The 138,167-nt window shown below is 36.1% G+C and overlaps 2 protein-coding genes and 1 long non-coding RNA gene across 3 annotated transcripts; 2 read left to right on the top strand and 1 right to left on the bottom strand.

Moving 5' to 3' along the window:
• Positions 1-33,120: 33,120 nt before the first annotated feature.
• Positions 33,121-45,275, top strand: LOC149796947 (uncharacterized). Its single transcript, XM_089960667.1, has 3 exons — positions 33,121-33,789; positions 34,389-34,598; positions 45,128-45,275. Exons 1-3 carry the CDS (start codon positions 33,218-33,220, stop codon positions 45,273-45,275), a joined length of 930 nt encoding a protein of 309 aa, XP_089816793.1. The 5' UTR covers positions 33,121-33,217.
• Positions 45,276-46,662: 1,387 nt separating this feature from the next.
• On the top strand, positions 46,663-107,666 carry LOC149796946 (uncharacterized). Its single transcript, XM_089960311.1, has 36 exons — positions 46,663-46,866; positions 47,615-47,802; positions 48,264-48,519; positions 48,982-49,196; positions 49,835-50,096; positions 53,880-53,969; positions 54,405-54,583; positions 55,965-56,059; positions 57,297-57,732; positions 58,521-58,643; positions 59,353-59,540; positions 60,296-60,465; positions 60,892-61,145; positions 61,845-61,961; positions 62,547-62,758; positions 64,444-64,606; positions 64,931-65,100; positions 65,577-65,739; positions 68,716-69,029; positions 69,557-69,808; positions 70,550-70,702; positions 73,069-73,173; positions 73,869-73,976; positions 74,562-74,721; positions 75,091-75,277; positions 75,523-75,608; positions 76,143-76,229; positions 76,920-77,150; positions 77,755-77,939; positions 78,666-78,838; positions 79,575-79,799; positions 83,442-83,638; positions 86,210-86,277; positions 86,945-87,022; positions 87,415-87,612; positions 106,614-107,666. The coding sequence occupies exons 1-36, from the start codon at positions 46,733-46,735 to the stop codon at positions 106,659-106,661; spliced, it is 6,270 nt and encodes a 2,089-aa protein (XP_089816437.1). The 5' UTR covers positions 46,663-46,732; the 3' UTR covers positions 106,662-107,666.
• Positions 107,667-122,656: 14,990 nt separating this feature from the next.
• LOC149796945 (uncharacterized) lies at positions 122,657-124,503 on the bottom strand. The gene is made up of 3 exons (XR_016421756.1): positions 124,347-124,503; positions 123,493-123,684; positions 122,657-122,850 (listed from the first exon to the last, which is right to left on the bottom strand). It is a non-coding gene; the product is annotated as an uncharacterized LOC149796945 (long non-coding RNA).
• Between the last annotated feature and the right edge of the window lie 13,664 nt (positions 124,504-138,167).

The raw sequence follows: 138,167 nt of genomic DNA, 5'->3' as shown, positions 1-138,167 counted from the left end.
CGGCTGCAATAATTTTGCGAGAAGAGAGGGGAAGAGAAATCCTCCCTTTTTTTTGCGATATCTTCCTCCGACGATCTTCTTTCCTAATACGGTACCCATCCCACTAAGTGCACCTAATCCTATTGTTTTTGCAATCATGGGGGCCGCTGCAGCTATTAATCCTGGAATAGCCGCGAATAAAGGAAAAATACCACCTACTTTGATCATATCTCTGATTGCACCTATCGAGAGATTCAGACGAATACCAATATTTGCTGATCTGGCTCTGGTGAAATGTCCGTGTTGATTTTTAGTTAACGATAGTTTGTTAGGTCCACCGTGAAGTTGATTACTTTTTAAGGTTAAACTTAAACCTCGTCGCGCTGTTGTTGCTGCATGAAGTTTTTTCACCTGACCGGGAGTCAGAGTTACGCTGACGTGATCGTATGGCATATTAATAATCACTTAATCTAAATTTAGAATTTATTACATGTTCTCTACGGGTGCATCGATGACTCTCATTCTACCACTGATACCCTCCAGGATCATCGTTCTATCACTGAGAATTACTGCGATGGCTCTTGCTGGTCCTCCCGTGTTAATTCTGGCTTTGAAATGAATATCAACAACCGACTGCTTTACTAAATCGAGATGTTCCAGGGAAAAGTAATAGATGGGATAGAGAGTATTAAAATCTAACTGTGATATTTGCAATCCGGTATCAATATTTTGATCACGTCCCATAAAACTTAGTAATCGATGATACGCGCGTGCCGTCGAATTGTTCTCAAAATCGATGGCTATTTCCTCGGATGGCTCCTGTTGACCATTTATTCTCAACGATACGTTTGTTGCCTCTAATCGATCGAATATCATGTTACTATGTAATTGATCGTCTCTGATCATGCTTTGCAGAGCAACAAAGATATGTCTAGGTGCGGAAGAGCCCTGCTGTGACGCAATTCGCCAGGTAAATATTCCGTCCATATTAACATTTTCGTTGGAGTCAGTCATTGTTGTCAACCAAGACATGATGGATTTTCCTCCTTGATTCATAAATGATAATAATTTTTCTTCTATGATCATCGATGGAACTATTGCTGGCATCCACAAGGTAATTTTTTCAAGGACAACTTTACCAGGATCACCAGGATCTCTCCAAATGGCTCTGTCATCATTGGCATCTCGAACGAAAGATATCGTATGCTTCGCTCCGTAAATAACTTTTCTGAAATGTCTGCAAAATCCAAAAATATGAGATAATGGAATTGCACAGGAGAATTTTCGTTCAGCTCCCTTCAACATATTTTTTCTTATGGCAAATCCAAGATTGTAATTGCCATTGGGGGCAATCATCGCTGAACGAACATCAGCGGGTTGGCCAGCGGGGTCTACCGGTCTACCAATATCAAATGGTAAATGTTCAGGGTAGTTGGAATTATCCTTGGCAAACATCATACTAGGACCGGCTGATCTGGTAAAATCATCCGAGTATCTCGCTAGACCTATGATAGTCGTTGCTATATCAACGTTGTTCGTAATTGATTCAATCTCTCTTCCATCAATCATGTAAGTGGCATTCTTGAATAATGCCATGATACCATTATTGACAAAACCAACACCAAAATCCGCATCGTAGTTGGTACCATCAGCTGCCTTTACAATTTTACCAACAAATTCGATATACGCCTCAGATGGAAGAAAATATCTTGTTGTATCGTGGACTTGAATTTCCTTCCGATTTCTTGAATCTGGCTCAACTACATCGTACGAGAAATACTGAAAATCTCGCACTGATGTGTCCCTACCTACTGGCTCGTCCATATCAAATACTTCATTTGACACTTGTGCGAACATTTATTACTAATAATATCGTCTAAAACGAAGACCACTACCTGAAACAAAACTTGTATTTGCTAAATTTGTATTAGCAACATTCTGCGCTAGATTTGTCTTAGCAACTTCCTGCGCTAGATTTGTTATAGCAGCTTCCTGTGCTAGATCATTTATTTTTTTATTTGCCGCATCATTTATGGCCTTACTGACTTCGGGTGGCATTTCGCTGGTAATGGGTAATTCGACGGGTTGTTTTTTACGTACTAAACTTAATATTTTATTTTTGATAGCGTTGAAGCCTTTACTGGCCAAATTACCGATACCAGAAACAGCAGTCTCGCCGATCTTTCCTATTGCTTTCAACCCAAATTGCTTAATCACGGGTCCAATTTTAGGTATTACTCGCGTGACAAGACTTCCAATGATATCGCCGAATCCATTACCGTGGATATATTTGTACACGGGCAATCGAGAGTTTACTATGCGAACCTGATTAGGTCTGCGTTGATGTTTATGAATAATCATATTATTTCAATTGTGTTGATTTAATCGATGAGTTCATCGACAAACTCTTTATAAATGTGAGAATCGATGATACCACCACGGAATAATCGCTGACAAATATCTGATGCTTCGTTGACTATCTCACGGGAGTTATTTCCGGCTCGCTTTCCTCCGATTAATACTTCGAGGCGAGATACATCGTTGACAACACTATCGGGACAAACTGAATATCCACTTCCTGTTTTTTTTGTTTCTGGAGATTGTAATGGCGTTACGTAAAATAAATCGTCTGACGGCGTTGAAGATGTCCCTGACGACGATGACTTCGGTGGCAAATCCCTTGTAGGACTATCTTGTTTAGGATATTTTTCCCTTATAGTAAGAAGATTACCCAGTTGAGCCTTTTCAGGAGTACCACTTCTCTCAGGTGGCGAACTTTCCTTACCTGTAGGTAATGAAAGAGGAGTGGGACGAGGAGGAAGAGGTTGTAATAAAGTAGAAACATCTGTAGGTAATGGATCGAGGTAGGAGTATGCTGATGCAGGAATATCCTTTTTAGATGTTGCTAAAAATTCTTTTGCTCTTGCTCTTGTTATTGCTTTTCCCTCTGATAACTCTATTTTGTAATTACCAACATCCGATATAAATTTCCCAAAACCTTCATCGGAATATCTTACTGGTTTTCCTAAACTACCAAAATACATTATCGCATACCAATCAACAGTTTTAATTTTATCAGCATCAAATTCTTTTCGCAAAAAGTATCTTTTATTTTCCGTAGAATCATCCGCAGCATTTTGAACTACTGAATCATAGTGGCTAAGTAAATAAAATCTTCTTGAATTCAAATAATTATCCGCTGTTACACTAGGATCAATTTTAAACACACTAATAGCCGGTGATGATTTATATTCGGGTATAATTATCGGTTCATCACTTTGATCTTTTTTCTTTTTCGATTTTCTTTCTTTTTTCTGTGGTGGAATATCTTCCTTTGGTCTAGCTTCTAATTCCTCTGGTTGAAATATTGGCTCCTGTGGTTGAATATCTTCCTGTGGTATTACTTTTCTTCCTCGTGTTTTAGTTTTTTCTTTTCTTTCTTGTTGTTTTCTTTCTTTCTCTAGATTTTTTTCTTCCTTCTCCTCTTGTTTTCTTTCGTCCGCTACTTGCTTATTAAATCTTTGTGTATCTCTTGCCGCTTCTAAAAATCTTCTGTAACGCGGATCCGTTACTACACTCACATGTGTTTTTCCCGTATAAACTTTATATACCATGCTGTACCAATTATCACGAGTTCCATATCTTTTTTTTCCTATTGGAGTCAAATATTCATTTCGATCGCTAAAATAATTTTCCGCAAAATCACCAATTTGTTCTATAGTATACAATGCCGAGAGAGGTCGCGATATCATATCCCATCCCTCCTCGGTAAAATTTTCTCTTAAATTCTCAATATTAAACTTTCCTTTTATCATTAAAGGTTTTCCTCCAGGTTTTTTTCCTCCAGGTTGTCCTCCATCAGCAATTGCAAGTTGTTGCGCCGCTGCTGCTATTGCTAATCGCTCGGGTAATGTTTGTGATTGATCCTCAATACCTTTCAACATAGGAAATATTCCACGTTTTTTGGCATCTGGATCTTTTTCGTCGCCATATACAACCTGCTCAATTGTTCCGGTCACTGGCTTCAACCATTTTGCCGAAGTTTCTGAAATTCCATGTTGCATATCTTCGTAACCACGAACATTTTTCTTAAATAATTGTTTTGTCGGAATAAACTTCTTTAATGCCGCTAATTGCTCTCGCGCTAATCTAGCAGATTGAGGTTCTCCAACTGTGCTAACTTTTCGACTCATCTTATTTTCAACTATATTGTTTTATTGTGAAATAAAATTAGTATCCGCAGCCCACCATAATTCATTATGACACAAACAAATTTTACAATACCCCCCCAAAAAAAATGTTGTTTTTTTTTATGCCTGAAAATGCACTTTGGGTTGAAATTTTGCGGATTAATTTGCGCAGGAAGGTTTATTTCTGCAATCTGAGGCTTCTACGGAGAAATGTTTGGTGGGAGGGTTAAATTTATCTGAGCCACCTGGTCTGTACGACTTCCCTGCTGCTTGTTACACATTGTAATTGACTTCATTGGCTAACCGATATTTTACACTTCTGTCTCTGTTGATGTGAGTGTGCTTGTCAAAATGTTTGAGTAAGATTAAAAATGTTTGTTAGTTTCAAAACGCGAACCAGTACTGTGGCCGTTTAATATCTGATGTGGCAAGAAGAAATGGTACAATACGCAACAAAGGGTTTGTATGTTTACACTCCAATCTGTCTGTACTGCAATGGTAACAGCGCTCTTGCGTTGGCATTATTTTGCCACACTACCTTAAAAAAAAAACCCCAATGCATCACTCATCATCAACGATTTCATTGGCTAAACTTATTTTCTTACCGCTTTCGCTTCGAATTGACTTCAGTACCTTTTTGCACAGCGACAAGATCGGACGTGTTTTTTTTTTATTCTGCGGCTGGTCGCTACACTACTGTCAACAAGCCCTGAATTTACAACCAAACAAGTGACTTCATTGTCTAACCGATATTTTACAATTCTGTCTCTATTGATGTGAGTGTGCTTGTCAAAATGTTTGAGTAAGATTAAAAATGTTTGTCAGTTTCAAAACGCGAACCAGTACTGTGGCCGTTTAATATTTGACGTGGCAAGAAGAAATGGTACAATACGCAACAAAGGGTTTGTACGTTTACACTCCAATCTGTCTGCACTGCAATGGTAATAGCACACTTGCGTTGGTATTATTTTGCCACACTACCTTTAATAAAACGATTTCATTGGCTAAACTTATTTTCTTACCGCTTTCGCTTCGAATTGACTTCAGTACCTTTTCGCACAGCGACACGATCGGACGTGTTTTTTATTCTGCGGCTGGTCGCTACTCTACTTGCCCTGAATTTACAATCAAACAATGTGTTACACATTGTAAGTGACTTCATTGGTCAGTCGATATTTTCCACCGCCTTAGCTTCAAATTGGTTTCACTTGTTATTCGCACCGTGAGATGATCAGACACGTTTTTCTGTACCTGACCATTAGTCACTTCACAAACAATAAAACTAAAACACAAATGATCACGCCATGAGCGGCTCATGGAAATTATGTTAGTCATGTTACGAAATATAGCACGACTTGTTTGGATGTACTTTTCTGTGGTCACTCTTTAATTACATGCGTCTTCAGTTCACTCTTGTGATATTTTTTGTAAAGGGTGTATTTTTTCTATGGATGTGATTGTGTTATGTTCTATATGTTCTTTTATGTTTTCAGTGATTTTACTTTATATCTGTATTTTAATTTAGATGTATAGACTATGTAGTCTGAAATAAAGAATTCTTATCTTATCTTATGTAAATGGAATGAGTGTTTCTTTGAAACTTTCATAAGGAAAATGTGCCATCACAATTTTGGAGAGGTATCTTCAAACGGGAACATATTCCATTAGGGTATAAATCAAAACTACAATGAGAGAGAGAGAGAGAGAGAGAGAGAGAGAGAGAGAGATCATGTATTCCTACTTTAAAAATATGACGACACGTACGTTTGTTTTTATGGCACATTTTCCTTATGAAAGTTTCAAAGAAACACTCATTCCATTTACATAAGATAAGATAAGAATTCTTTATTTCAGACTACATAGTCTATACATCTAAATTAAAATATAGATATAAAGTAAAATCACTGAAAACATAAAAGAACATATAGAACATAACACAATCACATCCATAGAAAAAATACACCCTTTACAAAAAATATCACAAGAGTGAACTGAAGACGCATGTAATTAAAGAGTGACCACAGAAAAGTACATCCAAACAAGTCGTGCTATATTTCGTAACATGACTAACATAATTTCCATGAGCCGCTCATGGCGTGATCATTTGTGTTTTAGTTTTATTGTTTGTGAAGTGACTAATGGTCAGGTACAGAAAAACGTGTCTGATCATCTCACGGTGCGAATAACAAGTGAAACCAATTTGAAGCTAAGGCGGTGGAAAATATCGACTGACCAATGAAGTCACTTACAATGTGTAACACATTGTTTGATTGTAAATTCAGGACAAGTAGAGTAGCGACCAGCCGCAGAATAAAAAACACGTCCGATCTTGTCGCTGTGCGAAAAGGTACTGAAGTCAATTCGAAGCGAAAGCGGTAAGAAAATAAGTTTAGCCAATGAAATCGTTTTATTAAAGGTAGTGTGGCAAAATAATACCAACGCAAGTGTGCTATTACCATTGCAGTGCAGACAGATTGGAGTGTAAACGTACAAACCCTTTGTTGCGTATTGTACCATTTCTTCTTGCCACGTCAAATATTAAACGGCCACAGTACTGGTTCGCGTTTTGAAACTGACAAACATTTTTAATCTTACTCAAACATTTTGACAAGCACACTCACATCAATAGAGACAGAATTGTAAAATATCGGTTAGACAATGAAGTCACTTGTTTGGTTGTAAATTCAGGGCTTGTTGACAGTAGTGTAGCGACCAGCCGCAGAATAAAAAAAAAACACGTCCGATCTTGTCGCTGTGCAAAAAGGTACTGAAGTCAATTCGAAGCGAAAGCGGTAAGAAAATAAGTTTAGCCAATGAAATCGTTTATGATGAGTGATGCATTGGGTTTTTTTTTAAGGTAGTGTGGCAAAATAATGCCAACGCAAGAGCGCTGTTACCATTGCAGTACAGACAGATTGGAGTGTAAACATACAAACCCTTTGTTGCGTATTGTACCATTTCTTCTTGCCACATCAGATATTAAACGGCCACAGTACTGGTTCGCGTTTTGAAACTAACAAACATTTTTAATCTTACTCAAACATTTTGACAAGCACACTCACATCAACAGAGACAGAAGTGTAAAATATCGGTTAGCCAATGAAGTCAATTACAATGTGTAACACATTGGTTGTAAATTCAGGGCAAGTAGTGTAGCGACCAGACGCAGAATAAAAAAACACGTCCGATCTTGTCACTGTGCGAAAAGGTACTGAAGTCAATTCGAAGCGAAAGCGGTAAGAAAATAAGTATAGCCAATGAAATCGTTTATGATGAGTGATGCATTGTTTTATTTAAAAGGTAGTGTGGCAAAATAATGCCAACGCAAGAGCGCTGTTACCATTGCAGTACAGACAGATTGGAGTGTAAACGTACAAACCCTTTGTTGCGTATTGTACCATTTCTTCTTGCCACATCAAATATTAAACGGACACAGTACTGGTTCGCGTTTTGAAACTGACAAACATTTTTAATCTTATTCAAACATTTTGACAAGCACACTCACGTTGTCGAGTAGCGTAATTTTCTGGAGTACGTACGTACGTGTCCCAGCGACACAGTGCCGTCTCTAGCTCTCTTGAAGACACCAACTGTCTGTTTATTTTTCTTGCAACTATTTTCTTTCGTGGTAGGGTTTGAATCGAAGGGTCGTCAAGATGCATGAGGTGTTTAAGACGCAACGCTGTCGTTGGGTTCCTATATGCTTGGCTTTCACTTGCCTTGTGAAATATACCAAGTCATTGTCACAACGAGAGGTAGAGAGGGTATATATGGAAAGAATAAACTTGGTTAAATCATTTCTGAATCAGCAATCGAGATGAAACGATCGCACGATTTCAGTGAGAGAGAAGAAGAATGTAAGAGGCAGCGAAGTGACGTAACGCCTCACACACGAAAAGAAGTGTTCGCTCAAATAGAAGACATGAGCGAACCTGAACCAACACCTTCCACGTCTGCGACCAGACAGAGAGAGTCTACTCCAAACCAAAGTTCACCAGTCAACCCTGAAAAGTACTATCACATTCGAGAGACGGAAAAGCGCTCCTCTAGAAAATTTAGAACCACGGCTTACACCTACACGGTGAAGTTTAAAGATTTCAAGTCCGACGTGCCGTTGGAGAAAGCAGAAGGGTTCATCACCGAGATGTGGGATTCTTTGCTCACCACACTCAAGCGACAATGTCAACCCAAAGAAGACGATCGCTTGACACTATCCATACAACACGACAACTTGAAATCCCCTGTTTGGATCGAGTTTAGCAGACCCGCAGAACTGACCCCTTCCAAAGTCATGGACAAGATACAACAGGTGCAACAATCCAATGACAAGTTTGACATCACCGATGGTAAAGCCACACTGAAAATGGCTCACGTCTCTCTTCCTCAAGGGACAGGACGCAAAAAGGTCTTATTGGTGGACGACCTTCGCAACACCAAAACAAGTCTCGTCCGAATTAACAACCCTCATGACCAGATGTGTTTAGCCCGTGCCATCGTGGTGGGACGAACCTATGCCAACAAGAACGACACGGTAGAATGGAAAAGAACCTGGAAAACTATTCAACAATCCGACCGAGCCAAACAACGAAATGAAGCAGAACTCCTGTTACAACAAGCCGGACTGTCCAAAGACACACCCTGTGGCATTCCTGAGATGCAAAAATTGCAAGATGCCCTAGCTCCACGCTACACCTTGAAAGTGCACCCTCAAGAAATGCGCGGGCCTCTGTTGTTTCGAGGCCAACATTTTAAGGACGGAAAATACATTCACCTTTATCATCACGATGAACATTTCGATACCATTACCAGTATCACTGGATTCCTGGGATATGTTTATTATTGTGATAAATGTGACTATGGTTATAATAATCGAGAGCAACACAAACATTGTGGATGGAAATGCTCAGGATGTTTGGCCTCTCAACCCTGTCTGAGCGAAGAACCAGTGCCTTGTTCAACTTGTCTGCGCACGTTTGTCAGCCCTACCTGTTACCAACAACATTTGAAGACGCAAGGTTCACAGAAGAAATGCGCTTGTCAACTGCTGAGATTGTGTCCCGCGTGTGGACAAGGCATACGTACCAATAGTGTCAAGGCACACGTATGTTCAGGAAAGAAAAAATGTCACATTTGTCACCACATCGTGGACTTGGAACACCAATGTTACGTGCAAAAATACCAACCCCCACCAGAGAAAGAGGACGGTCACAAGAAGAAAGGCAATTTCATCTTTTTCGATTTCGAATGCATGCAAGAGACTGGCATTCACATTCCTAATTTCTGCGTGGCTCATCGAGCGTGCGAGAAGTGTATTCAAGAACCTATCTTCAGTTATTGCCCTCACTGCAGCAAAATTCCTGGAGGGCGTGAAAAAATCTTTCGAGGACCAAAGACGCTAGACGATTTTGCCAAATGGGTCTTAGACCCCATCGACAAGACATGGAGCAAAGAGGACATCGAACGTTACCGAGATTGTCATCGCCATGCCACAGTGATGGCTCACAATTTCTCCGGATACGATGGACAGTTTCTTTTGAGGTACTATACGGAACATGGCACCGAACGTCCTAAAGTCACTTTGAACGGAGCCAAAATCATTTTCATGCAAGTGGGACAAGTACAGTTTAAAGATTCGATGAGCTATTTGGCCATGCCTTTGAGTCGAATGCCTAAAACGTCTGGAATGACAGAAATGGCTAAAGGGTACTTTCCACACTTTTTCAATACGGAAGCCAATCAACATGCCTGAGGCTCACTATTACGACCCCGACAACATGCGTACCGAACAACGAGAAGATTTCTACGCTTGGTACCAGGCTCATGCCTCTGACCCCTTCGACTTTCAGGAAGAAATGTTAAAGTATTGTCGTTCCGACGTGGACATTTTACGACGTTGCTGTGGAAAATTTCGAGAACTGTTCATGGAACACGGAGGGGTCGATCCTTTGAAAGAAGCTTGCACCATTGCCAAAGCGTGTTCCTTAGTGTACCGCCAACGATTCATGCCTCAAAAGACCGTGGCTGTCATCAGTCCTCAAACGACCAACTATGTCAAGCGTCAATACTCGGTCAAAGCCCTACGCTGGTTACATTACTTGTGCGACAAGGAAGGCAAATGGATTCGGCATGCCTGCAACGGAGGAGGCGAAAAGACCATCGGAACGTATTCGGTCGATGGCTGGGACTTAAAAAACCCCAAGATCGTGTATGAGTTTAACGGTTGCTTATTTCACGGATGTCCCGTCTGCTACCCTGACCGTGACACTAAAAATCAGTTTTTACAACGGACCATGGAAGACCTGTACCAGGACACTTGTCAGCGACGCTTGAAGTTAGAACAGCAAGGATACCAAGTGGTGGAAATGTGGGAACACGAATACGATCACCGTTTGAAAATCGATCCCGAGTTTAAACGTGTCGTGGAAAGTTACCAGTTCATGGACCCGTTGAACCCGAGGGATAGTTTGTACGGAGGAAGGACCAATGCCACCTGTTTGCTGTACCAAGCCGACGAAGAGAAAGGAGAAGAAATCAAATACTTGGATGTGTGTTCGCTGTATCCCTACGTGTGCAAATATTGTCGCTTTCCTACAGGGCACCCGCGATTGCTGACGGAACACATCGACCTGGTCAACATTCGACAATACGAAGGCTTGATCAAGTGCAAAGTTTTGCCTCCCACGAACCTATACCATCCCGTCTTACCTCACCATTGTCAAGGCAAACTGATGTTTCCCTTGTGCCGTACTTGTGCCGAAACGTGCAACCAAGATCAGCCTTGTCAGCACACCCAGGAAGAACAGGCCTTGACGGGAACCTGGGTCAGCGTAGAATTGTTCAAAGCTATGGACATGGGATACCAACTGTTAGAAGTGTACGAAATTTGCCACTTTCCCAAGACACAACAATACCACAAGGGTGACCCTACTCAGAAAGGCATTTTCGCAGACTACGTGGATGCCTTTTTGAAACTGAAGCAAGAAGCCAGCGGATATCCTTCCTGGTGTCACACTCCCGAAGACCAAATAAAATTCAAAGAGAAATACCGGGAACAAGAAGGCATCACTTTAGACCACATCGAGAAAAACGAAGGCAGGCGATCGTTTGCCAAAGTGATGTTAAATTGCTTGTGGGGTAAAATGGCACAACGACCGTGTTTACCCAAGACGGAATATTTGACAGAACCTTCCCGCTACTTCCAGATGATTCACGACAAAACCAAATACATGAAACACGTGGACGTCGTTCGAGAGAATTTGATCTTGGTCAATTACGAAGAAGATCTGGACTTTGTACAAGACGACCCTTTTGGAAATGTCATCATTGCGGCTTACGTGACAGCTCATGCTCGCTTAAAATTGTACGAAGCTTTAGAACTGTTAGGGGATCGCGTCCTGTACTTTGACACGGACAGTTGCATCTACATCGATCGACCGGGTTAGCAACACCCTAACATCGAAGGAGACCGTTTAGGAGCCTGGACAGACGAACATCCTGACGACAAGATTCTAAGTTTCGCGAGTGGCGGTCCTAAAAATTACGGCTACGAATACCGGGACCCACAAGGAGAAGTGCACACAGAGTGTAAAGTGAAAGGATTGACTCTGAATTATCGTACCAGTCGTGTGGTCAACTTTGGCGTATTGAAAGAAGCATTGCAGTCTGGAGAGGATGCAAACTTTAAAGTGACCACCTACCAGCCGAACAAGATTGTACGTTTACCCACTCACCACATCGTGAGTCGATCCTTGGAAAAAGTCTATCAAATCGTGTACCAGAAGCGAGTGCGACTTCCCAACCACTTTACTTTGCCGTACGGTCACATCAATATTGGTCAGCATATAAAAAAGGACAACGTCCAAGACCAACAGTTCATTGTCACTACTAAGACCAACTGAGAAAAAATGAATCCCTTCAAACAGCAAGTATAGAGCGTAAGACTCAAGTCCAACGAGAAACTCAGGTGTGATTCTTTGCCTCACTATCACATCACCAATGCAGTAACACATCTTAGTTATTTATGTACTAACGCCATGACAAACTACGTGCAGCTAGTGAAACTTCCAGACCACAAAACTTTACCTTATGGACATACTGATATCACCCAGTATAAAAAGGGACGACTTCCAAGAACGACACTTCATTGCGAGGACAAGCAACGAGAAAGATGAATCACTCTACGCAGATGAAAAAAGAGAAGGAAGAAACATCACTGACCTCTTTCACTACCATATCGTCACAGCAAAGTGCGTCCAAGAAGGGAAAGGATTCAGTAGACCTACAAGAGTATTTTAGCATCCAAATGATTCAGTCAGCGACCTCAAGAAAATTTAGAACGACAACTTACACCTACACGGTGAAATTTAGAGACTTCGCGTCTGACATTTCAGCCGAGGAAGTAGCAGGTTTCATTACGGACCTACTTGACTCACTGTTAGAGGAACTCAAATGTCATTGCCAAGTCAAAGATCGAGGTCGTTTGAGCCTATCTATGTATCGCGACAGTTTGAACTCACCTGTATGTCTCGGATTTAGCACACCTGCAGAAATAACTTCGTCCAAACTTTTTAGGGCTATTGAAGACGTGCAGTCGATGAGAGGAAAATTTGACATCAACGAAGGAAAAGTAACCATTCATATGGTATACATTGTACCTCCATGGGAAGAAGACGATGACTGCACTTGATCTGCTTACTGATAAGTGTACCTAGCACGATGGATATAACAGCCGATTTATGAATGAAACGGATTAAATGATGGGAAATATCTACGCTGGGACACAAGTGCTAGCTGACCAGATTTTTAACAATGTGTGAGACGAATAGAGAGAGAGAAACATGAACTTTGTCCTATTTGATTGCATGTTACTTGTTTTGTGTTAGCTTTTTCTTATAAATGAACATTAAATGTAAACAGGTTTACTAGAACCAAGAACTAAATAACTAGTAAATAGGTTTGTTTGATGTAGAAATGTTTATGTATTAAATGGATAGTGCTTAGACCAAAGCACAGGCCAGAGAGCCCATGTATATACTTGAATAAATGTTTTGAACCCATACAATAGACTTTTCTTTTTTGAGCCATTATTCTCTCTGTGAGGTTTGTTTTAGAACATTTCTGTCGTCTTTTCTGTGTGTTTAAATGTGTATTTGTATGTTTGTCCCTATCTACCCTTTGTCCTTACAAATACATTAAAATCCCTATAAAATGTTTTGACCCTATAAACCTCATGACGTCACCCAAAGTTCAATTCCCATTGACATCCAGGTGACATTCCCATGTTCAATTTCCATTTACGACAAAGTGCAAACCCCATATTTTAACGTTAAAGTCCCATTGACGTTAAAGTACTGGTCCTGTTCAATTTCCATGTTCAATTCCCCTTGACGCTCTACAGTTCCATCCATGTTAAAATTTCCCATGTTAAATTCCCCTTGACGCCAGAGTGAATCGACTGTTTTTGCATGATAAGTCCACTTGACGCTAGGGTGACCCCATATACTACTCGTAGCGATATGACTGAAAAATTGTTAAAGCTATGTTCAAAATCCAAATCACACACACACACACACACACACACACACGCACACGTGATGTAAATGTATTGCAGTTATTGTTATGTTGATTATTATGTGTGTACATATGGGTGAGGTCGGATAGGTATGTTGGACTAGAGTCCGACAGTGAAACGTAGCACAGAGAACAAATTTTGTGTTTGATTCTGGATCGAATGGATAGCCATTGTAGGATACAGAGCAGCGGGGAGGTGTGGTCTGATTGTTGTACTCTAAGTATGTTCCGAGCAGCTGTGTTTTGAACTTTTTAAAGTTTCTGGAGGAGATATTGAGAAGAACCAGACAGAACTGAGTTACAATAGTCCAGTCTTGAAAGTACTAATAAACACACAAGTGTTTTATTCGCTTCAACTGAAAGATATTTGCGAATTGATCTGATGCGTCTCAGCTCAAGATATGCAGCCTTGCATATGTTCATGACATGTTGGTGTAATGTGAGAGTACTGTCCAGAGTAACACCTAGGTTTCGTACTGATTGTGTGAATTTAATGTTGGTGTTGCTGATATTTATTGTTTGAGGTAAATTATGTGAATGAGAAAGTCTTTGTGTTGTGATCAGAATGGCCTCAGTTTTATCATCATTCATCTGCAGCTTGTTACATGTCATCCATGATTTCACATCAGAAATGCACCTCTCTACACCTTTGATGGTAGCGTCAACTTCATTTGGGTGGCTAGATATGTATATTTGGGTGTCATCAGCGTACAATTGAATACCGATGCAACTTTAAAACAAATATTCATGTGTCATTTTGACACCTTATTATGGAATATAAACGATGCTATTTATACCGAAATACTCAGTATAAACTATAAATGACATTTAAATACATGACATCACTCAATGAGCAGTTACAGAGACTGTCGCGAATTGGCAATACCGTATAAAGAATGATGCAATAATGAAATGAAAACAAGTCCAAAAATAAGGTTCAAACCTATACATAACAATAAACAAAACAAAGACAACAATTACATGGTATTCTTTTCATGTTTTGTCAGGTATTGATCTTCTCTTCAGAACTAAGTATAAGATTAATTTAAAAAATATAATAACAGCATTTTCGACTTGAACCTAAACTTCAGAATCAGTACTTGTCAAATAAGTTAATCAATGTAACTTCAACCGTTGAACGTTTTAGGATGTAGATCTATAGCCATTGATGTTTATTTCATTTGTGGGGAACACAAGCATCATGTGATGATGGAAATCAGGGAAATTTTGCTCGTCAGTATGTATTACGATCGCAGTTGATTGTCATGGATGATAGAAATCAGGAAGATTTTTCCCCGTTAGTATCCATTACGATCGCAGTTGATGGTCACGTGATGAAAGACACCAACCATTAGATGAAAGACACATATGCTCTTCACGATTAATCATATGTAAGTATGTGAGAAAGGCATATTCTTCAATGTTGTTCTACATGTAAGAATGTTAAGATAAACCCTACCTACATTTGAAGGAATTATTGATCCTTGCACGCTTTGTAATGATAATCGTCACGTAACCGATTATATACTAGTTTATAAGTTTCACTATCTCAATGAGTGAAATAATCAAAGCAAAGGTGAGATTGTTTTCCTTAAATTGGTGTTGCCGATATAATAAAAATATTATTGATCATCGGCTTACAGAGATCTGGCTGCTTTACTCTTCGTGAAAGTCAGAGTTCGTTTTTAAAGTGTTTTTGTTAGTTCTTAAACAGATTTATTCATCCTTCTTTTAGGTTTTTAAACAACAACAGATTAAGACATGTCATCAATACAGAATTTTGTGAGATGGAAAGTCTGGTATATCTATATCTACAAAACAATGATATCATCGATGTTAAACTTAACTCCACAGCCTCTCCATGCTTACCAGTCTTACTGGAACTGTAAGTAAAATATTTTATAAGATTATTCTGCTGCCTGTTATTCATGCACCGCTAATGGCAAAGTTTTAGCACTATACATATTTAGGTAAATTAAAAGTTGCTTAAGAAAACTATTTATGAATAATTTTTTTAATGAAGAATCGTAGTAGCATCCTTATGTCTTTCCCAAGTTCGTTGTCACTAAAGTGAATAATAGAAGTGAGTGTTTAAGATAATTTTGACCTTTCTGTCATCCGTCGATTTAATTTCTTAGCTTTTCTTTACGCTCACATCAAACAAACAATAATTGTAAACACCTTGGGATTTGTATGAATGATTCTTTGTGCACAATATTTGTGAGTGCATGCTTTTATGCGAGTTGATGTGTGTGTGAGTTCTGTGTTGTGTATGTGAGTTCTATGTGAGTTCTGTGTTGTGTATGTGAGTTCTGTGTTGTGTCTAAGTTAGGGAACATACATAAAGATTTGGATGGAAAATCATTGTAAGGAAATACCCTGTATTCCCAGTCATGTGGTGATATACAACTTATGTTTAATTTTTTTAGAAACGTTTGTTAAAGTCATATAGGCCTAAAATAGTAAAAGTTCAAACTATGAAGCCTTTGCTAACTTTACTGTAAGGCTTACCCAATGTCTGGAAACGCAAGGAAGCGAAGCGTATGAAACTGTGATTTGACAGATTCATTACAAATGCTATCATAAATAATCATATATAGCGTACAAACGTAATGGATAATAAGTAAACAAATATCTTTATCAATTATGACATTGTTCATTATAAAAATAATATAAATATACCTGTCAATTCCTAGCCTTGACCTAGAACACTGTAATCTTTTAGCATTTGTTTCAACTCAAGCCAAAACGTTTGACTCAGTTCTTAAATACATATATATGCAGCTAAGACATGCAGATGTTTCGATGACGTTTGCTTCACTGCACGGCTCTAAGTTTGAAAGAGTAATATATTCTAAGTCTGAGTTTCAATTTAGGGTTTTGGTCTTGAGCTAGACTTTTATGCTTTGTGAACAAATTTAGTCATACAAATGTCAACTACCATAGAGATATAACTACACGTTGAAGAACCGATCCGCTTCTGCGCAAAACATGCCCTCAGCGTTGCTTTCCAAGGCTATGATTCTAAACAAAACAAAAAATGTAATTCGTCAAAAACCTTTCCTTATAGTCAAGTTGTCCCGGTTCTACTGGTCATTTTGGTTCCGATTGCTGTTTCTTTATATCGATGCATATGAAGTAACGTTTGTGCACTCGCAGGCGTTCCAGGCCATCTTTACTCTTTTACAAAGATATAGTTCGGAATATTCGCGCCAAGATGGCGATCGTTTTCCTTACTATTGTAAACAGGAGCATATATTTCTGCAGCTGCCCTATATCTCGCATATTTGCACGTTCATGGGAGATATATCGTTATGCTGAAAAGGCCATTTATATGACATTGTCAGTTATTTTTATCTTCACAGTTTCAAAGATTCATTTAGCAATCATGAATGTTATAAACATCAGTATGTAAAATTAAATAATGTACTTTACATTTACGGATGAATTCGCCAGTAAATAATATAGTCTGCCTTCAGAGCATTTGAACATGCTTTTTGCTATAATTCGTTTTCTAATATTACATGCCATTCTTATTTATGCACACAGGCATCTCCGTAACAATAAAATTGAAATCATAGAAGCTGACCAAACGAACAGCAGTCAGTTGAAAAGTCTCCAGTATTTGTAAGTATAAACAGTGAAAGTTATAAAGTTACATTTATTAACAAATAACCGCTTGGGAACCCGATATAAGGTAGCTATATTAAATTATAAATAGAAAGAAATACGTATATATGTTATAACTATCGACTCAAGCTAGCACGTAATGGCTCGCAGAACCCTTTATTAAAACAAAGATCTTCAAAATGCCTTTTGTAGCCATTCGGTTGACTTTATGTACCAAAACAATTTCAATCGATGCTAATTAGAAATGTTATCAAGACTTTCGAACATAAATTTAGATTAGTTAAAAGTTTAACATGTCACTCAGAAAGGTAGGATTTAATATTTCATACAACTAGCAAGGAACTGTTTGTGTAATAATGTGCCCTTCTTGTCTAATTTGACAATATTTTCAAAAACAAAATTTTAAAATATAGACCCCATGCTTATTTGTGGGATTAGTGATTGGTTTTAAACTACTTGTATTTATAGGAATCAATACATTTTTTTAATACGATTTAATTAACTTATTAAGCTTCAAAATAAAAAACACGGTACCTGAACTGTCATCGCTTAATTACAGCCATACAATCAGTGTACGATCCAGGGTCACGATGTGATGAATCATCTAAAATATGAAATTCACATCTAATATTAAAGTATGGACTGATGAAACACATTTTCATTTTTACCGAGCTTTGGTGAGAAACATAAGCAGTATTTCCATGACTTTAAAGAACTTGACGTTCAGTGAACAAAATTACATTTGTATTTTTCGCATGAAACATTCAATAAACAGAACTCACGATAGTTCTGCTATCAGTCTCTAAAATACATTCAAATTTCTCAAGCATATCAACATTGCCTTGCATAATAACAAAATATTATGCTGTAGATGCAGCAGCTAATATGGTTGAGTGTCAGACTCTTAATCGAACGGTCACAGGTTTGATACCCATCTAATCCTGCCTGCATAAGCTGCCTCATAGTGTCCTTGCAAACGGCACTTGGTTATCATTTCCTTGGCATGATGCAGATCATCGTGTATTCAATTTGTCAAAACACCAACCAAATCAAAACAACAAATATTACATTGATACCATATTGCACATGTTTACTATAGAAAACAAAGGTATGGGTATGTACAACGTCATAAAAATGTCATAAGAAATGATAAGCACGTGCTTTATATAGATGACCGTGAACAAAGACAAGGAAAAATATGAACTGTCTGGAGTAGTTAATTTATCATTAGAATTACATTTTATTTTGACGTCAAAAGATGAAATTAGTTTAGAGTCCTGCACAAATTTTTTTGAATGATGGCAAATGTGATGTATTGGTTTATGTTTGAATAGAAGAAAGATAACCGAGAACATAAAAAATAAACAACAATCATCTGAAGCCTTTTCCCAATGTCATTTATATAAATTTATATCGTCTGATTTTTTTTCTTCCATGAAACCTCTGCTCGAGGAATATTTTCTGTGTTCATAAAAATGTCTGCATTGGAAGCGTCGTTATGCATGTTTTCGTTCAATAGATAAAAAAGTTGCATTTCTCATTCATTCTCTTTAATATTATACGAGTAAACATTTTCAGTAAATAAAATGTATTTTCATCCTTTTCCAGAGATCTTGGAATAAACAGGCTGGAGTATATACCAGATTCCCTGAAAAGGAGTGATGTGTTTCCAGCAATAAGAACTTTATTGTTAGATAACAATCTCGTCACCTTCCTAGAGACTGGGACATTTTTCAACCTTTCAACTCTCTTGTCGCTGTAAAGTATCAATATAGTGCATTTCCATATACATTAACAATTTAATCAAATACCCTGACAATCATAGATCTAGTCGTTGATTGCAAATACCCCATCAATAAAATAAGAATTTAAATAATTCATTGCTTTATTTAAAATATATTTATAAAGTGTTCGACCAATAACTGTATTGTTAAACGATCACGTTTATGCTATTTGCAAACAATGAATGTTACAGACTCATGTCTATTACTGTTGATATTGATTTGTCAGAGGTATGTTGGAAGATTTTCCGTGGATGCATGTAAAGTACAACATAATATTATCGAATATCAATCATTCTTTAAAGGTCACAGTCATAAGCATTTATTTTTGTCTCAAAAACGTTTGGACAACATCGGGAATTGCGCGAGATATTATGGTTTTCGCCTTTTAAAAAAAAGGATGCACCTTTCGCCAACAGGTATTTAGCTTTGCAATTTAACAAATGTTATCTACCTTTACAGAAATTTAGATTCCAACCGAATTGTTGTTATCGAGAACGAATCTTTCCCATTACAGATACAATCTTTGTAAGTATATGTATGTATGTATGTATGTATGTATGTATGTATGTATGTATGTATGTATGTATGTTTGTATGTATACATGTTTCAGCATGTCAGCATAATGCTGACTCTATTATGCAGATTGCAAGGTAAGTTATTAAAACCTATAAGAAACCGTTTTAAAAAGAAAGAGTAATGGAATAAAGACCATTGTTAAAATGCTTTATGTGGATCAACAGTACTATAAACTCTTTCCTTTCCTTTATTTGGTTTATTTTAGCGATTGGTGTAGTTTTGTCTATTTAAACACACCTTTTCTTAATTAATTAATAAACATGTAACAATTTTGCATTTTGCAAATACATAGTATAACTACACTATACTTTGCAGTGTTTAATGGTTATCGATTATCGATTGTCTTATTTACTGATTTTATATAACCTTTCAGATCCCTATACAGCAACAATTTCAGGTTTCGACATGACCATCCCTTTACCAATCTTTCCAGTCTGACAACATTAAACCTGGCAGTCAACAGTATCGATATCTTACCACTCGATGCCTTTTCCCATTGCTATTCATTAGTCACCTTGTAAGTAGTTTGAATTTGTAACCTTTGTTTTTACGAATTCTGATCGTATTGAGGAATAGATGTTATAGATGAAGTTCATATATAAGAATGTTTTTTTCTCCAACCGAACGGTTACTAAAGAAGTCAATTAATTTCTATTATTTTAAATAGTTGACGAGCAAAACATTGAAAGTATTTAAGGAGTTGCATATATTCTATCTGATAGAAGCACGAATGTAATATTCTGTTCATTACCCGAAAACTTGACCGATTTTATATAATCGAACCGTCAAATGATGCTTTTGAAATTACTTTGATTTAGATTTAGAAGTAATCTATTAGATTATACCATGTCCTTATATAACACGATATATTACGAAAGCGTGGCATTATTAGATCTTATTGTACGTGTATAATACACATACACGTTGGTTCTTATAAGAGTCGTTTTTTTTAAAACCTACTGTTGTTTCTTTTGAGAGAATCATAACCGTCGTGGTAGGGTATTCTCGTATGATATGTTTGTCAATACGGCGTATGTCTGGTTTTAGTAAGGCTTGATATGGCACTACAACACATGATGGTTATATCGTGCTGAAGCTAGTGTAGTAGAATGTGTTTGATTTAGAGCCAGGCATCCTCTTTCCAATAGTTAGCGGGCAATGCCTAACTAACGTTGTCATGGGGACTTTACATAATTTTCCTTCAAAATGTATGGTTGACACTGAGTATAATTCTTTCGTTGGCTGGATATGAAAAAAAAAACTGTACAGATAAGCACGTGGCAAAGAGACTTGGACTTTCATCAAATCCTACGCTAAAGTTCGAAGGTTAATATAGTAGAGCTTATAAAGGTGAAAAAGGTTTTGTCTCAAAATAGCAGTTAAATGCATAGAGAAATATTTCTGAAATTTTATACCTAAATAACTCAGTCTGGTCAAAATACACAGACACAATGCTTCTTATCTGAGTGAATCAAAATATACATTTATATTTTTATTTCTTGACTAAGAAAAACAATAAATGCAAAAGTATTGAAATATATTTTTAAATTTTTTAATTAAAAATAAGAATGATATTGGGTTATATCTTTCTCAAGGAAGTCCAGATAAAGACACACATAATTGATAAAAATACCGAAACATGTTGGAAACATATGATAACAGACATTAATACGTCTAAAATACATATAAAATGGAACACAACTGAGACGTATGGATATGAAAATTTTAAGCCAGAAAATCGTAAAGACTTATTTGATAGAAAATTAACTGAGTACAAATTGTACGGTGGCAACAGTTACGATTTATATGATCTTTTTATGTCATTAACCACATTAAAGGACATTCCTTAGTACAAAAAATAGACAAATGATTAAATAAAAGCACAATTACATTTAAGGACTAAACATATGATGGGAGCCATCCATTAGGGAGGGTAATTTGAATGTATAATTTTTTTTATCGTCACGTAACAAATCATTAAAATATAGTATTGGCAAAATGGACATTGCCATTGAAATTATATTTATAAAATATAAAATATAAACGGAAGTACCAGATGTCTCTTTTGCAGGATGAAATATTGATTATTTCCCATATATACATACCAAGAGCTCAGAGAAGTTTCATGAAAGGATTTGCATGGTCGGACTACAACCACATAGACATACAGAAAAAGATCATAATTAAGACCAATACAAATATAGGAGGCAACAATGATGACTACAATTAATGAAGGTCAAGGTTAATAATTGTATGGACCTACATAGCAGTACTCTTGTTAGCCGTCTGTGAGCCAGTATATAGGGAAAACCTTTCAGACAATTCAATTAATTAAAAAGCTAAACTAATATTTGTTTGATATACATGATTAAAGTGATATTGTCAACATGTTAAGAGTAGATCAGGAATAATTTTAATACTTGCATTAGCATGTTAACAGTAGATCAGGGATCATTTTAAGACATATATTAGCATGTTAACAGTAGATCAGGGATCATGTTAAGACATGTATTAGCATGTTAACAGTAGATCAGGGATCATTTTAAGACATGTACTAGGATGTTGACAGTAGATTATGGATCATTTTAAGACATGAATTAATTAGCATGTTAACAGTAGATCAGGGATCATTTTAAGACATGTATTAGCTTCAGAAAATTGAATCCCATATGACAGTTATTTGTCAGTCGCAGAAGAAGTTGATTAATGATTGCAAAGGCACAACATCAACACTACAAAGGTTCTTATGTTTATTACAAAACAAAGAATGAATTCCTTTGCTACATGACTCTAACGTTGAACGTCGAATTGGTTTAAAACTAAATACGATGAACATAGTCATTTTGGTTGATAAATAAACGTGGTTAAAATCATACATCAAGCTTAATATGAGTTTGACACAACTCGAAAAAATGGCTACACCTCTTTACGTGTAGAGATGAAGAATAGAACAACAATAAAAGTATGTAGAGGTAAGGCTATATTTTTTCCTTTAAAATTTTAAATGAATTTATCATTGGGAAGGAATTCTCTGAATTAAAGTATGTCGGTCAGTCTTGTAACGACTGAAAACAAACATAACCAGTGCAATTCATGGTAAAGATTTACCGTGTTATTGTTATCGATATGATTGAAGTTTGAATTTCAGTCCATGAAAATGGTAAACAAATAGGGTAAGATAATAAGAATGCTAATAACTAACACGGATTTATTTTGCATCTTCATCGAAACAAAATCATATGCAGGAATCTGAAGGACGACAACAAAGTTATAAGGCATTGTTGATTATCAAGAGCTTAATGTGTTTGGTATAGCATAAATAATAATCTTTCCTGGCCTTTTTAAGAATGGGTAGTACTGTTTTCACAATAGAGGTGTTTGTATCTTAAGATAACAACCTCTTCATATATGTTGGACATAAGGAAGACAATGTTTGTAACGGAATAACAATATGTGTGATCACGCAAAGTTTACAATTCTAAATGTATAAGACTGCTTATTTAGTCACATATAAAGTTATTAAGATGTGAAATTAATACAATTACGAATTGCATAGCATTGTTAAAGTAATCAGTACATTCACGTCAGTACCATGTAATACTAGAGGTACTCAAGTGGTATTAAAGTTATTATTTTGTTCGTTTGGAAATAAGTTATAATTTCGTTAGAACTTGAGTTATACGGGGGTTTTCACAAAAACAGTTTATGTTGCCTTTTTTCTTTGCTTTAAACACCAAACACAACGTTATGATTACGTATACTGATCTCTCAAAATGTCTGCTGGTTAGATTCTTTCTTATCGCATAGTCCGGATCTCCCCAGTTATCAAATGTAAACAAAGTACATATCAAATATTAGTTTTAACCTCCTACAAAGTTTATCCTAACGATCTCTCAGTATCACATTGTATCGTTTAGTCTTGAGTTGAATATGAAATTTGGATAGGAAAGAATGACATTCGACAAAGTTTCTCTATTCGTCCTGTACAAGATTTAGTACGCACATAAATGTCGCACAATTTGTCACTCCAAACATTATCATGTTATGCGAATTGTTCAAATATATTTATATATACTTAAATTAATTTTGCTTGTTAATTGTTTTTCTTTTCCACCTGAATATCTCTTCCCATAAGACATATATATGTGTGAGATTTATAATTCCTTTTTCCTATATTTATTTCAGGGTTAAATACTGTGTTAAGGGTAGTCATTTTAAAAACACTACCATGCAATATATTATGTGCACTTCAAACTTCAAGTGATATGTAATGATTATCAGTGCAGTGACGTTAAAACCGTGCGTTGTTTGCAGTTGACAGGAATTTCGAACTTTTGCAGCAATTCAAAACTCCGAGAACAAATCATATTTGGCATAATTTAAAACGTCTCTGAATTCCACCGACAAACATGCAATCTTTTCCATCTTATTTGTTTTTGATAGTTTTATTAACTGAATATGGTTGAAATTAGCAGCATCGCTGTAACTTATTCGTTCGATCCGTAATTGCATATAATACGTTTTGTTGACATTGTGATGATAACATTCACCTTTTCATTCTTTACGTGTCTGATTTCGGTTTTAACTGGCGCTGTTGTTAAGTGATTCTCTTGTTCCATTGTCTTCCTGATCAAACTAAACTTGCATGCCCTAAATGTTGTAGTTCCTTCCTTCTGTTATGTACATTGTTTTTTTATTGTATTTATCGCATGCTTTCAAAGAATTAAATGGTGTAAAAATATCCGGAGAATAATTTACGCTTGAGAAAGTGTATGATGGTGTTATTAACACGTCATTAGAACTACAATGTATCAAAGCTACTTATATTTTCAGTCATCTGAAATTGTTCTTCACTCCTTTAAAACGAATGGTTTCAGAACTGAGTATCATTTTGCTACTGATATATTTGACTCTAGAATAGCTTCTTCTAATTACCTGCCATAACTTGTTACTTTAAATCCAATTGTGTTTTTGATATATTCTCTATCTGTTTAGATTACTCAATCGTAATATTAAGACCTTGTAAAATGTGTGAGAGATTAGAGCTTTGCAGTGAATTTATCTGCATATAAATTTTTACATAATCGCGCCAGTACGTACTTTCTTCATTCTTGATACCAAACTATACTAACCGTATTGCTATCATGTTTATGAGCCCTATCTCGATGATATCATCATGTATGTACGCGCCTTTACTAAAGTTTTGTTGTACATCCGGTTCATGTTTGACATATCAACACTTTTGTATTATGGAATGTTATTATGTAACCATTCGATTTTAATACCCGTCCAAACTTGTAAATTAATGCCCGTTTTTCTACCCACATTGCTGCTTTCAAGCTAAATAGAGACAAGTTTTGTTCACACCCCCCCCCAAAAAAAAAAGAATGGAATGTAGCTTTGTTTGAGATATGTTGTGTTAAAACGTCGTTATTGTACCTTGCATCTGAATGTAAAAGATATAAAACATTGCTGTCATATGGGCCAAAGATCTGGATAATTTTGTTTGCATAAAGTATTTAAGGGACGCGAGACATTTAATGGCAACCATGATTGGCTGGCTTTACGTTGAAAATAGCTACAAGATCCGGTTTGGATATATCTAAATTAATATATCGCTTGACAATAAGTCATAAATTTAGAGACACATGCATAGTGTGATATATTCACGACTAAGAGTTTACAAGGCATATATATACCTATGCATGCATGTTTAACGGCACCTCAAAATATTAATATCAAAACTATTATAAAAGTCTCTCAAAACGTCCAAGACTTTCTCGAGTGGTATATCATCAGAAAATTTTTAAATTGAGATCACATTAAAAGAAAACATGCTTCACATGGTTGAGCGCAATACCCTTGTCAAACGTCTTCACCAATATCAGTGGACCCTGGTAGAGTATGCATAATTTATAATGTTATATAGATGAATTAGGTATATGTCCTTTTCTCTATTGACACAATACCGCATCATCTCTGTAATGTCCCTCTCCAAGTATAGGTTTGTCATGACGAAATATTTTGTGATGTTTTCATTTAACATATTTTGCAAATTATATGAATACGCCGACCTATAATATTTGAAACCTCTAAATGGAATCTTTAAGTTAGAAAAGTGTGACTGCAGATCAGCTTTGGTTACGTATCTGCCTTTTCATTACCCTTACTAACAATGTTGCTAGGCTACCATAATTACATGATCAGCATTCTAGATTGTGTATGCGAATCATATTTCTGTAAGACCTAGGGTATTAGTAGATTGTCAAATATAGGGTTTTTTAATGCTTTATTCGTGGAACGGGAACAGGGAAATATGACACAATTTGCTTTTGAAGAGGCTCCCGTATAGTCCACAATTTTGAGTGAAGCTGTAATTTCTGATGCATAAGATGAAGCCTTTGTCCAGTAACCGGCTTGAAAGGTTCTATATGGAGCTGCAACGGGGAAAAATATGTCTTCCTTTCATCTTTATAACAGTCGTTATACAGGGAAGTATGGCCACGATAGGAGGCTCTGATTTCAATACATTTCCTTTGCATAAAGACAATATTTTCTGGAGACGTTTTCTCTTGGCAGTATCATATATCACTGGGATGAGTTTTATAATCAAGATTGTAAGTTTTGAAATATATCATTGTGAAGTAATTCCTCCATTGATATTTCCTGTTTCTCGTTGAGAATTCGCAAGCAGTAAGGTTGGATAATATTTTTCTGAGCATGCAGCATTTGATATTTTCACCTAACGACTCTTACTTAATTAGCATTCTGAAGAGCTCATTTCGCGCGCCTGACATTAGGTGTTGATTCATTGGTGTCAGCATAGAGGCTTAATGTAGACAGGATCATGTAGCTTCCCTTTGCAGCTATATCTATATTTCTTGAAATGCTGTTGTAGGTTTTGTTTTTTCGAGCAGCACAGTCGTATATTTATAAAATCTTGTTAAAGGCATGCATCTATTGGTTCACGCTCTTTAAGGACATGAATTACTTTAGCCACTCTCTACCTTTAAACCTCAGTAACTGCATACAATTGTGGCATTATATTATGAAAGTGATTTAAATACTACATTTCTAGATGTTTTCTCTGATGCAATTTTAGAAGTATTTTCAGTATCAATATTTTATAGACTTCCTAAATTACTGAAGAATTGTCAAAGCCTTAAATCTAGTAGATTTGTAAGTTTATTTATATTCGGTTCGGAGCAAGCATTTATCGTGGTGCCAGGGGTTTTCTGCTTTTCGGTTGTCCCTATCTAATCCGATTTCTATCGCACAGATGGAATGTTCAAGTGTCACGCTTTTGCTATGACCATTTGTGTTACGGTATTGCTATTCTTTCCAGGGCTTGATTTAACTGATTTGGCCTAAGTTTTCTAATGTGGAATACGTTAAGATAAACAATTTTCATTTCTTATACGCTCTCTGTGTACGCCATTGCTTGTCTCGGTTTGGGATATTTCAAAATTATAAGCGTGTACCACGGCTAGGAAATGTCTGTCTTGGTTGTGAAAGATTTCCTCTCCACCTTATCTGCGCTGATGTAGGATTTTGGAGCAGTGTTTAGTAGAGTTGTGGCTCTGGCATACTTTCTGGCTTCAGGTAAGCTCAGTACTTTATCATGATTTATTAGTTGTATTTCGTTTTACTGCTTCAGCTTGGGGCAGTCACTTAGATAAGAGAGTTGATTCGCCTATCCAATCGCACAATATATTTTATCCATGCAGTTTAAACACCGCAAAAATTTGGAATGAAAGGGTCAGCTGAGATGCTAAAATTATATGCAGGCGTGGAGTGTTCAAACATGAAAATGAAAATGCATGTGGGAATTAACTCGCTTTTACGGTAAATGTTGATTCGTTTCACTTAGGAAGCATTCTAAGATCTACAATTTGCAGCACCTAAGTTTCACTATATTAATCGAAATCTTTAGACCGCATGACATCTCAGTATGAGTTTAGAGACCTGCTTAGAGTACTCCCACCAAATATCGCTCCGTTGGGCTAAGTGGCTAGAGCGTTCGTCCAGGATGCGAGAGATCGTGGGTTAGAACCGAGTCATCCCAAAGACTTTAAAAAATGGTACTAACAGCTGCCTCGCTTAGTGCTTAGCATTAAGAGACTAGTGTTGTTACTGGTCAGCCTGATGTCAGGATAATGTGGCTGGGTGGGATATCATGCTATATGTCTGCGGCATGATGTCCCAGTGTTTGATATCACTATAAACGGTCTAAATGCAGACATCGTAGCGATATGAATGAACAATAGTTAAAGTTACATTAAAAATCCAAATCACACACACTCTCACACACATACATACACGCACACTCCTACCAAACCCTGAAGTGCTTTTGATATCGTCATAGGATATTAGCTTGGCTATATTTTAATTGTCATCCTTGCATTCAGGCATTATATATCATGGTTAATTTTCAGGACTCGGAATATTTTCCACTCATGAGCCACTCGTTGAATTATTCCTTGTCATTAGAGACCAGAGATCAAACTATTCAAGTCTAATTTTCGTTGGGTTTCTAATAAGTAAAAATATCACCTTATTACATATGCTCCCCACCATCCTATGAGTCCAAAGAGGGAATGGAGATTTACGCTGATTTCTGCTTTTCTCGTGCCAAGGCTAAACATTATTATTTACCTGAGCAAAGACGAAACCTTGATCGATTGGCCATTGCTGCCACCATCAGAGGACATGACATTTCTAAGGTTTCAGTACAACATTGTTTCATGCATCACAATGTTGAACAGTAATGGTAAGGATACTAATGAAACACTGTCTCTAACATAGCCTCGACACTTTGGCTTGAGAAGCAGATATATTTTTGCAGGGCCCATCTCATCATTCATATTGGGTCTGTTCTACATACCTGAGACAGCCGAGAAATAAAGGTTTACAGATAGACGATGCAAAAATCGTTCCGATAGGCACTCATATATTGTATTGTGTATTGATGACTTATAAGTAAGTGCTATTAAGTAGGTAAAGATACTATGGATATCATCTAATTTCACAGCCCTTTTCTGGTAATATTCAGTAGTGTTAGCAATTTTTTGGGACGTTTAAATTAAAAAATATTATATAAATTCGTATATCTTAGGCTGAGGCGGCAAATTACCAATGTTACATGATACAATGAAATATACTGAAGGTTTCAGGTCAATACAAATTAATAATAATAATAATAATAATAATAATAATAATAATAATACTTTTAGCGAATTATTTTACATGTCGTTTCTATTTTGTTTAGGTATTTGCAGAATAATAGAATACCACAAATACAGAAAGTTCATTTTGCGAACTGCTCCTTGTTGAGTACTCTTGATCTATCTTCAAATGAAATTGGAAAGATGGAGGATGGGACTCTTTCGCATCTTTCATCAATGACTGCATTGTAAGCACTCTACTGAATTGGTTAATTATGTGAAAACAATGTGTTAGAACCGTTTCTTGTATACGGTAACACTAATATATAACTGGAAATTATAAAGTAATGTTAATTCATCGAAATAGAGAACATTTTTTTGATTATGAATATTTCAATAGTAAATGTTTTGGATAATTTCAGAACAACATTATTTGAGCAATACAATGTAACTATGGACGACATAATTTTACAGGTGTATTTTCGTACTCATGTAATGAAATACTGATAATGTGTCAGCAGCAGGAAATGAGCTATTGAACGTCTTTTTTAATATTGTTGTTCTCAAAGAGTGTGAATATTCAAATTATTAACATTAGTTTAAGATTATTATAATCTTATCATCGTTATTATTATTATTATTATTATTATTAACTATTATTATTATTATTATTATTATTATTATTATTATTATTTAAAGGAGGCTGCCTGGAAATAAGCTGACACATATACCTGAAGGGGGTACCTTTCATGATAAATCTTTTGATACACTTGACCTGTCTTCTAATAGAATAGTCTCCATACCGTCATACACGTTCAAGAATGTTCGTGCGAACTGGTAAGTATCATTTGATGATGCAATACACTGGCAAATGTGGGAAGAGGTCGAAGACATAATATATTTCTGGCAAGAAATATTCCGTTTTTATAAATATTTGACAAAGCTGGTCATTATTTCTGTTCCTACACAATTTGGACTATTTTAATGAAACTTGTTAGACAAGATGTGCATTTGGAATAAATGTTTAATACGATTTAACATCTTCACCTCTGGTACCTGTTTGTGACTTTTCTTGAAAAATAATCAGGAAGGTGATATGTTAGCAACTTAGATCATATACACTCCTTCTCCCACGTTGCTTGGAATGTTGCACTAATGTTTTGTAAGCTAGATAGATGGTAGTGCAAATTTTCATGGAAGTTTACACTTTTGTGCCACATTGTAGTCGATATTTCTTGCAACATTGTCATGAGTTGCAATTTGGAAATTCAGTTTTTTTTAATGTCTCGATAAATTGTTAAAATGTCCCCCCCCCCCAGTAATTCGTCGCTTTTTCTCCCGCACTGTGCAGACGATGTGAATGAAACTATGTTGGTTGTATAGATATAAAATAAAGTTGTACGTTATGTGTCCGGAGTATATTGGAGACAATTATTTAAAGGTTATCTAGGGAATATATAGAGAATTCAGTTCGTATCGTTTTGTTTTGTATCAATAATATTACGGATCTGAGATCATAAGAAGGTCATGTATAAATTTCGAAACTTAGTATTGCCATCTCGTGTTTGCGTACGAAAACAACCAGGTATACCAAGACAACTTCACAAAATTATTGTTCCCATCTACTGTATGAGTAATATAATGTGTCAAAGGAGCAACTGTAGTTTCAACAGAACAACGAGAACACAACAAGAACACAAGAACATACATTGAACTGTTTTGTAAATTTCATATAATCATTTCGTGTAAAGAAACAAGGATGGTCCACCGAAACAAGTCTTTTTCAGAGAAACAACGAGAACAGTACAAAAACACTGATAATGTTTCTAAAGCACATTAAGCCCACACGATTGTCTAAACCACATAAATAATGGTAAGAGGGATATAAATCTTGGAGCAATAGGCAACATGTTAAACATAATTATTACTAATATACTTCAGGATTAAAGCCAGTAAGCATGACGCGAGTGCAGAGTAAACGTCCGTAATAATAAAATCTTGTACGAATTGTGCAATGACACTGAACCACACCCTTCTATATACTCATTAGCAAAACTGAAAATGTAGTTATGTTGCCTTACAACAGTCAAACATTAAGTGGTGTTCTGCACGACTTTTTCGTTAAAATGACCTTTTATTGTTGCATGGCATCTTCGAAGAATTTCAAAATGTCTCTATTAAGTACTACAAACGTGACTCCGCTCATCTTTTTGGCGGACCATGCCATGCTCATATTGCTAGTTAAAGATACATGGTGTTGAATTAGAACTTCGGACCGATACGACATGTTTCTAATGATCGATATTGGAATTCGTGGTTTGAATTAGATAGCTAGTTCTTTTGTACAATTTACATTTAAAATTAGACACCATGTACACAGGTGTTTTAAAATCTGGATGAAACTAGACAGAGAACTGAATACAGGCTTTATACAATAATCTAGCAACGAATTCGTGTGTAACATATTCAAATTCGTGAACAACTCAGTCTTAGGAAAGTAGAAGGAAAACCTCAGAAGAAAGACAACTGTTAAACTCTGTACTGATAAAAAGGTTTTCAAATTTCAGTAATGCATATTATAAGTCAAAGGACAATAACAACAATGATTTCTTGATAAGTAGTCTGAAAAAGAGCACATGACTATTGTCACCGTTTTTTGGCGCTTTTATTGTCTTAGAGCTATAAAGATGATTAACGTATTAAATTTGCAGCAGAAACCTGAACTACAGATGCGAGAAAAAAGATGAGACAACGCATAGTGTCTTCCTCTAAAAGCCAATCTGGATAAGTTAGTTTATTATATGTCATCAGGACTCCACTATCATTATTAAATACAACATACTGGTACGTTTTGTTTCTTCGTCAAATTAAGCTGTCACCCTAACCAGTTGCCTAACTTAAATTCAGTATGTATATCGATCACTCTTTGATATTTAAGTAGCCACTTTCTATCACAAATCGTGTTGTATATAGCAATGCATAACATATAATACAGAAAAAGGAAGTAGTCGTACTCAGCCTTTTTTAAGATTTAATCTAACTGCGCTTTCCCCACAGGTAATCATTTAGTGCATTAATGAATTATCATCTAATTGCGCTTTCACCACAGGTAATCATTTGATACATTGATGCATTATCATGTTGTGTCGTTCAATTAGACACATATATTTGTGCTTAAACTGCATCTATTTTAGCTGATCTTTTTAATGTGTACATGGCCATCAGTCACGTAATGAAAATAAAGTTTGTGGACGTCTGCAAATTCGTTTCTGTAGATAACTTGTTATACGTTGGCTAACTTTGGACCTATACCATGAACTGTATGTTGATGTGTTCTTCTCAATCCATGATACATGCACTGATTCTCAGTGTCAAATGTGTTAACACTTACTTCCATTTGTAGACTCGGGAAACTGTGCATCAAATGAAAACCTTTGGAATGAACAATGGTAGCAGACGTCCTATAGCTACAAAGGTTGCTCTTATTGCTGAATTGTAAAAATGTTTCAAAACCACTTTTGACACAGTATCAATACGTCCTTTAGATTCGGTCATGGTGTAATTATGCGTAATGTTAGTTAGAGCTGTATTTTATACTATGGCGACGATTATCTAGTTGGTGATGTGGTCACAGAAAAACATAATTCCATTTCTGTGCTTACGGGTTACGCCATTTATCCAGAGTCAGCATGTTCGTAGTCTTGGGTTACTCTTTTTATCAATCAACAGATCTGAAGTCTAATTAAGATATGGAATCCTGACAAATGGCATGTTTGCTCACTGTGGAACATGATTATAAATTGATATGGATGTCAGTAGATATTCTACAGGTTTCCATTCACCTTTAGTACAAATATTTTGTGCGTAATAAGCTCCAGGTTGAAACTTTTGCATTGTTGCATTCTTCCTTGTTTGAGATAGGCAATGTAATATCTTTATATACCATGAAAATCTCATATTACACCTTTAACGGTATAAAAGTTTGAGATCGGTTACATTAGAAGAAATTTTCAGCAACTTCGTTTGCTGCACAATGCAGAAGGCTAACACTTTAGAAAGCCCAGACAATGACTGAATGTAGATCATTATAATTTATGGCTATACCACGCAAAGTTGTTGTGTTCTGTGAGTTTCACGGGCTCGAAATACTTCTATTATTTCAATTTTTAGGCTATATTTGCAAGGAAATGATATTGCATACATAGAAAAAGAAGCATTTTCGTCTGTGTCTGGAAATACCTTGCACATTGGAAGTAACAAAATTCGTTGGCTGGAATCTTACTCATTTAGATCAGTGAATTTTTACTGGTTCTACCTGAACAACATGTACGCTACTGAACTTCCGAGCTTCGTCTTCAAAGATATCAGTGCATACTACTTTTATTTGAATAATGGACAAATTCGAAACGTGTCGAGTGATGCATTCTCAGGTGTGTCTGGATACGAAATTCATCTCGAAGGCAATCCTATTTGCTATCTGGAATCGTATGCATTCAACACAGTTAGTTTTCATCGATTCTACATGAGCAATATGTATTTTACTCAGCTTCCAAGCTTCGCCTTCAAGAATGTCAGGGGAGATTATTTTTATTTGAACAATGGTAAGATCCAAAACATATCCACAGAGGCGTTCTCAGTTGTGTCAGGATATGAACTGCACCTTGAAGGAAATCCGGTTCAGCATCTAGAACAGTACGCTTTCAAATCTGTTCAATTTGTTAATGGTGATTATGAAAACAACTATAGAGGTGTTATATATTTACAAGGGACTTTACTCACCGAGATACCAACATTTGCCTTCTACGATGTTTCAACCGACTACATGTACCTCAATGGTGGCTTGCTGGAAATCGTAAACAAAGAGGCTTTCTTTAATGTGCATGTTCTGAAGGACTTGTGAGTAATTTTCCTCTATATTCTCCTAAAATACAGTACTATTTAAGACACGTTCACTTTTCACGGTAAAAGCTTCTGAAACAAAATAATTATTTAGATAGTGATTTAAACGTGTTCAAATACAAGGATAAAGAAATTGTCTACCTACCAGCTCACAAAATCATACAGGGAAATTTTTGCCAAGTCCAGATATTTTTTCGCGAAGCATAAAAGGTTATAGTTCCAAAAGTTTAATACTTTACGAAATACTAATTTTATTTCTATTAATCGTATCAAAAACAGAAATAGGGCTACTTTTATTGTGTATCTTGAAATGTTGCGACATTAAATGTTTCAATAAAAAGAAATGTCTCTTTACTTCGCCACATCTAGAAAATAAGACTCGTATTTCAACAAATTCATAATTCTGGTACAGACATATCCAGTGAGTATTTATCACAGAAAACATTTTAAATATTTATATTAATTGGTTACATTTGATAGTTTAAACGTATGAGTCTACAAGACACACTCGTACAATGTTTACCACACGTAACAGTTGCAGAACGTAACGATTACTGTGTACAATTTATTAATGAGAAAGTAAAATATTATTTCAGCTATCTACAAAACAACAAGATATCTACATTAACAGCACCTATGTATGGCGGGCAATCCACCATCGGCGACCACCTGCTGCTGTCTTATAATGGTCTGAAAAATATAGAAGGAAGTGTGTTCGCAAACGTCACAGTTGGCCGAATAGATCTCTCTAATAACAATCTTGTTATCTACCCATTAGCATTAAAGCAGATCAACCCTTGGACAATGTAAGAAAGCATATTATATTTGAAAGTTAAATCACTTCATTTCTACTTTTAGATAGATAGATAGATAGATAGATAGATAGATAGATAGATAGATAGATAGATAGATAAATATATTGATAGACAAACAGATATACAGAGACAATGACAAAATACAGAGACAGACAGAGAAAGAGAGTCAAAGATAGACAGATAGAGAAAGCGGAAGGTACAGAATGAAAAGCGTATTCAACGACATAGACCTTAATTCTAGTATTTTTGAGAATACGCTGGAAACATGATGATTATATAAGTATCATATAATGACACACAAAACTAAAAATGGCGAGGGAAACCTAAGACAGTCACCCCACGTTTCGAATTAATCAAGGTCTTCCGTTTGGAACAAAAGAGAACGTCTGCAAAGCGCACACATCTGTGGCAAAATGTAAATATAACTTCTGTTACAAGTGTCACCCTTAGCTGCAGTGAGGTCAGCCGACATTTATCGTTGGGACAACCCCACTCCACCCCGCCAACTTTTCCTTCCCCCTACAATCCGCGCCTTAGAAAATGTTGCATTTTTTAATTGCCAAAAGTAGATCCGAACTTTGCATGTAAGCCTGGTTTGCGCCAAAAAAAAATAAACAAACGGAGGTGACAACGCCCATCTGAATGATGTTTCATATACTTTTTCACGGGTAAATTCTCCCTCATGATGTGCGTCACCACCCAACCCCTTGTGAGCTCCTACGTGCGAAAAGAAAACCAAGAGGTTCAAAGGGTTGTCCAGGCCGAACTTTAATTGTTATAATTGTTAATTTATAATCAGGCACACACACACACATCCATTTTCAACCCATGGGTACATCAACGAACACCCTACTGAGTTGGGGGACCCGGGCAAGTTTGTCCTGTGTTACGTATATTTAATATAATTGTTCGCTTGTTAGCATTAAATTCTTATTTCATTTCGTGCTATTGTTATGTAACAGTGTACGCTGGACATTGTCCAAGGTTGAACTCATTTCAGCCCGACCTGATCGATTTAAAAAAAAATTATTTCATTTTATATCAACATCTAATACACAGCTAAATTATTATATATGTGTATGAGCTTACTATCAGGAGTTATATTCCGGTAAACAAAAAGGAGTAATTATGTTGATTTGGGTCAGGGTTTTGGAGTTTCCTAAGTCAAGTTTACAGGTTATTGTGTTGTAAATACACAAGGCTCATTAGATCATTCTAGAAGGTTATTTTCCATTAGGTAATATTTTCTTTGAAAATGTTAATTGTGACCTGAGGTCAAGTAGAAAACTATATAATCTCGTAATTGTGAGGACTTGATCATTTGTTCTTTAACATCTAGCACCTTCAAGTTGTATCATGTTGTGACAGTTTGGGCTGCATTTTACTTTCTTCAAATTATTGAATTCAAGTGATTATTTTAACATGAAATAGAAAAGTACTCTGATAAAATTCTTGGATAATGACATACACTGGAATTTATACTGAATTCGAACCTAGACTTATATTTGTGTGATTCTGCAAAAGACTGTTGACACATCAGCAATTCATAAGTTATAACAGACACGTCATCGCCTTCAGGTTTGGATATCTTCGGGACTTGTACTGACTTTTATTCAGGGCTTTACATTATTAGGACTTGTTTTTGTAGTTCTTGGATTATGTTAGGATGTAATTCGCAATACCGTAAGTTCTTTTTCTCATTTTCACTTTGTTTTCTAGAAAAATAAATTATTTCTCAAATTTTGCAAAGCTGATTGTCTTTCACTATTTTCTGTTTTTTATTTTATGAGCATAGACTCATAACACCAGGGTTAAGTTATGTTCTTTACAATAACACATGTATTGATATTTCAATATCTTCTAATCGATCGCAGCTGTCCCCTCAATTATACTTTTTTTAAAAACAAAAGCCAGCAAATTGTCCACCGCATGAAGAGAATCCGAACAAAGTTTCCGCTTGGCGACCTACCGGTAGCTGAAACAAACTTCCAAAAAATAAAAGGGCTTCGAAACCCGAAAGACCTTCTCGAGGATACATATCTTTCATGTACTGAACGCAAAATGTAATCCCTTTGATATAATTACAGTTGATATGATGGCTGGTTCCCTCACTAATTTTCTTTTTAGCGGGTGTATGTGAGTCGTATTCCTCACTCATACAATGACCAGAGTTGCAATAAACGGTCCGCTGCCAGCAGTGGATTTAAATGGATTTGCCGAGATCGAATCATTTGAGTTTTCAGCAAACATTCTTCCGTTTATTGTTGCTTGGTTTGGTCTTCATTTTAACGAAAAAGATACGGAGATAAATCTCCTAGCGAAATGCGTATTAGCGTCCAGGGAGGGACAAATGTACCAGATTGAACTGCATTTGGTACTATCATCGACTACTACGACGGCGATTAGCCCCAGTTTACTCATATCAGATCTTCCATGCTTGTATATGAACCAATAAGCCTGTTATCAATAATTAACTGATTTCCAAATTATGCTGTTAGAGTCTCCACCGACTCATTTTATATAAGCGAATCAAAAATAGATATTTTAAAAAATCTTTTAGTGTTACTTGTCGACAAATCAGATCCAACTCGTTGGCTTCATTGGATAAAAAAAAATGAACGAATACGTAATTATTCTGAACTTGCATATTATGAACCCCATTGTGTGCATTACCGCAAGGATAAAATATCACAACCGTCATCGATGCAATCAGTGAATGATCATATTACACAACATAAAGGGGTTCCGAGTGGCCGAGTGGTCTAAAGCGCTCTCCGTCACGGATCAATGCCATCTCACCTCTGTCTGCGTAAATTTGAGTCTCGGGCTCGGCCAATTCTTCCTCCACCATTAATAGTGTCCGCCATGTATAGCCTATCTTGTGCTGACAAATGGCGTTAACCCCTACAACAACAACAACAACAACAACACAACATAAAACAACCTATCATAATGGTCATGGGTGTTCTGGTAAAACAACGCCAGCGTTAGAATTATTTAGAAATTTGTATATGGTAGTGATAACCCAAACTCACCTGCTTGACATGAAGATGAGACAAAACCACGTTTAGTCTTGAACTTACCACACTTTCGATGGGGCAGTGATGCCTGGACACCAACACGAATGGGTAAGAATCATATTCCCAAATTCATCATTGAGACGAAATATGTACTGTTTCCAAAGAAATATTAGGAATATTCCTTGACTGGTAAGAAAAATAACAAACTACTGTTATTATTTGCGAGATTCTGAGCAACCTCCTCCATTATCTGGAGACTACAGCCATAAATGGAAGCGAGATAACATCGAGATTTCCGATAAAATGTTTGATAGATCACCGGCCAGCAAACAACTCATTGCGAGAGCTAAACACGTTTATTAGACTTCAACGGACCAGATTCAAGGTGAGATAATGCGTAGTGTACTTCCAGAAGCGCCGATCAATGCCTTCTGGAACTGATGGCGCCTAATGATCTGATAGTTGCATACAGTAAAATAGTTCGCGATTCACTTCAGTGTAGATTTTTCGAGCTTCATAAGGAAATATTTATAACTTTGGCAGTTTCACTATGTTATCGTCAAACGGATACTCATCGAAACAATATTCTCGTTGATATTCCAAGAATGGTGACCCAGAAAAATCTTGTTCTTAATTATATTCTAGTTGTTTCGATGGAGGCCTATCAGCCAGCACTGGCACAATCATCGTGCTGGACTCTAGGAAGTGTAATTAACAATTCATTCGTCGCATGGACTAACAATCTCAGGTAACAATATTTGGATTGTCGATGATCATGTACATTGGTCATATTTAGTGTACCCGACAGAGCTGAGGGTTACAAAAATGTCTCAGCTGAGAAGAATTGCCTACGACAAGTCTAATATGTTTCAATCAACCTCAGATGGGATCCACCACTAAAATTCTCGACATGGTAAAGAAAAATGTAGTTGGCTATCAGCGAGATGATAAAAACAAAATAAAGGCGAGTTTGATCCTGATGCTGAATTTATCAACGACCATAGTATCACTGCGCCTATTGTAACACAATAATGTTGTGGGAATATTTTCCTAATAACGTACTTCAATTTACCGTTTACGGAAGATATAGTAGTCTCAACCACACGCGAAAATGTCACACTGTCAGCTCTCGAATGTAACCGACGTGGAGAGGTCATGTTGCTGCCAGCGCGAAATATACCTGGTGTTAATTGTGTATTTGCAGGAATTATTTGGAAGTGCTGACATCAAACCGTCTATGTTGAATCGTTTTATGTGGCAGTAGATAAATTTGCCATATTTCCAGACAACCAATCTGCTACAACACTACGCGAGACACCTGCGGATTTGGCGATATCATTTTGGGTTGTAGGACCATAATCATTATATCCCGGAAGATGTTTTCCAGTGGGTACTTAGCAGAACGATTTCCTGATAATTTCCCGAGTTCCACAGGAATATCAGCACCCCGAGGCATACTAAGAAACGTATATTTTTGTGCTGTATTTCGTGCACTTGTATATAAGACCTCGCCAGTTATTCATTGTCGTTGTTGCTCTTAACGTAGTTGTATCTGTGACCGCCTTGCATCGAACACAATATAGACTGAATGCGGCACAAACGCCAGAGTCCATCAAGCAACATTTGGTGTCACCAAATTTTGTTGGAGCCATTATCATTGATCCGACTAGGTCCGGTAAAACTCTGTTTTTGCTCAAGTTGATAATGCAGTAGCTCAAATAGGACAATCTTAACTTATTAGCACCATCCACAGACAACCAGAGATCGTTTTGGCTATCTTTAACTGCGTTGATACACATACACTGCAAAATATTCATCGGAGTTGGCATCCCGGAGACATAGACATAAAAAAGTTTATTAACGTCTTTGCACATGCTCAGAGAACTCCGCGTAGATTCATTACAATCAGTTTACATGATCAACCAAACACTATATTGGTGGGTGTCCTTTTATTAAAGAAATATATTTCCTGTACAATGAACCAAGAAAATATTAAAACAATTATCTTTCAGATTGAGAAATTAGAACAAGATTGTCTCGAGGTTTCAACTTCATGGTATACAAATCAACGACGATTTTGAAATGATACAGCAGCGACGGGAACAGGGTAGGTCTACGCTAGCGTCAGAATACAGAGTTATCAAATTACTCCAACGCGAAATGAGATTGTCCCTGGCTGGTCTACCGGCAGGTGTTAACAATGATACTGAGATTGCTAAATTTGTTCAACTGGCAAGCGCCTTTAAGAAACGTAGTTCAAAGCTGTCTCGCCAATATTAAACTCGAGCGGTTGTAGTTGTATGTGCGAAACAGCTAAGAAAACTGGCGATGGAATCCTTGGTGCTGAAACCTGATGTCACCAACACTGAAAAAACCACGATGGGGTATACAAAAACATAATGTTTCCCAGCGCCGCGAGAAACATAATATGATATGTTATATTGTTGTTGTTATTGGCTGCGAAATGCGCTATTTTGTTGTTTTTTTTTCATACCGTTTTACGGCCTGTCACGCAAATGCAAAATAACATTTATTTCTTGCGTCTGATGTCAGGCAGATGAGCAACTTGGTCTGTCAGACTAAAATGTATTGGTGACAATGATGGATTATGACATCTTAAAAAGCAGGATTTTTTTAGCACAGATACAATCAAATGACCCGTGGGAACCTCTGGAGAAAAGCTATAAAGAACATAGTCTTGCTGGGCTAGCCCTTCACCAGCGGTATAGCTACCATCCACTACGTCACAAACAAGTGATCGTTGTTATCTCAGAGAATATCTGGAGGGCCTCTTAGTTTCTTCCATGCCGTAGAATTTTTTGGCATTTATTCGTCAGTTATGTTATCTAGAGCATGCATCATTTTAGGAATGTCCGACCATCGAAGTTTGAACATAGGCAATCGGGCTTTTGTGATATTTAAAAAGTCAGCAAATATTTTGTGGTTCCTACATATTTTGAAAACCTCCCCATGGCGAAGTACTGATCCTACCGGTTTTTTGATAGAATTCAGCGTCGGACTTCACCCGGTTCAGATGCTGTACTGTCGCAATGATTTTGTGTTTACCATCGTCATTCAGATATTGAAGTAAATATTGTTCAAAATCTTTAGTGAATTTTTATGTTTCTTTGCTTCTTCAGCGATAAATATTTTATCAGTAAATCCAAGTTCAAACACTGACTATGATGTTAGTTCTATTTATGTTCTTTATTCTTCACGACGTGAAGGCCAGTCCAAGGGACCTTTGCTACCTGTTGAGGCTAGTCCCTATATTTCCAGTATGAAATGTTTTGCCCTCTCTCAGTGTGTATTAAAATACTCTGGAAAATTTTTAAATAATTGTTCGTCAGATAAATAATATGATTTTCTCGGTTGCAGTTATCCAACAATAGCTAGTACTTCCAATAGCCATCCCTACACAGATCTGCTCAACGACTTATATTTGTATGCGACGCAATCAGGTATTGATATTTGAATTGTGGCTATCATCTCTGGCTCATGTATTTTGATAGCTATCTTTGATTATGTTCCTGTTATAGCTTTGATTATACACTAAAATTCACTGATCTCTTCGATTTGATATGATCCTGTTGGAATGCTAACGACTTTCCAGTCTTGGACGATCTAGCCACTTTCATCAAGCTTGACTTCATGCGACAGTACCAATGAATTGCTAGCGTCTAAACCACCTAATGAATTTGCTGGTATATTTATCCAACTATAAAAAAGTCGTAATTGTGCCAGTATGCTCTCAAGTGACCGAACCATAAGTGATGTTATTAGAGTTGGAAAACCAATATCGGATCGCTGATACATTGATATAATTGTTGTCGATGGCGGTGTTATGTTAGCAATAATGTGTTCCAGTCGGGTAGTTATTGCTACGGTCATTGTTATCTATGTAGATTCTAAATGTAGCGTTGGCAACATCGTCGCCCACAAAGTATCGCTGCTGACGTTATATAGTGAATCCGTCGGGATGGTTCCTATATTGTGATACATACCTATAATATATATCACTAATTGCACCAAATTCACGATCTGATGTTACACCACCGTTTGACCCCGCTGTTATTACCATTGATATATTTACCCATGCATGCATCGCCGCCCATGGTATTTCTATGTGTTCATGTAATTTCTTACCCGCACATGTTGATTGATTTTATAATATAATATTTACATCAGTGACGCCGATTCATATCACTGGTGACATCACGTGCGTCGTTGATAATGAGCAGATTAACGTTGTTGTTCCAGCAACCGGCGAGGACACAACATATGGCGATGATTCATCTGCGGTATTTGTTTTTGGTTTGGTTATGTTGTGTGCTCGTTGACGATTTTATCTTCAGCGATGCCTTCCAAGCACTTGCTTGATTATATATCTACGATTGTGTGGGTTTCATTGTCGCGCTATATTATACTAAGTAATATACTGAAGCGTTGTTGATCCAATATGAATATACCCTCGGTATTTTGATTTAGCACAACTGACACGGTTCCGGAAAATCTATCGGTCTAGTGACGCCACGGAATTGTCATAAATATCCAAACTTTCTCAGGGCTAAACACCTAGAGTCTGTACAACCGTACATTCCGGTGACAACAGCAATATGTTTGATGTAGTTGTTTTCTTGTGACCATATTGCTGTTACAGACACCGCCGTGAATACCACATAGACGATTGTCGCCGTATGAATTACACCAGCGCCAATCTTTTTGAATTTGTTGTCTATGTTAGCAAGCTTAACAACGGCCACCATTGGATTCCCATGAAATCAGTGGAGACTCTATATGTGTTTCTGCAAAATTCACAAACGAGACCTCATGAGTATTGTACTTGGATCGCAATGTGGTTAATCTACCACTCACTGATGCTACCCAGGAATTTACCTTGCAGATTATGTCGTACACGTACTTTGTTGAAGCGTCATCGTTGAGCATTGTGTATATAGTAATGTTATATTGTTCTCGCCGATGCATTTGTGTAATGACTGTAGTAATCGTCGGTAATTTCATCGGTTAGTACCCGATACACGCTGTTGTCCATGACGCCAACTGTGAATAATAAGATGACAAATAACAGTTGTTTTCATTGATGATTTCGGGTAAATTATGGCCGGCTCGTCTTCCACCAACCAAAATTTCTAGTCGACCAACATTAGCAAGGACAAGGACATTATTTGGACATAGTTTATCGTAAACCGGCTGAAAAGTTTGTTTTTACGACCACAATCACGAGTGGCAAGGCCACTTCCGGTTGCCTCTTTCAGGTGATGATTCGGCATGTTGTTCCAGAACACTGTGAAGTTCACCTTACTCAACTTCTGTATTTTGTTTTTGTTTCAGATTTAGTTTTTACGCCCGATTTTCTTCTTTCTTTAATGCTTTTTTTAAGTTGACGCTTCATTTATTCCTGTATGTATTCACTTTTCTGTTTACAATTCAGCATGTCCCGTTACGGCCTGATTAAAGATTTCAAAATTATTATCTTCCTCGGATCTAATCAGTTGAGTATTAACAGCAACGCGATATGCATCTTTAAACCAATCGACAGCTTGAAGAGTTTTAACATATTCGGGTTTTATTACTATATCCAAATGCGGCAATGTCAAGCATTTGTTTTGGATCCATGATAGCGGCAATACTTTCTCAGCAAATTTATCTATGTTAGTTCTAACGTTGGGTGGTAGTCGAAGAGGTGGTTGAACTTCGGGTTATGGCTGAACAGGTTGATGGACTTGTAGTGGGGTTGAAGACGACCAGCAAAATCCTCCAGTAATATGTAGAAACTGTTTCGTGTAGCCTCAGTTGCTATAACAATTTCTTTAGTTGGTTCCACAATTGGTTCAAATAACTGTTCCGTACCTTTGTAATTCCACTTGAGCTTCCTGACGTTGTCGTAGCTAATGTTTAGAATCAAGGACGGGGAGCTATTTCTTAATTGTCTCTCGTCGTTGTCGGTCTAGATAAGCGGTACGAGATTCCATTGTTAGCGCAGAAGCACTCATTATTTGCTTTACAACAACCATTTAATTACACATTACCGGTCAGCGGATAGACAAGATTTCAGTATGTATAGTAATGTACCGTATTTTGTTTACCCACTGCAACCCACTGGACCGTTCGCGGCTGATTTATACAACAGTGGAATTTCAGGTGATGCATTCAGTTCAATGGCCTATAAATAGCACATATTAATAGCATCGTACAGACATTTGACCACACAGTAACGATACTGACATTTCTGGTAATAATAAAAGCAGATGACGGAATAGAAAATCAATAATCTGTCTTACCAACATCCACTGATGAAAACAAAACTGAATCATGTGTGTAAAATGTTGAAATCACGATTTACACTACACCGCTAAGTCCGATACAAACAAATGTACTGATAAAATCCCGGCTGTATTTGAAAAACACTAACAAATCATAGTGGTAAACATAGATGCATTATAATAACATTCATATCTTATTAAAGTCAATAACGTTTACAACAAGCCTGTTGTGTTATTGACACCATGGGTAGCTTTGTACAACAGTTCTTTATATATCAGTTACAAAATATACTTCTTACTACTGTTCCGGTGGTCTAAAGGTTAGTGCGGTAGGAAGTCTGTTCAGGGACCCGTTGGGCGTCAAGCGGAAACTTTGTTCGTGTTCGTATCAGGCGGCGGACAATTTGTTGGCATTTGCACACAACAAAAGTATTATTCATTCTTTAAAATGAGCTTTCGCGCGTTGGACCTCCGATCAAGATTACAGTCATGCACATTTTGCATTAAAGGTTTAGTTAACGTTTTGCTTCCATTTGTTAATATTTCCAAAATGCCGTAATTAATTATATTAATTTCTGGGAAGAAACATTACAATGATAAGACACTTAGTTCAGTAACATGAATGATTGATGCTCTGACCGTGTGGTCAAGGTTACAGTCATAGCAACTTTGCGTTAGGGTTTTGATTAAAGTATTTTAACTTTAGTAAGTTTCCTAAATCGCTTGATGCATTTTGTTTATACATTGAACGAATAATTATAGCTACGACAATTATCCCACTCTCTCTTTCCTTTTTTGATCATGGTGTTAAGGTCACAATGTTTATAGCAATGTATTAATCACTTGTTCATCACCGATTCAACACACAGGCTCTGATCTTATGTCCTCTACCTTGGAACCAACACGAAACGTTTCAATCTTGCACGCGTTTAGCCCACTAGAAAGGTGACGGGTATCCAGTTTCAATTTCCAGAATGAACTTCAAAAGATGAGACTAGTTTATGGGTTTTGCATTTTGTATTTGTTACAAAATAAATTATGTTCGCTTTAAAGAAAATAGTACATGAAAATAAATAAATATAAGACATTAAAACAGCAAAACCAGTGATAAAACTTTGCAATATTTGCCTGAGAGGCATCTTGATCGATCTTTTATGTTTACTTCATAGTACAATGAACATTTCATGACTCATTTGTTTTACATTATGCAAACCAGAAATCTGGCTTCGAACCAGATCACCAGTATCCCGTACACTGCATTCGATGGCAGGACCAGCTTGAAGTATTTGTATCTCGAAAACAACGATATATCGAGAATACAGCGTGGGTTGTTGTCCCCACTGAACAATCTCGATACTTTGTAAGTATTTCCTATTCATATATAAGGAATGTTTTTGATGTTATTTAGCTACATGCAAATCCATACGATGCAAACCTTTATCAGTTATGTTTCTAATTATAATTTATAACTAACAGGAATCAGTTTGAAACATACAAAGTTGAAATGTGTAGAATGTGGGACACGTTTCTAACAATCTATAATTAGTAAGAAAGAGAGGGAAAACAACATGATAAAATTATGTTAAAAAAAATGAAAGGTTGTCAGTACTTGGCAATATAAAATAATTTCTTTCCAAACTCAATTGCTGCTTACCTTTCTCTCCATCATTGTCTCTATGTCACAGGATGTATTTATTCTGTTCAAGAATAAATACCATAGCCTCTAGTTTTTAATTTCTCTCGAATAAAAATGATCTAAGAAAGCAATGTTGAAACAAATATCAAAATAAGTGAATATCAGCCAAAATCATTATTCAAATCTTACCCATTATTCTGAAGATTATTTTGTTCATTTCTGTTTTTGCATTTTTTTAAAAATTTACATTAATCGACACTATATAGCTATTATTTTGCTGATTTTCATTAAATTCTGATGCATACATACGTACATATAAGTGACCAGCAGCTACGTTATTAAACAGAATCAATCACATTGTCGAAACAACCACACAAAAGTATGTCACAAACTTCGTTTAACGTAGAGTAAAACGAAGTTTGTGACATACTTGTGTGTGTTTGATGGTAAATGAAATTCACTAAAATTCGTTTATAATAAATTCTACGGGTTCTCCCAAATTACTTCGTTTTATCAATGATCTGTGATATTCATATGATAATATATACTACGCTCTTTTGGTTATGCAAACTGACCTCCATCAAATTGTACATTTGTTTGATCTGTATTGGTAATATTCTTATTTAACTATATAGAGACCGATGGTTATTACCTTTTAGAATGTCATGGACGAGGCTAAATCTGCAATCGATTTGTTGAAAAGTAGTAGATTCCTAGGATTTCCTCACTCCATTCAATCAATTATGTGAGACAAAATTTGTTTTACGGTCGCTAATAATATTGTTCAACCTAAACTAATTTTGGTAAAACATCAACCAACTATTGATGCAGGTAAAACTAACACCTCAATATTCAAAGTATGTTCATATCCTTCAGATACAGGATATGAGTTGATGAAAATTAATATTTATTAATTAAGTCCACAATTAACAATATTGAGTCAGATATTTGATATTATATATCGCGATCATTGATTAGGATGCATAATCTGGCTGTCATAGAGGGAGAAAGATAATAACTGGAACCTACACAATTTCATTCATGAGCTTGATTGTTTTTAAGTCATATTTGTCCTTGTTTTCTATCGACTTTTACCTATTTCTTTTCAGAAATTTGAACAACAGTGGCATTGAAATCATTGATGAGTCTGCACTCGACAATTTGCATAGCTTGAAATCACTTTTCATGACAAATAACGTCCTTAGACATATACCATACCTGGGTTCCATGAATGGAGCGGTGTCTATTTACTTTACTTCAAATAAAATCGAAACCATGGATGCCTCGGCTTTTAAAGGCATTCCAAGACTTGTAAACATGTAAGTTTTATGAAAATGGGAGAATATAATTGCATAAATTTCGAAAGAAAATTGATTAACCTGTGAATTTGCATAAATGGTAACATAACATAATACTTTTTGTTAGGTATAATGAGGGCTTTAACATGGATAAAATATAGGATAAATTGTCTGACCCGGAAATAGGCTACTTCAACAATGGTACAAGATACCCAACAAATTCTAATCTGGAAAAAGTCTTTCAAAGCATTGTACGTAGGACTATTATGTATTAGACGAGTAATTTTGAACATGTGTGAATCATCTTTTCACTTGTTCAAAATACTAAACTTTTCCCTCAAAGAGGTCTGGATATATTTTAAAGTTAAAATCGAAAACACAATATATCTACAAACATTTGTCTACTTCGACGACAAAAGTTTTCAAAATGTAAAAAGCCTTTTGCTGTGAAATATTAATTTTCAAATGCTACGTCAATTGTAAATAAGTTATGTTTTTGAGAAAGTATAAGCACATTCCTACTGTTTAAATCTACATAGGTGTAACATGTTTGCCATTTTTCATCTGTTATCGCGATACATTTATGCTAATAATCGCTTGCAAAGAATCTGAATGATATATGTATATTAAGAACGAAAGATGTTGATGCTATAATTATTTAATTAGACACTAATAAAACTAAGTACTTATTTGGTCCAATCACATGAAGCTGACTAAGATTAGTTTCCTTCTTTCAAGCTTTAATTTTTCAAACATGTACATTTTACAGAGACCTCTTCGATAACTTATTGGAATGTCAATGCCAGGTCGTGTACGCCATGATGGCTGTTGGCAACTCGACGAATGTCAGAGGACGTTGTACCTCTCCTACAAAGGCTGCTGGGGTGTCCTTTGTTACAAATGACACAGACAAATCAAACTATTTTAAAAAAGTCGACAATACCGTGTTCCAATGCAGTAAGTTGAAGCCGTATCCAGGACTATCTCGAATATAGTAACAATTTGTGCAATTCATATGAAGTAAAATATAGTTTTATATATGTTCAGAAAAACAAGCAAATTAAATGCAATTTGAAGATAAACAATACATGTATGCATTAATTGAACCAAACCTCACTGCAGTAAAAGACAATCAACAATGTCAATTGAATACTGGCGAGGCTTTATGGCAGAATGAATGAGCTTATATATATTAAGTTGTAAAATATAGACTAATGTAATTTCTGATTGTGTGATGTTGCTGCAGAACTCAAATGAATTGAACTATATAGGACTTCAGCAGCGCTTTATATTAAATGTAAAAAAAATCATGTATTAAAAAAGTACCATAATCACTTAATTTAAATTCTAAATTACCGTAAATGTTATAATCATTTCACACGATATTAGATATCAAGCCATTTTTCAATTGATATCAGCCGGGGAAAATGTGACAGCGATTGCCGCAGGACCATATGAGGTTATTGTGGAATGGTCTCATCCTGAAACAACATATGCCCAACTGACCAATCGCACAAATATTACGACTCCCACTCCCACAGACAGTACTACCGTCTTCTCCAGGACGACCGTTCCGTTCAGTTTCTCGACAACAATGAACTACACCTTTAACTCATCTTTGCAAAATGGTTCCATTTTCGCCACCACTACTGTTGAGCCGTTCATCCTCGATCTGTACGTATATATATATATATATATATATATATATATATATATATATATATATATATGTGTGTGTGTGTGTGTGTGTGTGTGTTTATGAGGATCTTTCAGTAGTAAACCATTGCACTCTGTTTTGAAATATGTTGGATAGACTCAATATATATATTTGGTGTCATTATTATCGTCAGTTTTAGTAAGAAGAATCAAGCAGCTGACTACATTACAACCATTGTTTAAGTTTGTATACTTCAGACAAATTGTACATGCTACGAAAATGCCGAAATTCGTGTATGTTCGATAAAAGCATCTATATTCTATTTCAGAGATGTAATTTCGAACATTGTAACATTTTATTTCCTTATTTGTAACTTAGTGCACTCCAAAATATCTGTTTAAAAATAAAATAGATTTCAAGATCAACATGACCTTTGTAATGTACTTTTAGACTTTACATTATAAATCATAAATTTACAGAAACTTCTCCGTTACGTGTATCAGTAAGGCAGCATCAACTCTACACAAAGTGTTACTAGTAGTCAACGAGAAAGTCAGGCGATACAACCTTAGTTTCACCAAAGCTGATGGAGTCCAGGCTGGAACAACCTACGAATGTTCCGTACAGATGGGATTCTCTGGTGACATCAGCGCCAAGAGTAGTCCTGTATTTATTATTACACCGGATTTAAATGGTATGCTCACTCGATTGTGTACATTTGTGTGTTTTTGTCAGGTTTTGTGTGTGCAAATATTTTACAACTAAAGACCTTAGAGTTAAGAACTTAGATGGGTCAAAAGCTGAATAATATTTGTGTTTCGTTTTTGTGACCGTATCTGGAACACAAGGAGACCGTACAATACTTAATGGAAGAAATGAAAGGTTTCCACAAGTAAAGTAAACTTTATTTTGCAACAACACGTACCTCTTCTATTTGAACGCCAAGTAAATTTTTCCAGATGCGTTGTGGTGGCATAGGTATTCCGCTGTACTTTCTTTTTGATGGAATTTAAGCGTGAAAAAAAAGAAAGTCTCCTTCAATGTCCATTGCATTACGGTCTTAGCCACAGTTGGTGACAGTTTTTAAATTTATTTTGATTCTTAAAATAAACAACCATAGTCGTCAAAGAATAACATCGGCATTTTTGAGGCAGTGTTTAATTTTTAAGATTGAAGACAATTTAACCTTTAAACGTTATTATTCTAAACCAAATTGTAAAGGTTTTGTTTTTATAATGACAAAGTAATGTATATCTATTTGATGCAAAACGTAGCCTATTTTCATATATTTCCTTTTCTAGTACATGAAGGTTTTCAGTACTTTATTTACAGCACACAAACCGAGCAGTCCATCAGACCTGAAGCTGATAATTACATACTACGACTTCAGCAAAAATCATGGTGATTTTGACGGAACTTCAGGAATAACAGTTTCATCGCCAACATACATACCAAGTCCTTACGGGGCGTGGCTTGCTATATCCAACTCCCCTACATCTGACACATTCTCAGACTGGTATCGATCCGTACCAGGGACAAATTATAAAATTGAGAGTACCATTAATTTGGCATTGATAGACAATAATACATACAGGTAGATTACGATTGTTTAAAAGTTACACTGCCTTTATATTATGGAATGATTTCGTAAACAATTTTGATTTTTTAATAAGAATGACCTGACAGTTTCACTTTAAATTAACTATATAAATATAGAGATAAACATTTGATAGTTTAAACAAGGAACTATCGCTTGAATAATGTCAAGATCAGTGATGGGTTTTCACTTATTAATCAGTAATACAATTAAAAAACGAAACATAATTATAATTGCCATATTATAATGAACTAAACATAAAATAAATACCTAAAAATGCGTGGTTTCAGAGAGAAAACAAATAATTTGAGCGCGCTGAAAAGTTAGAACAAAAGTTAGTACAGAGTAACTGAGCTTTATTATTAGTATGTGTAGACTTTCTACGTACTATTTCTACAGCGTTCCACGATATCAATGATACAAAACAGCAATATCCTCTTGAGATGAGAAGGTATATTGCAAGTTCCTTTGCAAGTCGACACGCACATACTGTTATATGTCAGATGCTTTAGCTTGTCTTTATTTTTCAAATCTGCAATAAGGTTTGGAAGATAATTTTTGAATATTAAAAGTTCTTAAAGTATCATTCTTTCTCTCTTTTTCTCTATTGGAGGTACACTTCACATTTCATTTCATCTCTCTCTCTCTCTCTCTCTCTCTCTCTCGGCGGTCTAGTGGTTAGAGCCTCCGCATTGGATGCGGTAGGTCGTGGTTTCGATCCCAGGCCGAATCATACCAAATACTTACAAAAATGGTACTAACAGCTGCCTCACTTGGTGCTCAGCATTAAGAGGTTAGTGGTCGGCCTTGTGTCAGGACAATATCACTGGGTGGGACATCATGCTACATGTCTGCGGCATGATTCCCCAGTGCTATACATCACTATAAACTGCCACACTGCAGACATCGTAGCGATATGACTGAATTTGTTTTTAAAGCTACGTTACAAATCCAAATCACACACAGACACAACATCTGTGTCTGTCTGTCTGTCTCTCTCTGGATATTTGATTGTAAACATGACAGTCTAAACGACAAACATAGAAACAGAGAAATGGAAAATAAAACCAAACTTTCTATCCCCCCCTCGCTCTGTTACTTAGTGAACCAGCATATCAGTTTATGTTAGCAGTGTATCCTTGGGAAAGGCATATCTCTCTTTCGTAGGTATGAGTGAATATCGTTATAGCCAGCAAAATCACTTACCACTATGGATCCAGATGTCTGTATCTCTCTCTCCGTCTTGACGGATCATCGTCTCAAGCCACGGGTGACAATCCTTGACAGACTTACTAAGCTGATTTTAATGCATGTCCCTGAATCATGATGGTAAATCTAACATAAAAACATAGAAAGAGAGAGACGAGGGGGGGGGGATGTGGGAAGAAAGAGAGAGAGATAAATAGAGAGAGAGAGCATTTGGTTAGTAGCAATGGAAAGTAAAACATTATTATTTATTCCTTAGATCAACTTAAAATAACGTCAGGGTTTGAATTACCTCTTGTTGGTTCGTCATTTTGATTAGCATATTCCCAACCCATCTGGATATTTTCACCTTTCATCGAATAGCCGCGCTTTTGCTGTTCGGGACGTTAGCAATGCAATGTTCGTAGAACTTTACTTTCTTTAAACCGGAATCCAAAATTTAATCCTAAGCATCTATTTTATTTATCAAATCTATATAATTTATCAAATCAATATAAATAGAAATAGAGGGTCATACATGAGTAAATGAACAATTTCGAAATGGATTGCGAATAGCTATAATGGCTGTATAACTGCATTTGTTAGCTTCTTGTAGTCTGTCATAACTTGAGTTTGGAAACATACGTATGTGTCTGTGGCATACGTAAAATACACTTATGATATGCATGCTGTCTTTTGATTTTCCGCTCGTTGTATGATACTATTTGTCCTTTTAATGAAAACAATTTATAGAATTATTCATCTCGTGTTATATCAAACAGCGTAAAATACTCTGTCTGTCTGTCTGTTTGTATGCCTTTCTCTCTCTCTCTCTCTCTCTCTCTCTCGCAAGGCAAGAATGCCTTGTCCATGCTGGTTGCGCAAGAGACCATGTAAGCAATATGTATTCCTAATACTTTGTGTTTGGACTGTGCTCTCATACATGTTACATGCCATAAATGGTCATACCGACAGGTCATTCTCGGGACTAAAACCAATATATTTTGACTGCTCTGTGTATTTGATAGATTAAATCTGAACAAAAATGATCAATACACATTGATCATTTCTAAGAAATACACAACTAAAACTTTACACAGTTAATTATCAGAATCATATCATTCAAGGCTATCGTACCATGTATCTTATTTTATCAGCAAAAATACAGAAGATAATTTTGTTGTTATTCTCATTAAAATTATATTGTCTTTCATACCGTTAGTATTTCTTGATCCCTAAAACTAAGAGCGTAACGTACAAGGCAGATACAATAAAATTTCGGGCATGAAATCATTCTTTACATACAGAGTAGGGAAGATTTTTAAAAATATTATTTTATCACATTTTCGTTCATTTGTTTAAAACTATTTTTGCCTGGTTTGTTTGTTGTTTTCTCCAGTTTTTTATGGAAGTGAAAAAAGGTACTACAACTTGATCAATGTTAAGTAATGAGTTTGTTTCAGATTGAGTTGTGTTCCATTTGCCGCAGTTTATATCCTGTCTTTCCACTTATGTCAAAATCAATGTATTTAAGTTTGCATTCGTTCGTTGCCATTAGAGTCAAAATCAATGTATTTAAGTTTGCATTCGTTCGTTGCCATTAGAGTCAAAATCAATGCATTTGAGTTTGCATTCGTTCGTTGCCATTAGAGTCAAAATCAATGTATTTGAGTTTGCATTCGTTCGTTGCCATTAGAGTCAAAATCAATGTATTTGAGTTTGCATTCGTTCGTTGCCATTAGAGTATTGATAGTGATATTGCTGTCAGTACGAGGTGTATTGCAATATTTGTGAAAGACATGAAATCATCAATGGCTGAAGTACAAGCGTGCAAAGTGAGAAATTAATATTTTACTCATATGTTACGTATTGTAACCATAGTGTAATAACGAATATTTCATTGTGAACATTTTCATCAGTAATGGGATAGGATTACAAATTCATTTCCCACATAATTTTGTGCTCATATAGTAAAATATAAATTAATTTTTCATTAGATTAGCATACCCCCCCCCATGTTTCCATTCATTATTATTCGAGAATTTATTTTCTCCTTGCAATACCGGTGTTTTGCAGCATTTTATTGAGCCTCTTGCTGCTAAACAGGGTGACTGACTTGTCTGCACCTTCATAATATGCCTAGCGCAAAGAGTCTATATGGCAATTTGGCAGTACAAATATCAAAATTAAAGAAAATATTTTCTTGTCAATTATAGTACACATATGGAAGTTTATGAAATGTATAATGGAAGAAAAATGAAGTCAATTTACTAGTCAAAATATGTATGCCACTATGCTGCCCCACCCACCTCAGCAAAGACTGTTTCTCTACCTGTGAAATATTTTTGGTTCGATATATATAAGGCGTCATTTTCACAATTTCCATCGACCATGTGCGGGAGGAAGCTAATGAGCTCCTGACGCATGGAAAGCGTATGATGCCTGATTTAATACGAGATGTTCTTTTTGTACACGATTAAACACTTATCAGCTTTGCTCTTCTAGGTGTCTTTAAAAGTTCCATGTAAATATAAATTTGTAATACATATCATCCTAATTATTACTTGAATTACAATTATAATTTTTATATTACAGATTTTGGTCAGATACTTTCCATCCATTGGATGGACAAGGATATGGTTCGGAATCAACAGAAGATTGCTCTGGTGTTCTGCACAACTTTGGGTAAATTAACGTTCTATAATGAGAAACTTATATATCCGTGAAATCCATCATCTGGGTAATAAGTGAACTGTGGCGAAGCCATATATATATATAAACATCACTCCAATAATGTCATATAAAATAACAGTAGTCAAACTTGTTTGTATAAACCGTTTTCCCAGAGGATGAGCGGTCGATTCTCGCTGGGAACACCATTAATTTTAATTCATAAGCCTTTATATATTTCAAATCTTGTGGATATTACTGAGTTACTTTTGCACGTTTTCAAATATATTGTACTGCACGAGATAATTGATGCACTTTCAAGAGTCCTTTGGAATATTGTTATATAATGTTGTTTGCATGTTATCATCGTCTATTTTAATAGGTAATCTATTTAAATTGATTAAAGTCATCACGGGAACATGTCAACAGTTTACATTTTAATCAATCTAGATTCACTAGCGCTATTAGAGCAGGGCTGAAATTCAACGGAAAGGAAAGAATAACCTTAGGTGGGGGAGAAGCAGTCTGGATTTTCATCAACCGAATCTTGCTGATTCAGTACTTAGGAGATGCATTATTAACAACTACAAAATGCTTGAGGATTGATCTAGCTCCAGCTGCTAAAGAAGGTAATTTGTACACTTAGACTAAAGGAAACGATTATGTCGATTGTGTTGTAATAGGGAATCGATAATATGAGAATAATCATGAAGGTGTCTTATCTTAGTAATTGTCACCATAACTGTTATTAATAGTATGCCACTAGTTTTACAATATTATTCAATCACCTCATCGGGATGTGTGAAACGTCCAGAAAACATTGCTATCATAGAGGAAAAAACGTCCAGAAAACATTGATATGATAAAGGAAAAATGTCCACAAAACATTCATATCATAGAGGAAAAACGTCCAGAAAACATTGATATCATAGAGAAAAAACGTCCAGAAAACATTGATATCATAGATGAAAAACGTCCAGAAAACATTGCTCTTATGGAGGAAAATAGACTTGAAATGTATGTAGTATTCTGAGATCATCAATAGCATTTAAGATATGAACAGTATTTACGCAGAATGTCAGGCAATAAACACGAAAAGACGGGTTAAAGTTTCTTGTTTTAAAACCAACTTGACAAAACTGGCAAAACATTGTTTCTCTGACCACCTAAGTAATATGTTGAGAATAAAAATGATGATTCAAAAGACTCTTAAACAGACGTTCATATAGAACTATTATCTTACACTATTTCCATTTAGAGAAACTGCAATCTCCTCATAGCCTCTTACAAAGGAAAGTAAAAATGTGTTCGTGTTTCATCGCAACGGTAAAATAGAAGCTACATATCAAAGATTGTTCAGGGTCTATATTCTCATAAACATTCCAAAACGATTATTCAAAAATTTGACTGAAAGAAAATAATATAGATGTTCCAAGAGCTACAAAAAAATACAACAAATAAATAAATAACTAAATAAATACTACTAATAATACGGCGAAGATATGTTATGTTTGTTATGATATCCATACTCATATTAGTATTATTCATTATTAATTGTCTAAATCATAATATCATCCTCATCAGAGTCTTTGAGTATCCAGACCTCCGAAACTTCTATTCACCTGCATTGAAACAATATGGACTAATCATCGTATGTATGTATGTATGTATGTATGTATGTCTTTATCACTCTCTCTCTCTCTCTCTCTCTCTCTCTCTCTCTCTCTCTCTCTCTCTCGCAAGAATGCCTTGTCCATGCTGGTTGCGCAAGAGACCATGTAAGCAATATGTATTCCTAATACTTTGTGTTTGGACTGTGCTCTCATACATGTTACATACCATAAATGGTCATACCGACAGGTCATTCTCGGGACTCTAACCAATATTTTTTGACTGCTCTGTGTATTTCATATATATATATATATATATATATATATATATATATATATATATATATATATATATATATAGTGGTTAATATGTGTCAACGACATAAGTTTTCTTGTCCAGGTGGTGGTATAATTTTGACTGAAATTGGGGATGTTGTCAATGGAAGCTGTTCAAACTTAATCCCTATAACTTCGTCAGCTGAGCTTGCGTTAGATGTAAGTATAAGTTAAATGTGTATACTTAAAGCAGGTATATTGTTAAGTGTATAACTTATATTACTAGTGTAGATGATTCAAATTTTTGTTTTGGAATAGCATTTGCGGACCGTTAGAAAATGTTGTATTATATTATCAATCAGATTTATATAAGCTGTAAGAAGTTCTGATATAACAGTATCAAACTTTATTCTCAAGTTACTATATGCATCTGATCGTGTTTCTCAGTGAAGAACACATGTGAAGATATATCTTCTTTCATCACATGACTGGTATGTTTGATCAAATTACTTTTTATGATCAAAGTACAGGCAAGGTGGCAAAACTACTTAATTTCCGTCATCACTTGAGCATTCTTGCATAATAATCAAAATCAACATTAATTGCAAGACAGTTATCTACTAAAGCAAGTAGTAGTTGAAATGTCTTACAAAGGGGACGTTTCGCAGTGATTGGCCTGTTCATATGTGTTGCTTCAGCATTAAAATTTCGAGGAAAAGATGTAAGTTATTGTTATGTTTTAAAGTTCATAATTTCATTGTTAATTGTTAAGGATAACCCAGGACTATATCGAAGTTGACTTGAGGACTATTTAATTACTTTTTTTGTGTATCTAGATTGACCTTATATAGTAGAATGACCTTTATAGTTTCACGTGCTCATAGTGTTATCATTGCAAATGTGTTCTACATTACCCAGTTCGGTCATTGTGTATTGCCATTACGTTATCGGTCTAGACCACAGTTGTTCGATGTGTGTTTAAGCGTCATTTACATTTTGTGCTGAGTTTGTTTTATTATATCTACCTAACTTTGTACACCCTACCTCAATATAAGAAAATGTTCAATCGATATGATACTGTTTGAAAGTTACATCAGTACTAACATATAGGAAATCCTACCCCGGAGTCAGGATTATGCATCACGTTTAGGCCAAAACCCCTTATCTGACCCTCGGGTGGAATTTGATTATTTTACGCTAGGTGATTTTGTTCTTCACTGGACACAACACAACCAGTCCAGAGAAAAGAGCAAAGACAGAAGTTTTAAAAAAGGATGAAAGATACTCTCTTACCAATATGATGTCAAGTCGACGTGACCAGATTCTCTAATGTCATATTTTGGAAACGATAATATGTATTTAAAAAAACACGAAAAAACAAAATAAAACAAAACAAAAACGTCCAAAAAAGTCAATAACTCATGCACATACAAATGAAATTCTCCTTGATTTTCAGATTGGCGAGGTGTATCATTTTGATGTCTTTCATGCCGAAGTCCTGCCTTGTCGTTCAACCTTCTTTCTAGAAGTCGAAAACGGACACTTTGTTACCGGAGTCGATGATTCTGTAGATACATCATTTTCAACAGATTCACCGACGCTGTCTTCCTCGAGTACAAGGAATATATTCAGTTCAACTACTGCCAGCTCATCTGCATCCATCACCACAACCACCACAACAATAGCTGTTCAGTCCACTGTATCAACCACCCAGCCTCCTAATTTCACAGATAATGCTAACACTTCTGCAACAAATTCTACAAAGGTAGAATTACCGTTAGACTACATGGTTAAGATACCAGAGGACTTCCATGTTAATGGCATCGTAGAGACTGTTTATCTAGTTGACGCTTTCTCCATAGGCCCAACGTTTGAGGTCATACTATTTCAGGGTAAGGGGAACTAAATACAAATAAGGATAGTAATAAACAATCGAAGAATCGATGGTTAACAAAAGCAACATTATGCATTGTGGGAAATATATTCCTGATCGAAATATACAATATGTAAAAATAATTCAAATGTAATGTTGGAGCTGAACAGTTTAACACTGGTGTCACTTTTTTCGTGGGTGAAGCACACGTCCTGTAATGGTTATTAGCAAGTATTATTTTTAGCAGAAGAAAACGTACAGCAATTTGTCAGCAAATACAAGAGTGATATTTTGTTTGGAGGTAATAGAATCGAAAACTACTTTTTGAAGTACCTCTTCACCCTTTTAAAGCTCCTCATTTAAAACTTTGCAGTTTTAAACATAACATTTATTTAAAGCAGCTCTTAAATAGTTTTGCACACAGAGAACATAACACTATCTTTTCAGCTAGTTTTTGAAGTTTTTGTCACGCAACTATCAAAGCTGATGATATTGTTAATAGGTAAAACCGTAGCGGACACTATTGGTCAGGGTTACTTCTCTTTGACAGAATGGAAGATAGAAGTAAACTGAGAGCTGCTAAAATATATATTCAAGGGACCACAACACTTGTCCTTTGCAATCTTGTGTCATGTATTTAGGTGCAATGTGGTTATTGACCGAACGGTATTTGACCACCAATATTGATTTGTATGAGCTGTATTAATAATTAGACTTAAATGTGAATATACCAACCATTTCAATAAGATATGCGCTAGAGAAGGAGAAATTGACCAAGTGTAATTTACGTTTGAAATCTCTTTATAGGGAACGAAGGAAGGCACTTCACGCTGAAAGAAAACACAAACGAGAACATTGCTGCTGCGTTGCCGCCACCACCAGTAAATTACACTTACACCATAATTCCTGGAACGAATATTTCATACATAGGTCAGTCAGGTGGATTTGGATGATTTGTTAACAATAACTTATTTCGGTCTTTCTCTGTATTGTACACACACACATACACACACAAACACACTTTTATCCACGTTTACTGATTACCGCTAGATTAAGAAGAGTTGCTTTGGAATTTGGATTCAAACTAAGAGTTGTATTAATCGAGGGTTATTCTACACTTTTGTATTTAGGTTAAACAAAATTGTGTTTCCTTTAAAGTTAAAATATTATACTGACCGTTTAATGAATTTTCCACGCCGTTTCAGTGTTTGAGTCACGATTGTTAATAACGACATATGTACAACGTGAAAATGTATGCCAGATTAAACGATATAATGATGCTGAAATTCTTCTAAAAGACTTTCAAATAATTTCTTTGCATCCCGTCATAGGCAACCATTTTATATCCGAAAACCACACAAATACATCTTTCGATTTAATTGTTGACAATAAATGCGAATAAACGAATCCATTTAAATTCATATATGTCTACAATATATTAATATTTCTTTACCGTCTGTATAATGTGCAGAAGAACATTTAAATGCAAATTAATTTTTCATTTAGCGGACAATAATTAAATATATTGAGAAATTATCGGGTATAAAAATACTGTTTATGTTTAATATCTTTCATATATATATATATATATATATATATATATATATATATATATATATATATATATATATATATATAGCCTGTGATGGTCCAGCCTCCATGCGACCAGAACTGAATGACCGGTCACCTCAACATTTTGTTTTCAATTCTACATCCGTACTCCTCACCCTTGAAACGTCCGTCGACCGGGAGTCAGTGGACCGCTACAACCTGGCACTTACTGTTGTCGATACGGGTACTTCTCTCACCGGGATGATATTAATAACTGTGAGTAACATACACTCATTAAAGCACTTTATCCACCATGTGATGTGTGTGATTTGTTGTTTTGTTCGTTTATATAAAATAAATCAATATACTGATACATTATTTGGATGTAATTTTGACAATTTGAGAAGTAAATCATAACAGTTATGCAATAGATAGAGAGTGTTAGTATTGCTGGAAGAAAAAAGGAAATTAATATGATCAACAAATAACGTTACAAGTTGTCAATGAACTTTGAGGTCGCTGAGAAACCATTTTTCTTAATTTGTATTGAGATTTAATGGTGGTTTTGTCTCGCGCGATAATTTATCAAGAGATGAAGACTACTATTCAGTTTATTAAAACAGGGCCTCTTAGTATTGATGTGAGCATGGTAATTGTCTTACATTATATTTGTTTTGCAGCAAGGTTTAAGACAAATTATTATGTGTAGAAATAAAAGTAACATTTTAGATAGGATCGTTACGAAAGTAATTATAAGGACATATCGTAAAGGTGCAAAACGTTAGGCTCAACATATGTAAAACATTATTTTCAATATGATTGTTTAACTCGAATGTTTGAATTGTTTGAATACTATCTCAAACATCATTTTAAACGAGGCTCTTCGAACTTATTCACTCCATATAATGATTATTAATTATGCACTCTTTGCATTTTATTCATTGTTAAGTAAGTACATATTTGTCGACATTAAGAATGCTGACTGAAGTATAATTTAAAATTATTTTAATGTTTCTTTGTACCACTGACAGATTAAAATACAGGACATCAATGACAATTGCCCATATGTCGGAGAATATATACGAAATTTGACTCCCACCCCAGTTCTTCGAGCCGGGCCAATTGACGATATCAATTCAACGGATCCTGATATGGGAATTAATGCAGAGCTTAAATACTTCGTACAATCCACTATCATCAGGTTTGTATCTGGGAGAAACATTGTTTCGAAAAACTGCTAGTATAGACATAAGTAGTTCTTGTTTAGATTTGCACGTTTATGTAGCATGCCCAAAAGAACTGAACCTACTTCATAAAATGCGTAGATGTTGTTGTAGTGTATGTAAAATGTGCAAGCTTGTATTTATTTTTGATGACAGTATACAATGGAAAACTAAAACTTTGCTCTTGTTGAAAGCTCTACATATTATTTAGTTATTATTTTAGGAAAGTTTTTCCTAAATATCTTTGCTAAAATATTTACTAAGTTATAAATTAATAATTCTCTCGCCATACATACTGTTTTACCATTCAATCATATGTTTTGCATTATCTGTCATGTTTTTATTGTATTTGGATTTGTGTAACTGTAGTCCATTCCTAATCTGCATCAAATTTGTCTGTAAAGACCACCGGTGGAATTTAACAGATCTCTCGACTTATGGCGGGAAATTTATGTCAATACCTCCATAGCTAGGTTCACAGTTGTTGCTATTGACAACGGGAATCCTCCACGCGGCACGCAGGTCTATTACAATATAACCCTGGATAACAGTTGTCTGGTAGACGTAGAATATGGACCGATTGATTACAGCTTTCTGACGGACAATAAAACAGGGGAAACATTCCTCAGAACTCCAAAATATTGGGTACAGTTGTATGGTACGTTAGAAAAAATTTGTTTAATTCAACATTTTAAGGATACATGAAAAGCGAAAAGTAAAGCTTTCGTGAAGCGAAACACACTTTGGGCAAAGAAGAAACAAACGAAGAAGTAAATTTAAAAAGTCAGTAAATTAAGACAAAACTATTAAAACTACATTGTATGTTCGCTACAAATATCAGTTCATTCTAGAAAAGAGGATGTAGAAAGCTTATTAAACACGACATCCCCAAACTAGGAAAATAGTAAAATACAATATATCAAAGAATAACATTATAAATAACTCTGATATCAGTAAACTTGTCTTCAATCCCTAACAAAGCACTTTCTTTTGTTATCACCATCATCAGTCAAAAGCAGAACCGCGGTGGGTCATTGGTTTTCGTGCTGGATAAGCGACACCTTTCCATGAATTGCATCGGTACAATATTGCATTCATGGATTAATGTGCTGTTTAACACCACATAAAACCAATTTAAAACCTTTGCATAAAAGACATGATTTTAAACATTGAACTTAATACCGCTAGCTTAGCATTTTATGAATTCTTAAACTATTTATAGTTATCTTTCTTAAACTCTTTATGGATACGATTCTTGTTCTGTATGGTGTGTCCTTAGTATTTATATGCAAACAATAGGTATTGGGATGGAATACTACGATGCCTGTATTACAAACTGCTAATTCTCTTCATACAGACTGCAAAGACTTCCTTGGCATTTCGTCAGGGATTGTAAGAGATGACCAGTTAACAGCTTCCTCATCCAAATACGATACATCTGGGCCTGAGCACGCGCGCCTGAACTTCTCTTCAGGTGAAGACATTGTTTCTCTTGTAATATGCATGCGTTTAGATACAAAAAACTTTGTTTATTACTCCAAATGACTGAGAGTAGAGTTGCTGACCTCAAAACTATGCGGAGGACATGGCAGATATATCCTTTACAAATAATAATAATAATAATAATAATAATAATAATAATTTCTCCTGTTTGAACTTAGTTTTTATTTATGGAAATATCAGATGAATATCACATTTTAATCTTTCCCACGATGCTACATCAGGCGTAACAAAGGTTATAAGAAGAAACATCATTCTAAAACTTAGCATTTATTTAAAAAGCTTCTTATTGCTAAGATAGTTCGTGATGTTCGGTGTAAAATATCCTTTTGAAAATCCTAAAAGTCTATGTCTCGTTTTTATTGAATTATGCTTAATAATTGTCAAACTAAAGAAGTCTTCACAACGATTTAAACCAATAAAAACAAGAAAATGGTCACTAGCAGTTAATGTCAAGATTTCAAGGGCAGTCATGCATAATAATTACCAACAAATATAGCAAAAAGACTAACAATTTTAGACATTATTTACGTCACTTTTCCTTTCATTCGAATTGCAGACTCATATTCGAACTACACAGGAGGATGGGTGGCCAAGTCACATGACCCGGATCCTTATTACCAGGTCGACATGAAGGAACCACACAAATTCACTCAGATACATATACAAGGGAGGCAGGATGCGCATATGTTCGTGACGTCATTCAACATTTCTTATAGTGATGATAAAAACTCGGGATTTCATTGGTATTTTAATAGCCTAAATGAATCAGTAAGTAATATCCGTTTCATCTAGTTTGGAATATAAAGCTTTAATACACAGGGGTTATTTGCATGACATACTTTCACAGGGTTGTTTCTTTGCTGAGGTATATATATTAAAAACAAAATTAACAAGCCAAGATGGGATACGAATTGCAGTAACATTGTAACATGCAATGGGGGGGGGGGGGAGGTCACAACCGAGCAATCAAACAGCTTATGCGTGCGTTTGGCTTAATGTTTCCACATTTACGACTATAGGTCTTAACTTATATCATAGAAATAAGTGGAACCAAAAATTTAACTATCATCAACAAATAATTATCCATAGAGTAGAAAATGAAAATTTAAAAATAAAATCACTTACAATTTTATGAATTAAATTCTAAATAAACCTAAATGACATATCACAATGCCAAGTATAAATAATGTTGTTAATAATTGATTCTAGTCTTCAATGACCTGATATATCAATAGTCTTGACTGTCCTGATATATCATTTATTCAATCCAGAATGTCTTGCAATGAATTCACAAAGTCCAATTTAATGTATTAATCCAAACAAGTCAATGAGCATTATAGTAATTAAAATGTAATATTTAAATAAATAATTTATCTCGAATTATTTCTGATTTCAACAAACTCAATAGATTTCCAGAGACTGATCTAAAACAGGAATATATTATATTTATATTCACCCCTTATTTATAATCAGTTTTACCTGACCTACGAAGTAAGAGAATTGCTATATTCCTACTGAAAATCCCAGTTTCGTTGTATACAAGGCCAGTCCTAGAATATCCCAAGCTCAAACACTAGAAAATATCTTGTTTACAACTGATCACAATCTGAAGTACAAAATTACGAACTTTCATCATAGGCAAATGTTATTAACATTATATTTAAAACTTACAACCATGGATAAAAAACATAAAGCACATACTAAAAATTAAACATACCAAACCTCAAGACAATAGTCATTGTAAAGGGAAGGTTCTTAAATGAGCAACAATTGTTTTTAATCATCCAATGGCCATACGTCAGAAACCTTTAATTTCTCAAATGTATGGATTTTGTTGCTTCACATTTGTGTATTCTTCAGCAGGCTATTCCAAGCCGAAGATTGGTACTTTATGCCAAGCACAATTTAGCAAGATCCGAACAGTTAATACAAAGAGTTATTCCTATCTCAAACTAGCAAATATTTAGATGTTAGGATATCCCAATATTTCGTTATGTTAAGAAATTAGGGTGATCCATTTTAAATATTGTACCTTATGACGTTTACTCTTAAAACTGGCTACCTTTTTCGATTTGAGAAATATCTTCTGACGACCAGGTCTCCTTAATCAACAAATAATAACTTAAATCTAACAAAGCTTCAAACGGAAACGGAAATACAAATATGAAATACCCTACATTTTTAATTATGCAAATCAATGATTTAACATTTTCGTTTTATCATAAACATATATTCATGTATATAAAACAAAGACAGAAGTTTGCATAATTGCCATATGGACAAGAAAGCGTTTTACTTACGTTAACTATGCGTGCGTGTGAGTTTATGTCTGTAGTCGCAGCACCTATTTTGCCAATACAGTAAAGATCTGATCTTATACTCATGAGATGAATATGAGCGATGATTGTTATTTTGTAAATATAATTCAGAAGCTAGTTTGTTTTTTATGACAGAGTTTTGTCGGGCACACACACTGGTCCTCGTTTGAAATTGTTACAGTGGACCTTGATCCGCCAATTCTTAGCAGGATAATAAGAATACACCCCAGGACGTGGGTTGGTGGAATCTCACTTCGACTGGAGCTTTCTGGCTGCTCACAAGCAAAACAACGTTTTTGTGAGTAGGATTCAGCAAAGATTAATTTCTTTATGAAAACAAGCGCATTTTGTTATCGTAACCAACATTTCAGAAAGCCAAGAAATAATAAGCTCATGCCATGTTTTTGCATAATGCCAATGGTATAAAAAATCAAGACTATATAAGGGCAATACGATACGAAAAACTAATTATCTTATATATTTCAAAAATCTATTTTACAAATTGATTTGAACATCCTTAGTGGGTCATAAGTGGACTAATTCTACTTGTCTATTTACATTGTATTTTGTTGATTTTGATTATTTGGGTTCTATATCATGTTGATTTTTTTTAACATTTCAGACGATACCACATGTGTTCGATGTTACACAAGCTATTACTGTGTGGGTGACGGAGCAATGCGACCATGCGGTCGCTGTGATCCACCCCAGGAAAACAATACTTGTGGTCGAAACGCAACAGAACATTCATTTGGATTAGCCTCAGAATGTACTGCGTGTCCAAAAGGATGGGTAAGTCTCTTGCCCTTTGAGGGGAAGAACTCTTAATTTCACTTAGAATATGACGAATGATGATATGATTGATTTATAGTGGTAGTCAAAAATGAGTTCGATGCTCCCGTTGACATCTTGTAATACGATCAGGATGGTGAGTTCATAACATCGCCTCAATACAACCAATCAGAAGCATGAATATTGTCGGGAGAATATAGTTTAATGATTAAAGGTAAATCCATTTTCAAGGTCAATCTCTCAAAAGTTTCTTTTGCGCACCATTTGTATTTCACTCTTTCGAATCATGTGATGCGTTAAATAACATCCAATAAATGACGTTTGAATACGCTAATGTGAAAAATAGATGAATATTTAACAACTAAAGAGGCGATACCTGCTATATTGCAATAATGTTGGTTAATGTTGACTGTTCCAAACTATATGGATACCTACTTACAGTTGTAACACTGTTTACAATATTTGCTTTTTTTCAGATTTGCCATGACGGGTATGCATCCATTTGCCCTACAAATCATTATGCTATATGCAGTGATACATTCTGTCCGGATAATTGTACAAAGTGTGAATCCGGGACAGTGTGCAGAGATGGAATACGATATGTTTGTGACATAGGAACATTTGCCAACAGTTCTTCCAGTAAGTAAACTCCTGTCATAACTTTTACTTCTCTATGAATCATCATCATCGCCAATGAGTGTTTCCTTCATATCTTGGTATAATATCACCGCTCATTTGAATATAATATGAAAAGATCATTTTGCACACTGGGCCCAAGCCGCAAATTACGCGGCTTATCGATCAACAGGTACTTCAGTGAGCGATAATAACACATGATTTTGAAGATAAGTTATCAAAAGACATGCTATCAATACAAACAAAGCCAAACATAGACATTGTTTTCATGAAACCGAGCTTGCTATATACACATCGAGAGAATTAATGAAAACGACCAATATAAAAATCATACCCTGCTGAACACTGAATACATTCACAAGCGAGTAATTAACCAATTTGTTAGTATTGATATTTTGAATACCAGAATACACGCAAAGAAATGACTGCAGTTAATAATAATTACAGCATTTTGCAATATACAATTTCAAATTTAATTAACATAAATTAATATATATCACTAAAACAAACTGCAGCGTTAATTCCATCTATTTTTTAATTTTGAAAATTTAGATTTATTGATATTGATGCCGTTAGAAGGTCTTTATGAAATAAACCGTGTTAAAAACAAATTAATAGTCAATTCATAATAATATTAAATGGTAAGCAGCATTACATTAGTTAATGCACATTAACCGGTGCCGAATATCTCTTTCTCTCTCTATCTCTCTCTCTCTCTCTCTCTCTTTATATATATATATATATATATATATATATATATATATATATATATATATATATATATATATATATATATATATATAAACTAAACAGTGCGAAACTAGAATCTAACAAGACTAGTTAGATACAAGTTAAGTTTCGGACTGTACGTTTTCAGTTTATTGCATTTATCTTAATCAATCCCTGACACACGTGAAAGGACTGTCATTCTCCATATAATTTGTATTCTTTATATATATATATATATATATATATATATATATATATATATATATATATATATATATATATATATATATATATATATATATATAAAGAATACAAATTATATGGAGAATAACATATATATATATATATATATATATATATATATATATATATATATATATATATATATATATATATATATATATTCTTATGTTACTTGTTAAGGCTCGAATAAACAGTAAAAAAAGAAATGACGAAAACAACAAGCTTTGAACAATTTTACAAATAATTCATTTCCCTGCAAAACACCGTAAAAATGAAAGAAAATAAGAGCTTACTGTTTTAAGAATCAAGTCCAAAAATAGTCCAAGAATAATCAACGAATTAAATTTTAGAAGTCCGAGTAATGAAATGTTCTAATGAATTCAAGTTCGAGTCCGCACGAAAAAATAGAAGTCGATGGCGTATATTGTAGTCAGTATAGAGCTGATGTGTACAGTCCTTTGTGAACTACATAAAATAACATTACGGTGTTTGAATTCCGAATAATATTTAAATAAATGTCTTTGTCGAAGAATTCTGTATGAGCCCTCAAATATTTCCAGGAAAAAGAATTTAATCTTTTAGAATCCAAATAGTTCGAATAAAAAATTTAAATGTAATTCTCAATATGACAAAACAAAAGAACCACCTTTACATCCTAGTGTTTAGAAGCCCATCAAAGAAATATATCTATAGATATCGATATAAATCCGGACTACTGCGCAATTTCGGAAAACACAGAATTGCAAAAAGAGGCTGTTTACATAAAAATAAAATCAAGTACTCCTAGTATGACCTTGATAAAACCAATTATATTACTCGAGATTAAAAAACAAAATAAAAAAGTTGTTTACCTGACCATCAGTCAAGGCCAGGAACTATGTCAGAAATAGAAATAGTGTTTATATTATTGGGTATTTATGAAAAGATTCAGGTCAAACTGAATTTTCTGTAAAATATCAAAATTAAAATTACATTACATTGACATGTAATGAAATTATATATAATGATATAAAAAAACTTACAAACAGACAATTATATTAAATCAGATATACGTAACAATATATATATATATATATATATATATATATATATATATATATATATATATATATATATATATATATATATATATATATATATATATGACCCAAGCGTAAACCAGTATTACAGAGCATTGATACGTCTACAAGCTTAGAAATCCCGTATGTCAATATACATCATGCAAAGAGCACACTTAGATACTCCTATATGCTTGATTTTTCCAAGGGTAGCATAATATCTATTTTTACAAACTTTCAATAGTTTAAAAAGTGTATCATAATCTCCAGGACTTGTGCGATTGAAATATCCTTACAGCATTAAGATTTATAATATACATGTTCGGAATGTAAATAATTCCGAAGTCTGGTATATAAAAAACAAACATGAACAGAATAATGGAATTCATTATTTAAAATTATTCCAGCGACATAAGAAACGTTTTTAATTAGTTTTTGATGCTAGAGAAGCGAATAATATTCCAGTGTTTAATGTGAATGTGTGATATTTCTCTCTGAATTTACACGGGACTTGTGAAATAATAATTATTAAAAAATATTATATATATATATATATATATATATATATATATATATATATATATATATATATATATATATATATATATATGGGGAAAGCCTACGATGCCCCTACGGAATACATCTAGTGAGCAAAAGCTTCCATTTGGCCTTGACATAATATAGTTTAGTACTGTTAAAACCAACGCAACAATCATTTCGACTGCAATATTGTAACTTTACCTTTGCTTTCCTCTTATTATATTCATACTTTTTCACGGAGAACCCGCATACAATTGTTCGTTGAATAGCATTGTCGTTTCACCTATATGTACAATGATTAATAATATCGTATAATATTATCTATTAGACGGTTATAATCATTGCGCATTATGTCGTTTCCTTGATGGTTTCATTCCGTTTAATATTTTCCAGTTTCCTTGTCTTCCAGGGTTTTGTGATATTTGTCAGCCAGGAACGTACCAGAACTCTGTAGGACAAAGTGAATGCTTGAAGTGTCCTGCTGGGTTAGACAGTTCACCCCGAAGGGACCGATGTGAAAGATGTCATGACATTAAAACCTATTCCGCTGGAGATGGTACTGGTTGCACTCCATGTATCAGTGTAGCAGAATGTCCTTGTATGGCAGGCGATAAATGTTTTAAAGGAGCTGGGTGTTACAACCTTGGGAATGGGTCTCACAAATGTGGGAGCTGCCCTGATGGGTTTGATGGCGATGGTCTCAATTGTACTGACACTGATGAAGTATGTCTTTTGATTGCGTGTGTAAATATACATAAATTATAATGAAATTATTTTATAAATATTTCAATGTAATAACATATGTTCTTGTTTTATAATTAGTGTAGCTCATTTTATTTCACAATATTCAATAAAAAAAATAGATAATCATCAGGTTATCAAACATGATGGAACATTATAATGATGTCTGATGAAATTGACTTTTTCATATTTTCTTTTTTATTGATTATATTAATACTTTAGTTACAGCTATTAGCATAATTTATATATATGTTTGACAGAGTGTAACATTAAGATTGCACATGTGGTTTTATAGCATTTTAACTTTTGCAGTTAGCCGATGCAGCCGCTAATTCCAGAAGGCTCAAAAACATGTTAGAATATCGAAAGGTCCTTGCTAGATTTATTCCTTTTATTTGGCAAATGCATATGCAATTTACAGACAAGTGGAAAGCGTTGCATTTGCATCGTAAAGTTGGTTCACTGCCAGTTTTAGAGCAGTCCTAAATCTCGTTTGTTTCTCATTTCAGTGTAATGTATATCATCCATGTTGGAATGCCAGTGCATGCATAAACACTTCCCCTGGTTATCAGTGTCTGGCATGTCCGTTTGGATACATGGGCACTTATGAGGATGCTTTAGCTTGGAATGTCACACGACGCACTTTTAGGCTGGGGAACAAGAATTATGCTACAATTCAAATACAGACGTGTGATGATATTAATGAATGTCTTCTTGATAATATAGGCTGTAAATCCGATCTCCACTGCATAAATACTATAGTGAGTATATTTCAAGAGTTGCATTTGCAACAAAATACGTTAGATTTAAGGGAAAACGGAAGAACCAGAAGCTTTGCTATATTAACTGAATACGGGTGGTTGGTTATCTAGAGGTACATTTATCCTGCCTTACTTCAACAGTCATCCAATGTTCTTTCAGATCAAAGGATATCGTTTCCAATTTTCATAATATTTGTTTTTATTATTTATACAAGATCAATCAAATTCCCTTCATTCTTTCAATTGCATAACATTTTTACATGCGTATTTCCTCAGAGGTCATTTTAACACAAAATTTATTTTATTATTTCTTTAAAGCAACATAACTTGTGCACGTGATTCATTGGCCTGTATTGTCATTTACTGCAAATGGAATTTGATGTGAGTTGGTTGACATAAACATTTAGTATGGAGAAGACAATTAAAAAATGTTATATGTAGTTAATTGTCGACATAGAAAAAAGGCTTGTGCTGCTACTAGCTTTATTTAAGTGATGTATCTTAAGCTGAATTGTCGAACCATTTAGTTAATTTTGTGGTAATAGCAATGGCTGATGACCGCCCATACTAGATGCATGAATCGACTATAATAATGTAAAACCAGTTCTAAGAAATTTGTACTTCAATGAATTGGCTGTTCTCGTTCACAGATGTATTGACGTTGTTTTGTCACCCAATCACCATACACTCTTTGAACTCAAAATAATTATTTTGAAAACTGTGGGACTATTAATTTGACAGGGTAGCTATTATTGTGGAGTTTGTGAACCTGGATATATATGGGATTCTGTGAAGACTACTTGTCTGCCGGGGAACTTTTGCGCCTTGGGAGCGTGGACATGCGACATGTCAGCAACCTGTGCATACATTGCTCCTGGAAAGTACAGGTGTGAGGTAAGTGGAAAAGAATGATATAAATACAAAAAGCCACATTTGTTTTGTTTGGAATGATGACTAGCAAAATTTTTCTGGATTTCGCATCTTTTGAGAAAAAACAAACATTTCAAGTTTGAAAGTAAAGTTATTTTGATGTTTTCTTATGACATAATAGATTTGCAATGCAAATCTGCATATTTAGTTATGAGATAATATTCGCCAGGCCTGTCTAGCAGATAACGCATTAACCTTTTGATCGAATGTGTTTCAAAATATAATGATGTTCTTTCAATCTTCTTTTTTATAACTCTGATACAACATATTTTTGTTTGTGATTTGGAGCTTTAACTTAGCTTTTAAAATTTTATATCATATCGCTACGATGTCTGCAGTGTGGCAGTTTATAGTGATGTTTAGTTCTGGGACATCATGCCACAGACAAGTAGCATCACGTCCCACACAGTCACACTATCCTGACACCAGGCAGACCAGTCCTAACACAAACCTCTGGATTCTGAGCGCCAAGCGAGGCAGCTACCTTTACTATTTTTATAAGTATTAGGACGTTTAAATAAATGTATTAAGATTAAAATTTTCTCTAAAGTGTATTAAAATTAATTTTTCATCAAATTATATTGAAAGTAATTTTCCATAAAATATCTATATAGATACATTTGATATATTTGTGAAATTTAACTGTATGTTATTTTATAAAGATCGCGCTTTACGAGCAGGTGCAGAAATCCATAAAATACATTTCGCTCTTATCTAAATGTCAGCAATTTAGATTTTGTGGAAGCTGCTGTACAGACAAAGTATTATATCAATATTGGGTGAGTTACAGAGATGGTTCACACGATTTTCCTGGGAAAGGTCAAAGGGTTGTTCTGACTGGACTGAACGAAACCAAACACTGGATAAATAGAGAAGCGGGCTTACGAAGGGTTAGTTCGTTCCTCGAGTCAGAACAGCTCTGTCTTTTCCTTACAGGTAAGAATCGTAAGTGTTCGTAAACTTCTTTAAAGAATGGGCACTTTTAATATTTGAGACTTTAACGGTAAAATTCATATTTTTCCATCATTATTGTGAGTTCTTTATATTTTATATTATAATATAATGGAATGTTTAATTGTATTTGTGTGTGTATTATTGGAAAAGATGAATTCTCTACCAAATTCATGTTTAGATTTAATTTGGAAATAAAAGATGCATTCTTTATTTAACAATGAGTACTGTTTATTAACCTATTCCAAATTAGTAAACTATTTTAAATGTAGTAAAATACATTTCATCGAAATGATTTTTGCATTAATAACAACTAATGAATTTTATACTCATTGGATATCATGAAGTAATCGAGATTTCAACTAGCTGTATTACATTCTAAAAGGCAGAAATTATACAATAAAGTTGGTAAGCTAGATGGGAAAGTGTAAGTTTATATCCATTTCTTGTATTTTAAATGTAATGGCTTTATAAATGTATCTTTTGAATATAGCATTATATGTATCAATAAAAAGTTCATTCCTCGAGTCAGATCAGATCTGTATATCCCGTACAGCGATTCTGTACCTCATTCCCCAAGATGTAGACTCACTCTCTCTCTCTCTCTAACCATGGGCAAGACATTTCTTAACTTATGAGCAATCCCTTCTCATAACAAGAGATGAGAAGAAGGTTATGATGCAAACCGCATCATAACATAAGCATTTAGTACGATTGGGCCGATGTTCGAACCAGTGATCTCCTCATCAGAGGCGGACGCTCTAACCACTTTGGCCACCGAAGCGGTCCCACAAAATAGGAGTTTATTCTTTAAAGACGATATTCTTGGACAAGAGAACAAACTAACAAGAAATCTCTATTCGGGCTATATTTTATACCACTTGCGCAGCATATACACATTTAGTGAAATCTAACATCTTTTCAATCTGTGTATTTTAGATGTCTTTGTCTTTGTATTTATTTGGTGTTCTGTCATTGCGTATTATCTATGTACATATCCACAGCACATACAGTGTTGATTCTGTATATTACATACTTTTTGTCTTTTGTTTTGGTTTAGTTTTTATATTCGTCTTGTGTGAGTATGTGCCCTTTAAAGACATACTGGTAGGTTCTAAACGCTCGGGCTGTTCTGACGACAATTTTTGATATTTTGTTTTGGTATTTATGTCGCATGCCAATAAACTACCCACCCCAACGATAAATACTTAAATGGATATAAATACAGATTTATTTATTACCGCTATGTTCTTGTAGTAATACTGTTCTTAATTTATCACGTGAGCCATACAAGGTTTGATAGAAATTAAATACGGGCGTCATACATATGCGGTTTCTTTGCTACTTATACGTAAGTGTTTTGTTTTCGTAATTTATAGTGCAACGCTGGATACGCTGGTAATGGAAAACTTTGTTACAGGGACAGCGACAACGATGGCTATCCAAATCAAAGCTTACCTTGTACAGACTGGGGATGTAAACGGGTTTGTACAAATAAAGCTACTCAAATCGTTTTCCCATAGCAGAATCAATTTAGACTCTATTTTTTTTTATTGACCTACAAAAGTAAGCCACGAGTAGAGGTTGTTTGGAAGACCCGCTCGTGCTGCTTGATGTTTATATCGATTTTACTTACATAATTTAATACTAAAAAGTGACCCTATCTCGTACGGTAGGTTGTGAAATTGTGTCATTAACCTCAACACATTTGCAACTTTGACCACACCCAAATTCATGCAGCATACTTCTTACCCTTGTTTATGATCTGATCATAGTGTAGTTGTAGGATAATACACTAATATTACGATGTGAATTGTCTGTTTCCGGTAATGTGTTTCAGAATTTATCTACAATTTGGATAAAGTGTTCTTATGCATTAATATTAAAGTAATTTCAGTAACGCGTAGCTTTTACCATGAAGCGGCTCCTATCCATGCAAGTGACGCTATCGATTTTCTTGAGAAAAACTTTTTGATGCATCTTCACTTTTATATTTATTACGTTATCTACTAGCAAATGCTATCGAAAATTCTTCAAATTGAGCGTCATACAATTTGAAAGGTATTAAATATAAATGTTTCTCTTTTCTTAGTTATGATTGCATCAAGTAATATAAGTAAAGGACGCCACTGGACCACCACTGACACAAAAGTAATAACTGTACCTTTAATTCTTACAGGATAACTGTGTCTTGGTGGCAAACAGTAACCAGGAAGATGCTGATGGAGATCAGATCGGAGATGAATGCGATCCTGATGATGATAACGATTATATATATGATGAATTGGTACGTCGTGTCAATAGCAACGCCCTAAATCGCAATTCTCAATGTTCGAAATAGACAACATTATATCAGCTACTTGAAGAAATTGACCATTTGATGTGTAGTTGAAGACTTGAACTTAAAATGAGGCCAGTGAAATGTTGTCCAAAACATTGATGATGCTCGTAGTCTGTGTTTGACCGAGATTACCCCCTAAATAATATGATAAGCGATCACACAAATATAGTTCAGACCATTAAACACATCAACAGGATGTATGTGATTATCGACTGAAGGCTTTTTCTTCTTCTTTTAACACTAGTCTTATTGTTGGAATAACAATGTAATAACTTGAGTGGGTCTAGGTAGTATTCAGACAGATTAGAAAGACTGAAAAGCTACGAGGGAAAAGAGGATGTAAAATAATAAATTAATGCTTATAAACCTGACAATCAATGACATAAAGAAATAAAGGCATTTTCTTCTTACCAAGGTGTCATGCTCTACGTTATTAAAGGTGACTTCTCTCCCCTCTAATGAGAAATTTGCAGGATTATAAGGCGATCTAGTGTCTTGTATTTTGAATTGTGGTGGTCTTTGATTTTTCAGGACAATTGTCGAATCATTCCTAACAAAGACCAAAATGATACAGACAAGGATGGAATTGGAGATGCATGTGATAATTGTCCAAATACGGCGAATAGTATTCAAACCGATACAGACGTGGATGGAATAGGCGATGTGTGTGATGCTGACAAAGATGGAGATGGTGCGATGCTTGATTTTCTTAGGATTTAATAATCGCGCAATTATTACCGGCCATCATTAAGAGTGGAAAGATAAATGTTGTGCAACATTTCTTTTTTCTCTTTCATTTTTCTTTATCTGTTAAACTCTAGGTCCTCTCTCGCCTGTATTGTGACAAAACAACCCACTAAACAAAACAACAACAAAACCCTAGAACTTTCTGAGTGCAAAACATATACATATAAACAGAATATTTTTAGTATTGATGAATAAAGAGGGAGAGTGTTTTTATCCTATCAATCTGAATGATGCAATATTGAAATTTGCACTGATGGATTATAGAGGTTTCATTTCTGCTTCCACTTCAAGAAATCTTGTTTTCCATTTTCAGCCGTTAACAACTTAGTGGATAACTGCCCACTATTGTCAAATCCAGGGCAGGAGGATACCGGTGATCGGGACGGAGTTGGAGATGCCTGTGACAATTGTGTTAACGTTTCGAACAGTCTCCAGGAGGACACGAATGAGAACAGATATGGAGATGCCTGTGATCCTGTGACAGGGTCCTCTAAAGACAAGTATGGTGTTTTATTTTCGTACCAATTTTCATAAACAATTTTTAATACATTATGAACAGCACTAACGTAAGGATAATTACATTACTTCGACTAATTACAGGGAACGACACGATTTTTATTATTATTAACCAGGGCTAATACATATATAAAACAAACTGAATATCCACTGTTTAGGAGCTGACATTACTTTGATATCGTTGCTGCTTCGATAATAGATTTTATCAGATGATACAACTAATTTCCAGAGATGGTGACAGCATTTTGGATTTCATGGACAATTGCCAAGATGTGGCCAACGCTGATCAATGCGACACAGACATGGATGGAATAGGTAAGCTTGGATATTTATCGTTATTTGTGCTATGTCAACCAATTTAAACCTATTTACAAGCTCTACGTTGGCTAGGAAATAATACAGGCAAGAATACGTTCATTATAAACAAACCAGGCCTATTATATTTATTTTGTTTTCCATATGTCACTGCCTTTGCTAAAGGTCTTTGATTCTCAAATATAGTGGTACAATACTAACGTATTTAAATCTTAGATTCTCTAATAACGTGATTTTAAATCAGATTCTGTTTATGTGTTCTCACAAACGTTTTTCAACGCAAACAAGCCTTACTGCAATAAAATAAAATGAGTTTGTCATGAGATAATTCAATTATTAATAAGTTACGTAATTGTGACGGTTAACAAAGCAACAAAATGTTTAAATCGTTGTTGAAAACATTCCTAGATCATGTTTTGTTTTGAGGATGGTTTCTCCCCCGGATTACATTTATAGACATTCGCCTTCTAAGGTCGCAGAGGTACCAAAAATACTCATACTTGTGCTTCGTTCATAATTATATTTATTCAACAGGTGATCTTTGTGACTTCGACATGGACAACGATGGCTATATGGACGACAATTGCCCTTTGATTGCCGGAACTCAGCAGGATTTGAACGGTAAGATTGTATAATGTTAATATTCATTTGTTAAATAATTTATTTATTTAATTGATGCTTCTAATGAAAGCCCATTTCTTTAATTATAGGTTCGTCTCAACTAAAGCAGAATTATGATAGGTGCCTTATTTTTGTATAATTTTGACAGTGTATAACAGTTATAATTTACTTTGTTATAAACTGCACATTTTACAGTTAGCAAATGACTTCCAACTCTGAAACATGTTCTGGCCTCGTGTTTTGCAATAATTAGCCATGTAAGTAATGCATATCTACTTAAGTTGGTGTCTCTATTTCTAATTGTATAGCGTTTATATTTGTATGTACAGTTAAATCATACACTTAAGCTAGGAATTCTTAACATTGTCTTATTCCATCATCATGTGAACGCAAACAATCACATCATTATCAGAGAATTTTACCAAACGACTAGAAAGATAGATAAAAATTGTAAATTACAATATCAACCTTCGCTCTTGAACTTAATATTGTCTTAAAGGTCGACGTGTAAAAATAATCTTCGGTTGTACTTGTGTGCAGAAAAACAGAAATTTGGCACAAGGTAAGAGATGTAAAAAGATGACTTACGTTGAATCTTTTAGGAATTGCGACATCAGTTCTTGACAAAACATATATGCATATATACGATTTTTGATCTCCTTTAGTTAAATTAAAAAACTTTCTCTACAGGTAACGGTATCGGCGACGGATGCGAATCTGATGCGGACGGAGACGGATTGATGGATCCCGATGATACTTGTCCCTATAATATTTACCTTAATACTACTTCCTTTACCGATTATTTTACCGTCAATCTGTTTCCTGGCCTAAGCACTCCATCACCGGTATGGTCTGTAAAGGGAAATGGGATCGAGGTTCAACAGCTGACTGATAACAGTTTCATGCCAACCATTCTTTTAGGTAGTCGGAACTTCCTCTGACCTTGCCTAACACTTTCTTATATATGGACAGTTATGCAAACAAAACTGTCCAAATAACTAACATGGCACGTGAACGGCCAGACGAAATGAAACATTAAAAACATTGATGTAGCGATTCGTGTGTCATTTATGAATTTCATTGTATACAAATCTTAGTTCAAAAATTATGGATTATCTTTTGCTAGTATGCTCTTTTCTTATGATTGTAGGTTAACTGTTTTAAACAAGAGTAAAATGTTATAGGGATAAAACAGGAATGATTTGCTATAAGTTTGATATGTTACAGCATATGATTATGTATATTAACGTCCTTTTAATGGTGCCTGTTTTCATTGTTGCTTTAAAAACAGCACAAAACGGCATGGATTTTCCATTGGCTGAAATAGAACGGGTATATTTCCGTTAGAAACAATTATGTGCAATATATATATTTCGTTGAAATATATTAGAATAAGCGCAATAATACATGCAAGAGCCGTTAGAGAAAAGCAAAATTTAAGGCAGATAAAGTTAGATTCAATACAGTCAATATTTTGAACTAACAAATGATAACATGTCATAAGGTTGAAAATTTCATATTCTAGGCGAACAGGGGTACAGTGAGATTAATTATAAAGGAACTTGGTATGTTGGTGGTAATGAATCTGTGGCAGATTATATCGGCTTTGTGTTTGGCTATACCAGCAACAGGAAGTTCTATGCAGCGATTTGGAAGAGGGAATACACCAATTACGCATACCAGGCTGGGACAAAGGGTATACAAATTAAGGTAGATGTTTTATACGTATGAACAAAAAATCTTAGTATAAACATGGTCATAAATTGCACAAGTTTTTTTTTTTTTTTTACATAATGAACTGTGCAAACAATTTCTACATCATAGTGTTTCTACCATGGATTTTAATTATGCTTCAAAACATGCCCGTACAAATAACGTTAATGCTAATGTGCAACAGTTTATGCAATCTTTACATATATCCATTTCCACAAAGAAGACAGAAGAAGAAGAAACGAAAGGTGAAAAGAATGGAAATGGAATGAGTTCGAATCTTGCTTTACACCGAAAACGTCTATAGAGAACATCACTCGACTTTTGATCGGGTGTGTGGCATGTGTCCTGAAAGTCAAGACTTGGATACAGCAATGACAGTCTCTGTTGGACCTATCGGAGTCCACAGCAGATGTCAGTTTTGTTTGCCTGTTTATTTCTTTCTTTGGTGAAAATATATATTATATCATCTTTGCAAAGTTCTGATCACGTTTTTTACATGGTCTTTACAAGGTAATTTTTTTTCTTATAATGTGTTACTGGTGTAACCAAATGGTAATATATATGATTTTGTTTCCTATTTTCCGTGGTTTTAACGGTACATTTAAGTAAGAGCGAACAATTTTCACGCATGTATATTCTTTAAATTGTTCATTACTTAGTGTTGTGTGACGGACTGTATACCCATGCCTACTTTTGCACAACATATTTTTTAAATACTTATAGTTGATAAATTCTAACATGGGACCCAGCGCAGATCTTGCTTATGCATTGTGGCATAGCTCCGACACAAGTAATCAAGTGAAATTGCTCTGGCAAGACCCTGAGTTAGAGGGATGGGAGCCAAGAAAATCTTATAAGTGGAATCTCATTCACAAACCCTCTCTCGGCTATGTAAGGTACGTGATATTAAATTGCAGTGCTATTGTGTTTTATTGTATGACATACACAATAAATACATTTAGCTTATATCATATGTTTGTACCTTCTCAACTGTACTAACTACTAGTCTGTTGAAGAACTAAAATATAGTTAAGGCGATAAAGACACGTTCATGCAAATCTGTTTCAAATAAAATACTTAACCAATAAGATGCCACATTTTAATGAAGTATTCATGCTAAGGTGATATGCAAAATAGAAGCATAATTTAAAATTAAAATTGTTCAGATGGATCGGATCTCTTTTTGTCTATCATTTCGTGAGATTTTAATACAGTTGTAATTTCAACCTGGTCTACTGTACGACTGACTACATATTCGCCTCTTTAAGAAACACATGTGCTCTTGAACACGTGCTTTTATCCACCATCCTTGCATCTGACTTGTAAAATATGGACATAATGCTTTCACACAGAGCAATATTGACGATGGTGTCGCCGTCGCCATAGAAAATGTGAAACATGTCTCATCTGCTAAAGGCAAGCTTGACAATAACTGCACGCATGATATATATCTTCATTCTATGTGAATTTGTACAGCTTCGTGCACATACGTTTTAAGCATAAATGGCTAATTTATTTTCAAAATTTCGTGCATATTGTAATAGTTGATATCGGTGGACATCATATCATCAATGAAATTCGGCAGATGTGTACAGTATAATATAGCATTTACCTAGTGTTTCTGTGTCAAAGGCTGTGGTTGTATCAGGAAGAAATTCTGATGGTTGATTCCGGGCCTGTGTATGATATTACAATCAAAGGAGGACGTGTGGGGGTATTGCAATTCGGCGCATTTCCTGTAACATGGTCAAATCTTCGGGTCTATTGCCTTGAATATGCCAACAAGGGATTACAACTCGACGGAAATAATGATTATGTGAATGTCGGCAACATTATAGAGTTGAAAATGAATGAAAGGTTTGTAGACGAAATTTGGATTTTAAATGCCTATATATATATATATATATATATATATATATATATATATATATATATATATATATATATATATATATACCAACGATATTTTGTAGCAATAGTTTTTCATGTTTTCAACTTTCCAGTATATTTAACTGTGCGCTTTACTGAGCTAAAGATATATATTAACCACAGAACTTCTATAATTTCTTTTTAGCACTACTGCGGCGGTTCGAGTCTAAGATTCAGCCAATGTAGGCATGTGAGAAAGCTTGCCAGTAGCTTCTCGGGGTCGGTGGTTCTTTCCGGGGTTTTCCGGGTTCTACCTCCACCATTAATACTGGCCGCCATGTATAGCCTATCGTGCTGAAAAATGGCGTTAAACCCCACAACAACAACAACAATTTTTAGCACTAAATTATAATATGTTCCTGCTGAAGGCGAATACAACTATTTGAAACAAGTATATTAAATGGACTACAGATTGTATCTACTTTATTGATCATTATTGGTTTACAAAAACAATTAAATAAATACAGACCTTGAATGTGATCCATGGAAGAAACTCTGATTTTTCGATCACAAAATAGGCTGCTTGAAATGTACGGTACATATAGGAACGCAATAAAATAGCCAATATTGGCCAGCTAAAAAAAAATATTTTTTGTAGGATATGCTGCGGCTGCAGATGTTAGTGAAAATAAACGTCAAACTTGAAGCACAGTCCTTTTACATAATATAATGGAGGTCAAATCATAAACCTGACACCTAGACTGTCATTTTCATTTAGCTTCAAATATGGACATATCTTTTATTGCCATTATTATTTTTAGATAATATATGTCATTGGTTTTTCATTTGGCAATTATATGTCATCAAAGACACTTAGGAAGCATTTAAATGTTTAATGTAACCTGTACAATATATTACACAAGTGGACGGTGTAATGGTTGATTATGAATTGAAGAATTATTATGCTTAATTGCATTCATAAAGTATTAACGATACAAGATCACAAGGTTGTTTTGGGGGTGAGAATAAGTGGCACTGAAAAACAAAATGCAACACATTTGTGTAGATTGCACACGAAATATATGTGCCAAGCTTGAAAGGGAATAATAAATACTCGTAATAGGAATTACCGTGCTTTTGAAATGGACGTTTTAGAAGCTTTGAAAGCTATGGAGTGCCAGCAATTAAAATTTAAAACAACTGTGGGCATGCTGCAATTTTCCTTCTAGCCAGAATAATTCATTTTATGCGTTCAAAAATGAAGAGATAAAACTTTTTCACTAATAATACAGAAAAATAAGAAGATAGGTTGGGCTTTTTTTCGCGTGAAAAGGGGCCATATCATAACGTTTGAAGAAAAAATGGATGTCGATTTTTACATAAACTGGACACAAGACACACGTTCCTGTATAGATCGTACCATACCTTCTTTGCCGCATTATTATACATAGACTATTTTTCTATATACAAATAATGCACATATCATATCATAGTGGAATTCGGTATTTGAACTAAGTATTGATTCACTAGTAAACGTGTTATTTAAAATATTTTTACTTTTGAATGGATATGTTATCCCTTGCCTCAGGTGAATAGAACCAGACCAGACAATATAACTATTATGTCCTTGAAGCTATAGAAGTTGAATGTTGATAGACAAACGCCTATGTCGGATTTTTGAGCTGGGTATACATTTAAAGGATCATACAACTTAAAAAAGGATTGAATAATGTAAATATTTTGAAAGCCCTCCAGGAAAATAACTATACATTAAGTTTAAGATTTTTTTTTCAATGAGCATGAGTGTAAGATTGTATTTATCAAATAACAAAACGTATTTTATTGTATAAAACCACATAATATGGATGTAAAAAATGTACATTGTTTCTTTACATTACATTAATACAAATTATGTGACATCATGACGTGTTGTTAGATAATTTATCACATAGTCGGTACAGCTTTCCTATAGTATGTGCATTGTTGATATTTTTATATCACAACGTGTTATATATCACTTTATGTGATTCTAATTGGCCCAAATAAGACCACGAAATTATTGTGCTGTATTCTCTTTACTAATTTGTTCTCAGAGGAAAACCTTTTCAACCACGCCTATTGGAATTTGTTTGGTTTTCAATGAATATTTTAACGGCCATTATTTGCCTTGCCTAACGAAAAGGAATAGGGGGAAAATGTTCGCGTCTGTCTGAATATGGCCAATTTACCAATTTGTTATGTCATATATGGCAATATAATCATATGAACATGGCTTAAAACTCCAAGACAAGAACAACAACATGAAGCAAATTTAAGGGTTATCCTCAATTGATAGCTTGTGTGTGAAGTGGAGAGGGGAAACGGTATGTCTATAACACTGAACCCACCCTATAGACAAGCGCTTGGTTTAAATGTCAACTTGCAGAAGTAAATAAACTCACCTCTCTTCATAGACTAACGTGGACAAACCCGTCTTCCCACTGACCGAACTTATCCAACCATTGTATATTTGCACGGTAAGCATGTTATGCAAATCCGACTCAAAAAAATTTGTTTACGTCTTCTGTCCAGTCAACTGTTCCAAATAAAATACTGTCAATATCCGGTCACAAATAATTTACAGTAAATATAGGAAGTTTTGCATCCATCAATGTTCCTGTCACACGAATATCGCAACAATGTAATGTTTAGTTGGGAAGTAACATTTCAGGGTTAACACTGATCGTGCAGAGTAGGCCACCTCTGACCGGTACTGTGTACCGTATCAAAAAATGTGACACCACACACATTGAACATTCTGTGCTGAAACGTATTCTGAGTATTCGGTTGGGATCTTGTTCCTTGATTTATATTTTGTGAAAAAGAGAAATAATCTACTTTTACTGGTTCAGCTTTATTTGTGACTATTATTTATGCACAACAAACGAAAGGTGCCGAGTCTATCAGAATGAACAAAATTCTTCATTCTTCATTTGATCTAAATAATTTCTACTGAAACACAAAAAGTATGTGATGAAAAGAATCTCAAATGGGTAATTATTTTATATTAAACTTAAGAAACTCGTGATTAATGACCATCTTTCACTCACCAATCCTCGCAAAAGCAGGAATTTATTCAACTCGTATTATAAATTTAGTATCAAATCATTGCCCATTTGAGATACTATATGTATTAATGAAACAAATATTATAGATCCCTCTACGTGCATACATTCAGTCATGCGAGAAACGATATTCAAAACACACACACACACAAAATCAGCTTCAAGGTACCCAAAAATTAGCAATTATAGTATGCCAAAACACTGAACCAAACAGATGTTGGAGACATAGACATCACACAAATCATAACAAATATCAAGTTGGTTGTTGATTGTAATGTCTGAATTTTAAGCCTTGAATATTCTAAATTTAGTCGGAAAATAGCAAATGCACAAACTCTAACTTTAATTTATCACAGTAAATAGGAACATCAGTGCGATAATTTTTTAGCGTAAGAGTTTGATTCTGTCTCTATCAAGTTATATCACACTAACCTATTTGCATGCATTAACAAAACACACTCATAGCATGTGTACAAGAATGTCTATTAGAGAATGTTGATGTCTTACAAATTTAATTTATTTATAGTTTTACAATCGATCTTTGGGTATATCTCCAAAATGGATCACATTCCCATCCTATTGTGTGCACTGGTGATTCGTCGGTGTGTCTTTATATGAATGCTTCCTCCTTAACTGCATTCTACGGAGAGACTGTGATTTCAACTTCTAACACACTAGAAATCAATAGATGGTACAGCATCAGCTATAGATATAGCCTGGGAGGTATGGAAAATAATGTATTAATATACTATTTATTTCAAAAATCTTTTAACTAATGCAATCTATTATTTCTTTACAAGCAACTTTAACTCAAAATTTATATGCAGACTAAACAAATATACGAAATACAGAGTTTATTAAAAAGAGGTTTATTTTTCTTTTCTTTATGTATCTCACCAAACAAATGTCGCTGCCTCACAATAATTAATTTCTTGAAACACCTAATCAACAGTTATATTAAGGATAACTGAATACTAATATAAAATAAAGATATGCTCTTATCTTCTCCTTTCAAACCCTACAAACACAATGTGCTTACAATTTTCTAAACACATTTGAGACATCAGTTCTAACTATATGCATATTGAATACACTGGGCTCATATAGATTGGAACAAATGGAAATCACAATGATTGTACTCTGGCATTACTCTGTGATGAAATACAGCAAAATATTCTTTCTCTCCCCTTTTATTTATTCATGAGATACGTTACGCGGTACTTCAAATATGTTACAATATGAATATTAAGATACGTACGTTACACGGTACTTAAAATATGTGTGACAATATGAATATTAAGAAGCCTCGAGGAACTATTCAATTAAAAATCTATATGAATGAGATAAAATACAATTTTACCGTTCTCATATCAGTTTTCACAGATTTTGAAAAGAATGTGTCCAAATAGGTTTTGATGTTAACAGAATATAGCTGGCAGTGACAGATCACACACACACACACACACACACACACACACACACACACACAGACACTACAGAACATCTAGGGATATATAAGATGCTGCTAAACAGATATTGGAGTACTGAACTAAGACTGACTGATGAGATTGTTTTTGCTGAATAGGACTGAAATGAAAACAATCCTCAACAATAAAACAGCATTCGGATTTAGCTAAACTTTTAGTAGATGTCAATACAAATAGATCTAAGCATGTCTGTATGTCTATCCCACGCTCGTAGCATTACTGTAATATTTGTGTCTTTGACCACATGATAAGTATGCGTTATAAAAATCATGCATATCTAGGAACCACAAGTAAACTAAAACATTTAACTGATCTTTATTACAAATATGTTATGACCTAGACCTTAACCCAAGATGAACGGGACAAAAACGTGTGTCTCAGTATTAAACATTTTTTATTCATAAGGATTCGTCCAATTTATGAACAGATCATATTTATAGGTTTATGAAATTTAAGGTAATCAAACTCTTTGAACAAACTTTCAACACATCTCTTCTCTGACTGTGTCCTAAGTCCCAAGGTCAGAGTGGAAAGCTAAAGTATCAAATAATGAATCACTTCTGTCATAAAACAATTAATATGAAGTATAAATATAATTTACTATCGGGTTTAGCATATGGGAAACGGGATACAAAACCTCTCCAAAATTATTGACACCAACGCAGCTAATGCTACTGGAACGCGGGATTGACAACAGATTGAGTAGCAGCGAGATCTTAGCATAAATCGGTTTGGTATATTTGACGCTTTTATTGTGGAAATTCATTTGTTGCTAACGCATATTTCTAGAAATGCAAAGAAAATACTGTCTATCCTAAGATCCTTTCTTTCACGTGCATGTTGGCCTTTGCAAATGTAAATCAGATAAAACATCTATAGATGTTCTTCAAGATTTAGTATGAATTGAAATGAACGCACACTAATATTATGTATATGTTCCTCGTCTTGCGCAATCCATAGGATAAGAGGTGCTTACCCTTCTAAATAAAATAAAAGATATAAAATGTGGTCATATACGTTATTCCAAATTTTGACAAGAAAAGAATTTTCGAGCTCTTCTTTGACACTTTTGATATGCCTCTACTGTGAATAGAAAAATGTATCCTAAATATGTCGTGTCATGTGTTTAAACACGTCCGAGAGTTTGTAATTGCATTCTTTACACAATGAGAGTCTTAGTGTGATATATTTAGATTAATTATCCTGTTGATAACAGGTAGTGTTGGCCAACTTTGAATTGGTATGTTCAAGAATAATTTTGCTCTCATCTGTTTCAAGGGGTAATATAGGCTTCCACAAGACTGAATTTGATATTCATACAGATTTACTGCGATTTCACCTTATGAAGAGTAACCAAATATGTTATTTTTACAAAGACAGTTCGAGATAATTTAATTAGTTGAAGTCAAATGGGTATTGTGTAACATTTTGTTTTACTTCCTTTAGTATTCCGACACTAAATTCTGCATCTGATACCTATGCGACCTCTTTTCTATGTAATACTTCATTTCTTTGAAAACGTTTCTGTGTCAGTCAGACCGGGTTTCAGTATTCGAACGAAGCAAACGTTCTTCATAACCAGTAGGAGATGTAATTTTTAGTTCCTTGTTTGTGGTTTGCATTAAACTATTAAACGGTGCTCAGTGATAGCAGTTGTACCTGAACGTTATCAAACGACCTACAAAAATCATAATATATTTATTTAGGTGGCTTTATGTTAGCATTCAATACAAATAACCACATCGCGAATCGATTAAAGAATGCTATAATAAATTTAAACGCACCTTTAACTTTCCCTTTCAAACAGACTTTTTGCTTTCGCTGTTCATAAATGGAACAAAAGTTGCAGACAAAACAACAAGTATTATAGACTGGGTACGTATCGTCAAGGTGCCATGTATATATATATATATATATATGTGTGTGTGTGTGAATTAATGCAAATTGTACTTTCAAAAATGGCACATTTACAAATTTAAATTAGTTATGAATGAAGATGCAAACAGTTCATTCTAAAAATTCATAAAGAAACTGAATATATAATTGCAGTAAACTTGCAATAATGAACGAAGGAGTACTCGTGCCATTATAAAGAAATGAGTTATATTGTCGGAGATTCAAAGGCGGGTAAATCTGGCAGTATCTGTCCCGATTTCGCACTGTTTGTATTGGCGATTGTATGAGATGGCATAACTTTTCATTTTGTATTCTATACAGCATTATGTTTTATTCGCAACTGAGATTCTTGAAGATACCTCACCTTTGGAACGGAGATATTCATTCGCAATAGATAAGAATAATTTTGCCGAATCAGTGAAATTAAAAGTCAGGCATAATAAACTATGAGATGTTATACATTCGTGCGTGAGATACGCGATGTTATACATGTTTGCGTAATATATGAGATGTTGATGCATGGTAAGTGCATCTCTGAAATATGGTGCACTTATGGGTTATTGTATTGTTTGCAAACAAGAACGTACACAAAGACACATTTTCAATTTTCAAAGCTGTCATATTAAGAATGTTTTCTTCCTTTTAGGCCAACAAGACTGAAGACAATATGACGTTACATATAGGGAAAGACAAAAGCAACTTCATGCAAGGAATAGTAGATAAAGTATTTATTTAATTTCCATTTAGAGTTTTCTTTTTTAAATTATTGATCATTTATATATCCATTTGATAATTGTTTATTTTTATTCATGTTTTGCCATGCATATCGATTCACATTTCTCAATATCTCTACTTTGCAAATGAAAACTGGACTCCTAAAAGTAATATAAAAAATACCAAAATGGTATTTGATCCTGAGTATTATTTGCCATATGTGTTGTATTTGTTTTAAAATAATGAAACTATGTTACTGATATAGATTCGTGGTAGTCATACCATTATTTTAGTACCAAATATTGCCTTTTCTAGCCTGACGCTACATTTAGGAGTACTAATTTAAGAACTTAACACTCTTTGTCGTTATGTTTTTATGTACGATACGTATTAATTTTGCAGGTCAGAATATTTGGTATTGCTCTCTCTGATTCTGACATTCTCAGTCACGTGAAATTACCCAGCTTGTATAGGTCAACTTTACAAGGTTACGCAAATGTCGAGTTCGAGATGCAAGAGGAATCAGGATCTTACACTCTTGCTAATTCTGGTGTGCTGAACATTACAGGAAAGTTAAACCGGGAACCCAAATTTGTCCAGGTAAGTAATTATTAGCATGTTTGAAGTATATTATGTTTATATCCTTTGTTCCGAAGGCTGAATGAGGTTAAGTAGTCAGCCAAATATCGTTTCACTAGTAATGCATACAACACAAGCGATAATATGTATATTCCTGACTTCGTAGTGAGCAAATATATTGGAATAAATAATTCAGTTAAGTTATCAAGGAAACGTCCATACTATCAGTTACTTAAATCTCACTGTGAAGTTTCCGACTTAATTTCGTAAATATTCTGTAAATTAAGTCAACTCTTTTTCTCAGAATCAAAACAATCAATTGCCATTTAAATGCTATTTTAAAATAGTTTTCCAAGTTATATCATAAAAATGTTTTGCATTCTTGTTGTGGGTTTTAAAATAGCTTAAAAGTAAACATTTGCTGGCAAACATATGGGAGAGTAAAATCGCACTAAATGAGCCAAAACTATTGAAATTATGTTATGTTTTAATCGTATTCCTCGTCAAATTATAGATAAACTGATGATTATAAATATTTCATTGTAGGTAGCGTCAGTGATTTGTTCTCTGCATCATGGTGCTGGTTATCGATACAAGTCCACATAGAAATATACAAAGATCATGCATATATATTTTCATTAACTGCAGCCGTTATTTAAATAACAGCTAAATAAATCATCACATACGATTCCAAGCATACGTAAGTAGTAAATGGGGATACCCTAGCCTCAATGGGAATTAGTATTACAGAGACCCCTGGGACACTCTAGCCTCAATGGAAATTTAACATGGAGAAAAATCGTGGGCCACTCTAGCCTCAAGGGGAATTTAACATGGGAAATAGTCTTGGGCTACTCTAGCCTCAAGGGGAATTGAACATGGAGAAAAAACCCTGGGCCACTCTAGCCTCAAGGGGAATTGAACATGGGATTTTTTTATATAATTTTTTTTAAATTTAAATTTAAATTTAAATTTAAAAAAGGGGTAGGCAATTGAATAAAGTCATTCTCTTTTCGAGAAATATGGCTGGCCCTGAAAAGGGCCTTTGGTTTTTCTTCTTCTGCTTCTAATTTCTTCTTTTTCTCAACCAACTTCTTATTTTCTCTCCTACACTCTTTCTCTTCTTTTCTTTCTTTTTTTTCTCCTCCTCTTCTTTCTTCTTCTCTTCCTCCTCTTCTTTCTTCCTCTTCTCATTTTCTTCTTCTTTTTCAATTTTTTCGTTCCATTTGCGTATTCTTATCCTTTCCTCTTCATCCTCCTTCTCCTCCTTTATCTCTTTCATTACACCACTTATCTTATCCTTTACCTTTCTTAAGTTATTAATTTCCATCTTTACACGATGGGGACTATAGGAATAGTGGTCTTCAACGAGTCTTATTAACATCTGCTCCATCATTCCTAAATTGTCCAAAACGTCTTGCAATGTTTGCATTTTGCCAATTTGGTTAGAAGCCATCTTCTTTGTAGAATGGTTTGAACGACGAATACTGTGGGTTCTTATAGTGAAAGCGCGTACGTGATGGAAAACATCCCCCTAAAACATAAAATTGATATTACCTAGATCATGACCTAACATCGTGCGGACGTGAAAGAAAACATCCCCTACTTTTCTCATTTCATATAATATACTATCCACATAAGTGAAGCAACAATAAACAAACCCCAAATCTACTATTTACGCACGCAAATCATTAAAACAGAATCCATAATCTACTATCCACACAATCGTACGTGAGCGGTTACAAAACCCAAACTATACTCTCCACATACGCTAAGAAACAATAAACAAAATCCATAATCTACTATCCACTCAATCGTACGTGAGCGGTTACAAAACCCAAACTATACTCTCCACATACGCTAAGAAACAATAAACAAAATCCATAATCTACTATCCACACAATCGTACGTGAGCGGTTACAAAACCCAAACTATACTCTCCACATACGCTAAGAAACAATAAACAAAATCCATAATCTACTATCCACACAATCGTACGTGAGCGGTTACAAAACCCAAACTATACTCTTCACATACGCTAAGAAACAATAAAGAAACCCATAATCTACCATTCACACAAACTTACGTGAGCAGTTACAAACACAAACACATACCCTCGCACTATGAAAAAAGAGTTAGTGTTTATAATCACACTACTCTACCTACACACACACACACACACACACACACACACACACATTGGCAAATCGATAGTTATTTCTTTTCTAGAGTATTGGGTAGCCCTGAAAAGGGCTGTTTTTTTTTTTTTAACTCCAGATGCAACTATCTAATGATTGCACCTTCCTGGCCTGGCGCCACACACGCATCTTCTTCCCCAGTCTCCTTTCACCTTTCTTCTGGGGAGCGAAGAGGGAGGATAATTCGCTTCAGCACCCCAATCCTCTGTCTCGGGAATATTGAACGATATCCTCTCTTCTCTTTTCTTTTCCTCCTCTTCCCTCTGTCTTCTCTCCTCCTCTTCCTTCTTTATTCTTTCTTCTTCTATTATAGCCTCCGCAGCCAGTTCATTTACCAGGCGCCTGACATATTCCAGATGTATCTGGAGTTCAAGAAGTTTGCTTATTCTGCTACTATTCATTCTTGTGTTGATCAATCAACAAGGGTAGCTAGACTGCCGAACGAGTTTCAATTTATAGTGAAAGCGCGTACGTGAAGGAAAACATCCCCCTAAAAACATAAAATTGATCTTACCTAGATCATGACCAAAAAAAAAAACAACAACGCGCGGACCTAAAAGAAACACTCACTCACTTTTTTATTCTACCCATCACTATTTTAAAATTTTTTATAAATCACTTCAATTGACTCTCCACATACTCAAAGCAATCCAATCTAACCCCGAAATCTACACCTCAAACACCAAATAAAGACATCATTTTAATCTACTATCCACACCAACGTACTTGATCACTTACAAACACACAAACTCACAAACACATACCCTCACATTTTTTAAAAAGAGTTAGTGTTTATTTTCACACTACTCTACCTACACACATTGGCAAATGGATAGTTATTTCTTTTCTAGAGTATTGGGTAGCCCTGAAAAGGGCTGGGTTTTTTTTGTTTGCTATGGCAATCTTTTAGTTTCTAAGAATGCGATGTCCTCTGAGGATAGACTTTCTGGCGATAGGTCTGCTTCTTCGGAAAGAGAAGAAGAACTCTTTGGTGTCGATACGACAATCGACAAAGCCTCTGTCAGCTTCAGGTTCTTGTTGCTGCTGTTGTTGTTGCTGCTGCTGTTGCTGCTGTCTCTGAAGTCTGTACTTCTCTGTCCATTCTTCTTTTTCCCTGTTCATTTCTTCTCTGAAAAGCTCTTCTATCAGGTCTTCAGTGATTTTTAACATTCTCACATTCTCTACTTCTTCTGGCTTCGGTATCAGACTGCGTCTGACCCTATGCAAATTCACGTAGGCTTCGTTGAGCTTAGCTAGTTTGGAACACATCTTCTTAGGAGGATGAGTCGACAATGGATGGTTAGACTGGAAACAAACCAGTTCTTAAAGTCAAAGCGCGGACGTGAAGGAAAACATCCCCCACACGGTTTTCGAGTCGCAATGTACAGTGAGTGTCATGAGAGGGATAGTAAGAAGTCAAAGAGCATCAATCCAACATTCTTATAGCTAAACAAAAGACAAAGGCATTTTTTTCAAAACACAACATTTTTATTCAAAAATCACTTAACACTAACCAACAACAACTCTAACATTTTTAACAATAATCCAACACTATAACATCAAACAACATTTTCAAATCACCAACATTTTTTTCTCAATTCACAATCTACTTTAAACAGGGCTGACAACGTTGTGAATGAAATTGTGATTTCCACTGTTGGAAATCATTAGGCCATTGATGGACACTACGTTTCCTAGCTTGAGACAAAAGATAAGCATAATGGTCACAAAACCATCGATCTACTTTCACATCATTTCTTGAAGAAGAACGAGGATCAAAATGAGTCACTAAATGTTCTAAGGAATAGCCCAGGCTTCGATGATGCAGAAAATACACGCAATATTGTCCACACACCAAGGAATCTGTGCCTTGTAATTTCACATTGTTGAATCGGGTGGTCTGAGCATTTCTTCTCATAAAGTCGATGATATCGTCTTCCAAAGGGGGCAATCCGTACGAATAGAAATATTCCACACATCCTTCTTGAGGAAAGTAGACGGCTACCCAGTGGGTTCCTGGGAGATGACTGTCGTCCGTGTTGATCACGTAAGCTTGATGGTCTTGAGGTTTGCGATGAGGGAGTTCATCTTTAGCACAGACGACAGGATTCCAAGAAGCCGTATACGAACTGTGGTTCAAAAGGTAATAAAGTTCCCAGGTATCCATTGATTTGTGTGTGTTTTTTTTTCTTCTTCTTCTTCACAGGTAATAATAAGTCGTCAATTCGATCCTGACTTTTTGCTTGAAAATGTCTGACGAATAAACGGTTATTCGTTCTGTTTCCTCACTCTGATTCAGGAGAGCTTCGATACGATGGATCTCTTGGGTGGTTAATGGCGGACAAGAATCTTTACGCAAGTCTTTATACCACTGATGCAACACGTCTTTGTTCGAGATGAGACTCCAAGCTTCGTCCAGATACTCGTCCAATTTTTCTTCTTGACTCAACATCAGGCATTTATCGTGTTGAATTTGACTGGGATGATCGTTTTGACATCCATAGCAATTTTTCTTGATCAATTCCGTCATTTTGTCGACCAAGTGTTTGGCAAAACAGGAGACTAAATGGGCTTCTTGTTCTGGCCATCTTGACTTCATCATGATCACTTCTTCTTTTTCCACGGTCTCCTCACATTTCATGTCCAAAGTTTCTCCACTAGGTAAAGAGGGATAACAGTCTTCCATGATTTCTAGTAATCTAGGATGACTTCTCTCAAACTGTTGATTTCTATCGTATTATCGAATTCTGCATACAGGATGACGTTCACCGTTTCATCAGGGTCTCGGTCTTTAAACTGAATTTCCACACGAATCTGGCCGGATTTTATAGGGTGGAAATGTCCCTCGTCGCTGCCTTGGTCTGGAGTGAAATCGAAAGCCCACAAAGCATAGCCTCCTGCATAATCTTCGTACGTAATGCCGTGACTGGTGTTGGTTCCTAACTGGCCGGTGGCTTCGTACAGGGACAAGTACAATCTCAAGTAATTCTTCTTGGTAAAGTCTGGTTCGAAAGGTCGGGTACACAAGGTTTTGCCATCGCGACTGACTTCGATTTTGGACACGCCAAAGTGTTGAAAGTAGAAAGGATTTTTTTCGGCAGCTCCGTTGAAGGCTGTATTCTCGACGATACCAACGATCAAACGTTTGGGTAACTGTCCTTGGAACAGATGATCTTCGATCATGGATCGCTGTCCCTTGGGAATGGTGAAGGTTTTCACTTCCACGTGTCGTATGGGATACTTGGCGGTCGTTCTGCTCAACGTCTGACTGATGTCGTTTCCCACTTTAGGTAACACTTCCACACGGCGTACGTAGAGTCTGGCTTCTTGGATTTTGGTTTTGTAACCGTCACTATCAGCCATCAAATGGAAAGCGGCACTGCTACGATTCAGTCTCAGGCGGACATCCACCCGGTTCAGCAAATACTTTTCTTGCAACCACATGTCCAAATGCAAACGATCCATCAGTTCTAAACTTGTGTCGACTCCCGTGATTCTCTTTCTTCGTTCTACAAATCCATCATTGTTGTCTTTCTTTTCATCAGTTTCCAATATTTCAAACTTGGTAGGTTCTTCAGCTTCCCATACCACACAGGCATTGAGATGAGTGTTCTTGGCATCTATTCCGTACGTCAAGAGATTTTCCAGGTAAGCACGATAAGGGTAAGTATCCATGCTGCTACTGACCAGTTTGTTATTCAAGTACAAGTCCACTCCACTGAACAAGGAATGCATGAAATTGTTGACGGGAGCTACTGCTTCATCGTCTATAGGACCTCCAGTCTTATCTAGAATTTTGACTTTCAGGTACAAGTAACTGCTATTTAGATCGATGTAATCTTCGGGCTGTCCTTTGATTTCAAACTCGATGGGAGCGGAATCGGTCAGTGAGGAGACGGGGTGAAATTCCACCCATTAGGATTCTTGCATCGTCATCATCGTGGGGGGGGGGGCATGGCAAACAGGTCCAGTTCCGTCTTGGAACAAGCGCAAGATTCTCGGTGCATCATTTTTTTGTCTCTTTTCTCAATAATCGAAAACGTCTAAGTCTCGAACGGTTCTTCTTTTCTTGGCCTTTCTCGCTTGAAGTCTGGTGAAAGGGTGTTTTCTTCGTCGTCTCTTTCTGCCTTGTCCTTGCTGAATGCCTGACTCGGTAGCGTGCAGGGCATTTATAGGTGTCTCTCGTTGGCCTAAAATGTCTTTGCCCGTTTGCAGCAAGATATTTTTGCCTGCCCTCATGAAGGCTTCTTTAGGGTTTTGTTTGTCGATGATGACATTTTGGAGAAATTCTTTGCCTTGCGTCAGTGCCGCATCTTTCAAGGCGTGCAATCCGCGTGTCACCATCGGTTTCAACACCGGGGCCACCGAACGAAAGGCCGATTTTAACATGTCTCCTAAGCCGTGTCCTCGCTGTCGAGCAACCCCTCGGTACACTGGATACATGACTTACTTACGAGTCGTGAGAGAACCGTTTTCGTAAATGGAGTTTCACCGTGACTTTTCCTTTGGTGAATGGAATATTTTGTCCCAGATCTCCTTTTATAGCAATGTTGACCGTGTCCAAATACGACTTGCTGACAGGCAAATAGTGAGGATGGACAAATTCGCGGTGGACGTGGTAAGTGTTTCCACCTTCCTCGTCAGCGCCCGTGGCAGAATCTACTTTGAAAGGAATGACACGCAGTAACGGTACGGAGGTGTGTCCCACCACGTTGTACTCCACCACATCGGAATACACGAACATCAAATTCAGTCCTTGGTTCAGTTCTAACGGGGCACGAAATAACTTGCTAAAAGACTCGTTGTCGTAAACGATGGGTAATTCGTTTTTCTTGAGCATGGCCTTTCTCATGTCCATGTCTCCGCCCAACATGTCAAACAATTCAGGACAAAATAAAATGGACACGATTTTACTTCGTTCATATTTCATCAAGAAGCGACGAGCTGCTTTGTGATACTCCATGGTGACACTTTTGTTGACATGCTCCAAAGCTTTCAGAAACACGACATTAAACCTATGGTGCTCACCAAATGTTGACCACTAAAATAATAGCCTGGGGGAATGAACAAGTGATAGGTGGTGTACTTTTGATTTTGTGTACGGGTTTTCTTGTCATATTTGACATTGCTATCCATCCACTGTTGCATTTGCTCATGAACTTCCACATCAAAAAAATTTTGATTGGGAAGGACATTGAGGACTTGGGTCGGGTGAATCATTTCTACTAAAGCCACTTCCCAATGGGCTTCGTGATCTAACTGGATGGCCTGAGGTAATTTGGCCGTGTAACAGCACAACGTGTTCTTGGGAAACACCTCCATGGAACTGTCACTGGGTAAAGTTAAGTAAAATTGGTTTTGGTGACTCATAATTCCAGAGTTCTGTGGCTGTCCGAGGGGTTACTGGACGTCAGAGGCGTGTCTCTGTCTAAAATGGGGTTCTGGTTGTGGTTGAAGTGGTGACTGACACTGGCACTGGACACAAGGTTCCCGGGGTTCCCGTTCGAGGTGAATTTCAGGGAGGGATTGGGAAGCAGGTAACCGATGCAACTGCTCAATAAAATGGTCCACAATTGTTTGTCTCCTTGTTGCAAACTGAAATTGGCGATGGCTGCCCCGATGACACAATACACCACGAAGATTTGGCAGAAAAAGACGATTTGCGTTTTAGGCACACGTTCTCCACACCACACCCACAAGGGTGTTTTTGTAAATCTTGCTCAGAAGAACTAGGTGAAGGAGGAGTGGTCGACGTAGCTGCGTCTGCTGTGTGAAAGGGCATGATGGTCACTTCTTTTTATAGTCGATGACTTGCGAAGCGTCGATCCAAGAATCAAAACTGGGTGGATATCCTTTCCAACGTACTTTGACTTATTTGACACGTCGTTTGCCCACTTTACGGGTTCTGCGTTCGAGAATGCTTTCGATGTCGTACACGTCGTCTTCTTTTTTGGTGACACGTTGTAACTCGGGCAAATAAAACGTTCCTTTGAGCACTTCTCCGTTCATGTCTTCCAGTTTATAGACGGCAGGATGACAGCCATGCACTCGTCCAGTGACGCGAAACAATTCGGTCGTCCAGTTAGGTAAGTAACCTTTGTCGAAAGTGCGTTTGGTTTTGCCAATGCGCACCCAATCTCCTACGGCCAACACTCCACTTTTCTTGGGGACAGCCCTCGTCGGGGACGTACCAAACAGACGCTCAAACACCAACACTTCGTTGTCGGGAGTCACGTCTTGCGGGGCACGTCCGATGCTTCGATGGTAAGATTGGTTGTACGCTTGCACCAGGTGCGGTAAGATGTCGATGTACTTCAGACTGTGGTGATGCGTAAAATATTTCCACAGGCGTTCTTTCAAAGTGCGTTGAAAACGTTCCACGATGCTGGCTTTGGTTTCGGGATTCTCGGTGGTAAAAAAATGAATGTCACGTTTCTTTAATTCTTTTTGGAAAGCTTGGTTCAGAAATTCGGTGCCTTTGTCCGTTTGCCATCGAAGAGGGTGACGACCGCTTTGTTTCAACACCCGTTGCAGGGCTCGCACTAACTCGCTGCTCGATTTGGAAGTCAAGGGTACGACCCAGGCAAATTTGGAAAAGACGTCGATGACACAAAACAAATATTTGTAGCCACGATTGTAGCTGGCCAAATGAGAGACATCGGCTAAATCGGCTTGCCATTGATGATCGATGCCTTCCACTCGGGTGCGACTTCTGGCAAGCTTGCGTCGAATGGGTTTGTGTAAAGTGTAGGTAGCTTGTTCTTGTAACCATCGTTGCACTTGAGGTAAACGGAGACTTTTCAGTCGCGTTTTGGCAGCACGATACAATTTTTGAACTCCTGCGTAACCTGCAGGATGGAAGGGATCGTAGTAAATGCTGGCTAAGACTTTTCCATTTTTTTGTGTTGGTTGGTGTGTTAATAAGACACCCACTCTTGGAGGATGCTACTCTTTTTCTCTTGGGGTACTTTCTTGGATTGCAATGCTTTGCGTGTGCGACCGGCAATAGGTGTTGAAGAGGAGGATGTCTGAGCGGGGGATATCGGTTCTTGTTTCACTTCTGTCTTCACTTCTGTCTTCACTTTCTTTTTCTCTTGTGATGAAGAAGGGGTGGCCATCATCTTTTTAATCCATCCAATTCTGGAGGTAGGTGGTGTTGTTAACTTGCGTACTTTTTCTGGTGGAGTTTGAAACCCTTCTTCTTCTTCTCCTTTTTCTGTCTTGGTCACTGGTACTGGTGGTACTGGTACTGGTACTGGTACTGGTGATGGTGCTGGACTTTTCATCAAGGTCTTAAAATCTTTCAGAGTGGGTAGAGCTGTTTCGTCTAAAGCTTTCTGGTGAAAGAGTTGCAGTCGTTGCAAGAGTTGACCGTACTTTTGCGATTTTTCTGTTTCGGACAAATCTTGGCGATCCATCAAGGACTGCAATTCGTGTTGCAACTGGGACATTTCGCTCAAATTGGGATTGGGAGGTAAATGCGGGGTGCGTTGTTCTTGCCACCGATGGTATTCCATCCATCGTTTGTAAGGCACTAAAGCTAGTTTTCGTCCTTCCATGGGTTGTCAGGGGTCGATTCTCAGATCTTGGGACTTCCGAAGGCCTTTTTATCTTGCTCCCACTAGTCCTCCCAACATGGTTCCCAAGACTCCTTTCAGTATGGGGCCTAACAAGAGAGGCAAGATGCCTCCACGTTGGACCAACATCTTCTTTTTTTGACGAATGGGAATTTTCTTTTGAACCATTTGGCGAAGAACGTGACGATGTTTGCCTAAGCATTGTTTCTGGTGTTTGGACAAAGGGATCGTGCCTTTCAAAACGTTCAAACAACATTCGCACACGGTATCGATGACCTCTTTGGAGGCCGTTTGAATGAGTTTTTTTCGTAGGGGTGGAGAAGCTTTGGACAGGACAGATAACATGTCCCCATGTTTGGCTAAACGTGGTGGCAGTCCTTTCCTTTTCTTTCCTTGGGGTTTTCTGGAGGGTGACATCTTTGAATCTTCAGGAGCACCAAAAAAACACTGATACCCTACTCGGTCACAGGCCTTTTTTATACTGGAACGCGTCGCCACTGATTGTCTTGACGTCGTATCAGTTTGAGGACAGGCATGACACGTCGTGCAGGGGTACGTAACGGACTAAATCGAGCCAGTTCTTGCTTGGACAAATCCAGTAAACCGGATCTTTCATGGACTTTGATTTTGGGAGAAGGTACTTTGTGAGCAGCAGCCACTGCCACTAAATTGGAGGGTCCTGCCACTGGGAAAGTTCTTTTGGGGGTCATCAACGGAGAAGTTCTTGGTGTGATCAACGTCTCCAAGTACTCTTCAGTTCCTGGTGTCATTAACGGTGAAGTGGACAAACGTGAGGATGCCGGAGACGTAGTCACTGCCGTTGCAGATCGTGGTTTGCGAGTGTAAGGTTGCGTCCTGGCCGAAGTGCCTCTCTTGCGACTAGTTTTCTTCTGTGGACTTTTCTTTTTCTGGGGACTTTTTTTCTGTTTCTTTTTCTGGGGGCTTCTTTTCTTTTTCCGGGGTGGTGGTGGTGTCTGGTAAGAGGAGGGTCCTGCCACTGGAGAAGTTCTCTTTGGGGACCTGATCTTTTTCTTCTTGGGGCTTCGTTGGACTTTTGTCTTGGGTATAACTTTGGGGGCATTAGGATCCCATCTTAAGAGTGAGCGAATGATGACCCCTCCTACAGTATCGCTCCTTCCAGGTTTCAAAATGATTTGTTTTTTGGTTTGAGTGTCGATGCGGGGATCGGCCAGTTGGACCAAAGCGACTTTGTTTCGATCGAAAAAGCGTTTGGTTTGATGAGGAATCTGAATGATTCCTTGGAGTAATTGACGTGCCGTCACCGTGAACCATCGTAAGACTTCTTTGAGACTAGCTTCTAAGACACGAGCTCGTGTTTGTGGATTTTTTTCTCGACTGATGCCATACAAGGCACGAATTAATTTGACGGGAAGATGCGACTGAAGGGACGTCATGTTCACACTGTGTGAGGCAGACGAAAAAGGGTTTGAGGTTTTTATAGATTTTTTGATGGGGAGTGAAATGAAGTCGAGGACGGAGACGTGTACAGGACAGGCCCTCCGTCTTGGCACCAGTGGTGAAACAAGTGGGTACGAAATCGCAAATCCTCGGGAGTCGTAGGTTTCAAATCGACGAGTAAATAAGCGTGTGGCGTTTGAGTGGCATCGTCGTACGCCTGAGTCAGCCAAGGCGTTCCTAACTGTTTGGCTAAGACTTGCACTTGCGATTTATCTCGAGGGCTTTTAAACAAGACCACGTAATGCGCATTGAGACTGATGGTGCGATGGGCTTTACTTTGTTGAAACAAATTTTGGGTGATGTAAACGACACTGGCATTAGGGTGATGCCCTTTGCGCGTGAGCCACAGTTTAATTTCTTCTTCGTCTTCTCCTAACATGTCGTCGAAAATGACCAAATGGGTTTGACGGGAGTCAGAGACGATGCCGTCGTCTTCTTTAGGAATGCCTTCCACAAACACGATGGAATCGCCTTGACTTTCTCGCAAGAGGTTGTACGCCGATTGCCACTCTTTGTAACACCACACGATTCGTTGAGGTGGCCGATCGATCAAATGATGTTTATGTTCGATCAAACGTTTCACGAATTCGGTTTTGCCTGAACCGCTAGGTCCAGCAATGAGCATGTTAAAGGGATGGCGAAGATACAAAGCCTCCCAACTGGCACGATCTAAGTGTTAGTCGATGACTTTGACAGTAGAGGAAGAGGGAGCAGAGACAGCAGAGGTAGCCATTGTGTGAGAAATGTCACTTGTGACACGAAAAACAAACAAGACAAGAGTTTATATACTTTTTCAGAACACGTTTATTGAATGTTTTTTTTTCAAACATGAATACGAAAGACAAAAATACATAAAAGCCAAAGGCTTAAGTACAAGGATAAAAGGCACATGATAACCATGAACGTGGAATAAAAACAAGTGTCTGTACAACATGTTTTGGGTAATGTTCTAACCAGTTCTATAGTAGGGGGTAAGGTCACACAAGTGTCCTCCCGAAAGGGTCTTTCAGGCCTGTCCACGACAGTCCCGTCCTGGGTGACGGGTTTTTCTGGCACCGTCACTAACACGGGTTGAAAAGTAACTTTTTTCCTTGAATAACTCTCGTGCATACTGGGCCACCTCTTGGGTCCAAGCCAAACCAATCTGGTTTCTTCTTCGTCAACGACATGGTAAGTTACTTCAATGAACAATGAACTATCGATCTTGCCTAGGGTTCCTTTTTATATACAGACCAATACCGACGTGACCGTACGGCAACGTAAAGTGATTGGGAAGTCGCACTCGCTTCTGGTATACAATTTGATAGACTTTTTCCAAGGGTCGACTGACGATGTGGTGAGTGGGTAAACGTACAATCTTGTTCGGTTGATAGGTGGTCATTTTAAAGTTTCCATCCTCTCCCGATTGCAAGGCTTTTCTTTCAATACCCCAAAGTTGACCACTCGACTGGTACGATGATTCAGAGTCAGTCCTTTCACTTTGCACGTCGTGTACACTTCTCCTTGTTCGTCCCGGTATTCGTAGCCGTAATTTTTGGGGCCGCCACTGACGAAACTTAGAATCTTGTCGTCGGGATGCTCGTCTGTCCAGGCTCCTAAACGGTCTCCTTCGATGTCAGGGTGATGTTGAATCGGGTGATGGATGTAAATGCAACTGTCCGTGTCAAAGTACAGGACGCGTTCTTCTAACAGTTCTAAAGCTTCGTACAATTTTAAGCGAGCATGAGCTGTCACGTAAGCCGCAATGATGACATTTCCAAAAGGGTCGTCTTGTACAAAGTCCAGATCTTCTTCGTAATTGACCAAGATCAAATCCTCTCGAACGACGTCCACGTGTTTCATGTATTTGGTTTTGTCGTGAATCATCTGGAAGTAGCGGGAAGGTTCTGTCAAATATTCCGTCTTGGGTAAACACGGTCGTTGTGCCATTTTACCCCACAAGCAATTTAACATCACTTTGGCAAACGATCGCCTGCCTTCGTTTTTTTCGATGTGGTCTAAAGAGATGCCTTCTTGTTCGTAGTATTTCTCTTTGAATTGTATTTGGTCTTCGGGAGTGTGACACCAGGAAGGATAGCCGCTGGCTTCTTGTTTCAGTTTCAAAAAGGCATCCACGTAGTCGGCGAAAATGCCTTTCTGAGTAGGGTCACCCTTGTGGTACTGTTGTGTCTTGGGAAAGTGGCAAATTTCGTACACTTCTAACAGTTGGTATCCCATGTCCAGAGCTTTGAACAATTCTACGCTGACCCAGGTTCCCGTCAAGACCCGTTCTTCCTGGCTGTGATGGCAAGGTTGGTCCTGGTTGCACGTTTCGGCACAAGTACGGCACAAGGGAAACATCAGTTTGCCTTGACAATGGTGAGGTAAGACGGGATGGTATAGGTTCGTGGGAGGCAAAACTTTACACTTGATCAAGCCTTCGTATTGTCGAATGTTTTTCAGGTCGATGTGTTCCGTCAGCAATTGCGGGTGCCCTACAGGAAAGCGACAATATTTGCACACGTAGGGATACAGCGAACACACGTCCAAGTATTTGATTTCTTCTCCTTTCTCTTCGTCGGCTTGGTACAGCAAACAGGTGGCATTGGTCCTTCCTCCGTACAAACTATTCCTCGGGTTCAACGGGTCCATGAACTGGTAACTTTCCACGAGGCGTTTAAACTCGGGATCGGTTTTCAAACGGTGATCGTACTCGTGTTCCCACATTTCCACCACTTGGTATCCTTGCTGTTCTAACTTTAGGCGTCGCTGACAAGTGTCCTGGTACAAGTCTTCCATGGTTCGTTGCAAAAACTGATTTTTAGTGTCACGGTCATGGTAATAGACGGGACATCCATGAAATAAGCAACCGTTAAACTCGTACACGATCTTGGGGTTTTCTAAGTCCCAGCCATCGACCGAATACGTTCCGATGGTCTTTTCGCCTCCTCCGTTGCGGGCATGCTGAATCCATTTGTCTTCCTTGTCGCACAAGTAATGTAACCAGCGTAGGGCTTTGACCGAGTATTGACGCTTGACATAGTGGGTCGTTTGAGGGCTGATGACAGCCACGGTGTTTTCAGGCATGAATCGTTGTCGGTACACTAAGGAACACGCTTTGGCAATGGTGCAAGCTTCTTTCAAAGGATCGATCCCTCCGTGTTCCATGAACAGTTCTCGAAATTTTCCACAGCAACGCCGTAAAATGTCCACGTCGGAACGACAATACTTTAGCATTTCTTCCTGAAAGTCGAAAGGGTCCGAGGCGTGAGCCTGGTACCAAGCGTAGAAAGCTTCTCGTTGTTCGGTACGCATGTTGTCGGGGTCGTAATAGTGAGCCTCAGGCAAATGGGGTAGAACGGCATGTTAATTGGCTTCCGTATTGAAAAAGTGTGGAAAGTACCCTTTAGCCATTTCTGTCATTCCAAACGTTTTAGGCATTCGACTCAAAGGCATGGCCAAATAGCTCATCGAATCTTTAAACTGTACTTGTCCCACTTGCATGAAAATGATTTTAGCTCCGTTCAAAGTGACTTTAGGACGCTCGGTGCCTTGTTCCGTATAGTACCTCAAAAGAAACTGTCCATCGTATCCGGAGAAATTGTGAGCCATCACCGTGGCATGACGATGACAATCTCCGTAACGTTCGATGTCCTCTTGGCTCCACGTCTTGTCGATGGGGTCTAAGACCCATCGGGCAAAATCGGCTAACGTGTTCGGTCCCCGAAAGATTTTTTCACGCCCTCCAGGAATCTTGCTGCAGTGAGAGCAATGACTGAAGATAGGTTCTTGAATGCACTTCTCGCACGCTCGATGAACCACGCAGAAATTAGGAATGTGAATGCCGGTCTCTTGCATGCATTCGAAATCGAAAAAGATGAAATTGCCTTTCTTCTTGTGACCGTCCTCTTCCTCTGGTGGGGGTTGGTATTTTTGCACGTAACATTCGTGTTCCAAGTCCACGATGTGGTGACAAATGTGACATTTTTTCTTTCCTCGACATACGTGTGCCTTGGTACTATTGGTACGTATGCCATGTCCACAAGTAGGGCACAATCTCAGGAGTTGACAAACACATTTCTTCTGTGAACCTTGTGTTTTCAAATGTTGTTGGTAACAGGTAGGGCTGACAAACGTGCGCAGACAAGTTGAACAAGGCACTGGTTCTTCGCTCAGACAGGGTGGAGAGGCCAAACGTGCTGGGCATTTCCATCCACAAGACTTGTGTTGCTCTCGATTGTTATAACCATAATCACATTTCTCACAATAATAACCGTATCCCAGGAATCCAGTGATACTGGTAATGGTATCGAAATGTTCATCGTGATAATAGACATGAATGTATTTTCCGTCCTTAAAATCTTGGCCTCGAAACAACAGAGACCCACGCATTTCTTGAGGGTGCACTTTCAAGGTGTAGCGTGGAGCTAGGGCATCTTGCAATTTTTGCATCTCAGGAATGCCACAGGGTGTGTCTTTTGACAGGCCAGCTTGTTGGAACAGGAGTTCTGCTTCGTTTCGTTGTTTGGCTCGGTCCGATTGTCGAATAGTTTTCCAGGCTCTTTTCCATTCTGTCGTGTCGTTCTTGTTGGCATAGGTTCGTCCCACCACGATGGCTCGAGCTAAACACATCTGGTCTTGAGGGTTGTTAATTCGGACGAGACTTGTTTTGGTGTTGCGAAGGTCGTCCACCAATAACATCTTTTTGCGTCCAGTCCCTTGAGGAGGAGAGACGTGGGCCATTTTCAGTGTGGGTTTACCATCGGTGATGTCAAACTGGTCATTAGATTGTTGTACTTGTTGAATCTTGTCCATGACTTTGGAAGGGGTTAGTTCTGCGGGTCTGCTAAACTCGATCCAAACAGGGGATTTCAAACCGTCGTGATCTATGGATAGTGTCAAGCGATCGTCTTCTTTGGCTTGACATTGTCGCTTGAGTGCGGTGAGCAAAGAATCCCACATCTCGGTGATAAACCCTTCTGCTTTCCCTAAGGGTATGTCGGACTTGAAATCTTTAAACTTCACCGTGTAGGTGTAAGCCGTGGTTTTAAATTTTCTAGAAGAGTGCTTTTCCGTCTCTCGAATGGAATAGTACTTTTCAGGGTTGACTAAGGGTGGTGAACTTGGTTTAGAGGGTTCTGATTCTGATTCACTCATGTCCTCTTCAAAATCACTGGCATGAATTTGTGCCAAGATTTCAGCCCTGGTACGAGGCGATAAATCACGTTTCTGCCTCTTACTTTCTTCTTCTTCTTCTTTCTTCTCGAATGAATAGGATCGTTTCATCTTGAGTGAAAAACGTCAAATGACTAAAGTTTAAACACCATAGACTAATTTATAGTCATGACAAACCAGCGTATATAAAAGGGTGTGTGTCTTGTCCTTTCACTATTCATTTCACTCTCAAACCGAGCACAACGATGGAAGAGACTACCCAGATGGAACGTTTCGTCAGAGCTTTGCGAGGGGTCATTAGAAAATTCTCTTCAGACCAGCCGACAGACTACTCTCCTTCCTTTCGAGATGAAAGTCAGGATACTTGCTATATCTGTCAGAAGAAAGGGCATTGGTCTTCAGAGTGTCCAGACCGTCAAAAAAGAACAAAAACAGGGGCTAAAAAAGACAAAAGTCAAGATACCTGTTATTATTGTAAAGAAAAAGGACATTGGTCTCCAGATTGCCCAAAAAAGAAACAAGAGGAGTCAGAAGAAAAGAAGGATTCTTCAGAAGAAGAGAGGGATTCTTCGGAAGAAGAGAGGGATTCTTCGAAAGAAGAGAGGGATTCTTCAGAGGAAGAAGAGGAAGAAAGAAGACAATTCTATTTAAAAGAGGTAAAGAAACAGGAGAAGAAAAAGAAGAAGGGAAGAAAATGAGGAAAAAACGGTGAAAAAATTCAAAAAACAGAGAGACTAAACAATGAGAAAGAAGAAGTCAATGAACTTTTAATTAAAGTGTTCTGTTGTGAATTGTGAATTGGATTGTAACTATGGAGAAAAGAATACATTAATGATATAAGGTAAGTGTCTTTGAGTTTTGATTTTAAAATAAGAAGCTACACTCACGCACTCATACACAGACACGTACTATAAGGGTAAAATGGGTGGGGTTTATTTTTGAGTTATTGGCAAATTGAAATTGTATTTCTTTTCGAGAAATGTGGGTGGCCCTGAAAAGGGCCTTTTTTCTTTATGGTGTAGGAGTGAGTTTAACCAATCAACTTTAACTGCCTTAAGCCTTTGCCACGGCCAAGGCCTACTTCTGATGATTGGGTTGAAGTCACTAAGGTTGGTACGATAGGCTTAGTTACAGGGTTGGCGTGTTTAGCTCGGGAAGGTCGTATTCTCTTCGGTCGTGATAAAGAAGTCTGATACATTTGTTTCAGACTTCTTAACTCCGCTAAAATGTCCAACAGTACCGTAGCCGTTTGATTTTCACCCTATTGTTTCTTTGCTGCTACTTCTTCTTGCTGTTGTTGCTGTTGTTTTTTTCTTACCTCTTCTTGTTGCTGTTGCTGTTGCTGTAGGAGAAAAGCTTGTTCCGCTTCCTTTTGTCGTTGCATAAATTTCTCCAATTCTTCTTTCTGTCTCTGTCTAAAATTCTCCACTTGCGGTAATGAAGAATGAGACGAAGGTTCCGGAACAAATTCTTGCGAGGTAAGAAAATCCACAAAATCCCAATGTACCTCTTCTGAAAGTAAGTCCTGGTTTCCTTGGGCGGTCTCCCCTGCTGGTGCACCCCAATGGATCGTTTTCTGAATTTCCGTCATGTTGAATCACTGTCGCATAGATTGACTGCACACATGCGCTAGCGAATCTATATAGACCAACTGACGTCACAGACTAATCTCTTCGGATTGGATGCGGGCTGACTGAATTTTGTAACGCGTGTTTGGATTGGTGAATGAGCTCAATCCGTTTCAATCCTACCTCTACCTATAAATAAACGCAGTTCAGTGCATTGATTCACTTGTTCTCGTCGCTTCAAGATGTGGACCGATGTGCAATCTTCTACGCTTGTGTCTTCCATGATGTTCCGGACGAACATACCCATGTATGTCCGATCCAAGTGGACCGTTGTCCACAGGACAAACACCAGCCTGTGGATACGTAGGATCTACGTACAAAGACAAGGATGCCTCAAAAGAGTCCTGATTTACGGTCCTACAGTGAAACGCAGCCTAAGGACAAGAAGAAGACCAATGCGGTGCCCTTTATGTTAATGGATACATTAACATAAACCCAAAGGCCCTTTTCAGGGCCAGCCATATTTCTCGAAAAGAGAATGACTTTAATCAATTGCCTACCCCTTTTTTAAATTTAAATTTAAATTTAAATTTAAAAAAATTAAAAAAAAAAACCCATGTTCAATTCCCCTTGAGGCTAGAGTGGCCCAGGGTTTTTTCTCCATGTTCAATTCCCCTTGAGGCTAGAGTAGCCCAAGACTATTTCCCATGTTAAATTACCCTTGAGGCTAGAGTGGCCCACGATTTTTCTCCATGTTAAATTTCCATTGAGGCTAGAGTGTCCCAGGGGTCTCTGTAATGCTAATTTCCATTGAGGCTAGGGTATCCCCATTTACTACTTACGTAGGCTCAGTTAAATTTCATAATTTAGTTTGTCTATGCATTATTCATTATTTCTCTTGTGTGAGTAGCATAACTTACAAGAGCTTATTGTTACAACAATTTGTTTTAGAGGAACATTTTTCAAGAGTACTAATGTAAAGTATTGAGAATAAAACATAATTCTTTCTGCATAATAAATATCGTTTGATACAATTATCGTTTCAGAGTCTCCAAGATAACGTGCAATTTAGAATAGCATACCCAACAAACTGAAGTTACGACTCCGTCATCATGAACACGTTTCTGTGATTCGGTAGTGTTTCTGGTTGAAATAGACTGTCATTAACTTACCAGAGTGTTTTCGTTGAAGTTTTTCTGGCGCACTTTTGTCTTTTAATGTACGTGGCTAATTGTTCACTTACAATGTTAGTACAAATATTGTTATTTATTGTCAGTACACTTATCATTGGCTTGTAAAGCACAGTTGCACTTTATAGTTTTTATTACCTGCATGAATATCTTCACTATACCATAATAGTCTATGGTTGATAATATTGTGCTTTTGCGTCTAAGTGTTTGTAATGAAAATGCATCGTACATCGTCATGAACAGTTTTGGTAGTGTGTATAAATACAAAAGTTACAGTCAGTATGCTTACAACGCATATAATGCAGTATTCGTTATTCATCAAACCAATGGATTCTCTAATAGGGGTCGTCCATTAATTATGTCAACAAAGTAGGGGGGAGGGGGTTTGAAGAAGTTTGACAATTGTTGACGGGGGTGTGTGTGTTCAAGATAAATTGACGTCAACAATGATATTTTTTACAATAAATTTAATAAATCAAAAAATAGGAAATTAGTCGGTGCGTTGGTATGGCACATGCTCGCCCGTCAACAGCCCACCAGTTTAATCCTAAACCGACTGAGCTCTTGCCTAGGAAGTCATAGTCTTGCATCATCATATTTCGTTTTTATTCAATGTAGATTGTAGACTGTAGACAGATTTATATCGGAAGCTGTTACTAAATTCAAAGACTGCAATGAGCCATATACATCTAAATAGTATAGCTATCCATGGACTTCTGTTAAATAGCATATATGTTATATGTATAGATGCTATCTATATTGAAGTCCATGAGCTATCCCTCCAAGGATGGAAAGCTGAGCCTAGGAAACTTGAGAGCTTGACTATTATACAGTCATCTTTAGCATAATACATAAGATTTATTTGTAGACCTTTTAATATCCATAATTCTATTTTTAGCATAAAAGCCAGCCGTATAAAATATTGTTAGTTTGGGGGGGGGTAAAATCTTATTAGGGTGGTCATTGAAAGTTTGACAGTTGTTGACAAGGGGGGGGGGGAGGGAGGGTAAAAAAATGCCTATAAATTGTTGAGATAATTAATCGACGTACCCATATATGTTTAGAGCTTTTTCACTTGACAACATTTGTATCTCATTCCGTGAAAGCCGTTTTGAGCATCAATACAAATATGAACTAGTTCTTTTCTAGGATCATCTTTGTAACAAACTTATCTGGTGAAGAGAATAATTTGCCACAGTGTGAAACTATTTTCATTTGTAGTTTGTTTAAATTATAGAACACGATGTTTCCTATTTCATAGTCATATCCTAGTACGATATGCTTTATCCGTAGTCCTTGTGTTAAGTTAATATCTTTCTTTATGTAAGTGTATTTCTCTTTTCCTTCCTCTCCAGTTTGCCTTCATCAAAGAGTTGGGATATAATTATATATCCCGCACCGCAAGACAGATTTATTCGTGAATTTATTGCCTCTGCGCTGCACTTAACACGACGGAATGACTAAACAAATTATAGATGTTATCATATTCAGTGCGATGAAAAGTGTATCAAAACACAGTTCTTCTTATAAGATTAAATGAGAACGAGACAACATTCCATATTAGAATGAAATATATAAAAAAAGGTCTTCATTTTACTAGAAAAACGGTTCGCACAGCTAGTGCCAAGAGGCTGAGAATGAATTACTGGAGAATTATTTTAACTTCACTGTTTTATTTTGCTTAACGGACTGAATATCACGCTGCTTAATTTAACGGTCGCTAATAAGTCGACAATAAATATTCGACAGATTCTAGTTCTACTTTGCATAACACATCTATAAACAAACTAGTTTTCAGCATGTTTGTGAAAACTTAGTGACGGAAAGGAAAACATGATAAATCCTATTAAGATTATAGAATTAAGGGATTGCCTCTTCAGCAATACCATGATGTATAAATATAAATGAAGGGATTATAAATATTATGAATAACATTATGTTCCAATATAAATACAGAATGCAAGAATTTTTACATTTACACACATTAGGAGATCCCAACCATTGTAATATCAGTATGTGTCAACATTAATAAAGACATTACAACTTCTTTATTACCGTCTTATTTTAGTATAAAGAATAAAATTCAAACTTGTAATACAATTACATTTCAATTTAAGAAAGGATGTTTCATCTTCAGTAATACCATTGTGTATTGGTATAAACTGAGACTTTGCACGTTTTGGCAATTGCATCATGATTCCATATATATTACAGTCGTATATATATATATATATATATATATATATATATATATATATATATATAACTTTGCGCTGTTAATATTTCCCAGAGGTTCCATTCAAGTACCCACTCCACGACACTTAACACATCCAAAACCCTAACACCTAGCGTATTCTTTCTGAAACTCAATCGTCTATTTTTGTTTCACTAGTTTCGTAAAAAGACGATGTTCCCTAGCATAAACAAGCTTTTCCGTCCATGCCTATGTTTTCCACATTTGTGCGTTGTTTAAATTTACTCGCGTGCCGTGAAATGGTAGACTAAACATACAGCCTACATATCCGAGAGTTGTCATTGACCTTCACCGCTCTATAAAATTCAAAAGACAGCTCTTCCTGCACCGGAGCAATAGTCAAAGAATATCTCACATATTTTTCCAGACCCAGGGTCTTTAGATTTCGGACGAAGATGAAAATAAAAATAATCGATTTAAAATGCATTAGTTAGCGATACTGATGTTGGTAACAAAACACCGTTATACAACATAAAATCGTATAGGTTGCTATATAATAAAAACCGAAACGTTTTATCTCTAGTTGGATGCTGTTTTGATATATATCTTTCACAAATGTATAGTGGAAAAGCAGTATGAATCCAAGTGTTAAAGTATTTGTTTTTAATATAATTGATAATAGTTTTGTATTTGAGAAATATTATACTTGGAGAAAAGACCGTTTAAGTAATTTACCTAGTTGTAAATCAGTGCGCATTCTATGCATGCTGAATCTTGCCAAACTCGTGTCATCACTAGTGGAGGACACAAACCATTTTTTTTGCCTTTGTATTAAGTATCACGACGGTGTAAAAGCCTTATTTAATTATTTAAAGCAAGTGGTACATTAAATTTATATAGACATGGGTCATTTTGCCATTTATTCAGCACTTTTTAATTATGATTTGACGTGTTGATAATTAATCCTGTCCATACAATATGTGAAACACGACAAATACGTGTTGTAATTTATATCTACATTGTGTTCTTCATTTTGTCTCTGACTGAAGATTATACGTTTATGTGTGAACAACATGTTTACTCAGATTTAAATTCAAGCTCGGAGATTGTTTAGGAATTTTTCATTTATTTCCCATTAGAATGACTAATATCTAGGTCAAGACTGGCTGATATCTAGGTCAAGAGGATATGTGTAATGTAAATAGGGCGTTTGTAGGCAAAGCCTTCTTTCTTTTCTCACATCAGTCCCTGGGAATCTGTAAACAGAGACTGTATTTGTGTTCAGATGTAATTTGAGAGCAATTATGTCTTGAAATTGTTTATTGGAATTGCAAAGTGCTCATTGACGTTTTAGAATTCAAAGACATCATGGGTTATATCTTTGTGAGGCATCAATATATGTGTAGCTTTTGGAATTACTTCAGAACATTTGATACTTTTAAACGCTTGATATGACACGATTATTTGGATAAATTCACAATACCGTATGTCTTTTCACTTTTTACTTTGTATTCTAGGGAAATAAATTGTTGGTTGAGTGTTAATATCTTTGTTGGTTTCGTTTCTTTCTTTCACTTAGTTTCAGACCATCGATTCGTAACAGAGTGGAGTAAAAACGTGTTGACAACTAATTCATCACTAAACTGGCTAGCAAATTTCAAGAAGACGTGTATTTATTATAATACAATTAATTCAGCATGTTTAAAACGTTTCAGTAATTGAAATTGAAATTTAAATGTATAAGCCAGTACATGCAAAACCCGGCCTCATGAAATTGAGCAAGAAACGCTGGAAAACCCAGATCAAGGTATGACGTCCAATATTAACACGTTATGATTACGTGGAAGTGATAAGTGATTTGCAATTTTCACGATTGTCGATAATTGTTTCGAGAGAAACTCTGTGCAAGAGATTCCTGGCTTCAGGAGAGGATTCATTGAAAAAGTAAATATTTCAAAACAATGACAAATCCAAATGTAATTAATATATAGGCCAAAACAGATTATTTATAACATTATATGTTCGGCGGTACAAGCACTAGAACTGAAGGCTCATTTACAATATTTTTGCATAATTATCAAAGTTAACACGGTTCAAAATCCCACTGTAGTTATCCATCACCCTCAATTTTTCCTTGTTCCTTAAATTAAATTTTATATAAGGAAATTTGCAATCTTACAGAAAATATTAAATTAGCATGCTTGTTCCCATTTTATGAACAAGCTTTGTATGCAATGAAAGTTTCTAGAAGTCCAATAAATTCTAAAAGTGATTGAAGTTTTGATTATAAAAGTAAGAGAAAACAGAGGCGTAATTTCAAAATGTTTTACTATAGGAAACTGAAGTCGCTTTGTAATGTCAAAAAAAAGTACTTCATGACCCTTGAATAAGAACGTCTGCGATTTTTTTCAGCAAGTAATTTTGCTGATACATAGAGGTAAATTATGGTTTTCAATCGGCATTATCTTATTGTCTAAAGATGGAGATAATATCTGCCAGTGGAGGGACTGGAGTTAATATCTAGCCAGGTTCTTCAAGCCCTTGTGAAACATACAGTACTCTATTTTTAAAAATGTAACGCCATCTTTATACATTAACACAATGTATCACGATGCCTTACATTCAAAATAAAGATGATGATATTATTCAAAACTAAGGATCATGAATATGCATGAGTATTCTTATGCGAGTGTTATTGGATAGAATAAATATTTACATTATTTTGCCTACGCTTTCATGTTATGTTTTTTTTTTGTAGTTCATTGTTTTCATATTTCTCAACAAACGAAGAAAATAAGTACATATTAAATGTGACATTAGAAGTGTGTGTGTGTGTGTGTGTGTGTGTGTGTGTGTGTGTGTGTGTGTCAAAGCGTCCAAATCTGTTGCGGAATGCAGGATTGAGTAGATATCGTCAAGAGTATTTGATTAAGAACGCGAGGGTATTTGTCCTGCATGACTATCAAGACATCTCTTATCCAATACCCTGTGAGAGCGACGAGCTTCATGGTATTCTGTTGAACATATTAGTGAGATAAAAATTATAATAATGAAATAAAATGTATGCATCATCATATATTTATTGTCATCATCCTCGAATGAACACTTTTAAAAGATACACTTTGCCAATACGTAAAGCTGCATGGTAAATATTGAACCCGGTTAAGTAAAAGTTTTCAGCATGAAAATAAAATTATATCATTTCATGCTATTGGATAAATTTTAAAGACAAATTGCACATGGCTGTGTTTATGAAACCACTTTAAATATGACGATACAATTTGTGCAACTGTACCTTAACGTCATATGAAAGCAATGTGGATTCCTTCTTAAGTCCGTGGATCAAACAAATGCACAGTACGGTGCTAATTATATTATTTTCGTTTCAAAATAATATTCAGACAGAAAGTGCAGAAAGGTAAATATCGAAATTTTATGTCATAGCAAAATGGATGTGGTTTCTAAAGTGTTTGTGTAAAGCATTTTGATGTAGCAATAATGTCGGTACATCAAATTATGATCCGGCCATGACGTATAAATACCCATATATAAATGTTGTTTGAACGGTAGACTGTTGTTTCAATACTTTCTAGGTCAGTGATACATTTCCACTTAATAATCAGTTACGATATAGATATAACGTGAAATGTATTAATAACCTCACATTCTTCTCTCTCTCTCTCTCTCCCTTTCTTTCTTTCTCTCTCTCTCTCTCTCTCTCGCGTTGGGGACAACATACAAGTAAATATATGGCGTGAGAAAGAAAACGAATATAAGCTTGGAGAAACTTGTAAAACTTAACTTACAAGAATTAACATGCAATAATCTATGTAGTCTTTGCGGTTTGTGTACACTATACATGGGATTTGTCTGCAGTCTTCAGCATACCCATGAGCAATAGCAAAGTTTCAACAACCTATTGAAACTGCAGACACATATAAAAAATTATAAGACAGATTGTTTTTAAGTAGCAAAATGTCTAGGAGCAACTCTCTCCTTTTTCTCACCAACTGTGTTCGTTTGTCAGGCGTCAGACTAATAAACCGATATGAATTAACAATGAAATATGACCTTAAAGGAAATTTCCCACCATCACCACATCTCTCTCTCTCTCTCTCTCTCTCTCTCTCTCTCTCTCTCTCTCTCTCTCGTTCTAGACCATGTTAGCAAGATAAGGGCGATATTCGATGAAAAACAAAAATAGTGGATGTTTGGATATTTATGTCATGTGTCCATGTCTCTGAACCTATGAATGTTGGTAAAATTTATAGACAAACCGATCAAGAGAAACGGGAAAGACAGAGATGGAGTTGTCAGCGTTTGTTAATTAAATCATAATGATTACTTAGATACATGTAAATATTTGAATTTTTTCTTGATGGTTACACATTCTACCCATTCGTTTTAATATATCCGTCGATAAATATATGGTAGATCGTTCAGTATTTATTAGGTTAACGATACCGTATTTGTACCGCTATGCGTTCTCCATTCAAAGTTTCTGGTTAAAGATACCGTATTTGTACCGCTATGAGTTCTTGATTCAAAGTTTCTGGTTAAAGATACCGTATTTGTACCGCTCTACGTTCTTCATTCAAAGTTTCTGGTTAAAGATACCGTATTTGCACCGCTCTACGTTCCTCATTCAAAGTGTCTTCCAGATTTAAGTTATAAGCGTGTCTTCTATTTATGCAATCATTGTCATTGAAAATAGAAGCACGAAAAAAGATAAAATAAGCAAGTTATCAATTTTAAAGCGGATTGTGAATATCCGAAAAGATTCAGAGCTACATTTTAAAGCGGATACACAGAGCACGGATCTGAATAGTTCATTCACTCCGATAATACACATTTGCCGGTAGGCCAAGTTAATATTAACTCAGCTGGAAATGCTAGTATGTATAGACTGGTAACGCATACATACATACATACATACATACATACATACATACATACATACATACATACATACATACATGCATGCATGCATGCATGCATGCATACATACATACATACGTAAATACATACATACATAAGTAAGAGTTTTTGGATCATAATTGTGCATTGACCGTAGACTTGAACGGCGATAATCAAAAGTTACGTCCTGTATTATTAATGCCACCTTATATCTTCCATGGAAAATGTTACTTGTCACCAGCAACAATATATTGCTTGTTGAGATTGCACATCTACTATCGCTGATAACATCTTTCTCTCTCTCTCTCTCTCTCTCTCTCTCTCATCCTGACAGCCTGCATTTATTTGTCTTGGGGTCCTTTAGTCTGCTGTATTTTCAAGAACCTTAAACTTTTGACAACGATGATTACGGCAAACATTCTGTATTTATTTAACAAATGCAGATGAAATGGAACAAACTGGAGATCGAAAAGTATTTGAAAACACATCTTGTCACATAATCGGTGTACGTAAAGCTCGAGTAAGTTTATTGCCACGGCTTAGAACCATTAGTGAGGAAGGCGATATTCATCAATGTTGAAAACTTTTGATAACAAATAATCCCTTAACGTGTTGTATTTTTACAAAACAATGTGCAATGTGTTGCTTGAGATTGCACATCTACTTTAGATGAAAAATCTCTCTTTCTCTCTCAAACTTTGGTTCATATCACCGAATATATTACTTGTCCCTCCTCTGAGAAATGCTCGCACAAGTCATTAAGGATCTGTATCATTGGACGGTAGTGCTTTATATAATTTTCTCGTGTTATGTAAACAAAGATTATGGAGAGGGTTTTGTGATAGAAACAAATAAACTTCAAAAAATAATTCTACGGTTTAAGTTATTCATTGGCAACTTCTAGGATTAAAATATATTTTCAAATATGATTAACAATCCAGATTTATCAGATGAAAAGACTGGGTGTCTTCTTGTAAAGAGTTAATCTTGCACGTTTTTGAAAATCATGGAATCCATAAACGATGGACTTTGGGGACCAAGTTCTTGTTCATATATGAATGCAATGTCACAGTCATATTGATTCTGTAAATTGCTGAGGCATATTGTTAGTGTTTACGTTTTCGTGAGTGTTTAATCATCATGTGAATAATGGGTGAGTGCGATATAATAAAATTACTAATATCTTGTGAAAATAAAAGTGTAAATGACTGGCGCAAATAATATCACATTTCAGAGAACAAAGCATCATGTTTCCCTTAAGTGATCGTTTTCGTTCCTCACGCGATCTTGTTTCATTATCTTATTTGATTCGGTATAATAAAGAAGGTATTGCCATTGTCAGGCTTAGATTTGAAAATTCGCTCCTCCGCGATAAGTCACGATCAACTTTAGCTTAGCCCTGGTGAGACACAACTTGGACTGGGTGCATACATTTAAGGAACCCAAGATCAAAGGCAATACATTTATAATGCCAGCTATTATTATAGTTTTGAATATGAGATTTGGTTCTTTAAAGAGATTTCCAGTGACAGCAAAACGATACCAGATGGTGAGAAGAAATCTTCTGATTATTGTTACATACTTTGTCTTAACATTCACACGTGCATAGATGTTTCTCATTTGCTACGATACGAGGCCAGACAAATTATTTGGAATACTTCTGTTTTCAACAGTTTACTTATTCATGGATAATTTGTTGCTTTTTGAGTCGATTTCCATACTTAGGTTAGATCATTTATCTTGGTTTTATATTTTGTCTTTCTGTACATAATTAGGTTTCTTGCATACATCATTATCTTATATCTTGTTCTCATTTGAAAGTGTTCATCCAGTTGAAGAGACTAATTCGATTGATTTTATGGTTACATGTAACACCATATATTTCCATTTAGGAATGGAGAAGACTCATTTCGTTCCGGGGAAGTGTTTTCATTATCATTCTTGTCTCATTAAAAGGCGGTAAATTATGTTAACGGATTTATTCTAGGTCATGTTGACAACGTTTGCGTGATCATTGATACGCTCGTCTGTCAAAAAGGGGCAACTAATTTGTTATTATTACTCACGACACAGGTGATGTTCAGAATGAGGCCTGAGGTTAAAATAAATACGTATATTATTGTATCTACATTAGCCCGTTCTCATTATAAGTATTTCTTTGCCTTTCGTGCCTTTCTGCATGCAACGCAAATAAAATAACTCAGTTTTAAAACAGCGATGTAGTCGTTTGCAAATACACAACAGCGTTAGAACATGAAGAAAAAGAAAGACAATTAAAAAAGAAGTAGGGCACATATTCTAGATTAATTGGTTAAAAGCACAGTGTGTAAATGCATGTATATATATATATATATATATATATATATATATATATATATATATATATATATATATATATATATACTTGAATCGTCGTTCATGGGTATTCATTTAGAAATTTAGAAATTTGAGTGAACGTTAATACAACCTGCATAAAGTAGAATGTCAATAAGTAATATATGCAGGCTTTATTCCTTTAAGTGCTTTCGCTTGATCTTAGTGGATGCTCATCTCGGCACAGTTTCACAAAACAAAGTACGCCCAAGAATATCTTCAGTATTTGTGTGCAACACTCGTACGTGATTACGGATGCTTCACTAACGAGGATTACGTACTTTTTTCCTAAGTTTCCCTTACGAATTTACGGCAAGTCAAAAGACAGGTGTAAATGCAAATTGTTTTCGTATGTATGCTTGTGGAGTGCGAGAATCACCGATATACATGATGATCAGAATAACTGGTGGAGGAAGAACCGAGAATACGCCGGTTAGAACCACCGACTCGCTGGAAGCTTTCTCGCATACCCACATTTTCCGAGACCCACCTGGACAGCGGTGAGATGGCAGTGATCCCTAAAGGCTAGCGCTTTAAAACACTCGTCCGCCTAGGGCCTCGCTGTCTTTTAATAAATCAAGCACAAAAAAGATTACAGTTCTTACTGTAAACAATGATCATATTGTCATGAACATCTTCATTATTACAATAATCAGATAGTCGTATCATCAAGAAAGTGGAATTATTTAACGTTTAATAACGGCTAATATTACTAATTCTTTCATGCAGACTCCATACAAGCTAGCTAGAAAAAGAAACTATTGTTTATAAAAGGGACATCTGTATTACTGAGGAATTGTTAAAATGGAAAGTTTAAAAAAATCTTGGTTTTTATTATCCACAACAATTCTAAAGTATTTAGTTCCATTTTGGTATTAGAAAAGAAGTTCATTTCGACACAACGATGCTTTAGAAAGACTAATGTACTATTCCCACCGGTTTATTATGATTCCATTATGATGATGGCTTATTATGAGATACTAAACTATTTCCACTTTTTATATTCCTATTTCTGTCGAAACTGCAATGATACCTAGGAGCTACATACAAGTGATGTGATTAAAAAATATGTGCTACATCTATTTAAACCCGATCAAACTAGTATTATACCAAATTATAAGCAGTCTCTGTATACATCATGTACAATTTGACCATAGAGTGTACAGTGCCTGATAACAAAACTGAAATAATTCATACCAGATGGCTGCTCACTCTAGTACAGAAACGTTTGCTAATACTGATTATCAAACAGTGTGACAATCACTCTATTATGGGCGGAAAATTGCAGCAAATCGAAAGAATAAGATGTAGAATAATAAAAACTCTAATTATAATGAACGCTTAATTATGTTTTCTTCAGGCTTCTATTTCTAGTTTGTAACTGTCTGTAAAAGAATCTTGCTCTTTCCTTTTCATATATAATTGTAATTTATTTGCGTCTTTGTAGTGCTTTTGTTGTTCTTTAAGTCGTCATCTTCGTCGCAGTCCTTTCTAAGTATCTAGCAGGTGTCCTATTATATTTTACCGGTTTATTACCTACTTGCCATACAAAAGAGTAGCTTACGCTAAATTGTTTCTTAATTGCACAAAATATTCTTACGGATATCTTTGGGAAACACACATACGAAATAGCACACGGTCATCTTGCGTTTAAAACTTAGGTAAGTCCTGTTCATTAACTTACGCAGCATTTTCAAACGGGAATAAGGTAGTTATATCATACTTCGCAAGTATTAAAGTACATATGCCGTCAGTGTTATGTAAATTACGATATCGTTGATATAGAATGATATACAAGCAACTTATTTATATCTATGCGCCATACTTATCTGCAAGACTGGCAAAAGCATTAAATACGCTTCACAATCCTATGTTATGAAAACGAAAACAAACTGGGCAGAAATACTGTCAACACGTGCAATAGTTAACTATAACTAAATATGACAAAACCACGACAAAATTAAAACCAAACACTTTCTAAAATGTATCAAGATACTGTAACATTTTTCTTAACATAAATTAAGAGAACCAATATTACCTAAATTTAAAAAGAAATATGCTTATTTTTAATTCATATGGATCAATGTTACGGTGATACACTTCTTGACCTACTGTAAAGGGCACGTGCTGAGTGCATTTTTCTCTAGAATGTTCTCTTTTGCTAAACAATTTTAATTAAAACAATGTTATAAAGTCTCATACCAGGAATCATATTATTTCACTGGAACTGGAAGGGGCAGAATTTGGATGTATCAGGAAGAAAATTGTAAATTGCGTGCTTCAAAAATTATAGGTGATTACTTTCACTATCTATGTGAATCTGAACCTTTGGTTGAACTAAGAAAACAATACATAAGTATCTCACAAACGTTAATACATGCAAACATGCTAAATAACACCAATGGTACCGTACACATCAAATCAATTAATGTAATATAGATAATATTTAGATCATTATGCCCCCATGTAAACTCAGACTACTTCGATATATTATTGCTTTATATCAATTGTTTCATGTATATATAACATATTGATCAAAATTTATATCCTTCTGCCCTTCTCTTCCCACTTTTAATGATCCTCTCTGCCACTACCATCAGTAATTTATATTTTTACTTCATCTCGTGTGTCTATTGTTAGACTTGAGTTTTATATAAACTTCTTTTCTGTTATGTTATTTTTAGAAGAATAGTTTATAGGATGAGATGTGAATCAAATTTCTACAATTTACTATCTAACTGCAATAATGCACCATATCACAGAAAGATCAACAAAAAAAACCCATCACCACCCTCAACTAGCAAACAGCTGTTCAGTAGTATTAACCATTCAGTTAGAAATTATTCAGACTTAGAAGGAAAAAAACACCGATAATGATTTGCATCATCATCACAATTATATATATATATAATAATTCCTTTGTATTAACGCTACTAAAATAAGTACTTTCTCTTATAGTTGTACATTGAGATCACCTATGTCTGTTTCATTTAGATGACGTCTCTATATATATTTATAATATATGTATTATACTTTTATGCGATCTTTTCTGTCTTACAATGAACACTTTGGCATTTTGTAATTTCTTTACATTGTTTCAAGCAAATATTACGACAGAGAAACTTGATCTATTACAGAAATCTAACCAATTACTACATTGAGATATCAACTAATTGATTTTTTGGGGTAGTTTCTACCGTATTTCAACACTTGGAAATTTACATCCTGCTGAGACAAATAAATTGCCCTGCCAAAAGACACATCATTATAGCCAATACCGGATGGCCCGAAGGTTAAAATCCAACCGGCATTCTTCTGATGTTGAGTCAAACACATTTACCACTGAGGCTGTCAGTTTCATGTCATTGTAGGTTGACATTACGAATGTTTTACAGTGCTGATAATGGTAAAATGAATTCTTATGCATCGTGTCATCGGCGTCCATACATGTATCTATGTTTGGTAACATCCAGGTTTCGCTGTAATTCATATTTCGAAGATCGATATTATCGGAATAAAAATAATTCGTGCACTTCTGGCCTCATTTTATCTCAGACATCTTTTTCTACTCACGAATAATGTTCAGATCAATCAACCTCCACTATTCACGATACCTTTTTATTCAGGTCAAACAACCTCTACTATTCAGGAAGCACTGCTGTTCAGATAAATCTTTACTATCCACGTTGCGATGCTATTCTAATGATATAACCTTTAACAGTCACGATAATCTGAACAACTGAAGTGCTCAAATTATTATATACTCTGGATTACATTACGAATATTACATATCCATGAGAATAAAATATCTGTTAATTAACGACATGAATTCCAGTGCTTATTTCATCCGGATCCATAACTTCATTACACTTATAACAAATTTCGCTCCGGTGGCCTAGTGGATAGAAAGACCACGTCTGATGCTGGAGGTAGCGCGTTTGAACCCCGGCCGAATAATACCAAAGACTTCTAAAAATGGTACTAACAGTTGCATCGCTATTTGCTCAGCATTAATAAGTTAGTGTTATCATTCGAAAACCTCTTGTATCTCATAAAGTATCAAATTACAATACAAAAATTTGAAAAACTATCTCAATATATTCCTTCCACCATGCAGTGAGATAGGGTTTGCATTTGAAGCTAGATATTTTAAGAAAATATTAGGACAAAGTACTTTACCTTTTTATCTGCTTCAACCTTTGTCTCAGTTTAAAAAATCTGTTATAAAATTCTGATATTCGTGTAACACGGTTTTGCGTATCAGACGATTTGTGTCCTTTAGAAGACATGAATACACCTGTAGTCATAAGTAAGCAGTTTTCTCATGAACTGTTTATAGCTATATCACAGCAATTACAAGGTTTGGCGGGCGTTTTGTATCTTTGTACCTAATGCACACCTGAACTATATGTTTCTAAGAAGAGGAATGCATTATCTTCCCTAAGGAAGCAAGTTCATGTTGTCCTATTTCTGAGTCAGCATCATTAATATAAATCATTTTGCAAGGCTTTAGTAAAAGTAAGCGGTAAATAATATGGTAATGAAGTTCCACGTTATATCTTTTCGTTTATTATTTTTTTTTTTTTTTGCCCATTCGTTTGTTGCTATAGAAAAGTCTGAGGATAACTGTTTCCTTAATAAGGTTACACTCTGCAGTGTCATTCTCTGCAAAGAGTAGAATTTTAAAGAAAAAGGCATCTCAGGTTTTACTCATTTTTATCCTTTCTTTGTAAACAAAATCATTCTTTATCTTAGGTATTTTGAAAAGGACTTTGGAGTATAATTGACAGGTATAATTCGGTTTACAGTGTATATAGCTTGATCTTACTTTAGATGTGCACTTTTCAAAGAAGCTGCTTGCTCCGCTTGGTCATTTTCACTTCCTGTACTTCAAAGCAAATCGGTAATAAAAACGAGCCGATTGTTGTTTACTTTGTACATATTTTGTTATTCATTCAGTGCACTTTCAGAACTTGTTATCGTCCTCTGTTGCAAAATTCGTTTTGCCGATTTTTTAGACGTGCGAAAGCTAGTGTACTTGATTAGTTATGTACTTAGATCAAACACGATCTCCACAAATGCAGTAAATAAAACAATTTCAGCCAAAATATACGGAAGTAGCATAGTGGCATACCAACATTCTTTCCATTTTCCGTGTTGCAAATGCAGACAACTTCAATTTATACCTATTACTCTGTCAGAAGTAAATAATATATGTCAATCCCAACCATAACTGTTTTGTACAACGTTATTGCAAATACTTAATTTGGTTAATATATGTGTCGAAAATCCAAGACCTACTTGGCTGCGGATTCATTTGTTAGTGGTGATCGGATATATGGGTAAGCGTAAATCATACTAGGACACTGCGTGATCTTGGATCAAGAAAATTCGAAACTGGAGTCAATTTACTTCATCATATGCAAGGTGACTACACACCCAAACAACGATATAAACATGAACTGAGGACAGTATTACTAATAGATGCCTGTCAGATGTGTATATGAGATCATCTGATTCTAACTCAGTTCATGTTTATACCGTTGTTTGGGTGTGTAGACACCTTGCATATGATAAAGTAAATTGATTCCAGTTTAGAAAGAGGCTAACTATATTGAAAAATAGTCCAAGAAAATAACTAGGCGTTCAGAAGGATTTACATGTTCTTCATCTTTTAGATTGTCAATAAAACTCTGTACAGTGTATTCATGCTAAAGATTTAAAATTTGTTAATTCCAACTGAAAAGTCACACATTTATTCTTAATCAAAGAACAAACATTTTATGAATGATTTTGGTGAAATATTAGCTTCGATCATCTATTTTTCTCATTGAACTGCTCTCATCAATATATATTATAGTGCAAGATGCACTTAACTATTGCAATAACCTATGTTACGTTTGTGTTTGATCCAATTCGTTTTCATGAAGCATTTTGCACGACGATTCAATGAGTGGATATACCGACATTATTGTTTAACTTTCCTTCATCTGTTTACAATATTTACCTAACATTTAATTTGCCTCACATATCATTGTTAAATTATTATAGAGCGTTTGTGCGCAGTTTTTATATTCTGTGAAATTTCGAATTGTTTAATCAGTCAGCAACACTGGACTACGTGTTCTAATGATTGGAGCATTGGGGAAATGTCGGTAGTCGTTCCTAACTATCGTTGTCATGGTCATATTTCTGTCAGATGACAAATAAAAAATATCTTCGCATAATGTTGGGTATAGATAGATTTTAATCTGAAATTTTGATACCATTCGAGATACCATAACAACCGGGTCATGATGCTTTATGCATATTGATCCGGATTGTGTTCTATCGAGTTTATTCGGCTGTTACCTTTAATCTCCTTATTTCTTTATCTAAATGCCAGAAGGAAGAAAAAAATACACCAACAAATTCCTTATGATATATAATTAATTTATTTTAAAAACAAATTATAACACTAAAAATTCGCATATTGCACTGTTGTGGAACACTCAAATCATCACTGCAGAGTAAACAGAATTCGTCATTTCCGGGAAGACAATCTTGGATCAAGTCGATCAGGTTTCACTCATAAATATCACACGAATATTTCTTTTCAAGATCTGTTCACTATGAAACAAGAAATAAAATCGACGAAGTTACTTTATGTTTCTATGATCGTGATAGAATAAAAGAAGAAAACGATATTTAGTATACAGCAGTCCAAGAATAAATTGCGTTCCAGATTACTGAAGGAGTTTGGAATTATGAAATGTGTTGGATTCAATTCATCGTCTAATTTTAAAAAATTGATTTAGATTTGTCCTTAACCTTATAAAATGGCGATTTTCTGTCCAGTCCAGTTCACTATTGACACACTTTATGAAAGCAGTGGGCATATATTGTGTAGGATAAGAGCATGTAAGAAACCCACTGACTTTAGTGCTCAATTGGAATTGTATAAACATGAATGGAATAAAAAATATCCATTTGTTCAAGAAAATATAAAATGATGTAGATGTGGATCAAGATGAGCATTAGTTAGACAACGTTTCAATTATTGGCATCTTTTAGGAGCACGATACCGCCGATAAGGAACCAGGGGTGGATGGGGGGATTGTGCTAGCTTGTCCAGTTCTTAAATAACGCTCTATTATCACTGACTATCATGTTAAACAACAAAGAAAAAACTTTAATTAGTTGATACGAAATGACAGGAGAGACGTGCAGTTGTATAAAATAAGGGAAAATGACAATATCAAATTATCTCACCTTAGTACTGTACGCTACCACCACAATTGCATCTGCATTTGTAGTTATGATTGTATTCATTGTCGTAACATTGTCCTGTACGACAGAAGGACCTACTGCAATATCCAGTTCCTCCCACTCCAGGCCCACTCCATCGGTTCCCAGCACCAGATCGGATGCCGGTTTGCCAAGGATCATTCGAATACCCCTGCCCTAATAAAAGAAAAACGAAAATAGCGTTTATACTTTCGCTTGCCTCTTCTCATCGCACAATGGCCCGATTTAACCTTTGAAAGTGTTTTGGGAAAAAGAATTTCATATTAGTTTATAATTTGTCTTGTATGATGGATGTCTATGCATGCGACTGATTTGTTGAAAGTATTTGAAAGGAACTAAACTTATTAGAGCACTTTTAATGCATATTAATATTCTAGAAAATATGTTAATGTGTTGTTGTATAGTGCAGCACAATTCGTTTATGTGAGAATAGAATAACTGAATGAATGTTTTTTGTGAAGAGGATTTTGACCGGTTTTAGTCTTTATTTCAGGTACTTTAATAGAATTTCGGTGACTATTGATATTTATCTTTTTCTACACCTAAGAATTTGTTTGTTTCCTTAGTTGTGTTGATTCTGTGGAAACTTCAGCACTGTTATTAAAGTCCATATTGTTCGAAATTTAATTAATCGAAGGATATTTTAATAACTTCATTATGTTTTAAAAGAACTACCTCGGGCGTTTTTAGCTTAAATGTAGAAAAGAAGTTAATATAAGCAGGATCTAAGACATTTCGTTTTATTTTCTACCATAAACATACATGTAGAGACAAAGAAATTCAGTATATTTCGTATTGTTGTATATTGAAATACTTACCAACAATGGATGCCACCATCACACAGAGGACGACTACAGCCAAAACAATCTTCATTTTCTTTTCGCTAAAAAGTAAGCTGCTAACTATCTAAACACGTTCTGATGAAAGCTGAAGCATCCTACTTCGTAATGAAATATTTCCCCTTATATACACCAGGGTGGTAACGAATCAGTCGCGTTACAAAGGATCAGGCGGAAATAAAAATAGTCACCTGCCAAACTGTATCCTTTAAGTCTGCGTCATAATTACTTGTATGATTAATGTTGTAGTTTCGCCCTTTCAATTATATCATCATTCATATAAAACTACACCCTCAAAAAATCCAGTAAGTTTTCCTATATACAGACTGAAGAGCTTCCGAAAGATAATTAACCAAAATTAACATGAAATTGTTCTTCAACATTGGAAGATGCGTACTGAACGCTACACAGATGTGATGGCTTCAACAATGCAACTAAAACTGCAAACCCCCCCCCCCTTACAACACATAGAAAGAAATGGTTTGTTGTCTAGGACGATATTGAAATGTTATCCTTTTTATAACTGCAATCGCTTACCAAAATATCGTGAACGGTATTTTACGAGCACCTTTCCATCACTTTTCATATTTCTGAAACATATGTCACGTATCTAAAGCCCATCCAGAGATAGCAATGAATAATACATTGAAACTATATGGTGCGCAACAAAATTTCTCTCTCTCTCTCTCTCTCTCTCTCTAAACTAAATAAAAGAAACTCCCTATGTACGATGTAATTAATGCAAAAAGCGAGTTCTGTCAGCATTTTGGGGCCACATATAGACTGTTAAGTTGATTATTTATAACACCTTGCTCATTACAACGGTGATCATACCTAATATTACCACTAATCACATACATTATTCAAGTCCTTGCTGATTTTAACCGGATTTACTTTGCTTAAAATCAATAATTTTTAATTTGTTTTAATTTTGAACGGCATATTTTTTTTAGCAGAGGAACACCAACAAAGAAACAAAGATTCATGTAGCGAATTTTTCAGTAGAGAAAAATTAAATTGATAGTTGTTTTTTCATGGTGCGCAGTGTTTAAGTCACAAATACATGTTTGCCACTCTCTATGAAATGATAATAATTTAGTAATTACTCTAACATAAAGAGAAAAAAATATAAGTATGCTGTTTTCATGGACTGCGTCAATCAATATATTTACCCAATTACTAATTTAATATAAGTGCTAATAAATATTTTAAATGATACTTTAACATCTTTCTTGCATGATCTAAGACCTTACTATTTTCTCACATTTATGAACATAGATAAGAAGTATGTAATAAGTGTCCAGTATACATTGTGACAGCCAACGCTGATTAATGCATTGAACGTACGGTAACCAAATTACTGTATCATATTAAAACAAAAAACAACCCTTTGGCATAAGATTTAGGCTTGGTAATTAACGTAGATGCAAGAAACACAAAATTCCGGTCATTGATAAAGAATATACACAAACAGAATTAACGTTTGGCCTGTTAAATTATTAATTAATTTGATTTGATTAATTTGTATGAATCATATTTATTTATTGATAAACAAAGAAACAAGTATGATTTAAGTGGATATTTTTAACTGTCCATTAAAAATGAGACACAGTTCTATTTTTTGTTTCATATAAAATTTTATTAAATCACTAAATAGCATTGATGCATATTTATTGTTTAAATTTAGTGACCTGCATTTTCTGGGTGAATATGAGCCAGTGCGAAAAACTGAATATAGCAAGGGAATAAAAAAGGAACGTAAGTGGGAGGGTCAAAATTGTTCAGCAAATGTATTGTTCATTCGGGCTAAACCTGTCTGTACCTGAAACAAAATCGCCAAATATTTTAATATATGTTTAACTATACAAGATGTGTTATAAAGAATTGCATTGCAGAACCATAGTTGGATGTCAGGATATAATTTTAGGAGGGTCTTAGTTTGAGTTACAGTTCCAACATATTTGAAAAAATACACGAATAGACAAGTATGTGTATAAGTAATAAGAAATTTAGTCATTAAATTATAAAATAAATGAAGACTTTCTGTCAGGAATATAAATAAAGCTATAAATTAAAAACCCATATGGTCGTTCTAGTATTAGTTTAATCAAATTCTGATCTGACATGAATTAAATAATAAAATAAACTTTTATACGAAAAAATCAAGAATATGATATTTTATGAACGTATGAGCTTTGTGACACAGCTACTAGGAGATAATATAATATAATATAATATAATATAATATAATATAATTAGAATGTAAAATGTTATTTGCATGTGAAAATTAAGATATATTCATCGATATAAATGGAACAATACAAGGGTGTAGCCAAGGTATGTCCGTCATCGTTTGTCTTTTTGACGTAATTTGTGATCTGACATTTATGTGGACCTGAAATATTTTTAAACAGATGACATAACGAGTTTTGAAAATGATTTAATGATGCGACACATCAGGATATATGATCAATAATGAATAAGCGTCGGTCCTTACCGCTATTACTAGTTTTCCTGCTTCGTCATTCACATTTTAATTTCCCCACATTACCCTTTACGCTAGCTTAAACAATGTTTATAAATGAATGTCCAATGTAATACCTATAACTATAGTGACAGGCAGCTTGTAGTTATTTGAACTTAGAGAAAGTGAAGGTGGTTTTTTTTTTTTTTTAAAATTAAAAATTCTATGTCTGTAAAATCCAATATAACAGCATAATGGGAAAAGAGTCTAAATTTAAAGTTGTAGAGGCAAACACATACATGCAGCTAGCATTGCCATATTGATTCCTTGTCATACACTCTTCTGAGATGGATAGAACTGGTTCAAATGAATCAGTAAAATCCTCACGTTTCTAGAAGTCGATGAACGTAAACATTTACATATTATACACTTGCAGTATTTATGATACGCTCTCATTTGATTTACACACTTGTTTACTCCCAAATAGATTTCACACGTTGGATGTTTGATTTACACGCTTGTTTAATCACATAGAGAATTTACACATTGGCTGCTAAATGTTTATACGGCATTTCGTTTATATATAGACCGCTCTGGTGGCCTAGTTTTTAAAGCGTCCGCCTCGGATGCGGGAGATCGTGGGTTCGAGCCCCGAATGAGTCATACCAAAGACTTACAAAAATAGTACTAACAGCTACCTCGCTTGGCGCGCAGTATTAAGAGGTTAGTGTTAGTACTGGTCAGCCTGGTGTCAGGATAATGTGACTGGGAGGACATCATGTTACACGTCTGCGGCATGATGCCCCAGTGCTAGACATCGCTATAAACTGCCACACTGCAAACATCGTAGCGATATGACTTAAACATCGTTAAAGCTACGTTAAAAATCCAAATCACACACACACACACACACACATATACATATAATTTTTAATATTTGTTAATTTTTTTAATTTATTATATGCTACGGATAGTTGTATTTTGGTTATTGTCCAAAATCAAGTTTATGCAGTTTGTTACCAGAAACACTGATGTTGTTTATAGTTGCAAACATAAAATACATAGTTAATATTTCTGTATGAGTGTGTGTTAAATATTAGGATAATTATCTTAGTATGGGTTAAGGATATTATGTTTAGCATGTTCTCGATTATAATTGTCTACTTATAATTATGTTTATCCTGTCTCTTCTTCTATGCTTTAGTTTTTATGCAATATTTTTACCGGAGAAATTATTCATGCTCGCTTTAAAATCTTGAAGCAGAATCATTTATTGTGTTCAGTTTTTATTTGGATTTATTTATTTAATCAACTTATCATTCAATTTAACTCTAATAGGCTATAAAAAATATTCTTGGACAGAAGCATTAAATTGAAATTATAACGAATATTGAAAAGGTAATCTTGGACTATATGTTTGTGATTAATTAAAAGACTGCTAGTACATGATCACACTATGTCGACAACATTGTAGGCACCAGATACATGATCACACTATGTCGACAACATTGTAGGCACCAGGTACATGATCACAGTATGTCGACATCATTGTAGGCACCAGGTACATGATTACACTATGTCGACAACATTGCAGGCACCAGGTACATGATCACACTATGTCGACAACATTGCAGGCACCAGGTACATGATCACACTATGTCGACATCATTGTAGGCACCAGGTACATGATCACACTATGTCGACATCATTGTAGGTAGCAGGTATTATGGACAACATGGATCCTACGTTACCATCAGAAGAAAGTACCTAACTTTATGGTTTGCTCTCTACATTAGTATGAAACGAATTCCAAATTTCAGAAGAACGTTCTGAAAATTCATAGCACTTGTCCTGAGATAATAATATTACTGCTGTTTATTTTGAGAATTTTTAGAGTAGAAAAGTAGATTTTGCGACATGACTATATCCCAGTCATTGTACAAAAACGTTATATTTGGGATTAACATGCTTTTCTCAGATAGGTGATATAGTATTTCAGTAATTGCCTTGTCCACGTTAAAGCCAACGTTGCTTGCTTGCCAGTGCCAGTGGCAGGACAAAGTACCCAACACAGAGGTTCTAGAACACGCCAACATGAACAGCATGTTCTCCATACTCAGCGAGAGGCGCCTTCGCTGGCTCGGCCATGTCAAGAGAATGGACCCAGGTCGCATTCCCAAGGACCTGTTATATGGGGAGTTAGCAGAAGGTGCACGACCAACTGGACGACCACATCTGCGCTACAAAGATGTTTGCAAGAAGGATATGAAGACAGTAAACATCAATGTCAACGACTGGGAGAGCTGTGCAAACAACCGTTCCAGCTGGCGTCTAGCTGTCAGGCAGGGAGTTCAAAATGCAGAGGAAAAGAAAAGAATAAAGCAAGCTGAAAAGAGAGCTAAAAAGAAGGATAAGCAAAAGCGTACTTTGGAGCTATGCCATCGTCTCTCGTAGACGGACGGATGCCAAGAGCTTGCTTGCCACATGCAACTCAGCTTGCGACAAGTTCTGAAGAATTTTTTTAAATATTCTATTCCTTTGCTGGTTGTTCCGTTTTCTTTCCTTTTTGTGTTGTAGGCGTCGTATGCCATTCTTAAACGACTGGTAGCAATGTTTATATTGTAATTGGCACTTTTTCAAGTCCTGCTGGTTTCGAGGCACCGCTTCTAGTAGTAGCGGTGGAGTTTCTACATCCAGAGGTATGTCGCCAATCATTGGAACAGACTTGCTCATATGCTAGTCTCTTGTAATTTTGTTTAAAATGTCGTCTTTCCTATTTGGCAATTTGGGTATAATCTGACGAATTTTGCGTTGAGTTTTCCCCACTCTCTTTAAAAGTTCATTCTTTTCTTGCGCATTCTGCTCTTCGAACTATGCCATAGTCAGATATTTTAGTAAGTACTCGTCTGTAAGTATTAAGATAGCAGTTCAGAACGTTAAATGAGAGTGTTCAGTCTACTTTTAAGTTAAGCATATTCCTGTTCTTCCACAGCTTTGATAAGTGAATGCTGATTCATAGAATGTGACGTAAAGGCCTGCTCATTTTGTTTTTGTTATAGGCTAAATTTTAAAAAAATTATGTCACATTACATTGAAAACTTCTTCAACAATCCTTTTTACATTAATGCAACCAGGTGATTGCTGTTAGATATCCACGTAATTTCGTATCACAATAGCCATATCTTTGCGCCCTCTACTCGGAACAATGGCATTACACAATATTTGTTTCAAACTTTTTTTTTGTGTATGAACATATTCATTTTGCCCAGGCTAGTTTGACCTACTATCATGAGGTGGTAATCAGTAAACAAAATTTATGATTTGTATTTTGTTACCAGTCTATATATATATCGTGTTTTTATACAGCATTTGACAAATATTGGAAGTGGCAACGACACCTCAAGTACGTCGTAAACATTTTCAGATGCACATTTGATTCTACGCGTGTTTAAATCCTGAGACAACATGACATATTCACTCAATGTGCCATCGATAAGATATTTCAACATTCCTTAAGAGAGAAATTGAAAACTGGATGATAATGTGATAACTAAAGCATCACTTATTCCATCAGGCAGAAAAGAGAAAGCCATTTGACATTTAGTATATAAAGCAAATGAGGACACTCCCTTACGATTCACGGCGAGAGCTACAACTTGCTGGAATTTATTGAACATTGTCTTTTTAGACAATAGTAGAAATCGCTTCTACGGGGACAAATCCTTTATGCCCGAGAATAACATCGATTAGTGAGTTCAGAATGCAAGGATTTCACCCTCACTGGGACTAACGAATGTTTGCGTTGAAGTTTTATCGAACTTGATAAACTAATCAACCTTAAAATCTATTAATCTTACTCTCAGCTAGATTGGATACCGATGATTTATTTTCAGGTACTTTTATGTTTGAGCCTCGATATCATTATTGCATTCTTTGCCACAAATTTTACATGATCGATCATTTTTCTGGAATGTTACCCTTACTTTGTTGTTTGCTCAGATGTTACAAATATCAAATATACAGTTTTAAATCTTCAGTTGAGACAATTTTCAAATAAAAGTAGAATCAACTATTTTCGTCTGACAAGAAAAAGATTACAGTTTGGTCCTGACTTTCGTCTACATTAGTTTCACCATAATGAATTTGTTCGATACTTATCACAATAGGATATGGTCTCATTAACAAAATCACAAATGACTCCTTGAGATCACTACCACAATAGTTCTGGTAAAAAGCTGAGCTATTCTTGTAATGCCAGAAACAGTCTTCCACAAAATATGGATAAGTGATTTGATTGGCTCATGAGACCATGTGACCTAATACGTCCTTGTGATGATGAGATGACGTCATCGCTAATTACAGTCGTGGAAACACGCATGCAACATCGTTGTTTAAAATGAATTTGAGTGAGAGCCTTTACAGTTTACAATTCGATCAAACTCGAATGAGACAGCACTTTTCTTTGTGTGTTTATAATATTTTCGATATATTTAATTTCCTGCACAAGGCATTATTAATCGTGTGAGGGCTTTAACCGTAATCTAAGAGTGTCTAAAACAAGATATCCCGTTTTGTAAAGATGGGATAATTGATGAAAAATGAGAGTAGTCGTTCTAAACTAGCGTTGTGTTTTTCATTTTGTCATCAGATGACAACTAAAAAAGAATGTTGCATACAAGATGTGCATAAACATGTTTCAACAGATCTTAGAGTGACATTTTTACCACATTCGGGACACAATAACAAGGAACACGTGTTCCGTTGAACATAGTGATCGGAATTGTATTATATTGGATTTATTCGTTTGCTACCTACGGTTTCCATCCTTTTTATCCAAAATGTAAAGAAATAGTACAAAAACAAACAAAACATTCGATATTTTCTAAACTTAGTTTATTTAGAAATTGTAACAACGATAACTGATTTATTCCACAGTTATGGAACATTCAAATATTGATGAATGAATGGAATTCGTGACTTCTTGGAACACAGTCTGGGGTGATGGCGATGACATTACTTTTACATATAGCACGAATATTACTTGGTACGATCTGTAAATTATAAAATAGGAAATAAAATCGAGGATGTTTCTATGACTGAGATCGAACAATAGAAGAAATCGTTATATATTGTAAAATAGCCGAAGATTATATTACATTTATTTAAATTCAGTAAAATCGTAACACAATGCGGATAACCAAATTCTTTGAATTCTGACACCTTTTTCATCCAGTTGGTCGCTTGAGTTTAAAAGATTGATTTAGACTTGTAATTTAGCTTCGAGAATAGAGATTCCAGTTTACTCTGTAAAAGTTTTTTTATGAAATATGAGCATGCAACAAACCCTCTAAATCGAGTGCATCCACTGACACGAGTGCACCCACTATTTGAGTGCACCCACTGACTCGAGTGCACCCACTGTATGAGTGCATCCACTTACCTGAGTGCACCCACTGACTCGAGTGAACAATATAAGACATATAAACTTGAATATTATAAACTTGTACGTTGATGTAATGGAATGTACAATGATGTAGATGTGGACCAAGGTCAACATACGTTTAGAAAATACGTCTGTCCTTCGGATAATAAAAGGCACAGAAACATACCGATAAAGATTTCGTATGGAAACAAAATGGAATATTGTACCAGACTGTCATTTTTATTAATAATGCTAAATTATTACTAACGGATATTTTAACTAGGAAATAAGAAACTTTAAATTAGTGAATATTAACGTGCAGTGATATAATCTAATATAAAGAAACAAGAGAGTATTGCAATATCTCACCTTAGTACCGTATGTTAACATCACATTCACATGTGCAGTCATATCTCTGATTGTATTCATTGCCGTAACACAGACCTGTACAACAGAAGGAAACACTGCATTATCTAGTTCCTGCTCCTAGACCACTCCAAGGGATCCTTGATAACCCCATTGGTTCCCAAATCCAGATCGGGTGCCTGTTAGCCTCGGATTATTCGAATTCCCTTGACCTAATAAAAAGAAAGACAATAAAAGTGTTTATACTCTAACATGGATTTTTCCATTACTAAAAGACTCGATTTAGCCTTTGAAAGTGTTTTGAGAATATGAATATCATCTAGTTGTTAACATGCATTAGTAATTAGTATTGCCACCCTAGGGACAATGGAAAACCCAGACAAAAAGGTCGTGGGCTACTCTAGGGACAAATGGGAACTTAACATGGGGACATTTAACATTGAGTGAATGGGGAATTGAATATAGGTTGGGTTTGTATAGGGACAATAGGAATGATGACGCCATGGTACAGTACACTGGCGACAATGTTGCAAGTGGTTGACCTCAATCGGCTGGAACAGTGAGAAAAAATAAAAAGCGATAGAGCTTGGCAGGGCAAGACTTAGTAAACACAATTAAACACAAACACAAAGCAAAGACATACACATGAACACAACAAAACGCGTGGGGGGGTACATAGTAAAAAAAAGTTAACATATACAAACAAACAGACAAACAAACAAGAACACATAACACATACATACATATACACAGTTATGGCAATGAGAAGAGCTATCTTTTCGAGACAATGGAGTGGCCATGACAAAGGCCTTTGGTTGTTTTGTTAACATCGTTCCGATAAAATTGAGGGCATCTCACGGATCTTCTTCTCTTCCTGAAACTTCGTCTGACCTCTGAAACGTACATTAAAACTCTCGCCAGACAGCCCTTGCATCTCCACATAGATACTTTTTTTTCCAAAGGGTTGTATTAGTGATATGGGTGATAATCCATGATGATTTGACATACATAGGATAGTCCGAGTTGAACAGCATAGACGATAGGAAGGTAGACGCTTCTACGTTAGTCCACAGCTTGTGACTAAAAAAAGTGAAGGGAATGAAAGGAATCGCGGTTATTTATAGTGGAAGATCTGATCAAAACGGGTGGAGTTCTTTCACCATTCCTAACACGCATTATTAAATTCAGTAACAGTTCAATGTCCGTCTTCTAATCTGAAAAGAGCCACATGTGACATCACATTCCCTATATATGACACCTCGCAAAGCTCTGATCAGAAGTTCAATCTATGTTGGCTCTTCTATCTTGTTGGTCGCAGTGAGAGTGAAATGAATACTTGAAGGAAGACACTGACCATTTATATAGGCACGGCAATGGTTTGACACGGATATATAGGGAGCCATTGCGTTTTAAATGTAGTCATTTGATTTTCTGCGCTTAAGCTGAAACGATCGCATCACATAGTGGCGAAAGGAGAAGAAAGTAAGAAACGTGACTTATCGCCTCGCAGTAGCCGAAATCTTGGCTTGAATTTATGCCAGCGATTTTTGAAGATGACATGAGTCTACCGGAATCCAGACCCATAGATTCTGCGCGAAACCAAAGTCCACCACCACCAGTACATCCAGAAAATTACTACTACATTCGAGAGACGGACAAAAGCACCTCTAGAAACATTAGAACCACAGAGGTACACGGTGAAGATTGAAGAGTTCAAGTCCGACGTACCGCTAGAGAATGCAGAAGAGTTCAACCACACTGAAACGACAATGTCAAGACAAAGAAAACGAGTCCTTGACCCTTTCCATTGATGACGACAGTTTGAAGTCCCCCGTTTGGATCGAGTTTAGCAGACCATCAGAATTCACACCTTCCGAAGTCATCGACAAGATTCATCACGTGCAGCAGTCCAACGACAAGTATCGCATCACCGATCGAAAAGCGACACTTCATATAGCCCACGTTTCTCTTTCCCAGGGACCGGACGCAAAAAGGTGTTATTGGTGGACGACCTTCGCATCACCGAAACCAGTCTTTTTCAAATTAACAGCCCCAAAGACCAGATGTGTTTATCCCATGTTACAAGATGGAATTAGAGTTGAGGAAGCTGGAGCTTAAGAAAGAAGAAAGGGAAAAACAAATGCAATTCAAGCGGAAGAAAAAGAGAAAGAAAGACAAATGCAGTTACAAAAAAAAAATAAAGGCAAATAGATATGGAAGAAAGAGAGAAAGAGAGGGCATACCAAAGTAAAATGAAAGAAATGGAACAGGCAAGTGAAAAGCGCATTCATACTTCAAATCCAAATGTAAGTTTTGACCTTGCAAAGAACATTAGATTAGTGGAGAAGCAAACAAAGAGGAAGAGGATGGATTTATATCTGTATTGAAGAAGAGGTTATCAAAGAAACTGGTTACACATCCAGCCAACTCCTTAAGAAATACCCACGGAGATTAAAGAACGCGTGACACGTCATCGACGTCAGTATATTTGTTGTGTGTGCTCCGGAACAAACAATGACCTCAAGCCTCAGATGTCATCCGTCTTCTAACCCCAAAGGAAAGAAAAGGAAAGTACTTCCTCCTCGTTTAGCCAAACATTGGAACGTGTTGTCCGCCCTGTCCAGATCCCCTCCACCCATGTGCGAATGTTGCCTGAATGTCTTGAAAGGCACGATACCTTTGTCTCTTCATCAGAAAGAATGCTTAGCCAAGCATCGACACGTTCTCCACCAAATGGTAAAGAAGACAATACCAATCCGTCAAAAGAAAAAGATGTTGGTACAACGCGGAGGAGTTTTGCCCACGTCGTTAGGGTCCTTGCTGAAATGAGTAAAGGGAACGGAGATGGGATGACTCATAGGAGGACAATAAAAATGGATTAAGAAGATAAAAGGGGGTCTCTGGGGTCAAAAAATCACAGACGTGTCCTTTGAAATCTGATTGAAGGAAGAAAACTGACTTTAGTGCTTTGCAAGCGATGGATGGATTGCGGCGATTTGTCAGAAACCGAAATATAGAAACGGTACGGTCAAGTGTTTTAGCGACTGCAACACTTTCACCAGAAAGATTTAGACGAAACAGCTTCACCAACTCTGAAAGATTGTAAGACCCTAATGAAAAGCCCGTCACCACCGTTACCCCCAGTGACCACGAGAGACACAGCCTCACAGACGCCTGAGGAAGAAGACGTGCGAGAAGCCTTTCAAACACCGTTAAACGTTCCAATCCCTAGAAATATTGCGGCGTCCTTGTTGACCCCTCCCCACACACCTCAACCAGAAGACCATAAAGCTTCGACAGAAGCGAAAAAGAAAGAAGGGCAGCCATCATTCTTCATCTATACTGTGAAAATTCACGCAGGCTATTATTTTATTGGTCAACATTTGCTGGACACGATGGCTTCCAGGTTCGAGGAACTATTTGGCAGAGCCCTAGACGGAGCCATACGAAGGGTCATGCTTGAGTACCATAAAGTGGTTCGTCGCCTCCTAATGAAATTTAGGGACACCCAAACGTTGCCCATCAGTTTTAATCGTAGCTTGTTTGAAAGTTGGGGTAGAGACACAAACATGGCACCGAATTTCAACCGAAGATCAACAGAAATATGGAATTTTACAAGTATTTTCAATCCCCTTTAGAACTGAACGAAGGATTGAATCTGATGTTTGTGTACACAGGTGTGGTCTAGTATAACGTGGTGGGACGCACAACCGGACCATTACTGCAAGTCGTTCCTTTCAAAGTGCATTTTGCCACAAACGCTTACGATGAAGATGGAACACCTATCACGTTCTCCGCAAATTTGTACATCTTCACTATTTACCTGTCAGTAAGTCGTATTTCGACAGTGTCAACATTGGTATAAAAGGACATTGGGACAAAATATTTCATTCACCAAAGGGAAACTCCATTTTCGAAAACGATTCTCTAACGACTTGTAAGTCATGTATCCTGTGTACCAATGAATCGCTCGACAGCGAGGACATGGTTTAGGAGATATGTTGAAATCGGCGTTTCGTTCGGTCTACCCCGTGTTGAAACCGATGGTGACATGAGGATTGCACACCTTGAAATATGCCGCGTTGACACAAGGAAAAGAATTGCTCCCAAATGTCATCGTCGGCAAACAAAACCACAAAGATCTCTTGGCTCAGAGTGCGGTGATGTAACGGTTACTTGTCAGAGATTTTCAAGCATAAGGTCAGGATTGAATTGATGACTTATCATTACCTGTGGGGAAAAAAAACAAGAAAAAAATGGTTACCTGGAAACTTTATTACCTTTCGAACAACAATTCGTACACTGCTTCTTGGAATCCTGTCATGTGTGCTAAAAATGAACCGCCTCATCGCCAACCTAAAGTCCATCAAGCTTATGTCATCAACACGGACGACAGTCATCTCCCAGGAATCCACTGAGTAGCCATCTACACTTGGATGTGCAGAGGATTTTGAATTTTATGGATTGCCGCCTTTGGAAGAAGATATCATTGACATTATGAAAAGAAATGCCCAGACGACACGATTCAATAATGTGAAATTACAAGTCACATATTCCATAGTGTGTGGAATTTATTGTGTGTATTTTCTTCCTCAACGCAGTCTTAGATATTCTTTAGAACATTTATTGACCCATTTTGATTGTAACTCTTCTAGAAACGATGACAAAGTAGATCGATGGTTTTGTGACCATTAAGGGTATGTATTGTCTTTAGCTAGGAAACCTAATTTACATCGATGGCCCAATGACTTTCCTCTGTGGAAGTTAAACATGTTTTCAAAACGTTGTCAAAAAATATGTTTTAAAAAGATCTTGGTGGTTTGTTTTCAAAAAACACTGTGAATATACATGCTCTTTGACATCTCTCTATCCCTCACCCTTACATAAATCCAACAGCGTTATGACCCTACAAAACCGTAGGGATGTTTTCTATCGCGTCCGCACTTGAACAATATAAACCGAGGCATTCTCCAGTATGACCATCCATTGGTTACTTGTCAACCTATGAAGATGCGTTCAATTCAGCTAAACTGAACGAAGTAGACGTGAATTTACATCGTGTCAGGCAAAGCCTGATATCCAAGGCTGAAAATATACAGAATGTCAGACTATTAACAATAGAAAAAGACCTAATTGAAGAGGTCTTCAGAGAGGAAATCAAAAGGGAGCAAGAAGATTGGACGGAGAAATACAGACTTTCGAAGCAGAGAGAGCAGAGAGAGCAGCAGCAACAGCTGGAACCAGACAGATGTTTTGTAGTCTGCCGTGTGGACACAAAATAGTCCTCCTCTTTCCGAATAAGCAGACTTTATACTGTGGGAAAGCCTGAACGCCAGACGGGGACGCAATCTTACACTATTAAAGATTGCTATAATCCTCTTCTACAAAACAGCTCTTTTCAGGGCTAACCCAATACTCTAGAAAAGGGGCACTAGTCAAATTGCCAACAATTTGTGTATTTGTATTTGTGTGTAGGTTAAAAAATAGAAGTGTGTCTATGAGCAATTCGTTTCTTTGTTTATGTGGAAAAGATAGAAGTGTGTCTATA

Source organism: Sinohyriopsis cumingii, chromosome 6 (genome assembly GCF_028554795.1).
Source record: "Sinohyriopsis cumingii isolate HCF-2022 chromosome 6, ASM2855479v2, whole genome shotgun sequence".
Classification (NCBI taxonomy): Eukaryota; Metazoa; Mollusca; class Bivalvia; order Unionida; family Unionidae; genus Sinohyriopsis; species Sinohyriopsis cumingii.
The sequence above is the reverse complement of the archived record's forward strand: the minus strand, read 5'-3'. Positions and strand labels throughout refer to the sequence as shown.

Bases quoted from the DNA above. Each gene is read 5' to 3' on its own strand.
- LOC149796947 (XM_089960667.1), top strand. From the start codon at position 33,218: ATGTACGCTACTGAACTTCCGAGCTTCGTCTTCAAAGATATCAGTGCA. The intron at 33,790-34,388 runs GTGAGTAATTTT...ATATTATTTCAG, and splicing joins GTGCATGTTCTGAAGGACTT to CTATCTACAAAACAACAAGA. The intron at 34,599-45,127 runs GTAAGAAAGCAT...TATGCAAACCAG, and splicing joins CAGATCAACCCTTGGACAAT to AAATCTGGCTTCGAACCAGA.
- LOC149796946 (XM_089960311.1), top strand. From the start codon at position 46,733: ATGACAAATAACGTCCTTAGACATATACCATACCTGGGTTCCATGAAT. The intron at 48,520-48,981 runs GTACGTATATAT...ATAAATTTACAG, and splicing joins GAGCCGTTCATCCTCGATCT to AAACTTCTCCGTTACGTGTA. The intron at 54,584-55,964 runs GTAATTTGTACA...TTTCTTGTCCAG, and splicing joins AGCTCCAGCTGCTAAAGAAG to GTGGTGGTATAATTTTGACT.